This window comes from Rhizophagus irregularis, chromosome 9, assembly GCF_026210795.1.
Source record: "Rhizophagus irregularis chromosome 9, complete sequence".
NCBI lineage: Eukaryota > Fungi > Glomeromycota > Glomeromycetes > Glomerales > Glomeraceae > Rhizophagus > Rhizophagus irregularis.
This window is the reverse complement of record NC_089437.1, coordinates 82,489-226,667: the sequence shown is the minus strand read 5'-3', so window position 1 is coordinate 226,667 and position 144,179 is coordinate 82,489. Positions and strand designations below refer to the sequence as shown.

Genomic DNA, 144,179 nt, shown 5'->3' with positions numbered 1-144,179 from the left:
AGAATCGTCATAATTAATAATAACTTAAATGCTAATCATGGAACTACTAAATTAATCGAATTTCAAAAAAATTTAAAATATTTTGGGTGGGTAGATGATTTTATAGATGATTATTTTCATTTTGATTGGGAACAATTGGAAGATCCTTATACAGAAATTTTAAACATATTAAAAAAGCATGCAAATACTCTTATACATTTTGAAATAAGCCTTCATTTTGATTATCTTTATTCTACTAATTATGATTATACATTTCTACAATATGCACTCCTAGAACTTCATAATTTAAAAATATTAGAAATTAATTCTCCTCGATTTTTGGATAATGCCGATTTTAATGAAAAATTGGAAATGGTGACTTATCGTGACCTTGAGATTATAGAGATAGATGTTATAGATATTTGCCAAGTTACTTGCATAATAAAAAGTAGCTTATATCTTAAAGAATTATGGATAAATAATTTTCACATAGAAAAAGATTTTTTTAATGATGACTCTCTTAATTTTGTTAATACAATTTGTGATAATTGTTTTTTAATTGAATATTTATCAGTTCCTGTATTTCCATTATTGGAGAATCACTTTATTGAATTTGAAAGATTACTTAAAAAATGTCAAAATTTGCGATCATTAAATTTTAAAGACGCATGTTATGAAAAAAAAGAAGCGTTAGAATTTGGAGATTATTTGTCAAATGTGTTAATTAGGGAAGCATCAACAAATCTAATAGATATTGGAATTCCTTACTCTGACATTGAGTTTTCTTTGGTAACTTTAGAAAAATTCTTTGAAAAGTGGAAAGGACGACCTGCAGTTTCCTTATATTTTGATAACACTTATTTTTATCGAGAAGATAACTCATATATGAAACTGTTCGATAAATATAAGATTGAAGGAGTAATTAAGAATATAAACGCGTAGACAATTCAATTGTATTATTCGTTTATAAGGACCACTATTTATTAACAGTGGTATGGAATTTAGAAACATTAATTATTATTTATTTATATGATTTATTATTATTTATGAGGACGGATTAATAAAGATTTTCATTTGTAATTGAGAATATCTCAGTTTTATATGTTCGTATTTTTTGTACAGTTATGGAAGATATTAACTGTATACACAGTGAAATTCGATAAACCGGATCTATCGGTTCCACTAAAAATATCCGGTTTATCGGGATATCCGGTTTAGCGAAAAAATTTCGATATATTGAAAATCTATTATATTGAATTTTTAAAAAATTTTCATGCTAATAAAACTAATATACAGTACACTATAATTTGATTTTTTCATCTAGTTTTAAGTTATAGAGGTCATGAAAATGAATATAAAATATTTTAATTGAATATATAAGTAATACTTAACTTCAGCCGGAATTAAGATTTTTATAATTCCGGCTAAATTTAAGATTTACCGCATCACGTTACTTAAATTTTATTGGTTCCCAGTCATGTGATCCGGTTTATCGAATCATTTTTACTATAGCTGGTTAGAAAATTGATCCGTTATAGCGAATATCGAGCTTTTACTAGTAACCTCCGGTATATCGAGCCTATTTTAATATACGTGATTTGGTTCCAGCAAAAAAGTTTGGTTTAGGCCCAAATCCGGTTTATCGAATATCCGGTTTATCGAATTTCACTGTGTATTTGTTTTTTGTTTTTTATTTTATATACAATACTTTAGAAAATAATATGTACTATTGCTTATTTTGAATATACAACTAATTAAACACAAATAAATAATTAAAGTATATTATTTTGAATATTAAAATAAAAGAAATATTATTTATTTCTTTGGTGTTTTTTTTTCTTTATTTCGTGCGTCTGTTCGTCGCGTTTACGTTGCCATATGATGACGATATTTATTGGCCAATTAAATAGTGCAATCACATTTGGGTAAAATATTTTGCCGATCTTATGTTTGTTTTTGGTACCATCAAGGGGTGGACATTTTTAATATTTTGTGGCCAATCGGAGTTATTCCCTTAATTTGTATTAATTTATACATACATAGAAAATACAAACTTTGATAATTAACCTGCAACTTGCTTTCTTTTTAATCCCATCTCTCGCTTTTTTAGAAATACAAAATGTCATCTCAATTTTTTAGTAAGTTAAGTCAAAATTATATTGAAATTTTGAATGATGATGAATATTATGATGTTAAAATTGAAGTCGGTAAAGATCCAAACGTAGAAATATTCCGTGCGCACATGATTATCCTGTGTTACCGTTCACCATATTTTCGAAGAACTTTGTCTTTAAATAAAAAGAGTAATGACGGTGATTTAGTTCACATCAAGTTACCGAATATCTCTCCAGAAATTTTCAAGATTCTTTTAACGTAAGTAACATTTAGTTTTTTATAATAACTTAAATATTTCATATTCAAGAGAATTTTATAATATAGATATGTCTATGGCGGTATCATTTCATTAAATGAACGAGAAATTTCAGAAATTATATATATATTGTCTGCTGCTGATCAACTTCACCTTCAAGAATTAATTGAATATTTACAAAAATATTTGATTAATAATAAAGTTAAATGGATGGAACAACATTTTGGACTTGCCTATCGGACAAGTTTTCAATCTAATTCTTTATTAGAACTTCAGCAATTTTGTATAGATTGCATAACTAAATTGCCTCAACAAATATTCAAATCATTTGATGTTACTATATTTTCAGAAAAATCTTTGATTTCACTTATTAAAAGAGATGATTTACAAATGCGAGAAATTGAAATTTGGGAGCATGTATTAAAATGGGGTCTTACACAAAATCCAACTCTTGTTTCAGATCCTGATATTTGGACAGACAATGATTTTAAAGTAATGGAGAATACCTTACAACATTGTTTACCTTTAATTAGATTTTTTAGCTTATCATCTGAAGAATTTTTACAAAAAGTTCATCCATATAAAAAACTTTTGAAACCTCAACTTTATGGCGAATTATTTAAATCTTATTTGGACTCTAATGCTGAACCAAGTAATGATATATTACTTTCCTAGATATAGAAATATTGATGGGATTATTGATTCAAAAATTGTAAATTTACATATCGTTTCTTTAATTTCAAGGTGGATTGATAAAATAGATATTAAAAGCAAATTTGCTTATACAAGAGAATTATATTTACCATATAAATTTAAATTATTATTAAGAGGAAGTGATAATGGATTTACTCCTAAAAAGTTCCATGAATTATGTGATAATATACCTCATACTGTTACACTAATTAAAGTAAAAGGGACAGAAGAAATTCTTGGAGGATATAATCCTTTAGTATGGAAGTCACATAAAAATGGCGAGTATGGAAAAACAAAAGATAGTTTTATATTTTCTTTTAAAAGTAAAAATAATTTCAAAAATCCCATTTTAAGTCATGTAAATGATATGGATCGTGCACTGGTATATTCTAATTTTAGTGGTCCTGCATTTAGTAGTGATCTTGGTTTATATGTTAATGGGAAAGATGATTTATGTAATTATAATATTCATAAGTGTGCACAATTTCGTTATGAAAAAAAGATAAGAGACACAGATGATGACTTTTTAATAGAGGACTATGAAATATTTCAAATAATCAAGAAGGATGTTTAGTACTATTTATAAAGTTGATGAATATGTACTTAGTTTATTCTTTTTCTTTATGATGCTGATAATTGGGAATGATAATGTTATATATTAGCATAATATACTATATGTTGGTGAAATTTATGTCTTATCATTCAAGATAACTAAAAAGCCTTATCTAACAATAATATTTTTACATAAATGGATTTAAAATTATTATTTTTGTAGTACACTATTTATTTTCAAAATAAAAATATTTTGTAACTAATGATTAAAATTAAATGGAATTATATTAAAATAAAACTTTAACTAATATGGTTATTTCCGGTATCTCTGGCGTCTCTTCATGAATTATTGGCAAATTCACTTGATCATCCTTCTAACTAACGATGAAGCACTTGATTGCGATGACGCTACAGAAAATCTTCGTTCAGAGACCACTGGCTTCACGATTGCAGTGCAATCATCGACATGACAGTTGTTTTGGCGTGTAAGCAGAAAAGTTTTTTCGACGCACTCCCTACTATGAAACACATGTCCATAAAACATCACAGTAAAGCTTCGAATGATGTCTTTATTGCAACGCGGACAATTGCCAAGTTCAGTAAATTCAGCATCTTTATGATATCGTCCCTAGTTTCTTTAGGATGAGCGAATTTTATAATATTTAATTATTTCTGCGTATTTTAATCATTTCATCGTTTTTAAAATTAAAAAAAAAACATTTTGCTTTCATATCACCTGAGTGATCCGAAGAAATTTTGTATCGTCACATTATATCTCATGTCTCTTTACTCATCTAATAACAAAATATCAAAGTAATTTGAACTTTACCTATTTAAAAGTAGTAATAAAGTGGGTGTTTGACAAGTTTTATTGCGTGTTTCTCCAAAAATTTGATATATTATAGTATGCTTTTTTATTAAATAAAATAATAATAATACTTTACATGTTAATTATGAGATTAGAGATTAGATACTGTAATATCGTTGACTTTATATGAGTAATAATACAAACTAACATATTTTATCGATACGCAGTATATTATAATCAGTACTAGGAAATATTAAATTCTAGGATCTTGTGTAACTATCGAAATGTCATTTTTGTTATGTATATCATGCGACTCACGCGTGTTTAAGAAGATAATAATACTAAATTGAAGTCATCTGACTCCAACAACTATATAGCACAATCCGTATATTTGTTAACAAAAAATTTCCACAATATAAAAAAAAAATTTTTTTTTTTATGATCCAAATGGAGTAGAAATCCTAAACAGATTGTCTATTCTAAGAAATAAGGAATAAATCCAATCAAAAAAGAAAGTGTTTTATACTCAAGAATTTTCATGGTAAAAATAAAATGATTTACTTTTAAAAGAATTGTAGGACAATGCGCAGGAAATACAAAATAGGAAAAAACATATCAAGTTATTTATACTACGATGAGTGATAATCGGGGCTTAATCAAAGAAAAAAATGCAAGGTGCATGAATTCGATATGAGAAAATATTTTTTGATTTTTTTAGAATATTTTTTAATTAATGTAAGAAGTTTCTTTATTAAGTTAAAGTTTTCTAAAAGAATATGATGAGAGTGGATTTTTTTATTAGTCATTCTTGCATTCTAGAAAAGTCACATCATCTGAGATTTTGCGTAACATGCGTTAAAAAATTTTTTTTTTTTTATATGATTTATAAAAAAAATATATAAATGCCATCGATTCGCAAGGAGGGAAATAATCTTTTTTTTAAGATATTAAATTCGCAAAGTTTTCATGTAGATCACAACCAAAAAAGAGTATACATTGCAAGTGTTTTGATGATCGTTTACCTCATTTATGGTTTACCTGGGAGTTTATGGGTTACTTCATTTTAAAAAATATATAAAAAAATTGTAATATAGTATTTTAAAGAGTATAGTACAACAAATTACCAAATAGGAAAAAGGTATTGTCTGTTTTTTACTCTACGATAAAATAATATATATATCAAATAACTGAAATCGCCAAATTTTTCAAATGTATCACGTGAATCACGGGATAATCACATTTGACTTAAGTTTTTTAAACTTTTCTTTGCCCCTTGAAAAAAAAAAAAAAAACTCTTTCCCCTTTCCATTTTTTCACATAGAAATCCGCAGTTAAATACTGTTTTTTATATATACCCTTTTTACGTTTTTTAACGTCTGAGAAGAAAGAGGACCACAGGGTGGCCTCTTATGGAAAGGTTCTTCTCCTTACCACCCGACCTTTGAAAGAAGTTTTTATCACATTTTTTCTTTATATTTACATAACATATTGAAAAATATGGTTTTTACCTTTAACAAACCTATTCCCTTAGGAAAATTTTCTTTCGACGTCTCATTCAAAAAATTCCACGTGACTCAACCCAAACGGGCTGGATGTAACAAGATTTACAAAATCAGAAGATCAAAAAGTTTCTTTTTTGAGTTAGCTGATCTCTCAGCAAACACCAATGATATTCATCTTAAAATACACACAAATGATTACCACATGAAATCAACCCCTATTAGCTACTCTTCCACCTGTAGCTTTCCTAATCTGAAATATCAGATTAGTAAGATGTTACAACATTTTTTTTCTCATCAAAAAGTTATCCCGCGTTCTATCCAAAAGAAATATTTTAATCTTATTCGTTCCAGATTACTCGATAGATATTTTCTTATCAAATCACGTGCTGACAAAGTCACACAAAGAAATTCTCGAACAAAAACTTTCTTTAACTTTTCTTATAAACGATACCGCTTTTATTTTGGTATTTTTACACCATGTAATTTCCCTATCATTCAAAATTTCGGTACTGAACACACACAGGTGTGTTGTGTTCCCTCACCTTATATTATGTCTCACAATAGACGAGCTTGTGTCTCTCATCAAAGAAATTTAGATCTCTTTCATCATATTAAAAAACATACCCCGATATCGAATGATATCGTCAATAACAAACAATTTCACGCAACTCGTACCTACTACCAATGGTATACTGGTAGAGAAAAACACATTCACTCAAATCGCCTTGGAATTTCCTACGATGTTTCGTACGTAGCCAATGGATATAAATTCCTTCACTTCTTCAACGACCGTCGTATGTATCGTAAATGATTGGACAATTTCCGCTCACACCACTCTGATAACAGTAAAAGGAGTAAAAAACAAAAATCCCGCTTTCAACGGGCATGTAGATCTGTTTTCTACAATCGTGGTCACGGCAAAATAGCTTATAATCCTGTGGATAATCTAGTAGACAAACTCCACCGTGCCAAAAAACACGGGTTCTTATTTTTACCCTCACAATACATTAAAAAACCTATACAACACCTCAAATATCATAAAAGACTAGTGCTCAGAGATGAGAAATATTACAATTTTCCTATACCTCCTGATTTAATCGGGACTCGAGCTGCAGCAGTAGCCTCAGCCAATCTTGACCCGCCCCTTCGACTATGTCCAGGGAATGATTCGACTAGCACATCTGATACTCATTCATCTACCACTAATTCACAACCCATTCTCTCTAAAGACGAGAATACTTGGTATGATAAGTTGGGCATTTGGATTCCTAACGACCTCTTCCCTTACGTAACCGACGAACCCGTCTATATATCTAAAAGACAGGCAAAACTCAAAGGTCAACAACATACACCAGGAAGTTACTACTGGTTAAATGGTATTAGAAAACGTAAAGAAGCTCACGAACTAGCTGTGCGACAACAAAAAGATCGAGAAGCAAGTGAAGCTGCACGCCTTCTTCATGAAGAAGAACTTTCTTCTAGAGCTAAGCTCTGGGGTACCTCTTCCAACAGTATAGAATACCGTGAGGCTGTGACTAAAGATCTCACTGATTTTCAAGAACATTTTCATAAGAAAATCACCCCTTTAACTGACCGTCGAACCGTTCTACAGAACAGAATTAAACAAGGAAAAAACGTTTATAAATCTAATAAACAATTACTTCAACTAGAACAGGAATTAGGTCTTTTTCAAATCAACTATTTCTCAGTCATGGATGACAACGCATACCATTATCGCTACAAAGGACACACGTCAGACGACACAAAAAAACTCGAACTCAGACCAAATAAACGTCCTCCTGCTCTGCCTACAAATAAAGACAGGCCTATTATTCACATCAAGAAATTGAGACTAGACATATTGTCTCCAGAAGACTTCAAAGTCTTCGCTTCTTCATAATTAGTTCCAGACATACCTATCAGCTTTTTTTTAATTTTCGTGGCATGCTGATAGTTATAAACCTATATTACTTTTAGCCACATTTTTACTTTTGACTAGTAATTTATTACATCTTTTTTTTTGGGTAACCCCCACGTACAAATTTTTACACCATAGTACAACAATTAGAATAGTGTGAACCACTCCACCTATGACAGTATTTACAGGTGGCGGTCATAATTGACCGAAAGAAAAATATGGATCTTTTCTTCCCTCCTTAGTTTAGATTGGTCTATTCTTTGGTTTCTTTGGGATAGGTGTTGCAATTGGAACCCACCCTTGTTTCGTTTTTTGTACCAGAGTGACGCCGTCCTCGGGCGGTTTGATTATAGCATAGTATTAGATAGCGTTTGACTTTTGTTTTATCTTTTGTTCTTGTCTATCTTTCTATAATCCAGTTCACGTGGATTTAAAAATAAAAATAAAAATAAAACTTTTCTTTGCCCCTTCAATATTTGTATCTTCCTAAGTTTCCTTTTATCTCTCCTTTGTTTTCACCGTTGAAAAAATCCTTACAAACATTTTTCAGACTATTTTTTATTTTTTTTTAGGTTGTTCTTTCGGCTTTTGGGTGTGAAATTTTGGTGAGTTGATTTTTTTAATTGCTCTTATTAAACAAACGATTAACAGTTCGTTTTCTTTCTTTATTTTAGTTATAAAAAAATCTTTTATTAATTTATTAGTAGTATTAGTATACTTTTAAAAATAAACTCACTCACTATATCCAAAAGTACAGTCACGTCGGAAAGTATTACCCGATTTAAAAATAATGCCAAGAAACGGCAAAACTTTATTAATTCTCATGACAATGGATTGACTAAATAGCTAAAAATTTGAAAATTTTGGACTTGCCATATTCACACATCTGCTCATAATTGTTTAGATTTTTTAATTCCTATATCATTTTTCTCAAACCCAAAATAAAAATAAATAGATAAATTTTTTTATGATTTTTATAACAACTTAAATTAGTAATTTGCAAATCAACTAACTTTACTTATAAAAAAATATATATACATGCAAATGAGCTATCAATATTTACTAGAGTTTTTTTTTTTAAAAAAAAAAATATTCTCTATATGCAAATTTTTGCTCATTAATTCTTTAAATGGTTTCATAAAAACTTTTTATGATTGAAAATTTTTTCTAAAATCAGAGATCGTGATCATCATCAAAATCTTAAAAACCAAAACATCAAATAATGTATATATAGTGTCATTTTTTTTTGGAATAGTAATATCTTGTTCTTTATTGTTCATATAATCTTGATTAGTTCCACTAAATCTTTGTAATTTAAAGTTTTCACATAGGGAAGGATCTTGATTTTGTGATCAATGAGTTTGAAAGATGGAAATATAATAAAAACTGTAGGAAATTAAATATATTATAGAATTTTGAATTCTATAAAAATTTAAGCACTAATAATCTTTCGTAAGGTTCCACTCTTAATTTGCCACACATTCTTCCATTTCCTTCTCATCATATTCTGCTTCTAAAAAAAATTTTTTATTTAATGATTTTAGAAATCAATTACACATGGTGATTCACAAATTCTCAAATCAGTCAAATGTAAATTTTTATTTATAAAACAAAATAACATCACTTTTATAAAAAATCATTCTTTATCTTATAAATACTTATATTTTTTTGTAAATAAAAAATACATTTTTTTAATAAAAAAAATCGTCTTTTAATAAAAAAATCCGCCTAAAAAGTTCCTGTATTAACCATTCTGTATAAATACTTTTGAGTTGCGTGACGTGCGCCTGATTTCATAATTATTGTGGTTGAATAATTTGATAATTTGATTGCTATCAGTCATTTGTACAGTACATTATGTTCCGATGGCTAATCTGGGACTAATACAATTCCGGTTAATGAAATTTTAATCAGATATTTTTTAATCATGTTTTATTTTCATCCTAGCTATCCGAACGTTGATATTAAAATCTTTTTTTTTTTTTGGTCTCTTTTTTTAGACCAGATCATTTTTTTTTAATAATATTTCTTTTTAGTTTCTTTTTTTATAAGACCGGATTTTTGTCAATAATTTTTTCATTATTATATTATTTTTTTTTTTAATTTTTTTAAAACGAGCGAGATTCTAATAATTTTTAAACCTGAATTTTTAATATTTTTCATCTCAGTTTTTTCTCTTTATACCAATATTTTTTATGTACTATATTTGTAACTTGTTAGGTACCTGCTGCAAGTTCAGCAGATACCTGTCGCAAATAATCCAGCTGATACCTGCTGCAAATTCAACAGGTAGCGGACTTTTGACCTGAACGGCTCGCCAAAAGTATAAAATATAAGAACAAAGTGATGATGTGATGGAAGAGATAGATGTATAACTTGCAGTGGAAGGTGGATCAGCAATTCGTGCATCAAATTTAGAGTTTCTTTTGTTTAAATCACGGAAAATTTTGGAGTTCGCGGGGAGTTTGAAAAAAGTATTTGAAAAGTTTACTACTCACTTATAATATACGAACAAAATTCCTTAGTAACTTTAGGTTATTATACTTACGTGAATAAAATATTTGTATATTAAGTGTACACGAAATTTTCAAAAAAATCATATATTTTTGCTTAAACCAAAGCAAGTTTATACTCAATTAAATGAATAGAATCTAATATTAATTCATAAAAATAGACTTAATATTAGTTAAGTTAATCATTTTGTAATATGGTATTCAAAAAAAGAAAAAAATAATTTTTTGTAACTTGTGATTTAAATCAAGTAAATCAAGTGACCAAAATAAAGCTCAAACAATAAGTTAGTTAAAAAGGTGTCAAATTAAATAAATATTTGACAGTATTTTAGTCACTAAATTTTTATTTAAGTCCCCAAATTTATTAGTGAACAGTCAAAAAAAAAAAATTTTTTTGTACCCAAATCTTGCGTCTAACCAATTTTCCCACTATATAACCCATTTTCCCAGCGCATCATTCTTTGACATTTTTTAGGGGAAAAAGCTTAATCGATATCACATGTTTCTGTAAGTCAATTTTAATTCCCAAAGACGCAGCGGGGTTGGGTTTTTGCCAAATTTCATAAATCTGCCAAAAGTCGCAAAAAGTTCTGCGCGTTGAAAATTTAAAATACTAAAATGTATTTAGCATCTCAATAAGTTTATTGAAATTTTCTCCAATTCTTTAATTTTAATTTCTTTATTTAGCCAACTTTGTTTCTAACAGATAAAAAGAGTAATCATATACATGTATTTGATTTTGGAAAGATTAAAAAATTTTGTAATTCTGTAAAAACGAATAATATTATCATAACAATCTATGGTTCGTTAACGTTAAAGCTAATGCTGATCTTCATTATACTTATTGATTTAATCAAATACATATTTTAACTATAATAGTAATCAAATAGCTTTTGAATTATATAATAAATCAGCTGAAGGAAAAAAGAAAAAGTCAACTAAAATATATAAGAAAACTGCGAATTTAGGACATAAGGTAGCTGAATAATAATCTTTGTTTTATGTGTGAAAGAGGAATTGGAATTGAAAAGGACGTAGATGAAGAAATTTATTGATATGAACAATCTGCAAATAAATAAGGGTATCAATATGCTAAAATTGATTAATATATTTAAAATAAATATTTATAAATTGTTCCCTTTATATAAAAATGCAACTTCCCAGATTATTTAAAATATTGGTATAGTTATGATCTAAACGCAATGTAATTTTCTACTAAAACATTTAAAATTGATGTGCCTTTTGAAAAAAATTATAAAATAAATGTATAAGGTCAGTCCAAAATTTATTTTACAAAACGACATCCAATAGACAATTCTAAAGGTTCAGTTATTGTAGGTATTTCGGAACCAAATAAAGACATCACTGGCAATGTTTCAAATGTACAATATACAAAATTGTTTTTACATTTTAATTTTGGCTGACAAATTGTTGATCAGATTCATTCATCTTTTGAGCTTGTGGACTTGCTGTTCGCCCTTTATTTCAATGACAAATTGTAAGTATATAGCAATATAATATATTGTAATAATTTTAATTACATGAAACTTGCAAAATCAGTCTTGTTAAATAACTCTTCTAACATTAAGTGACAATATCTATGTATAAATGTAGCTCTTTATTTTCGTTAAAACTGATTGAAGAAAGATACATAAAACTGAAAGCAAAAAGACATAAATATTATTAATGTTCAAGAGCTAAATCATAAATAGGACTTTTGCTGATTATTAGCATCATCTGGAAGGACTTACTATGCTATATTCGATTACTATTTTTGAACAACTATTGGTGACATCATCAGAACCAGAACGGGATCCTCCCAAAATCCCGACAACCATAATCCCGATGTGATAAAATCTTGACACTCCTATTCCCGACTAAGACAATATCCCGAATGATTAAAATACTGAAAGAGTTATATCCCGAATAGTCCAAAATCTGGAATTCAAAATTCCCGAAAGTTCAAGTTACTGATGAGTCAAAATCCCGACACAATAAAGAAAAGAATTTTTTCATGTGACCACCATTTATGTAATAAATCGTAGTGATTGCACAATTGTTAATAATTTGCATAATTTGCCAAGGAGTTATTATGTCAATTACTACTGCGTGATCTCACTATATATTATACTGTAACATGTAAGTCATAAATCAAAATTGCAATTTTTTATCATTTAAATTGGAAATAGTGCATATGTATTGTATATATGATTGTATTAATTGTCGCAAATTATATAATCAGTAGGAAATGATCTTCCTAGTAAACAAAAATCAAAGAGATACTCAAAATTATAATATTGTGTCGGGATTTTGACTCATCAGTAACTTGAACTTTCAGGAAATTTAAATTCTGGATTTTAGACAATTCGGGATATGATACTTTTGGGATTTTGATCATTCAGTATATTGTCTCTGTTAGGAATACGTGCCTCGGGATTTTATCATATCGGGATTGTGCTTGTCGGGATTTCGTGGTAAACCCCATCAGAACTAAAGGTCTTGGGCAAATTATCTTCCATACTTTTTTTGGAACATAATAGAAATTCTGACTTGATCTCATTACAGAACATGATTGACGACAAGCATCTGCAGATATATACAAAAATTAGATAATGAAACTGATTCTATTTGCACAATAAATACTTACAATATCCGTTCTATATCTTTCAAATATGAAAACGTTGGATTGGTTTCTAGTTGTTTGATCAATGTTAATTGAAAATTACGAAAATCAAGAGAGATATTGTGACCATCTGCCTGCCACACACTATAGGCAAGAAAAGATTATTATTATATCAGGAAAAGTGACTATAAATTCATAATACTTCTCAATATTTACGTCATTTGTAGAAGCATCATTTATATCAATACTGTTGATGGCATGTTCATAATAGAATTGTACTATAATTAGAAATCAAATTAATTAATAAAAGATTATATTAAGGACATTTTATGAATGAATATTCTTTACTTAATGATTGACAATACTGATTAATAATAACCTTATTGTTTCTTGATCCCTCTCCATTCTTTATGAAAGGATTTTTATCATCGTCTTAATCTATCCCTATATCTGACTCGTCACGGTCATTTGACTTTGAAGAGCAATGCAGATTAGAAACGAACTTTACACATCGTGCAGCAAACAAAATGAAGGAAAATATTACTGGAGAGGCCTCATTATGATCGTCCAAAGAATTATCCCCGCTTTTATATGATGGAGGAGGAGAGCGATCACGAAGGTTGGGAGGAAGTGTATTAACAGGGAAAACCTTCTTCAGCTGGTCGTTTTTTAGGGATTTTTTAATTTTTCGGGATCTTCCAATGGTGACTTTAATGGACAGAACAAAATTAGAAATCTTTAATCTTGAGCTATGAATATTGTATAAGATACTCACAAGCTTTTGTTTTTCCCCTCCATTTGTTGGTATTACTTTTGCATTATCATCGCTGGTAGCATCGACAAGCACATCTTCTAAATCTATTTCGAACACATCATCAGACTTGGAAATAGTAGATGTTTGTTGTATGTTCATGGAGCAATGTAATGATGTCAGTCCGAGTATAACACAGAAATGCAGAAACGAAGTTTAACTCGCTTTAATTAAAAACTCCTTTTTCCAAATTCCTATGACATTCAAAGTTTTTTCCAATGGTTTCTTGTAATCTGCCATGTTTTCAGAAAAGAATTGTTTTTTGGTTTCTTAGTCACAACTCCTTCATTGTAATCCTCATAAACTTGAAAATTTTCTGCATAAGAGATATTGTGAAGAAAAAAGAAAAATTTGCTACGTAAAACATCACATTTGAAAAGAAATAAAAACATCAATTGTAAATACTCACTCGATTTTGCTTACTTGTCTGCTCCTCAGTGTACAGATCTTTGATTTCATGAATCTGAGATTTTCCTGCCAATTTTACCAAATTAAGACACCCATTATCAAGCACACCTTTGACTAACATCTATTATGATAATAGTTGTTTCAAAAATATTATGCAGCCAAAAGAAATTTATAATTCAGGCGGTGGAGTCGCATGATGTAATACAAAGATATACGACGCTTGCTTAAAAATGACTTTACAAAGCGGGTTAAAGAAGAGAATCGTGAGACGGATACAAAGAATATGAATATAAATGAAAAGAGGGCGACTAAAAGTCCTATGGGTAAGGAATATACAAAAAAACGAGGAGCAGAGAATAAATAAGTTTATCTGATAAACCATAATTGAAGTCACATGAATAACGTTATAAAAGATTTCCAACATAAATTTTTGGGGTTAATTAGATTTAAGTTTATATTTTGTTTTATTGTTGTTTTACTTTTATTTTTAGTTTAGATACCCTATTGATTTGATGTAATTTTGTCAACATTAAAAAAAAAAAAGAGTTTGAGGGTATAAATGAGATTCAATTGTCGCACAGATTGATCTGATGATTAGTTAATCAGTCACACATAGTGCTCCGCAAAATTTGGGTCTAACCCGGATAATTCAACCCGAGTGAATTTTAAATCGGGTCGGTACTAACAATTTTAATAACCCATGACCCGCATGACCCGACCCGTCAGGTTGGGTTATTCATTTCCTTGACTCAGGTTTTGACCCGTATTAGACCCGGATGATCATTAAAATCACTGATCACATATTGATTACGTGTTAATATTGATTAATTTTATATAATTTTGTTAGATGAATGAGGTAGTATAGCGAAAATTGCTAGAGACACCTTGCAATTACAGATATGTGTATGAATTAATATTTTAATTATTAATATTACATTAGCTAATAAGTGTATTTTGATAATTAATAAAGCAACCAGCGTTCCAGTAGAAAGAGTATTTGCCGGTGGAACCGATTTGATAGCTGCAAAAAGATGTAGTCTTAAAGCAGATACAATCAAGTGATACAATTTTGATTTTATAGTTCAAATATAAAGCAATAAATAAACAGGAATTGAAGATATCTTTAAATTCGTGCTTAGCTTTAATTTTAATAATAAAAAGTTGTATGACCTATATGATATCAATTACCTTGCGTTATTGAAAAAATTATGTTTGAAAAAATATTTTTGATATATTACTAAGCATACAGCAATGAAAATTACTAAAATTCGGGTTTAACCCGGGTTATTCGAATTAAATATACTCGGGTCGGGTTAAAATCGGATCATTTCTATTTTTGCCGGGTCGAGTCGGATATATACTCCAAACCCGACCAAATCCGACCCGGTAGGAGCACTAGTCACACAACTGGATTTACGAAAATATAGTAAAATAGTACTGTACTACAGACGTTCGAAAAAAATTTTCTTATTTTTCCGTACTCAGACGGACTATTAAAAATAAATTTTGATTTTCCGTACTAATAATTTTGCATTGTAATAGAACTTTCGATAATGAAAATGTTACAATTACATAATATTTGAGAAACATAATTGATCTGATTTGCAATGATTTTACATTTTGTTTATTATATATTTGTCATAAATATCTCTTTTTAATCTTTACTGCTTTGAAGAAGAAAAATAATTGTAAATATGAATATTGATAATATATCCGATGTTGAAGACTTTTCAATTGAATTAGTAAATCCTGAATTTGAACAGGTCTATATAATTATTATGGCTTTATGAGTCAATTTTATTATTATAGAGCTGAATATTATTAAAGAAATAGAAATTTATAAGCTTATCTTCAAAGAGTATAATTGATATATGTACATTAAAAAACAAAGCATGTACGAAAATTCAAAATTGTACGAAAATTCAAAGTCGTACGAAAATTTTTAAAGCATTCGTACGTACTAGTATAAAAAAAGTTATCTGTTAGAAACGTACGTACGAACAAAAAGGATTAAATTCGTCCGAATTTGTATTACCGTACGGTACTACTTTACTTAATAACTAAAATCTGGACACGCGTGTTCACTAATTGCGCAGTAATGTGGCGCAGTAACGATTTATCGAGGAAAGGTTCTAGGGGAGGAAGACACGGGTCAGTCAGATCATGCGAAGTGCCTTACTGCAATATTTTAGCAGAGCAGGTGATAAGTGATCACTACGCAAAAAAATATATTAATATATTTTATGATTTATGGTTTATAGATAGGATATACTAACAAATAAATTACTATTCTGGTGAATTATCTAGTTGAAAGATATTAAATCTATTTCCTTTTATTGCATTTTTTCGCACAGGCTCAAAATACTTTCAGCATCAATCAAGCTTTTCTCAAAGCTATGCTCCTTCGAAAGATATTCCTTTCTGTAATTGAGAAACATGTTTGATTAACTTGAGACAGATGGGTCGAAAAGGAAATTTTAGGGTCACTTGCGCTACGTTGCATTAAGGCAAAAGGCTTTGGCAGTAATGGAGGAGGAGCCAATGATTGCCTCTCGTGCTGATGCAAATAATTGAGGTACATGTACTACTACCCCAGTAACACCCGAAAAAATGTCGCAATATCACTTCCCGTTATCCCGTGACGATCCAATAAATTTTATTGGGTCAGATTTGTTTGTGTACCATTTATATTAGAAATTTCCGGGAGAAACGACCAATCTTGGAGTCACCACAGAAGAAAGGAGTGAAGTAGAAAGAAGTAACAAAGAAAGGTGAAGGAGCAAGGATAAGTTGAGGCGAGGACGGACATTAAATGAAGGATTTTTGCATCTTAAAATCGAAGTCACGTGATTTCACGTTAAAAAAATTTACCGATAAAAACTTTTTAGATGCAAACGATAGGGTTAGCATAGAACTAATTTTTTCTTTTTTTGTAGAGATAATTTTGATGAGGGATAGTAATTACTACTGGACGTGGGGCTGTTGGGCTCCGTCTGAATTTTCAGCTTAGGTTTTAGTGTTATACTGTACCAAATTTTCTCGTATTTTTTCCCCTGCATATTAATCACTAGTGGATAGTTTTTTTAGTTTGGTCCAGTTTAGTGGTCCAGTTTAGTTTAGTTTGTAACGTTTGTTGTTTTTTATTTTTATTATTTTTATCTTTGTTTTATTTATTTTAAGATAGATTGAACTCTGTTATAGAGCCGTATCATGTTTGCATGTGCGGTTCTATGTATTTCGACTAAAAGGATATCTATCCTTAATAAAGAGATGCGTTACAGTTTAGAAAAAAAAAAATTAGAAATTTCCCGATTTTTTTTTTTAAAAAAAAAGAGCAATTAAAAAGTCAAAGGAATATTTTCAATGCAATTCTTTTACAAAAATCGTTTATAAAATTTACCATCAATTTTTTTTAATGATATCTTATTTATTTATATTTTAAAAAAGTTTAGTATTAAAGAATTGTTTTTTTTTAAAAAAAATTATACTTTAAAGACATCATGTTTTCTTTGTAAGTTCCTAAAATTAAATATAATATTTAAGTGTAAACATGTAAACAAGGTAAATATATCCTTTATTATATATATCAATAAAAACGGTATTTTAGTACGTATGTTAATATTATCAGCTATACAATAAATAAGATAAAATAATATTTATAGCAAAATAGAAAAATGTACTTTTTATAGACGATATTTATGGTGAAAAGGCTGAAAGGAGCGGAAAAAAGTATCTTGTATTTTAGTGAAATGTCACATCTGATCATCACGGGAAGTGATATTACAGAATTTTTCTAGAATAACGCCTATGTAACGCTATCCCTGCCGCGGATGGCTTCAATGTTTGTTACCTGTTACGTTAAAAAAGTAAACTTTATCACAAGGTCCCATACGTCTTGTTATACATATATAGAATATGAAAATTTACCAATATTTAAAATCGACCTGCAATTTTGCTTTCTAAAACAAATTTTTTAATCCCTTTCTCCTGTTTTTAAAAAATATAAAAATGTCATCAAAATTTTTTGAGAGGTTAAGTCAAAATTATATTGAAATTTTGAGTGACGATGAATATTATGATGTTACAATTGAAGTTGGTAATGATCCAAATGTGAAAATATTCCGTGCGCATAGGATTATTTTGTGTTACCGATCTTCATTTTTACGACGAACTTTGGTTTCAAATAAAAAAAATAATGACGGTACTGTGGCTCATATTAAGTTACCAAATATCTCATCAGAAATCTTTCAGATTATTCTAGAGTAAGTTATAGAGTAATTTTTATATCTTTTATTAATGACATGGATAATATTTAACCATTTTACGTATTAATATAGATATATTTATGGTGGCGTTATTTCATTAAATGAGCATGAACCTTTAGAAATTTTGAAGGTATTGACTGCTGCTGATGAGTTGCTTCTTCAAGAATTAATTAATTATTTGCAGGAATATTTAATTGAGAATAAATTTGAATGGATTGAACAAAATTTTGAATATACTCATCGAATAAGTTTTCAGACTAATTCTTTATTAAAACTTCAACAATTTTGTACAGGTTTCATGGCTAAATCTCCTAAAAAAATATTTGAATCGTTAGACTTTACCTTACTTCCCGAAAATTCTCTAATTTCGCTTATTAAAAGAAATGATTTACAAATGAAAGAAATTGAAATTTGGGATCACGTACTAAAATGGGGTCTTGCACAAAATTCAACACTAATTCCAGATCCTGATACTTGGACAGACAATGATTTTAAAGTAATGGAGAATACCTTACAACATTGTTTGCCTTTAATTAGATTTTTTAGTTTATCATCTGAAATGTTTGTACAAAAAGTTCATCCTTATAGAAAGCTTTTGAAACCTCAACTTTATGATGAATTATTTAAATCTTATTTGGACCCTAATGCTGAACCAAGTAATAACATATTACTTCCTAGATGCAAAAATATTGATGGTATTATCGATTCAAAAATTTTAAATTTATATATCGCTTCTTTAATTTCAAGATGGATTGATAAAATAGATATTAAAAGCAAATATGCTTATACAAGAGAATTATATTTACCATATAATTTTCAATTATTATTAAGAGGAAGTAGAGATGGATTCACTCCTAAAAATTTCCATGAATTATGTGATGATATACCTCATACTGTTACACTAATTAAAGTAAAAGGGACTGGAGAAATTCTTGGAGGATATAATCCTTTAGTATGGAAGTCACATAATGATGGTGATTATGGCAAAACAAAGGATAGTTTTATATTTTCTTTTAAAGGTGAAAATAATTTCAGAGATATAGTTTTAAGTCATGTGAACAATACGGATTGTGCGCTGATATATCATAATAGTTGTGGTCCTGCATTCAGTAGTGATCTTTCTTTATATGTGAAAGAAAAAGATGGTTTAAAAAGATATAATTGTTATGAGTGTAAACGATATTGTTATGAAAAAAGGATAAGAGATACGAGGGATGAATTTTTAATTGAAGATTATGAAGTATTTCAAATAATCAAGAAACATGACGATTAGTATTATGATGTTTTAATATTATATTCTTTAGTTTTTTTTCTTTTACTCTATTTTTTTTTTAATTATGGTTTTATTTGGCATGTAAATTTCAAATGTGCAGATGGAGGATATTAAAATTATAATATTAAATTAAGATAAAAGAATTAGCATATTCTTTTTTTTTATTATTCGATAATAACGTACTTTATATTGAATGATATAGAAACTACAATCTAAGATTTCGTATTGTTTTTTGTATTTATGGAATGTATTTTTTTATTCTCCCTGTAAAAAAATCTTATCCGTAATTTCCGTAAAAACTCCGTGAATATGATACATTATGGAAATAACATAGAATAAAAAAACACAAAATAAATTTTTTATAGGGTCTAAAGTATAAAATTCCTTTTTTTATTGGTCTGCATAAAGCGAGCAACTAAAATAGGGTTGTGAAAATGGCTTATTATCTGCCTGATTTAATTGTTCAATGTTGATAATAATGCACATAAATTTGAAGAATAATAATGCTATGTAAGATTGATAATACTGGATATAAAATTTTTATATAGCTGAAGGTTTAAACATAGTTGGTCAAGAAAATGAGAAATATTTGATTTCTTCTTATTGAAACATTCATTTACTGCTATTAATGGTTAAAGATGCGTTAAATACTTTTTTTATGGTAATTTTAGTAAGATTTCTATATAGATAACTAAATCATCTTTTTTTTAAAGTTTTTAATTTTCTAATAAACAAGAAATAAATTTCAATCATGTAAAGTTTCCTAATTTTTCTTTTTCCCATCCATTACCAGGAACTTGAACCAGCAATAATTCCATCATCTTTCAAAATTTTCCATTCAGGATCTAAAACATGTTCATATGGTTTCAAAATTTACCAAAATGAACTTGAGCTAGAGACCTGCATTGACCCCTATTTTACCGGCCCGGTCCAGGCCTGGACTATTATTATATCAATTTGTAGGAAAAATAAAAAAATCAGCCAACCTAATTTTGGCCAGTTTAATTTTGGTCAGAATTACGAAAATCCGAGTTTACAGATGATTTCAAAAAGGTCGGAACTCGGGACAATTAACAAATTTTAAAGAACTCGGAAATATTCGGTAAAGCTTGATATAAAATAAAAATTATACGCTAATTTTGGAGTACTATTCCGAGAATGGTAGTATAATTTTATCTTATTTTAAGCTTTTCCAAATATTTCCGAGTTCTTTAAAATTTGCTGGCCCGGGTGAATTTTGAAAGAAAGTTTTCCGTAAATATATTATTTATCTTGAATAATTAGTAACGACAGATTGTAAATGAGTACTAGGAAGAAGATTAAAAATAGCTTTTTGGCAATTGCTCATTTGTTTTAGAACTTCCGAGTGGTGATATTAAGTTATAAACTTTGGCAAAAATATGTGGCATTTTAATTCTTTTAGAGTCTAGATGGTCCATTATGATATTGTTTTATTGTTGTATAAATTGACAATGGAAATATTTTAAAAAAATCTATCATTTTTTTAATAGTTAAAAAGATAAATTATTGCAAAAAAATTATTATAGGCAGATTCAAAATAATGGTCCTATTTATACGAGTTTGATTTAAATATGTCGATATTATAACTTACTTGGACTACACATGTGAAATTTAGTGATCGCGAAATTTAATATTCAAAAATACGAAATCAGGAACTAAAAAATTTTTTTCTCTCTTTGAGAATCTGTTGTATATTTATTAACAAAGTACAGTACTAAAAATAAATTTTAATTTTCTTTATTCGTCCCATTACTTTGTTTATAATTAATTATTCTATTTACTGAAGCACTATTTGTACTTTTGATATTTCAATTTATTATAGTAAATAACCAATCGGAATTATTCCTTTTAATTTGTATTAATTTATACATATATAGATCTGCAACTTGCTTTCGAATACAAAACTAAATACAAAACTTTCTAACCCCTTTTCTCGCTTTTTTAAAATACGAAAATGTTATCTCAATTTTTTAATAAGTTAAGTCAAAATTATATTGAAATTTTGAATGATGACGAATATTATGATGTTACAATTGAAGTCGGTAAAGATCCAGACGTAAAAATATTCCGTGCGCACGTGATTATCCTGTGTTACCGATCTCCATATTTTCGAAGAACTTTGACTTTAAATAAAAAGAATAATGACGATGACTTAGTTCACATCAAGTTACCGAATATATCTCCAGAAATTTTCAAGATTCTTTTAACGTAAGTAACATTCAGATTTATAATCATTTATATATTTTATATTTAAGACAGTTTTATAATATAGGTATGTATATGGCGGTGTCATTTCATTAAATGAACAAGAAATATCAGAAATTTTATATATATTGGCTGCGGCTGATCAACTTCACCTTCAAGAACTAGTTGATTATTTACAAAAATATTTGATTAATAATAAAATTAAATGGATGGAACAACATTTTGGACTTGCTTATCGGACGAGTTTTCAATCTAATTCTTTATTAGAACTTCAGCAATTTTGTATAGACTGTTTGACTAAATCTCCTCAAATATTCAAATCACTTGATTTTACTTTACTTTCTGAAAAATCGTTGATTTCACTTATTAAAAGAGATGATTTACAAATGAAAGAAACTGAAATTTGGGAGCATGTATTAAAATGGGGTCTTACACAAAATCCAACTTTTGTTTCAGATCCTGATATTTGGACTGATTATGATTTTAAAGCAATGGAGACTACCTTGCAGCATTGTTTACCTTTAATTAGATTTTTCAGTTTATCATCTGAAGAATTTTTACAAAAAGTTCATCCATATAAAAAACTTTTGAAACCTCAATTTTATGATGAATTATTTAAATCTTATTTGAACCCTAATGTTGAACCAAGCAAAGATATATTACTTCCTAGATACAGAAATATTGATGGGATTATTGATTCAAATATTATTAATTTAAATATTGTTTCCCTTATTTCAAGATGGATTGATAAAATAGATATTAAAAGCAAATATGCTTATACAAGAGAATTATATTTACCATATAAATTTAAGTTATTATTAAGGGGAAATAGAGATGGATTTACTCCTAAAAAATTTCATGAATTATGTGATAACATACCTCATACGGTTACATTCATTAAAGTAAAAGAAACAGAAGAAATTCTTGGAGGATATAATCCTTTGGTATGGAAATCACATAAAAATGGTGAGCTTGGCAAAACAAAAGATAGTTTTATATTTTCTTTTAAGAGTAAAAATAATTTCAAAGATCCAATTTTAAGTCATGTAAAAAATACGGACTGTGCAGTAGCTTATCATAATGGACATGGTCCTACATTTGATACAGATCTTTTTTTATGTGCAAGAGTAAGTGATGGTTTAAAAGAATATAATTTTAATAGGTGTAAGTACTGGTGTAAGCAACGTTGTTATGAAAAAAAGATAAGGGATACGGAGGATCAATTCTTAATAGAAGATTATGAAGTATTTCAAATAATTGAGAGAGATGCTTAGTATTAATTATGAAATTGGATAAATTTTATATTCTTTAGTTAGTTTGTTTTCTTTCATTCTATTTTTTTTTAAATTACTATTTTGTTTGTCAGTACAGGCAGAAGATGTTTAAATAAAAGTTATAATACAGGATTAAAGGTAAAAGACAATGATACCATATGATATTGAATGATACTTGATCATAAAATTTTATTGAAAATATTTGAATTCATATTAAAAATTTTAATTGCTCAAAAATTGTTGAGAGTGAAAATATGTAAAATATTTTTGTATATAAAATAATTTAAATATGGCTTTTAAAATTATATTTTTTATTTAAGTATATCAATTATTATCACGCGCAAAAATCTATCTTTAAGTTGTAGCTCGTTTTTTATCACATAAATAATTTAAAGGAAGATTATGTTTTATTATAATCTTAAAAAAATAAAATATTTAAATTATCTGGTTTATAAAATCTTTTATTATACAATTAACAAGTTATCCTTTTCAAATATTTTATGCATTAATTAATATTTTCTTTACAAATCTATTGTAAAAAATAACCATATACTAAAGCAAATTCTTCCAATGAACGTAGACATATGAAAATATATATTTATTAAATACAGTACGAAAACCAAATTTTAATTTATTAATGATGATTTTTTATCTATTGAAATAATACTTATACTTTTGATATCCCGAAAACTTTCAATGTAGATAGGAAAATGAGAAAATAAATTTATTTTCAATTTCTTTTTAAATGTGACCAACCAGAATTAGTGGTTTTACTATTCCCTTAATTTATATCAATTTATACATATATAGAATACAAAGATTGATCAACATTTAAACTATTTGCGACTTACTTTCTAAAACAAATTTTTTTTTCCCCTTCTGCTTTTTAAAATATAATATAAAAATGATATCAAAATTTTTTGAGAGGTTAAGTCAAGATTATATTGAAATATTGAATGATGATGAATATTATGATGTTACAATTGAAGTTGGTAATGATCCAAATGTGAAAATATTCCGTGCGCATGGGATTATTTTGTGTTACCGATCTTCATTTTTACGACGAACTTTAGTTTCAAATAAAAAAGATAATGACGGTGTTGTGGCTCATATTAAGTTACCAAATATCTCACCAGAAATCTTTCAGACTATTCTAGAGTAAGTTATAGAGTATAAAGTTATATATCTTTTATTAATAACATATATAAATAATATTTAACACTTTTACGTATTAATATAGATATATTTATGGTGGCGTTATTTCATTAAATGAGCATGAACCTTTAGAAATTTTAAAGGTATTGACTGCTGCTGATGAGCTGTTTCTTCAAGAATTAATTGATCATTTACAAAAATATTTAATTGAGAATAAACCTGAATGGATTGGGCAACATTTTGAACTTACTCATCGAACAAGTTTTCAATCTAATTCTTTATTAGAACTTCAACAATTTTGTACAAGTTTCATGGCTAAATCACCTGATAAAATATTTAAATCACTCGATTTTACCTCGCTTCCTGAAAATTCACTTATTTCGCTTATTAAAAGAGATGATTTACAAATGAGAGAAATCGAAATTTGGGAACATGTATTAAAATGGGGCCTTGCACAGAATCCTACACTTATCCCAGAACCTAATACCTGGTCAGACAATGATTTTAAAACAATGGAAAATACTTTGCAGCATTGTTTACCTTTAATTAGATTTTTTAGCCTTTCATCTGCAGATTTCTTTCAAAAAGTCCGACCCTATAAAAAAATTTTGATACATCAACTCTATGAAGAATTATTAGGGTCTTATTTAGATTATAATAATGAACCAAGTAATAATATATTACTTCCTAGATACAGAAATATTGATGGAATAATTAATTCAAATATTGTTAATCTGAGTATTGCTTCATTAATTTCAAGGTGGATCGATAAAAAAGATATTAAAAGCAAATATGCTTATACAAGAGAATTATATTTACCATATAAATTTAAATTATTATTAAGAGGAAGTAGAGATGAATTTACTCCCAAAAAATTTCATGAATTATGTGATAACATACCTCATACGGTTACATTTATTAAAGTAAAAGAAACAGAAGAAATTCTTGGAGGATATAATCCTTTGGTATGGAAGTCACCTAATGATGGTGAGCTTGGCAAAACAAAAGATAGTTTTATATTTTCTTTTAAGAGTAAAAATAATTTCAAAGATCCAATTTTAAGTCATGTAAAAATTACGGACTATGCAGTAGCTTATCATAATGAACATGGTCCTACATTTGATACAGATCTTTTTTTATGTGCAAGAGTAAGTGATAGTTTAAATGAATATAATTTTATTAGGCGTAAGTACTGTTGTAAGCAACGTTGTTATGAAAAAAAGATAAGGGATACGGAGGATCAATTCTTAATAGAAGATTATGAAGTATTTCAAATAATTGAGAGAGATGCTTAGTATTAATTATGAAATTGGATAAATTTTATATTCTTTAGTTAGTTTGTTTTTCTTTCATTCTATTTTTTTAAATTACTATTTTGTTTGTCAGTACAGGCAGAAGATATTTAAATAAAAGTTATAATACAGGATTAAAGGTAAAAGACAATGATACTATTATGTTGAATGATACTTGATCATAAAATTTTATTAATTCATATTAAAAATTTTAATTGCTCAAAAATTGTTGAGTGAAATATGCATTAAATACTTTTGTATATAAAAATATTTTTAAATATGGCTTTTAAATTATATTTTTTATTTTTTTATCTATTGAAATAATACTTATACTTTTGATATTCCGAAGAACTTTCAATGTAGATAAGAAAATGAGAAAATAAATTTATTTTCAATTTCTTTTTAAATGTGACCAATCAGAATTAGGGATGGCAATGGTCGGTCATGGTCGGTCATCGGTCGGTCATAACCGGTCAAGAACCTTTGACCGACTGACCGACCGTTTGACCGACCGGTCTGACCGACCGGTTAACCAACCGTTTAACCGATCCTGAAAACGTTTGCAAAACGTAATTTAATAAAAAAACGTTTGAAATACTTAATAAAAAACGTTTTCACAACGTTTTCTATTAAAATAATTAAAAAAATGTTTGCGAAACATTTTTTTATTAAATTACGTTTTGCAAACATTTTCAGGATCGGTTAAAAGGTCGGTCAAACGGTCGGTTAACCGGTCGGTCAAATGGTCAGTCAGAGGTCTTTAACCGACCGATATCGGTCACGGTCATGACCGGTCATAACCGGTTAATGACCGTGACCATTGCCATCTCTAATCAGAATTAGTGCTTTTACTATTCCCTTAATTTATATCAATTTATACATATATAGAATAGATTGATTAACATTTAAATTGATCTGCGACTTACTTTCTAAAAGCAAAATTTTTTTCCCCCTCTGCTTTTTAAATTATATTATAAAAAATGATATCAAAATTTTTTAAGAAGTTAAGTCAAGATTATATTGAAATTTTGAATGATGATGAATATTATGACATTACAATTGAAGTTGGTAATGATCCAAATGTGAAAATATTCCGTGCGCATGGGATTATTTTGTGTTACTGATCTTCATTTTTACGACGAACTTTGGTTTCAAATAAAAAAGATAATGATGGTGTTGTGGCTCATATTACGTTACCAAATATCTCACCAGAAATCTTTCAGATTATTCTCGAGTAAGTTATAGAGTATAAAGTTTTATATCTTTTATTAACAACATAATAATATTTAACAATTTTTACGTATTAATATAGATATATTTATGGTGGCGTTATTTCATTAAATGAGCATGAACCTTTAGAAATTTTAAAGGTATTGACTGCTGCTGATGAGCTTCTTCTTCAAGAATTAATTGATCATTTACAAAAATATTTAATTGAGAATAAACCTGAATGGATTGGGCAACATTTTGAACTTACTCATCGAACAAGTTTTCAATCTAATTCTTTATTAGAACTACAACAATTTTGTACAGGTTTCATGGCTAAATCACCTGAAAAAATATTTAAATCACTCGATTTTACCTCTCTTCCTGAAAATTCTCTTATTTCGCTTATTAAAAGAGATGATTTACAAATGAGAGAAATCGAAATTTGGGAACATGTATTAAAATGGGGCCTTGCACAGAATCCTACACTTATCCCAGAACCTAATACCTGGTCAGACAATGATTTTAAAACAATGGAAAATACTTTGCAGCATTGTTTACCTTTAATTAGATTTTTTAGCCTTTCATCTGCAGATTTCTTTCAAAAAGTCCGACCCTATAAAAAAATTTTGAAACATCAACTCTACGAAGAATTATTAGGATCATACTTAGATTATAATAATGAACCAAGTAATAATATATTACTTCCTAGACACAGAAATATTGATGGAATAATTAATTCAAATATTGTTAATCTGAATATTGCTTCATTAATTTCAAGGTGGATCGATAAAAAAGATATTGAAAGCAAATATGCTTATACAAGAGAATTATATTTACCATATAAATTTAAATTATTATTAAGAGGAAGTAGTGATGGATTTACCCCTAAAAAATTTCATGAATTATGTGATAATATACCTTATACTGTTACATTTATTAAAATAAAAGGAACAGAAGAAATTATTGGAGGATATAATCCTTTGATCTGGAAATCGCATCATAATGCAGAGTATGGTAAAACAAAAGATAGCTTTATATTTTCTTTTAAAAGCAAAAATGATTTTAAAGATCCAATTTTAAGTCATGTAAACAATACGGATTATGCAGTAGGTTATCATAATAGAAGTGGTCCTTCATTTAATGATGATATTTGTTTGGTTGTGAAAGAGAAGAATGATTCAAAAAGTTATGATTTCAATAAGTGTATGCAATCATCTTATGAAAAAAAAATAAGAGATACGGAGGATGAATTTTTAATAAATAATTATGAAATATTTCAGATAACAAAAAAAGATAGTACTTAGTATTATTTATGAAGTTAGACGAATAGGGATGCATTTGTTTCATATAATTTTATAATATTTTTATATTAATGCTTTATGTAATTAAAAATACTTACATATATCTTAGAAATTCCATAGCATAAATGAACACAAATAAAAACTTATGCTTAATGCTTTTAATACATAATATGAATAAAATATATAAATTAATTAAAATTGAACTATTTCTTAATTCAAAAAAAGTTAACATTTTATTATATTCAAATTACACAACATTTCTTTTATGTGTATATTAATATAATTCTACACAATAAACAATTCACTAATAATTGTGGCTATGTTATTTTCACAATTAAATATCAAATTAATAATTGTGGCTATGTTATTGATTATCAAATTACAGTAAAAAATTAAAATTCGGTGAAATAATTTTCGGTGAGATGATTTTCGGTGAAATGAAATAACCTGTTGGTGTCACTTGGTGAAATGATTTTTGGTGAATAGACTGAACCCAGACGACTATGCTTTTATTAATTTATTTTTTTTATTTTATTTGTTTAAGTCGCTGTGATATTTAATATGTAAGAGAGTATTTAAATAAAAGCTATAATATTAAAAGAATTATCTCATTCTTATTTTAATATCAATTGATAATATAAACATATATTTAGAAAATTACTTAGAATTTTATTAATTGATAAGAGTTCAAATAGACGTTTCAATGAATTTTATTTGTTATAGTGAAGACAAAAAAATTGAATATAAACTTAAAATAATGAAAAGAAGAAATTGAAAGAATGTTGAAAAATTCCCTTGTTTAACATAGTAAACGGTTCAAATATCAGCTTGAATTATGTCATATTTTTTAATTATACCTTTATCTTTATATCTTTGTAATAAATCTTTTAATTTTCGCCGCTTCGCTTGGCATTGTTGTTGAGTTGGATTATTAGCAGTAATATACATACATGATCCTTTTGAAGCAATTTGTAATAACATAGAATGTCTGTCCTTCCAATGACAAAGAAATAATTTTAAATCTCTCTGTCTATATTCCCAATAAAAATAAGTAGAAGTAAATTTAAACTTAAACAAACTGATTGGTGAAAAATTTGCCAATATTTCAAATAATATAATCCAATCAATCTTACTATATGAAATAGAAATAATTTCTAATTTATTTAAAAATTTACAATTAATTAACAAATTTTGAAATTCCTTATAACTATTATTTGATAATGCCAAATTAAGATAACTAAGATTTGGACAATTTTGATAAATTGCTTGGATAAAGTGGTTATCATCTAAATTGTTATGATGAATACTAATTTCAATAAGATATCCTTTTGTATTTTCAATTATACTTGCCAAAATTTTAGATGGTATGTAGTTGGCTTTTAGAAATTTTAAAAGGGGCAAAGATGCGTTTTTTAAATGATACCAATTATAAGGCATAGATCTTAAATGTGTTAAATAACCTAAATCTAAACTTACTAAATTTATAAGATATGAAAGAAGGTTTGTGATAGGCTCCCAATCCATTCTCAAATATTGAATAGTATCTGCATGTTTAATTAATGATTCTTCTAGTGGCTTTTGACAGTATTCAAATGTATCATTACTAATATAGTCTTCATTATCATAGGTTAAATTAACTTGGTTTAGATTTTTTTGAGCTCCAATTAATTCAATGATTCCACCAAAACTACCATATCTAACATTAAGTTCCAATTTTTTAATTGATGTACTTAACATAGACAATTCTTTCAAAATATTGTCATCTACATACTTATCACAATAAAAGTATTCAAGTTTTGAAAAGCAATGTTCAGCTCCTGAAAACAAGTGAGTATTAAAATATTTTGGAATAGAGAGAGAAATATATTTCTTATCATTATTAATAAATAATTCCAATACTTCATTTTTGACAATAGATTTTTTTTTTTTGCTTTTTACTTTAAAAAATTCCATTATATGATTTATGTGATGTTCTAAGAAAAATAAATCCAAATGCTTCCAAAAACTAATATAATTAAATATAGGTTGCTGACATGTTTCCACAAAAAGATCAATTCCTTGATTTTTTAAGTTATTTCTTGATTCTTCAGACAAATGTAAAAGCATTTTATTAAATAAAATATTACATGCATTGTCAGTTAGATCATATCTAGTAATAGGGTCCTTCCATAAAATTGGTGCCGTCGTTTCACACCAAGTTCTATTAACTAAAAGACATGAATGAAGAGATTTGTTATCATTTTGTAATTCTTTTAATATAAAGAAAATTATGTCTCTGTTAAGTTTTGACATTTTTTAAAGAAAAGCTTTTTCTGGATGATTCACATAGGTAAGGATGTATTTATTGAATGGACATATGGACATTTTCGGAGTCCTGATCTGATGACATAAAATGTGTCATTTGCAATCAATCTAATTTTGATAGTGTGATCTACTGATCTCAAGGATTATCAGACGGATAATCAATTTTTTCAAAGTGTAACTGTGAACGTCACGTTTTGATATTTTATTAATGATTTTTGTTTTTTAACTTTTGGTAAGCAGCCAAGAAATCCTTTAAGCCAAAAGACAAATTCATACACTTAATCATAGCTAGTTATAATTTTAAAATTAGTAGGGAATAGCAAGTATAAAAGTAATATATTAAATATCTTAAATTTAAAAGTAATAAGATTGTATATTAATCAAATATTTTATCATAGTTATAATTAATACATTTCGATTACAATATTAAAAATCTCCTCATCTTTGATAATCAAGTCTATAGAATTTTTAATTTTAATATTATATGATTCAAATTCACTTATTTCATTCTGATTCATTATGCAAAATAATTCTTGATATGTGATATACGCAATTCCGATAGGACCCAGAAATATACATAAAAAAGTCAGGTTTGAGTTTGCGTATTTTGAACTAAAAAAATCATGAAAATCTTTCCGTTTTTAGATAATTTTTTATAATTCCAGTCAGAATTTTATTTCCTATTATAGTAACCGACTGACATTATCATAATTCCGGCCCTGAAAAAATGCATACAGCTCATAGTAAAAATTTTTTTTCATCACCTGACCCCTATATACATATTTCTGGGTCCTATTCCGATAGCCAAATACTTAACCCTTTTCTCTTTCATAATAGTATGCTTCTTTATATATGGTAAAATATCTTCAATTAACTTCAATTATTAATTTTTCAATAAAAATATTTTTAATATTCTTTAAAAATACTTCCAGATCATTACTTGATTTAACATCAAGTTGTAATGATAAATATTCTAACTTATAAGGAAGAATTTGTCCTAAATTTAACATCATGTAACTAGCATATTCATTAAAATATGAAAGATTTTCTATAGAAAGATAATTAAGACTTTGTTTGAAATTTTTAATCGAATCCAATATTAATTGGAAATTATCAATATTATGACTTTCTATTGATTCAAAAAACTTAATTTTCACACAATATTTTCTAATTGATTCTAATAAAATTTGTTTTGACATACTCGTCATACAAGGTCCCAATGAAATATTTTCTAAATATTTTTTTTGGAATAATAATTGTAATAATTCATTATCATTAAAATTATTATTCATAAATAAGGATTTCAATTTAAATGGTTTAGTATATGAATGATTTGTTGAATAAAATTATTAACAAATAAATATGAATAGATTCTAAACCATTTAATTGTTCAAATACTTCATTTAGTAACTCCATATTTTTAAAATTTACATAACATAATATAATTGTTTCTAAAGTGTTTGAAATATTTAAATTTTTTAATAATAACATCGAAAATGTACACTTGAAACTAATTTTCTTGAGATTTTGTTGTGAATTAATTATTTGAGAAGTATATTTTTCAATTAATTTGTAAGTATCTTCAAGTCCTTTACTTTTATAGTAAATATGAAATGTAGAAATTGAATTACAATTAAAATGTAAAAATTTTTAGTAAGTCTGTAAATCCGGCATTAGCGTCAAATCCAAGTTCTAAATTCCTGATATTATGAGTAAAATTTGGATATTTTAAAATTAACTTAATTATAAAATAATCAAGTTTTCCATATGTAAAAAATTCAAAAGTATGTAAACATGCTTCATTTTTAATGATTACTTCAAGTAATGACACGTAAATTAATCCGAAAAATGTATCAATATATTCACTCTTATTATTAGTAAACCAATAAATAATAGAACTTCTAACTTGTTGTACACTTAAACTTTTAATAAAACTAGGATAATTAAATAATGTATTCGAAGGAAATACATCATTATTAATTCCAAATCTATTTAATATTAATTTATCTTTATCATTAAAATGATCATGTAAATAAATTGCAATAAAATCATATTTGCGAGAATATTTACAAATTAAAAATGGATTTTCCCATAATAATGGAATTGCTAAGCGGCACCATGATCTATTAATCAAAATACTTGAATGTAATGTTTTGTAATCATTCTGAAAATATTTTATGATTTCATATGATAATTCAGGTAATTCTCCTGAAAATATTTTTAAGCATGTCATATTATTAAGAAATAGGTGAAAAAAGGAAGGAGATTAAATTATGTCAATATAATGAATGATATGGTAGTATTTATATTTCTTCTAAAAATGTATTATTATCAAACTAATCATTTTGATCAGTAATAATAATATGATACAAATTTTGAATATTTTAGACTCATATCACATGATGGGAAAATGGTCATTCTTTGAAAACCCATTTTGTATACAAGGTGAAGTACACAACCTTACATTACGTGACTCGTATACCAGTTTTAAAAAAATAATTTGTTGTACAGAACTTTTAAAGTGTTACGTTAAATTTAATATTGTATGAATTATCGGTTATCTGCCAAAAATTATTACATAGACTGGTAAATTACACTAAATTCAAAGACATGAATAAAGAACTTTGCTATCATCTTACAGTTCATTTAGTTAGGAAACAATTAAAAAATTTCATACTTATGAAGATGTAATATATATAATTTTATTTGTCAAATAATTGAGGTTACAATACTCCATATATATATACTATATACATTGTACACAACTATTTTTAGGGGCATTCAAAATCTTTAATTATACCTTTAACTTTATACTCTTTCAATAGATGTTCTAATTGTTGTAACATCGGCTGTTGTTGTCTCTCCCATAATCTCATTAAATCTATTTGTAAGAATATAGGACTTTTATTTTTCCTACTATCAAGAAATAATTTTAAAGATTTTATAAAATTAGAATTGGGTAAGTAACAAAATAATTTTAACTTCAATAAATTGATTGGTGAATATTTTGTCAATATTATTAGTAGTTCATTCCAAATGAAATCACCGATACCAATAATATCTAATATATTTATAAATTTACAATTGATTAATAAATTTTGAAATTCTATAATATCCATATCCTTATTTAACAATGATAATTTAATATAATTAAGATTAGGACAATGTTGATAAATTGCCTTAATAAGCCTTTTATCATTATGGTGATGTTGATAATTTATAATGATTTCATTAAGATTTCCTTTCGTATTTTCAATAATACTTGCTAAAACTTCAGATGAGACGCCATTAGCCTTTAAATATTTTAAAAGTGGTAAAGATACTGAATAATTCCAATTTGTATAAAAATAACTTAATTCTAAGCTTACTAAATTTACAAGATATGAAAGAAAATTTGTGATAGGTTTCCAGTCTATTTTCAAATATTGAACGGTATTTGCACATTTAATTAGTGATTCTTCAAGTATTTTGTGATATGATTCATTAATTTTAATGTAATAATCATGAATCAAACTAACTTCTTTTAGATTTTTTTGAGCTTCGATTAATTTAACGATTCTAGAAGGATCAGTGGTATTTTTATATTTAATATTAAGTTCCAAATTTTTAATTGACGTAATTATTTTGGACAATTCTTTTAATATATCGCTATTGATATTACAGTCAAAATAAAAATATTCAAGTTCTAAAAAGCAATGCTCATTCCATGAAAACAAGTGATAATTAAATGATTCCGGAATAGAGAGAGAAATAAATTTCTTCCCATTATTAGTAAATAATTTTAATACTTCGTTAGATATTTTGGAATTGTCGATTTTAAAAACGTTCATCATACATTCCAAGAAACATAAATCCAAATGCTTCCAAAAACTAATATAATTAAATAAAGGTCGCTTATATATTTCTATAAGAAGATCAATTTCTTGATTCTTCAATTTATTTCTTGATTCTTCGGATAAATGTAAAAGTATTTTATTAAATAAAATACTACATGCATCGTCAGTTAGATCATATCTACTAGTAGGGTCCTTCCATAAAATTGGTACCGTCGTTTCACACCAAGTTCTATTAATTAAAAGACATGAATAAAGTGATTTGCTATCATTTTGCAATTCTTCCAATATTAAAAATATAACATCTCTATTGAGTTTCAACATTTTTAATGGTTTTTATGATTTTTATGATTTTTATGATTTTTACGATTTTTACGATTTTTAATGGGAAGAAAATTTGCCTTTACGAAGACGGTCGGCGTAAATTGTGTAGCTTTCATTACGCAATATTTGGTTGCACATTTTTTAGTGCGTACAAAATGCCAATCATCTGACTCGTACATAGAAGGATAAATTACATTTAACTATATATATATAAAGGTATTGCGGATCATTGAAACTTTTAGTTTTTAAATCCTTGCAGATCACCATTCGAAATAGCAATAACCTTTCTTTTCTTTTATATTTATTTTTATATGTTCATTTCTTTATATTTACAAAAATACATTTATTGTTAGCATGAACTCTTTTCATATTATTTTTATAAGTTTCTCTGTTTTCTTCACGGAATTTAACCGAATCACAGATCCGACATCTTTCTTATAAAGTAGGCTTGGATTATTGATATTTCTTTACCAAGTTTTTTTTTGATAATTTATTACATTATATTCATTTATCCAATAATAATATGACATTTAGGTTTCTTGATTTTCCTTTGCAATACCGATAAAAATTCCAAATTTAAAAAAATAACCCAAAATATAATTAGAGAATTATATTGCTCTTGAGATAATTTGTTTAATTCATTTGATTCAGATAATCTTTTAAAAGAGAAAAAAAAATGGTAGATCAAAAAAGAACAAACTCCCATAAAGAAAATCTACTAATTTACTGAGAAATAAAAATCAAAAGTAAATGTTAATTAACCATTTTCCCATTTTATTGCGTACATGTTCATCCTTTTGTTTTTTTTTTCATCATCAATATATATTAACATATCATCTATGTAGGAGCTGATTGCGGATCCAATGCATAGAACTTGTCATATTTTAAACTTAAAAGTAACCATAAACTTAATATGTAATGTTATAAAAATGCTGGCATCAAACTAACCATATATTGAATTTCGATTAAAGTTAGACTCATTGTACAGACTTTCGGCATTCTTTTCTCCAAGCTAATAATGAAAAATAAAAAATAATGAGAATAATTATTTTGAGCATTGTTCCTACAATAAAGAACCAACCAATAAGAGTATTTATAACTTAACAGTACTCCAAATTTTGTCAAGTTTCCTCAAACAAAATTCAAACAATTCCTATTTGGTAATTGTCCATATTGTTTCTTCAATAAGGAACTAGTGAAATAAAAAAATAAAACCAACTTCACCAAATTTTCTCAAGAATTATGTAAAAGGTTTTACTAGACTACTAGTAATTATAATAATTTTTTAATGACCTTCAGATTCTGTACTTTTTTCAAGTTTTAAGAAAAATTAGGAACAATAATTATTTCCATGTGATGATCTTTCATGATTAAATATATATATTTATTACAGTATTCTTTAGATAATGGATAATTAACACATAACTTTATAAACATATAATATAGAATATAAATAACCTAAAAAATGCTTCATCCATGTATCTAACTTATTGTAACGAACTCTTAATAATTGTGTTGTTTTAGAAAAATTTACGTGCAAAAATGATCTGGTTGAATTCGTATAAAAATTACAATGATCAGGCATTACATAGTAATTATGCATAAATATTGTTCTTCCATTTATAAAGAATCAAAATTTTTTTACTATCTGTAAATTTTTTTTTATTTTTTTTTCTTTTATACGTATGAATTTTAGTTGAAAAAACTCTCAATGGATTCTTTTATCAAAAGTGTTAAAAAGCTGATTAAGTCATGTAATTGTGACTATGAATGTAACGCAAAATGGTTTAAGCAAAATTTTAAAAATTGGACTAGCAGGAATTATCATATTAATAAATTTATTCAAAATACTCAGCTATCACTACATACTTCTTTTGTAAAAAAATGCATTAGAATGGATACCTTATTATTATAGACTTGATGATATTAAATATGTTGCAGATGATGAGTTTGACAAAGTGTATAGTGCAAGATGGATTGATGGATACTACATAAATGAATGGGATTATAAAATCAAAATTGGAAAAGAGAAAATCAAAATATGTTTGTAATTCTGAAATTATTAAATAATCCATCAAGTCTTGTTATCTAACCACTACACTATTTATTCTTTTTTTTTAATTATTAATATTATATTTCATATTTATCTTAGAATAGAGACATGCTTAAACCTTTGTATTTATTTTATATAATTTTTGTTATTATGTATATATTATTTAGTATCATGTATTTGTGCGAATTTTTAAAGTGTATTACCAAAGTTACCTATTTGTGTAAATTTTTACACAACTTTCATCAGATATAAAATTTTTAAAATATTTTTAAACTGTATTTTGACGTGCAGTTTATTTAAATTACATATTTACGCAAATTTTTAAAGTGTATAATACTGAAGCTAACTATTTATATAAATTTTACACAACTTTTTTAGATACAAATCTATTCAAAATATTTTAAGCTACATTTTCATGTGTGGGTTATACAAAATCATGTATTTATGCAAATTTCTAAAGCATAAATTACTGAAACTACCTACTTGTGTAGACTTTACAAAACTTAAGATACAAATTCAATAAAGTATTTTTCAAATTATTTTTATGTGTAGATCACTTATTTAAGAAATTATTTCAAGATGTAAAACTTCAAAACTACCTATTCATGAATAATTTATGGCACTTTTTAAGATATGCCTTATTAAATAACTATGTTTAAGTGTAATTTATGCAAAACCATATTTTTATAGATTTTTACAGGGTGTAAATTTCCAGGGATTATACATATTTGACAACTTTACGCTAATATTTGCCTCATATAATCTCCTGATGAGTGAGTACATACTATGTTGAGATACATTTGTCCATCTGTCCTCAGTTAATGTTAAGTACTTAGCTTTATTTCTGAGTAGCAGATGTTTTATTTCAAGTTCTACTTCTTTATGAACTTGATTTATACTAATCCATTTTCTTGATGGAAGGATGTTTGAAGGTTGCAACACTTTGAATAATTTGTGAACTTCAGGATTATTTACAAAATAAAATAGAACATTTGCTGCAATTAATGCATGTAATAATTGACAATATATTGCTGCTGCCTCATTTGTAGGCATGCTTTTATTTACAAAAGACTTTATAGGATTTGTGCATAATGAATTTCTGATTTATTTTCATTTACATTAAAAATTACTTTGAATAATTTCACTTTTAGTTTGTCTATTAAGTTAAAAATAATAGAGTCTGGAATCCGTTGTTTGAATGGATATTAATAATTTCATTCAGATTTACTATGGATAAAAACTTATAAATTTCAATGGTTTAGCAGGTAGTCATTAAGCCAGCAATCATCTATAATGATAAAATTTAATAATTTATTTTCGTAATGTAGTAGTAATGGATGAGTATCTGAATAACAGATATCTGAAATGTAATTTGTATATAGTGAATCTATTGCTATATGTAAAATTGAAATAAATTTCATGATGAATAAACTATTAATTTTGCGAAAAATGTGTATTCTAAAATTTTTTGTTTCAACCATTTATTTGTAATTGTAAATTATAATTTTATTGAATATTCAAATGGATAACAGATCCAAACTCTAAAAAATTAATATCAATAATAACTAGTGTACTTTTGGATATAGTGAGTGAGTTTATTTTTGAAAGTATACTAATAAATTAATAAAAGATTTTTTTATAACAATAGATTGTGTTAGTGAGATTTATAAAAAAATTTAATGAGATTTTTTTTTAATAATAGTTTGGTATAAAAAAATTTTCTATGATTTTTTTTTAATAACAATATACAGTTCACCCTCGCTATAGTGAATTTTTATATAGTGAATAACTCACTATAATGAAGAAAAGTCTAGGTACGGATTTTTTTATAAATAATAATTCTTGATATAGTGAATTTTATAATAAATTTTCTGTATCTCGTAATTCGAATTTAAATACTGGAACCAGTGTTAATAAAATGACCCTTGATATAGTAAAGATTTTTGCTATAACGAATTTTTCAAATGTTACACAATTAATTAGTGAATTTTTTATCACGTATAATTTATTTGAATTCGAATTTGCCTTTAGAAGCTAGAATTTTTTCGTGATTTAAACTAAAAAGGAAAAGTATCATATTTTATTTTGATTATAATAAAAGTAATCCTGATCTAGTTAATTATTTTCTTCACACACTATGCCCAAAACTCAAAATAAAAGAACTTCGCGTACTCAAATAACCATAGGCAAAGGTATAATATCCCAAGAAAAAACTTTGCCAAAAAGAGCCTCCTTGACTCTTGCCCAAAAACATGAAATATGTCTTAAAAAAGTTACTGAACCTTCTCTAAAAAATAAAGAACTAGCGAAATTATTTGATGTTAGTGAAGGATGTATTAGTAGTACGTTAAAAAATTCACAAAAATGGCTTGAAATTGATCCCCAAGCACCTGAAGCTAAAGGTAAAAGACAAGTTAGGGTGATTTTTCCAGAAATTGAAGAAGCACTTACGTTATGGGTATTAAAAGCTTTGGAAAATAGTGTTGATATTAGTGATCAAGTTTTACATGAAAAAGCTATGATGTTTGCATCTTTATATAAGATTGAAAATTTTAAAGGAAGTAATGGTTGGATTAATGGATTTAAAAAAAGGCACAATCTTTCTTGTTATTTAAAGCAAGGAGAGGCTGCAAGTGCACCACTTGAGAAACTTGATGAATTTAGGAAAGAGCTTCAAGATTTGATTCGTGGATATAGTCTTGATGATGTTTTCAATTGTGATGAAACTGGTTTGTATTGGAAAATGGAACCTAAAAGAATGATTTCTGATAAACCTATATCTGGACGAAAGCAATCAAAAGATCGTGTGACAATTCTTCTTTGTTCTAATGCAACTGGTAGAGAAAAGCTTAAACCAGTATTTATTCATAAATACAAAAACCCTCGTCCCTTGAAAAACTTACCCAAGTCATCTTTACCGGTAGAATATTACTGGAATATAAAAGCTTGGATGCAAGTCTCCATTTGGAATGATTGGATTCGTCAATTTGATGCAACAATGAGATTAAAAGGAAGAAAAATTCTTCTTCTTGTAGATAACGCTCCTGTTCATGCTTTATATGAAGGTGTAGAATTGACTAATATAGAAATTAAGTTTTTACCTCCTAACACAACCGCGCATCTGCAACCTTGTGATAAAGGTATTATTAATAGTTTTAAGGTAATTAATTCTGAAAAATTTTAATGCAATTTTTTAATTATTACGAAATTAAACTTACCATATTTATATATTTGTAGGCACACTATCGAAAATTGCTCCTTAAAAATCGTATCAAGGCCTTTGATTATCAACAAGAAACAGGCAATAGTAAGTCACCAATTGATATCAAAAAAGCTATTAAGTATGTGGTATCAGCCTGGGATAAAGTTCTTTCTCAAACTATATTTAACTGCTGGAGAGATGCAGGAATTTTGCCATTAGATGATACAGATTCTCAAGATGAAATAGAAGAGAATGAACGTGAAGAGAATGAACGTAAAGAAATCCAAGATTTAATTGATAAACTTGAATATATACATCCCCTTACCGCTGAAGAATATATTAAATTAGATCAGGAGAATGAAATTACTGGTGAGACACTAACTGAAGAACAGATAGTTGCCATTCTTAAAGAAAATAACTCCATTTCTGATGATGAAAGTGATAGGGAAATTACTTCAGTATCTAGCTCTGAAGTTTTGGCCGCGTTTGATAAAATTTTTATTTATTTAGAACAAAATAAAAGTCAAGATATTATTGATAAAGGTGCTTTTAAAGCTATGAAAAAAGCTAGAAGGGAAGTTTACAGAAATAATTTTTTTTCAAAGAAGCAAATGAGTTTAGACCTATTTGTTAAAACTAATGATAGCGTTGATGGTGTTGATAATAATAATATGAATAGAATAGGTGATAAAGATAATATTATGGACGTTGATAATATTAATTTTGAAACTTTATATTTTAACGAAGGGGACTTTTATAATCATGAAGAGTGTGAAGGTTTTATTGAATACCAAATCGATCAGGATAGTCTTTATAAATGATTGTATTACAGATTTGCAGTATTGCGTTTATCATACTTAATAAAGTAATAATCTTTGAGTGACATAAATATAAAAAGTATTTATGCGCAGGTTTACAAAAAAACAAAGAAAATTTATTTTATTGCATGTGTTTTTTATAAAAATAAGCTTAGTCGTCGTGACTTTTAATTATTACTATATAATATACATCACGTGATAATAATGGATTTTTAATATAGTGAAAATCTTATCTTTATTTACTATACGTGATTAGTGAATTCCCTTACTATAGTGAATTTTAGTTTTCAGCCCATGAGCTTCACTATAGCGAGGGTGAACTGTATTGGTAATAAACAATTAACTTATTAACTGAAGTTAATAATTGTTTTTAGTAAGATTTTTTTTATAGTTCACAGTAACACTAATATTACTGATAAGTAATATAAATAAAACAATAGATTACATTTAATAAGGTTAATAAAAAAATTTTCCAAGATTTTTTTAATGGTATAGTACAATAGATAGATATAATAAAATTTTCTGAGATTTATATTAATAACAATAGGTATGCTAAATTTTTGGTGATTATTTTTTTTTTAATAACAATAATAGATTGGTATCATAGTACAATGGATGGTATAGTACAATGGATTGATTTAATAAAATTTTTTGTGTTTTTTTTTAATAACAATAGATTGGTAATAGACAATAAAAAATGTTGCAAAAACATTAAAAACTGAACTGATAATGAATTGGCAAATCATATTGGTTTTCAATAATTACTAGTTGCAGTAATAATTGTCTATTACCAATCTATTGTTATTAAAAAAAAGTCACCAAAAATTTTATCATACCTATTGTTGTTAAAATAAATCCCAAGAAATTTTATACCTAGTATCTTTTGTACTATACCAATTAATTTGTCATAAAAAATTCCAGAAACTGATCTATTGTATTAATAAAAAATCTTAGAAAATTCTTTATATCTATCCATTATAAGTTATAACATACCAATCTGTTGTTATCAAAAAATTTTTTATATTGATCTAATGACTCTATTGTTAAAAAAAAAGTTCAGAAAATATATTTATATCAATCTATTATTAAAAAAAAAAATTCAGAAAATTTTTTTATATCTATTCATTGTACTATACCAATCTATTGTTAAAAAAATCTCAAATTTTTTTTATATATCTTAATCTATTTTATAAAAGTTTATTAAGTTATCGTTATCTATTACCTATTAGTAGTATTAGTATTACTGGAAAAAATTTTACTAAAAAACAATTATTAACTTAATAAGTTAATGATTGTTATTACCAATTTATTGTTATTAAAAAAATCACAAAAATCTTATTAAATAAATCTATTGTACTATGATACCAATCTATTGTTTAATATTAAAAAAAAATCACCAAAAATGTTATCATACCTATTGTTATTAAAATAAATCCCAGAAAATTTTATTATATCTATCTATTGTACTATACCATTATATTATTAAAAAAAAAAAATCCTAGAAAATTTTTTTATACCAAACTATTATTAAAAAAAGTCTCATTAAATTTTTTTATAAATCTCACTAAACACTATCTATTGTTTATAAAAAAATCTTTTATTAATTTATTAGTATACTTTTACAAAAGTACACTATTTTTTTTGATTTTTAGCTAACAAAAACGTCAAGTCTGACGTTTTTAGCTAATAAAAATCAAATTTCCTTGATTTTTAATAACAAAAACGTCAAGTCTGACGTTTTTAGCTAATAAAAATCAAATTTCCTTGATTTTTAATAACAAAAACGTCAAGTCTGACGTTTTTAGCTAATAAAAATCAAATTTCCTTGATTTTTAATAACAAAAACGTCAAGTCTGACGTTCTTAGCTAATAAAAATCATTTTCCCTTGATTTTTAATAACAAAAACGTCAAGTCTGACGTTCTTAGCTAATAAAAATCATTTTCCCTTGATTTTTAATAACAAAAACGTCAAGTCTGACGTTCTTAGCTAATAAAAATCATTTTCCCTTGATTTTTAATAACAAAAACGTCAAGTCTGACGTTCTTAGCTAATAAAAATCATTTTCCCTTGATTTTTAATAACAAAAACGTCAAGTCTGACGTTCTTAGCTAATAAAAATCAAATTTCCTTGATTTTTAATAACAAAAACGTCAAGTCTGACGTTCTTAGCTAATAAAAATCATTTTCCCTTGATTTTTAATAACAAAAACGTCAAGTCTGACGTTCTTAGCTAATAAAAATCATTTTCCCTTGATTTTTAATAACAAAAACGTCAAGTCTGACGTTCTTAGCTAATAAAAATCATTTTCCCTTGATTTTTAATAACAAAAACGTCAAGTCTGACGTTCTTAGCTAATAAAAATCATTTTCCCTTGATTTTTAATAACAAAAACGTCAAGTCTGACGTTCTTAGCTAATAAAAATCATTTTCCCTTGATTTTTAATAACAAAAACGTCAAGTCTGACGTTCTTAGCTAATAAAAATCAAATTTCCTTGATTTTTAATAACAAAAACGTCAAGTCTGACGTTCTTAGCTAATAAAAATCAAATTTCCTTGATTTTTAATAACAAAAACGTCAAGTCTGACGTTCTTAGCTAATAAAAATCAAATTTCCTTGATTTTTAATAACAAAAACGTCAAGTCTGACGTTCTTAGCTAATAAAAATCAAATTTTCTTGATTTATAATAACAAAAACGTCAAGTCTGACGTTTTTAGCTAATAAAAATCAAATTTTCTTGATTTTTAATAACAAAAACGTCAAGTCTGACGTTTTTGATTAAAAAATCATTTTTTTTGATTTTTTAATCACAGAAACGTCAAGTTGATTAAAAAAATCAATTATTTTGACGTTTTTGATTAAAAAAAATCAATTATTTTTGATTTTTTAATCACAAAAACGTCAAGTCTGACGTTTTGATTAAAAAAAATTAATTTTTTTTTGATTTTTCAATCACAAAAACGTCAAGTCTGACGTTTTGATTAAAAAAAATTAATTTTTTTTTGATTTTTCAATCACAAAAACGTCAAGTCTGACGTTTTGATTAAAAAAAAATTAATTTTTTTTTGATTTTTCAATCACAAAAACGTCAAATTTTTGAAGTTTTTGATTAAAAAAAAAAATTTTTTTTTTTTTTCACATTTTAATAAAAAATGATCAACATACTATTTCATGATCTGTCAAGTTAACATTCTTTTTGAGCAGCACAGTTAAACTCAGCGCAAAAAGTTTCCATAGTGAATGTTCACTTTCTCTGTACATGTACATGTACTGTACATGTTCATGTTCATGTTCATGTTCATGTTCATGTTCATGTTCATGTTCATGTACATGTACAAGTACATAATAATATAAAGATTAACTGGAGACTTTTTTACCAAAAAGGCAATTTTTTTTGTATCCACGGCAACTGTGCATGTGGTGATTTTAAAAAATGGAATGGGAAAATTTTGGCGAAAATCTGGTCAAAATGGGATGATCGACTAAAATTTTTTCCCCTTAAAGATAAAAATTACCAGAAAATCTTATCTTTGGGTTAACATAATACCATCATTTATTTCAACATGAAGACATTTAATTTTCTTTATTATTATTTGTAAAAAGTATTTTGTGTTTTCTTCACTGACTTTAGACACTCTTAATTTAAAATGTTTTAACATATTAACAGGTATACCACTCATTTTTCAGAGCAATATTTGTATGTTGCTTCATGGTGAGAACCATTGAGTAATTGACCTTCAAATAAAGTGAAGCCAAATTGGACTTTTTTTTCTACCTTATTTTTTGGCATCAACCAATTATATTCAATTTTATTATTAACACCGACTACACTTAATAGTAAAAAAGAAAAATCTTTTACTTATTAATTAACTTGTTATATCAATATGGTTTCATATTGAAAAACGTTTAGTAATTAATATTTATTGATAAAAGGAATAGAGTTATTGTAATATTATAATAATGAATAAAACATAATAGGGGAAATTCTCACAACCTGAAATTTTGATTTATAAGTTTAAACCAAGCAAGAACATATTAATGTTTTGTTAATAATATTCTAAGAGACTGTAGGTCTTTGTCTATCAGTATGTGGCAGATGGCAGTGACACAGCAACTCAATTATTTTTTACTAAATTAGTTTAGCTAGAATCATCTCCAATTTTATTAATAAAATCATGATTGATAATACAATTTTTATACATATTATACATAATAGTTTAAATTTACATCTAGCATTTTGCATGTGTAGTTATGTTGTCATTGACAGTTAAAAAGTAATCCTATCATCATGCTTCAACTTTTGAAATCTCTTAGCACTAATTCAAATTCTAGTCTTTATTTCATCAATAATTGGCAAGATATCTTTTTTTGCATTCTTTACATATCCTACGCCTCTCTCTCTTATTGAAGCTTAAGATTTTAAGCAAATCTTCATCTGTCAAATTGATATATATTTTTACATTTGCTATACAAAAATAACAGAGAATACATATCAGTTGATTCAAAAAAATTGGAGTAATCAAATCAATAAATTTACTGGATGAAAATTGTACTCTATTGGTGTATTATATCCATAGAATGCTAGAAATTCTTAGACACTAATGCACTTTCTCATCATCTTTATAGACAGGCTTTGCATATTCATATTTGTCAGAAATAATAGAACCCATTCATTCACTAGAACATTTTTCATAGCTTTGGTGACCTTATATAAATTCAATTAACCAACAATTAATGATGAAAATGTATACCTGACATAGACAATGTTACCTTTGTATGCTTATTATTGAATAAAGCTTAGTTAATGATCATTGGTTCATTTGCATCAACATTTGTTAGTTTCACTTGTTTGGCAATGCATAAAAATCCATATGTTATTTTAAGAATCCTGTAAATATACCTGACTGCTCCATTAGCATTAAGGAAGGTATAGCTTTTATTTTTGCTGATATCTGAATAAGGATAATCCATTTTTATATAATTGTAATCCACTCCCTCTGTGTGTGTCATCATCATTGTCATATTCCATGTCATCGTCATTGTCACCTTCCATTTCATTATTTTCTTTCTTATCACCAGCACCTTATCATTATTTTATTATATCAGATTGGTGATATGGTTAATGTATTACAAGAATATCTGTATAATATAATACCTGGATACTAATGTTATAATTTACAAATTTTGAGGTTTTCAGAAACTTTAACATTTGGAAATCTACAAGAAAATTTTGCACCCTTAAAAAGTTCTTTTAAATCAATTTGTTGATGTCCTAACAGATGGAAGAGACTGAATTATAGAACCCAGAAGTTGGCATTGAACCTTTCAAAGTTCTGCCAATACATTAGATTTCATCCTACAAGATTTTTTAAAGGTAAATTATAATGATAAAGAAGAGTAAAGGTCCAAAGTTTAACTGAAGTTAAAAATAAGTTTGTGCTTGAGTGTTAAATGAAGATGCTTGAGCTCAGATTTGATTATCAAAGACATTAATTTTGATAAATAACACTATTATAAATGTTTTTAAGAAAATTTTAAAGTTCTTTTCTCATTGCATTAACAGCTTATTGCACCAATGTTTTTGAATCTTCTAATAAATTTAAGGATCATCTTCTATAACTTGAGATAACAGAAACAGAAGTTATGAATTATAGGAGAACAAAATATAAAATTACAGACTTTTAAAGTAGTTTGGTCATATTGGTAAAAAATTAAGGAATAGTTGCTGCTATAGTGTATTTGATTAAATTAATTTGATTAGAAAGGTGAAATAATAAAATGTTGGGTGAGGTATTCAATTCTTGGCAAAGTTTTTGATTGCTCAATTAGTTTCTTTTCTATTTGGAGTTGTAATGATAAAGTTATAAATAGAGTTACTTAATAGTTATTTGGCTTGAAGTGCTAAATAAGTAACTTATCTAATTTCTTTCAGCAAATTGGATTGAATATCCTTTTACTGATTTCTATATAAATATTAAACCAATCTTGTATAAATACAAATTCCATCTCTAGGTAGTTTTTCTGTATCTGTTTCAACCAGTTATTAAATAAATCATAAAAGTACCAGAATAAAATACCTTTCCAATAGATGTAATCCCAAGTCTTTATATAAAAATCATATATTGATATGGATAATATATCATTCGCCAGTTTGTGTAAATATGGTATATAATAATATAATATATTTGGTGCAATTATGAATTTGCAAGGTATCTTAAATTAACACCTCAATCCAAAATTCATGGACTCCTTAACTTCAAAATTTTCTTCAATGTAAAATTTCAGTATTGATTTTTCATTTACATTTCTGACTCTATAGTTTTGATCCTTGACTTAACATAAGCTTATCTAAAATCATCATTTGTTGATGTAATTAAAATCTTTAATGTCATTTTTTGTAAAATTTTTGAAATCTTTTACTAAAAGTTCTTGCTTCATTTTTTTTGTCAATTTTAAATAGGAATCTTTACCACAAATGGTGCTATAAGATTGAAGAAATTTTTTCCATCTATTTGGCATATTCTAATTCATATTTTTCTAATTCAAAAGTATTCTGTTTATTGTGTGAATTTTTTTTTTCCTGGTCTGAACATGATTGAATCTTTTCCATTAATATTGCAGATCATCTAATACAATATTGTGTAGCATTAACTGATCCAGTGCCCAACCTTTTTACAATATATGCATATATTGTTGTTTAATTATTGTCCGTTAGTTTGAAGAGTGACACTATTAGGGGCAATTTTATTAGAGGCAACTTTATTAGAAGCAACTTTATTAGAGGCAACTTTATTAAGGGTATTGTATATTAATTGGATCCAACCATCCATTATAGCCATGATCCTACTTGCAACCATGTCCAAAATAAAAGTTTTCCAATAATTATTGAATACTGATAAAATTCAATTATTTGTGAATTTTTTGTATTAAAAGAAGATCTTGTAAAAGCAGATAAAATTTTTGATTAGTATTTCATTGGTGTTCTATTATAGTTTGAATATAAATTTACTGCCATTTAAGTTGACACTTTTGATTTTTTGCTGATAATTTTGCTTTGATCTATACAGACTATACCCAATAAAATAATCTTATTATAATGTTTTTATAGTTCTCCAACTGTGAATATTGCCAAAATTATTCTTTTGCAAAAAACTCCACCTGATATCTCTTCAATTTATTGAAATCTACATATTTTTCTTTTTGGGTTGCCTTTTTCAGTTTATCACTATTCAAATAATCAATGATCTTAAATATAAAGTAATAGTATATTATTGATTATACTATGCTAATTACAAATTAATTGATTTTCTTTATCAAATATATAAATTTGTTATTAAGTTCTATAAAGGCAATACATCTATCAATATCTGATAATATAATAAGATAGTTATAATAATAATATATTACTTTTTATGTTAATATAATATAAATCTAAAATCATCTACAATATCAACATTTGCTTCCAAATTAATTCCATTCAAAATATGATGAAAGGTATTAATTAATTATTAACTATTCAATATATATAAAAGTACACAACTTACAATCACTTTCCCTATTTTTAATGCTAATTTTTGAGAATTTGAAGAGGCAATAAACCCAAATTATCAAAGCTACATATCACAAGCATTTAAGTTTCCACTTGTAATAATTAAATATTGGATCTATCACTTTAGAGACTGCATGAATTATATGAGTTTTCACTATACTCACTTTTATTCAAAAGGTGTTTATATATTATAATAATCATATTACCTCTAAGATATGTTTTACTTGTAGTATTAACCATAACTGATTGTAACTTGTTCAATTTCTATAATTTTATTTTTTTTACTTTCATTATTTTTTGTTTTTCTGTATTTTTCCATTATAAATACAGAAAATTAGTCTTATTTTGCTAAAAGTAGTAATGCTTAATACTGATTTTTTTGCTTTAATCCTTTGGAATGTTGAATTTAGAAAAATTACTAATATACTGAAATACTATTTTTATTGCTTTGAAAATAGTTAATTGAAGCTATATATAAACATGTATCTAATGAAATATATAATAATAAGATTCATATGTAACTTTTCTTTATTATTCTTATTAAACTTTGACACCATCCTGACCAGTATTTTTTATTTTTATGTAATAGTTTTTCAGCCAATTAAGATTTAATAGGAATCATAGGATGCCTTTTTAAATGTTCATTATCTATTTCTTAAAATTTTTTAAAAAATATCAATTCCTAAAAAGTTGACATATCAAATCTAAACATTCATTATTTTGTGATTCTACTATTTTGGCTTGAAAATTTTATAAAGCATGTACTCTTCTGAGTTGTTAAAAAAAAAATTTCTTTTTCATATTATGTAATAGTTGTAGTAAAAAATATTTTCCTTTTTTACTTGTTGTTGTACAGTAATCCACTTCCACATATATCACATGTTAGGTATAGTTTATATAAATGAAGAATGGCCTGAGTAACAGAATAATTATTCTTTAAATTTTTTGAATAATATTAAAAGCTCTGAAGATTTTAAGAAGTTTTTTTAAAAGGAATAAGCCAGCCATTTTTTTTGCTCAGAAACTAACTTGACAAGAGGATTCCAACAAGCTATTAATTGTCCTTCTATGATCACTTGATGGTGTATTATTGCACAAATTGAACAATCAGAAAAGAACAAAAAAATGAAACTGAACTGAACCATTCAGAGCTTTAATTAGGATTTGTAAAGATTACTGGAATGTAAAATTGCAAGATATACTGTATATAGAATTTGTACAAGCAACATTGTTTGTAAACTTCTGTGATGTAAACATGTCCATATCCACATTCTTTTTAGATATTTGCAAAAGCAATCTTTGGATTTATAATTTTCAGACTAGCAGTAACAATATTGACCAAGCTATTCTATCTTTATATTAGAATAGTTTTTTAATCTGTAGCTGAAGTATTGTAAAGGAGTCCACAAGGTCATTTTCTTTCTAATAAAAGGGACTGAAATAAATTAAGTCACTTATTATGATTTGATGAAAGTTGCAAAAAGAATAAAGGTATAGAAAATAAAAATAAGATATTTAATTATTAAGAAATTTAATGAATAACTGATTTAATAATATTATTAAAAAACTAGAATAAAAATAATGCAATAAGGAAACTATAAGAATAAATAAGTAATTAAAATATAGATAAAAAAATAAAAAATAAAGAATAAGAAATTATAAAAATTATCTAACTGAAGTATAATATTAATAATTATTGTCTTATAATGTATAATTATTATGGTTTTGAGTTAAACTACCAAACAATTTTTGGTACCAAATAGCAACCATTCTAGTTTCCCATTTTTGACAGCTTGCAGATTAAAATATACTTCAAACATTACTTTAAAGTTATAAAACTGGAAAGCAGGCCTAAAAATAATATGATTAAAAAGCTTGCTATTACTATGAATAACCCATTAGTTGACAGTTGTAAATTAAATGTTATTCTTTGATAAACTTTCAGTTATTAACTAATTCTGCTATAGAATTTTACATCTATTCTGTAGTAAAAAAATAGATGTTTCTTTTGATTCATTTTCATTATCTGTCATGATTCTTCATGAGAATATTTCAAAGAAGTTCAATGAAATAAATTATGTAATTAAAAAATTTGAATGTCAATATTTATACTTATATTTGTTTCTGTTTCCGGATTATATTATTTGCTAGGGTTAGAACTACCGGTTCAAGATAATTTTTCTATTATAATAAAATACAATAAAAATTCATTGCTATTTTCTTAAGATGAGAAGTATGGAATAGTAAAATTAATAAAATATTATTAATTATAATTTACTATATAGTGCTAAAATTCTTGCCTATAAGTACACTGGAATAATATCTGGTTATTATGCTTCTAAAGCTCCTATTGAATTTAAGAAAAGGATTGTAGTTCTCCAACTGTTTGATTTGAAAAGATATTATAAAAATTATTAGTTTCTTAATACTTTTGAATAATAACCTAACGTTTTTTCTTAAATATTTTTTTCTTAATTATATTAAAATCATTTTTGAAATTATGTTAACATAATAAGGATGATATATTAATATTTCTAATATTTTCTTTAATATAAAGAAGCTTTTGCAAAATATCATTTGTAAAGGTTCAAGAATGTGAATAATTTATCTAATATTAAATGTTGCAATATAAATTAAAATACAATATAAAAATATTTTTCTAGAAATTGAATAAAAAATAAATATTTGGAGAAAATGGTATTTTTCTATCCACCAAAGTGAACTTTGTTTTTGATAAATATTAAAATCAAAAAAAAAAAATGAATATCAGATTTATATCATGCTTTTTCAAAATAATATCAAATTTCGTACAATATCCCTTTATGTATGTTTGACAAATTTGCAATCAAAAATTTTACTTAAAAGTTTTGGTTTGATTGCTGTATTCTGCTATCCTGCATGAAAAATATTTGATGCTGAATCCGATCCCCTTAGTGATTGGAAGATTGCCATGTAATAGTAAACAGGAAGGAAATGCCTCCACAACTTGACCTGGTTTCAATTCTACTGATTTCAAATTGTGGAAAGCACAATTCACCTCCTTTAAAGTCTCCTAAGGCAATCAAAAAATAAAGTCCATTTGGATTATCATGATTGCTGAATCTCTTGGTCACAGCCAAAGCTATTGAACTTTACTGCAATGTAAACTTTTCTTTTTCCCATTCCATCCACTAAACTCTTTCATATCATCATTTATAAGTAACTCATTTACAGATTGAGGTTTAAGTAACTTAATTAAGGTCATACACTTTGGATTATAAAATTTAATGGTTTTATTATCAATAGACATTTTAGGAAACTGAAAAAAATTACGCCTTTTAATAACAGATTTATTTGTATCTATAATCTAATAAATTATATATTATAAATTTAGGCAATTTCAGATTAACCAATCCATCATAGCCTTTCATATCTAGTCTAAGAGATTATAAATTTAGGAATTCATGTAAAGTATGTAAAGCATGTGTATTTTAGAGTATAGAGTAACAGTCTCATATTTACTGTATATGTAGTAGTAAAAAATATAAATATTGATAAGTTCAGAAGATACTATACCATCATATGATAAGAATTATATATGATCAAGATTCTAATGATGATGACCTGATGGCCGACATAGAGAAATTGAAACATATAATCAAGAAAAAATATTATTTATTTCAGCTAGTTATTTTGCAATTTTTTTCAAAAAAATAAAGAAATAAATATTGTATTGTGAAAGACATGCTTTGAGAGTTAAATTTTGTGTCATTGACTGAGCATATTACTGAATAACTTGTATAATAATATGATAAATTCCAGATAATATAGTTTAATAATTTGACTAGAAAAAAGGAAAAGAAAAAGGGGAGGGATTAATAAAAATAGTGAATAAGCCATTCAATTTATAGTTAAATTTCCTTGAAACACCATGATTTACACTTAACCTTTTTTTATTATTATTTACAATTTAATTACCACAGCCAAAAATCACCACAGCCATCAAATTCTAACTAGGCCACACTTAATCAAGTTTATAACTTATAAGGCTTAAACCAATAATTCTGTATAACTGGTTCTTATCTCTCAAAAGATTTTGATAATATGATAGTAATATATACAGAATATATTATAAAGCCACAAGTGGAACTAATTTCAATATTATAATATTGTAACCTGTTAAATTGCAACATGTTTATTTAAGCCCCTAAATCCATTAAAATAAAAAATGGCTGTTGTATATTTTAACTGGTATCTTTATTATCTACCCATCAATTAATATCAGTGATTTTAATATTATTTGCAACTAAATATATTGTAAAATACTTGCTATACTTTTTTTGAATTTTTTAGGGTTCTCGTTTTTTATGAATTTCGTTTATTAATTTAAAATTGTATTTTATAGGTATTATTTATAAAATACAATAAAATAAGAACTGTAATATTTACATTACTTACTTTTTTTATTAAAATTATTATAATGTAAAATACTTAATTATTATTTATTTTCAGTAAAATAAAAGAATTATTTAAGTAAATTTAATTATGCAAGTTTATATCATTTTTTATTTTCAAGAAAAACAAATTAATCATATAAAATTTTCTTGCTGAATTTTTTACCACATTGCACTATATAATTATTATTATTTTACTATAAAGTACAAATATATTGAAAGTGTTACAAGTTGTTTTATTATACGTTTTTCCTTTATTATAATATTTATAATTTTAATAAAATTTCATTAGAAAGTTTAAATAAATTAAAAAAGATAATTTGAAATTTCAAATACAGTATTTATTAGAATAACTTCATAAACTTAACCCTAAATACATATAAACTATATAATTTCTATTATTAAACACGTAGAAATACTTATTTAACAAATTTTTTTTTACCAATAAATTGCTTGATTAATATCTTTTTCAATTCCAAACTCCATTTTCATACACATTAGCAAGGTTATTTTAAAATTTGTCACATTTTGAATTAATACAAATGTATTTTTCATAACTTTAAGTGATTATATTTGGATTTTCTAAATTCACAAGTTCAAATATATAATTATATGAACAATAGTTATGACTTTATAAAATTAAAATATCCAAATAAATAAAATATATAATAGAATTATTTTGGTTACTCATAAACTTCTATAATATTGTTTTCTTATTGCCTTTACACAGATTCTTAAAAAATATATATTTAACGGTTTAAGTTTTGGATTTTAAATATTTGATGCATTATCATTACAAGAATTATTTATAATTATCCATTATTGAATAATTATTATTTTCAGGCTTTATTATATAACGATTACAAGGGACGTCCGGATAAAAAATCCGTTAACATGCATATTCTGCGGCTGCAAATTTATCAGAGTGACGTATTTAATAAAATTGATAATAATAGCAATTAAACTTATGCAAGTTAATTATATTTGCCGCGTTAATTTGAGATGAATTTACTTCTAAAAGTTTTATGAAATTATTTAACAATAATTTTATTAAATAAAAGGGATTATTGAAAACATATTATGAAATACGGCAAAACAAAAGAATTAATATTATCTTTTCTTTTATCTTTTTACAAGTGCAAAAGTAGTTAATGATTTAAAAAACTTTAAGAATAATACAAAATTATAATCGTCATAACAAACCATTAAGAGTTTTATTATATCTCTCATAGCTTTTTGGTTCACAATTATTAGGTTATATTAATCTATCAATATTCATTCTTAGTAATCTTAAAAAATTCTAAAAGTTCTAAAAAAAATTATCAACAGGCATTTTTTCTAAATAAAGCATGAATAAGTTTAACTTACAGATCCTATTATTAATTACTTGGACGGTTATTTATTTTGGCTTAATATTTCTATATTAAATTTTGATTTTTCGATGCTTATTATCTTCAAAAATTTAATTGACACATTTGAAAGTTATTACTATTCCGTCCTCATCTTTATAAATTATAATAATAAGTTATATGATCATATGATCACATGATAACATGTAAGAATACAGTACGTTAGGTCGTTAGGTTATGGATTGCGCGGTAAATCAAATTAGAGGCTGTGGTCGAATAGCTTTATCCGTTTCAGCTTAGCTAGCTTAGCTTATCCGTGTTGTGTAAGCCATTAATTTATGTGGCACAATGGGAATTTTTAAATTTCATAATCAAATTAATTTTTGAATAATACCAATCAAAATCAAACAACAAATCAAAAATGTGTTATATATATAACAGCCAAATTTTTCAGAAAAAAAAAATTAATAATAACCCTAAACTTTAAATTTCCTTATAATAACATAAATAACATGAAAAAAAAAGTTTAAAAGGAAAAATACTTCCTAAAATTATTATATTATTGTTTAAATCAGTTAAACATCTATAATGTTTATGATTCTTAAATTTATGCTTTTTATAAATTATTATAATTAAAATAAAGCAATAATTATGGGCACAATTATTGAACTGTAAAAAACATTAAAAAATACATTCATACATTAATTATAGATTTTGTTCATTTTCAATTAATATAATTCTCCATTAATTTAAATACAAATTGTGGAATATCATACATGGATGATACAACAAATAACAGCACAATAACACACATCCATGTTGAATCTGCACTCTACACGACATACAAATAGTATGAGCATAATCTTAAAGAGATACTCTTAGAATATAATATAAAAAATTTAAATTTGAACCAAATATTTTTCAAATTAGTTGGTGGAAGCCAAATTTTACTAAGTCCTTTTAGGCCCAATAACATCAGCTGCTGCTGAACGCAACTGGTCCAATTTTGGATTTATTTGTAACTATAATTAATTGAAATTAAATACATTATTCATAAACTTGATTATAACTTTAATTCATCCCCATAATATAAATATTTTTTATAATTAATTACAGTCAAAAGTTACTAAAATTGAAAAATGGAATAAACATAATATATAAATACATATATATTTTATAATACTTTAATAAAAAAAAATGTAAAAATGTAAGATCAAAACCTCTGTATCTAGAAGGATAAGACAATATAATATGTCAACATTCCTGCTGGTTATCAAATACATCAACTTAATAGGTGGTCTGATTTTAACTCCTTATAGAGAATATCCTTTTTTATTAGAGAATTATACAATCTTCCTGAACCATACTTGAGAAAATAAAGAATATGAATATTTTGATCATAAATCCTCAAAATAAAGATAAAAAACTCTATTTCGTCATATCTACTCTTGATTCACTTAATGTGTGGAGACCCAAAACAGGCTCACAGAGATCAATTACTAAGTGGATACTATTTAATAAGAAGGCTTGTTTTATTAGAATCAGCAAATTTATTTCATAACCGTTTAGAAAAAGTAGATTGTATACTATTGAAAAAATTATTTCCAATTGTAATGGACATCCAAGGACTTTAGTGGAATTTTGAATGACAATATAGCCTTGAAAACTGATCAATACACTTCTCTTCACGTTTGGCAACAAAACTTAAGACATCCTTAACATGTAAAATAGTAACTTCTGCAAGAGTATCAACTTTGAAAGAACTCATTTCTTCTGGAATGTATATCAATTTGATTACTAGTGATAATGAAAAATTTAATGTTATCCCATCTTTATCTCCAATTGCCCTTTAATGTTTCTGTGTATCTGACATAATCCAAGAAAGTGAAGATGCAAGAGCTATTGCTGATATACTAGGAAGCATATTAGCTGAAGAATTTTATTTGAATGGGTGGAAACTGTTCAAAAGAATTCACAAAAATTGGGAAAAAATACAATTGTAGATCTCAATTGTATATATGGTTTTTGTGAAGATCTGAAAAGAAAAATCAGAATAAAACTTCTACAAAACAAAAATTGCAGAGTGTCACAGCAGAATAGAATTTCTACTAAATGGAAAATAGATTGTAAATATCTCAGTACTATTTTTGGAACATGGTGTAAGGAATGAAACAGCAAAAAATCTCCTTGAAGGAATATTATTATAAAAAGAATGTAGATTTTAAATAATTTAAAATTTATGATGATGGAAAATCATGATTTTTTAATATCATTTCTAAAAGTTTAACATGGAAAAATCCATTATACTAAGAAATTCATAATATTTACATTCCACCTCTATGATTTCAAAATCTCAATCTTTTCATTATAAAAAATTTTTTTTTCTTTATGTTAAGAAAAAATATACATCAAGTGAAAAGAAAGGATTTTACATGTAAACTTTGCACTTCCTTTGAAAAATTTCGTGTAAACTAAGCAGAATCTTATCTAACACATTATGAAAGATCTAGCAGATCAAGCATTAAGTTTGGTTTTATACATGAAAAGTTTATTGACTGGATTTCATCCATTTCAGCGGAACTTTTATCAACACAAACTCTCGAGTACTGGCTTCTCTCTTATGTATCTAAACAGCCCTTTATATATAATATACATTTTTACAAAAAATGTTAGTACAAGAAAATTTTTTATATATTGCAATATTAAGTATGATGAACTAAACAGCTATATATTTAGAATAATTAAAGAAATTGATTCAATAATTAAATCAAACTATAGATATAAAATATTCATTATTATAAAAAAAATAATTCTTTATTTATTTACTTTCTATTCATTTTTTACTTTCATCTTATACATAAAATGAACAAGACATCTATGATGCTAGAATATTTCAAGCACAAAAAAGTAATTCATAATTCATAAAGATAAATACAAAGAACATTACAACATCGAATTGATGATTCTCAGTCTATTTGAAATCTTTTTTTATATATTTGTAATTCATTACAGTCGGAAAATGAAGAAAATGAAATTTTTGAAAAACATTTAATAGAATTAAAAGGACTTACAGATGAATTATTATTTGCAATAGACCAATATATATACAGGCTCATGCAATAAAAAAAATTCGAAAATTATTTTTGCAAAAAAGTATTGTATATATATTGTCAACAATTATTTATCACAATCAATCAAAGAAATTATATCATTATGATCATTATTATTACAACTATTAAAACCATATTATCCTAAATTTAATGAAATATGAATAAATTTAGTAGTAAATAATCTTTATAGTTACTGAATTAATATCAATATTCGACAGTATTTAAGAAACATTATATTAATATAGAATCATAGGCAATACCTTGGATATATAGACAATTTAACACTAGAGGTACAAAGTATTCAAAGAATAGAATTGATCAAGAGCTATAATCCACACCAATCCATCCCATCATATCAATGTACTAATTGAAGATACCAAAATTAACTGCAAGGAATTCTGGATTGTTTTATGAAATATTAATAAAGCATTTGACTCTATTAGCTTGCTTGAATGGTCTAATTAGCCATGAAAAGAATAGACTTACTAAATAACATTATACACAGCTATTACAGCTATTATAGCCATTACAGCTATTAATAGCCAAAAAATAAAAGGTCTTCCATAAAATAAGCTATTATAAATTAATTTTTATTATTTCTTATTGTTTCACCCTTAAATGTTAATTTTTAAAACTTACAGAATAGATAATGGTATAAATTTTAAAGAAATAATAATTTCAAAAAAAATTCAAAGGTAAAAATCCCAAGATATTTCCAAAGCATTCAATTCAGTAGACTTGTCAATGTTACAGTTTTCACTCAAACTCCTGGATCTGTTTTTTATGAATCACTCTAATAGAGTTTTTATGGAACATGGCCCTACATATTCATATCAAGTTCACATCAGTATTGACCAATGAATTTGGATTAAAATTATAAGCTTCAAAATAGCTTCTAGTGTCATTAAAAATATTATATATAAGTTTATAAGAATGAAATTTTACAAAATACTAGTAATAAATAAATCATAATAATAATGCTTATCTAAACATAGTAACTAAACAGAGTAGTACTGTCTTGATTCGGTCAGGTTTCTTGATAGTTGACATTTAATTTTAGTTAGGGCTTGATTTTAATTGGGTGAAGTTCAATATTATGTTTTTTTATAATGTCTTTTTAGTCTATAAAGTATCAATGTAGTTCTCTTAACTATCCATAAAATAAATAAATAGTAACTAAACAGAGTAGTAGATACAAGTTTATTCCAAACTCTTGGAATCTATCTAGATGAAAGTATATGAAAAAAATACAACAATTCTTGCAAAATGGAGATGAATCAATTGATATATATCCAATATATATACACATATAGATTTAACAATATTATTTCAGAAGGTAAAAATGAATTGGGTATATAGCAAACATGTATTGTATGGTTAGCTTTGTATGTATTGTATTATTAAAACTTTTTAATGTATGTAATGTATTGTCTTTTTTCAATTATGTATGTATTGTATGATAAATATGGTTATTGTTTGATTTAAGGATAACTTCTTGCCACACTTATTATTACCAAATTTAACTATTTCACATTTTTCATTATGATTGTGTACTGGCTAAAACAATTCAACTCATATTATTATAATCTTTCTTTTCTTTTTATTTAAAAATAAGTATTTCTACCATGTTTATTACTACTTTTTCATTTAAAAAATTTAAAATAAATATTTCTATCGCGTTTTTATTACTACAAACTTCTCTTTTTTCATTTAAAATATTTTTATTACGTTTATTATATGTTTAAGTTATTCTTTCAGATATTGAGACTGTATCTGATGACGAAACTATATCAGAAAATGAAATTTAATTCCTTATGAGTCATCATCTATGAATATTGTAAATGTTTGCATTATCTCTAGTATTACATTATTATGAATATTTATTTTATTTATAATAAAAAATAAAATTTTCTGTTTGTAAATCCAAATCTTATGTATGGCGAAAAATAAGTATGCCATACATAGCATACGTTCATTTTTAATATCCATACATGTATGGATACAATAAAAGCATACATAAGCATACAATACATACAACGTCAAGCATACACTACATGTTTATTATACGTACTACTCATATAAAAAGTTTCTGCATACAGCTTATAGTAAAAAAATTTTTTGCCACCTGATGACCCCTATATATGGGCTCTTTGCAATAGAAATGGGGAAACTACCAAAAAAATTAAATTTATATTTATATACTAAAAATGCTCCAAATATTTTAATATTAACTAAAAAAATTTTTTTTTAGTAGTTTTCCCCTTTTCCATTGCAAAGAGCCCATATATATTTCTGGGTTCTGGATGGACCTACATATCCTAGTACTTAATGTTTTTACAATGATCATATAGATTTTTAATTTTTTTTCTTATTTTTCATTTTTTTACAATTTAGATAGTTTTATTATTTCTTTTTCCAGTTTATTCTATGATATAGTCTAGACATTAGGTCATGCCCGCCTATAATTTTTAATAACAGGCAGGACAACTCCATTAGGAGGTTGGGTGTCAACTTTCGTATAGTTTATTTCACTATTTGTAATGGTGCTAACTTACAGGAATTTCTTTGTTATCACCTCAGTCTACATCTATATTGAATAAAATAAAATAAAAAGTATAATGTACATCACTCAACATCAGTATTATGTACAGCGAATGTTTATTACTAGATGTTGCAGATGATGGATATTATCAATATGAAATATTACTTATACATTAAAAAGAATGAATATTGCAATATTTATTTATTTATTTATTTATTGTGAAGTTGGAAGAGTTATCAAAAAGACATCATCGACCATACATATGGAACGACCCGTCTAACATAGAACCTATCATCTGTAAGAGCCGAAGCTAGGCCAGACCCTTACTTCTAATTAAATGAAACTCTAGTCCTATCCCGTATTACGCCCAATATAGGATAGTGTATGAATATTGCAATATAGTACATGATTTGCATAAATGTACATGTAATGATTGTAATGTACATTTTTCCGTGACTTTCTGATGAACCTTGGGTGAACTATCAAGTCTTGAATAAGAATAAGACTTTTTCCATTTAATATATTATAAAATTATCTTTTTATTATTATTATTAAATTATATAAATAACACGAAGATTTATTGTTAAATTTCTAAAATAATAAATAATTTCTTTACTTATTTTAATAAAAAAAACAATAAATTTTTTAAAGTGAAAAGGACTATAACTGATAAGAAATATTTAAATTAAACGTTTCTTTATATTTTTTTTTTATAGAAACTACAAGTATTTTTAAGATAAAAGTTCCCTCAGTTTATTATTTTTCTTGAAAAAAGCCGCGAAAATTTTTCTAAGATAATGGTGTACAAACTAAATCTGACCAATAAAACTCGTCAAGTCACGTTACAGAAGATTTTTTGGTGGTGTTCTTGGGGTAGTTGGGTTGGGACGTGTTTAATTAGTACAAATCTAGGTGATTATAAAACATGTAGTGTATGCTTAACGTTGTATGTATTGTATGCTTATGTATGCTTTGATTGTGTCCATACATGTATGGATATTAAAAATGAACGCATGCTATGTATGGCATACTTATTTTCGCCATAGGATTTACAAAAAAAAAAAAAAATTTAAGCATTTTTTATTTAAAATATATTCATAGATGATGACTCATAAAGAATTAAATTTCATTTTCAGATATAGTTTCGTCATCAGATATAGTCTCAATATCTGAAAGAATAACAGGATTTACTTTAGATATAGTAATAAACGTAATAGAAATATTTTAAATGAAAAGAAAAGAGAAGATTGTAGCAATAAAAACGCGATAGAAATATTTATTTTTAAATTTTTTTAAATGAAAAAGTAGTAATAAACACGGTAGAAATTTTAAATAAAAAGAAAGATTATAATAATACGCGTTGAATTGTTTTAGCCAGTACTCAATCATTATGAAAAAAGTGTAAATCGTTAAATTTGGTAATAAAAATTGTTGACAAGACGTTATCCTTAAATCAAACAATACATGAAATTACCACATTGATCATACAATACATACATAATTGGAAAAAAACCATACATTACATACATTAAAAAGTTTTAATAATACAATAAATACAAAGCTAACCATACAATACATGTTTGCTAAAAATCTGCGGGGCGGGAGATTTATAATAATAAAAGATCAGTGGCTTATAATGACACGATGTAATTAATACGATGAGAGTATTTATTTAAATAAGTGAATCAACTGACGGGGGCTTCAGATAAATTACTAATTGTGAGTATAACATATTTTATTCTGTAGAAAGTCACGTGATGAGTCTGTGAACCGAAGGTATTATTAGCGGACTTATCTTGTAAAAAGAGAATACACTGAATAAATAGTATTGTCATATAGCAGGCTACAACCTGTATTTTATATTCTTTTCATATGATCAATAAACCAGTACTATTTTTTCTTTATTGTAGTTTGATAAATAAATACTCACATGTATTACCGGAACAAGGAAATAATTAATTCTCGCACATTCTAACCCTTAATGATCTTTACAGTATATATGGATAGCGTTAAATTCTTTTATTTTCCCCAAAAAGAGCAAATTATTTTTTGCAATAATCAAGCGAAAAATCAAATGAAAATAATCATTGATATTTACAATCTGTATATTCTGCAAAAGTAATAATAAGGTAGGTTAGTTTGTAGTTCAGATTAGCTTCTTGAAACATGTTATCACGATATTAATTGATTTTCTTATCTCTTTAGATGTTCCAAAATATAATGGACATATTACTCCTTTTGTTATATATTGGCGTTCCCTCCCTTTTTGATAGCATCATATGTTTCTCTGTAACTCACTTCTGAGATTTAAAAAAATCAATAAAGTTGGGAACTGCTAATTTTCACAACGTGACTGCGACTATTATTATTAAATATTTATTCCCTATTGGTAAACAATAAGAATTACATGTGAGAAAAGACGAATTTTAATCTAAACTTTTATTGATGATTCATTACTCCATATGGAATTAAATATACAATAATTAAAAAAATACAGATATTGTCATACTAATAAGTTTATTACGTGCCGGTACTACCAACTTAATTACAAACTGAGTAATGATAAAATCGTAATGAATCACTTTTTTTCAATTAATTTTATAAACATATCATTATATCATATTTCGTGTCACCAACTAAGAGTTTATAAAGATAAATCCCGATGTATTCAGAAAAGTATATAAAGTATATATATCTTAGACCTCCCAAACTTTCTCATTTCTTAAACTCACAAGAATTTCTCTGCTCAAATTTTCTTAAAACTTTTCTGAAAAATTACAGACACAAAATGATGTTGTCGCTTAATTGTCTGATTCTAGGACAAGCTTCCGAAAGATGTTTCACTGAAAACATTGGCGAAACATATAAAAATGATAGTGGTGTTGCAATCAAATTTTCTAAATTTACAGTTTCAAACTTCACGGAGAAGCTCTTTCATAGGGGAGAAGTAAAAGATATATTTCGAAATACTGGAGAAATGAATCTTTGGAAAGTTGACGACAAGAAAGTTGAAGAAGAAAACAATCTTAAAGAATTTACTAAAAGTGACATCATTGAAAAACTCGGAGGCAAAGAGATGGTTGCTCGATTCCCGCTTAAAAGATATTTCGATGTTAATCAAGAAATGGATATCGAGGGTATTCATATCTTTATAGTCCCTACCTCCACTGGTAAGTGTCTCTCAACGTTTTACCTCTCGAACAAGAAATTTGCAGTAACAAAACATCGATTTGGTCTGATCTCTTTTTTTATTGGCCTGGAATGATGTCAAAGAAATTTATAACAAATCTCTTACTTATTATTGGTTTTTAGGACCTAATTGGAATGTCGATTCTTCCATTTACAAATGGATAAAACAATTCACATTGAACCGTGGTCGAGACCTAGTAAGTTTTCAAGCTTTGTCATCTCCTTATTAATGTATTTCTTAGTTTCTTTGACTAAAATCAAATTGACCTTTTCAGCTCGTTAAAACTTATGGCAAAGACTTTAAGTTTCTTCAAAGAGATGACACTATTGATGCCCTTTGGAATGGTCTTACAATGTTAGATGGAATCGCAGCCCGATTTAAAAATCGTAATGTAAGTGACAAAGGCCTTCATCCAATTCCTGTTTTAGCGGGCGGACCTGGAGTTGGAAAAAGCAGATTTCTGGATGAAGTTGAACGATTGCTCGTTCAATATGCTAATGAGTCTGATGATGATGAAATACGGGATGCTTTCACCAATATGACAGTCATAAACACCACCTACGGGAATGGATGCCCTGCTAGAGATATGGATGTAACAATTGGTGCTGAGGCATCTCTTGCAATTCGTATTCTGTTTGAGTACTTTAAACCTAAACATGACTTTGGCGATTACGATTTTTCTCACTTTCAATCACTCTGCAATAATTATTCGAACATTTCATACTTTACTCTGAGCACTGCTATCCGAGTTGTTTATGCTGATGTTATTATACAAAAGAATCAAGAAATAAAATCTAATCCTCTGCTTGTCCTGGTTCTTGGTATTGACGAGTTAAACTAATTGCACGATAACAATCCAAAAGCCTTTAGGACACTTATTAATGGCATTGGAGGAGTTATGTGTAGTTCACCTGCAAACATTTATTTCATTCCTATTCTTGCTGGAACAATTGAAGGACCTTTGAATCAATATAAATCGGGCTCTACGCAAAGTCTACTTCCCCTTCCATTACCGAAATGGAGATTATAATAAAATTAAGATGGCGAGCAGGATTTTGGCTTTGAATCCATGGGTAAATTTTGACCACAAAACTTGTTTCTTTTTATTTTTCTTAAAGAAATTTTTATTAAAGTTTCTTTTTTTTCTTTGTAGATTCTAACTTCAAATTAAGCGTTGGATTCTTAAGTCACGGATTTGAAAAGTATTGACATATAAGAAACAAGTATTTACTCAAGGTTATAATGTATTATTTCATATTTACCAAATTTAACAATCTATTTGCGAAGTCTTAATAATGCAATTACAATATATTTATACAATTATACATTACGTTTACTAAATTTTATAAATGTAGTTAAAATTATTTTTAAAAGTCGTAACGATTTTGATAATAGATTCGTGACGATTTGTTGGATTGGTTGAAAAATAGATCGGTGATCGACTTAATGCGCAGTAACTGCATATAGACTAGATTGATTACTAAAATTCGCGATTTGTTTACTATTCTGGCACAATTTAATACGTTTCAGCAAAGTTCTATTGATGGCGAGGAAAATTCTTCAATCAATGCCGATATGAATTTATTGGCCCTAATATTAATCTTCACTTAATCTTCACTCACATTCTTCCTTATATATAGAAAATTTATTTTTAGGAAATCAAAACACTATTAGTTTGCTACGTACTCTAGTTATTACTTTTAGTTCCTTTTCTACTTTAACCTTTTATATAGATGGATCGTCCATTCATTCTTAGGGCGATAGAAAGGCTGGTTGATTAAGTAACTTTTGATAACTATCCGCAATAAGGCCAAGATCTTGTAATCGTATAAACCAACTTGCCCTATAATAAATATGTATACGGAAAGGATACGTTTTGTATACATTTTATGTACGTTTCTATAGATTCCGTATACAAATTCCGTATATTTAAATAAGCAATTCATTTTTGAACATTTTTTAAATATATGGAAAAAATTAATCATACGGAATGTATACGGAATTTTTAAACTTAATATTTTTAGAAAATAATTTTACAAAAATCTCGTATCATAACACGAGATCACGTGATTGTTTATTGTTTTGTTATGATACGTTTTTTGTTTTTTATATAAACCCTTACTTGATCTTCCGATCTTCCTTTCTGTCTTTCCTTTTCTTCTCTTTTCTCTTGTCTTATTTTTGTTATTTTTTCTAAATTTTCCTTCTTTTTTCAGCAGACAAACATTTTGATAGTAATTTCGTAATTTTTTACGCCAAATTGATTGAGAAATTGCATTTTGAAAATTTCTATTTGGCGATAGTATATTTCTGAAGTGGTGATCATCCTGCATGACCTTCCTTATTTATTCACTTTTTCGCTTAATTTGTAGTTTGTCCTCCGATCTTCATGCAGATTTTCATCTTTTTGGGAATGCACCATGTGAACTTCGTAGTTGAATCTTATACTATAGCTATATAGCTATTAGCTATTGCTATTGCTATTGCTATTGCTATAGCTATTGCTATTGCTATTGCTATAGCTATAGCTATTGCTATAGACGCAATATCGCAATATTGCTTCTTTGATATCATAGAAATAAAATTGAAAATTATTCACTTTTGTGCCACTTTCATTGTACGTTAACTTAATGGCATCAATTAATAAATTTTTACATTCATTTCGATTTTGTTGATCTTTGCTGATCTTTTTATTATATATTTTCTTTTTGAAAAAAAAATTTAAAACGAAAATGAAAAAAAAATTTTTTTTTTTTCCCCTAACTAAAAAAAAGTGTGACTCAAAAAAGTGTGGCTACAATTTCTTTTTTTGTTTAGTAAAAAAATTTTTTCAAAAGTGTGGCTACAATTTCTTTCGATAAAATTTTGTATAAAAAAAAAAATCATATGATTCTGTGATTTTTGAAAAAATGATAGCGCTATATTTCTATTTCTGATTTTTTTCTCGTTGTTATTTCTAAAAAAATACATTCCACAGATGATAATGATAAAAAAAAAAAAAAAAAAAAATTCACATAGATAATGAAAAAAAATGACCGATTATTTTTTATCTTTATCTAAAATAAATTATCTAGTCCTTTTAATTTGAATGAAAAAAAAATTTTTTTCTTTTCCTATTTTCTTTTACCTGTCTTTATATATATATATCAATAATGCCTGCCCAACTTTCGACGATACTATATGTATCAGATTACAAAGAAAGAACCTCAAGTGACTTTTTCGTGGGTTCTGCTCTTGGATACGCTCGGCTCGAGGAGGAAGGAGAGGCTGTACAAACTTTCAACATTACAGTATTTTATCCTGTAGACGAAACTAAGCCATGTTATGTACCGAAATTGAGCGAAGGACAAGTTTTATCAATTGCAAATTCTAAATTTAGTAAAAGTGCTAAAAATAATGAACTTGACATAAGTATTCAATTTTTGTAAATAAATAAAATTTAATCATGTATTTTAATTAAACTTCAAGAAAAAAAGGGAAAGAATATTGAAAAAAATTATTATTAACCAATTTAGATTATCTTAACTTCGGCCACTATTTTGGATATATTGCCCGAAAATCTTCCAGTACACCAAATTAATGTAGTTGGTGTCGCTATGGCATCTGAACCTGCTCTAATTACTGATATTGGTGTTCAAATAGAATGTGTTATTACCGATTATTTATCAAAAGATAAACCTACTGAAGTGCCAATTACGTTATTTCATCCAACCGGTAGCAGGTTTATGAATCAAACCACCATTGTTAAACGAGGATCATCTGTTTTTTTTTCAGGCACACTATCATCAATCGAAGGCAAGCTCTATTTAGAGCTACACAACTTTAGTTTCCTTCGAGGCCAACAATCTCCTATCACTTCATCCCCAACAAAACGTATGCCATGGCTAAATTCCTTAAAATCACCTGTTTCAAGTCCTGATGCATCACCCATCAAGCCTCAACTACCTCCTACTTCAACAACAAATACCACTTCCTCTTCTACTCCGCCAGCAGCAAACACACATACTAACACGAAAACAATCTCTACTCCGCCAGCAGCAAACACACATACTAACGCGAAAACAATCCATAAAAACTTGCAACAACCCAAACAACCTACAAAAAGAAAAACAAGATCATCTTTTCGTGTTAACAAATTACAAAAATTAGCAGATATCGCTTCAGACGTTCTTGCCGCCACTGATTCCAATAATAATTCAGATAACCCTAATTAGCTTTTTACATTTCGCTTTTTTACTTTTGATAGTTCTATTTTTTTGATTCTTCGTTCTCTACATTTCTTATTTTCCATTTTATTATATCCCTTTATATCTCTTTATAAATATATCATTCTCTTTTTGTTTTTTCTTATCTGTATTTCGCATTTTCTTTATATAAATAAAATATTTGTTAACAATAAGTGATGTATATTAAACTGTTAATCATACTACACTAATTTCAAATCCTCATCCTCAGAACGATACTGTATACGAATCGTAACCCATTTGCTATATCGAAGGGTAGTGGATTTTTACCGCCTACATCGTCATCATCATCGGAGGATGAAGATTATATAAAAGAAGTCAAGAAGCGTATACAGGGAACACGCAGCGACGTGGATTTCAAAGAATCAGAAGACGGTTTGAGAGAAGTTAAAGTTAAAAAAGAAAAAGAACCCTGGGCCGGGAACCCTGGATGGGCCGAAAAAAAGAAAAAGGGTAAAAATAAAAAGTAGTTTGGGTAGTATAGTATAGACTAGCGAGATATACCCATGTATGTAGATAGTTCTAAATAGGTTGGTGTAGTGGTTAAAGGTGTTGATCGGGGACGGGAGTCGCTTTGACATGGAGAGAGCGAGTGGGTTTTACCTACTCAATTTCAATGGGTATATTGAGATTATTCTATAGCTTGTATTTGTATTTGTGCGCAATATACCATTTACAAAGGTATTATAATTAAATAAATATGCGTTTGTCATTGTAAAAAAAAAAAAAAAAGATTCCAATACTGTAGTTCCGAATGTCGCATAAGGCCGTATTGTAATTACGTCGAAACGAATGACCGAAATAATTTTTGACAATCAAATTTGATTGGACTAAATAAATCAGATTCGATAAATTATTTATCGATCTCTTTTTTTCTTTTTTTCCGATTTTTAAATAAAAAAAAATTTCGTATCGGTAAATATTTTTTTTTATATAATTTTTTTTTTTATATAAACATTTTTTATTTCCCGTTATGGCTTTTTTTGTTATTTGATTTTTTTTATCGGTTTTTTTCAAACCGAATTTTTTTTTATTTTTTATTTTTTCATTATTTTTTTCGGTTTTAAACCGGATTTTTATTTTTTTTTATATAAATTTTTTTGGATTTCGAGATTTCGATTTTTCTTTTTTAAAAAAAAAATTTCAAATATAAAATCGGGAACACGGAACCTTATTTAGGACTCGACTTGAAAGGTAAATATCAAAAAATTTTTAAATTCACTTTTTAGAAATTTTATTAACGTTTATTTTTTATATTTTATAGGGAACGGACTCTTGAAGTCTTGGAAATGATTTCGTAAGTTGGGGACAAAGGTTTTTTTTAATACTTAAAAAACGTTTCTAACGTTTCGTTTTTCCTTTGTTTTTGTAGGGAACGGCCTTGAAGACCTGAAACTTACCTGAGTAAGTTGTAATGGTGGCGTTCTATTCGGAATTGGCTTAAGAAACATTGTTAGCGTTTTGTTTTTCCTTTGTTTTTGTAGGGAACGGCCTTGAAGACCTGAAACTTTCCTGGGTAAGTTTTAAGAGTGGCGTTCTATTCGAAATTAGCTTAAGGAACATCATTGCTAACGTTTCCTTTTTCCTTTATTTTTGTAGGGAACGGTGGAACTTACCTGGGTAAGTTGTAAGGTTACGTTCTATTCGGAATTAAATTAACTTAAGAAACGTTACTAACGTTTCCGTTTTATCTTTCGTAGATTTCTGTTCCTGTTTCGATTTGGATAATTCAGATGAATATTCTATTATAATGGCCCAATGATTCCATAGTCTAACCAATCAACACAAAGAGAAGTGGAAATGGTTCTAGACGACAAAAACAACAATTTAGAGGACAAAGACACGAAAAAGAAAGATGAGAACAATGATTTAGAAGTAGATAGCGAATTATAATGATGATTGATAATAACGTAAATTCGAAACTTTTTTTATCTTTTTTCTTGAAAATAGATTAACATTTCTTTATTTTTTGTTTTGTAGATTTCTTCGATCTCATTTTGCTATCTTGGATTCTTGGTAAATTTATTTTTTAATTTCCTTTTTATTAATCTTGAAAAACTTCTAACAGTTCGTTTTTTCTTTCTATAGGTCCTTCGCTTTGATTTGCATGGGTTGATAAATGTCGTCTTCAAACAACATTTTCTCTACTTATCGTAGATCGCCTTTTATTTTCAAATATAATAGGTTCATTGGATGAATAATTTTAAAACAGCTTTGAATTTTTTTTCTTTAATTTTTTTTAAAGTTTTTTTTCGGTTTCTTTTTATTCAAACTTTTCGGATTAGTACGTTTTGAAACTTTCGTTTTGAATAAAATTTATTATTCTTTTTTTTCTAAGAGACATTAAAGCATGATACTTATGAAATTACTAAAAAATAAGTGTTCTAATTTAAAAAAATGATTTATTAATTATTTATTTGTAAATAAAAAAACTTTTTTATTGAAAGCACGTGACACCGATAAACTTATTTTTTCGTTTATCATTAACAATTGATTAATTGAAATATTAATATTTTTAGAAAAAATAAAAATAAAATCCAAAAAGAAATTTGATAATAAATTGTCACTGATTTCGTTAATATAATCACTAATTCTTTTTAAGTAAAACAATAAAAAATAAATGTAATGATTTTACCATAAAATAAAAATTTTTAAAATTCATATTATAATAATTGCCAAAATTCGTACATTTCGCACAAAAATCAATGAATTCTCAGCCTTCGGCATTCTTGATTTTTCGGCATTTTTCGGCATTTTTCGACATTTTCAGCATTCTGCCCATTTTAAGCATTTAAGATAGTTGATCACAAAGCCTTTGACCACCACAGCCATGACCAATTCCGATCAGTTAGCATTTTAGGCATTTAAGATAGTCGATCACAAAGCCTTTGAGGCTTTGATCGACCAATATCAGCCACGGTCATAACCGACCACGACCAGTTAATATAGTATAAAAAATGATGCATATTCTGAACTTTTTTTTTCTTTAAAAAAAAATAAGCACAGCCATGACAAATCCCGATCAGTTAACATTTTAGGCATTTAAGATAGTTAATTACAAAGCCTTTGGCCAACCAATATCAGCCAGACAGCCACAATCATAATCAATCCCGATCAGTTAACATTTTAGGCATTTAAGATAGTTGATCACAAAGCCTTTGACCGACCAATATCAGCCATGGTCATGACCGATCACGACCAGTTAACATAGTATAAAATGAAGCATATTCTGACCTTTTTTTTTTCTTTAAAAAAAATTAGAAATTTAATAATTTTTTTTTAACTTTACATTTAATTACTATGTCTTTCAATACATATCAACATTATACTTTTGATACAGATCCTCTTACTGATCGTCAAAGCGATTCTGAAATTATGTTAAGACAATTACAAAATCAATTACAGTCTCACCAATCTTGGCAACATGAAAATTCAATGCCTATTATTTTAAATTATTCACCCATTGACCCTTGGATACCAAGCACAAAATTCTTAAACCTGCTATCAAATTTCAATTTATCTATTTTAAATCAATTTGTTTGTGCTGTATGTGCATTTTGTGGTCGTCTAATGTATCCTGAGAAATGTGAATGGTTACCTTATAATGATAATTTTTCTTACCCTCTTTTGCAAGCATATCCAGAAACTGAACCTAAATCATTATTAACTTTTCACATTAAACCTCCACAATGCATTGCTGTATGCTTATCATGTAAAAAACCTAGTACTAGATATGCATTTCCATTCCTTTATCCCATTCCAAATGAAATTCAAGCCATACCTATAGGAAAACGAATGTATTTATCTCCCGTATTTATACATTGTTCTTTAGGTAGAACTTCTGGTCAAAGTGCCATATATACAGAATACAGGACATTAACTGGATCAATGAACCTTTCAAAAAATATGCGTGCTTTAACATTATATTCTGGAATGCTTGGTGCTTACCTTGATAATAATTCATCAAGAAATAATAATTCTTGGCTTGATGATACTTTAATTGAAGCAGCCAATTGGTTAAAACAACATAACCCCTTTTTAAAAAATTATTCACATCTTTTAGATTTACCTGGTTCACAAACAGCTAATCCATTTCCTAGTGCCTTTCATTTACCTGATGATAATTCTGCACCACCATATTTGCCAAATGATATTGTAGTTCCTAATGCTAATTTTAATGTTGAAATTCATAATGAAGATTACCATTATTCTCATTTAATGGCAGGATTTATCAGAACACCAGATAGTACTTTATTACCTTTAGCTATAAATGATCCAGATTTAGAAGCATTATTATTTCCTGATTTATTCCCAAATGGAAAAGGACATTATAATGATAATACTTCTAATTCAAATCTTACTCGTGATGAAACATATTCCAAATATATCAAGCAAAGAGTCCTAAATATTGATTCACGATTTAGACTTCATCCTAAATGGTTAGCATGGTCATATTTACAATTAGAAAAAATTCGTAATCACCAAAATAATCAACGTATCTGGAGGCAAAATAAGGCTGATGAAGTTTATCGTCCACCAACTGCAGCAGAAATTATAAAAACATCAAGTTATTCTAATAGACTTATAATAGATGAATCTATAACAACTACTTTACCTACTTTTATTCGTACTGGTGATACATATTTTCATGAAAAAGAACTTCATGTAAATACAATGATTTCAACATTTGGATTACCATCACTATTTATTACTCTTACAATGGCTGAAAGCCACTGGACACATTTGCACAAAATTTTAAAAGCAACAGATAATCATGATACTATTCCAACAAATAGACCATTACATACTACATTGCATTTTATACACCGTTTACAGCAACTTAAAAAACATATTTGGAAAAATCCTGAACATTCAGAATGGGGTAATTTAACTAACTTTTTTGAAAGAGTAGAATTTCAAAATCGTGGTGCAGCACATACTCATGGTGTATATTGGGTTTCTAAATCTATTGAACAAATGATTGCTGAAAATCTTATAAGATCTGATTTACCTGATCCAGATATTGAACCTGATTTATATGAAAAAGTAAAAGCAAATCAAGTTCATACATGTAGTGCAAAATGTGGAGGTCCAGCTACTTTAGGTCATACTTGTAAAAAAGGATTTCCTCGTCCTTTTTCTCCAGTTACATATTTTGATATTGATACTCAACGTTATATTTACAGATGTATTAAAGCTGAAGATCAATGGATAGTACCTTATCATCCACAAACTTTAATGATTTGGAATGCTCATATGAATATACAATATGTTAGTTCTAGAAAATTAGCCTTTTATTTAACAAAATATATAGCAAAATCAGAACCATCCCATGTTTTCAATATACAAGAAGGTGACAAGTTCAAAGAACATATAGTAGCTCGAAGATTAGGATCTATGGAATTAATGTTCTTAATATTAGGAGAAACTATTTGTAACTCTTCCTGTGCTGTTACATATCTTACTACTGATCCTCCTACAAGTAGACAAAAAGCTATTCGACCTATTTATTTAATTGATGAAAATGATGATCCTTATTGGAAAAATCATATTGAAAAATATTTTGATCGTCCAGAAGAAGAAGAATTTAGCAATTTAACTTATCCACAATATTTTCAAAATTATGAAGTAGTAATAACTAGACCAACAACTTCACGGTTTATTTATATTGATAAATTAGGAAATTATGTAATTAAAAGAACAAATCAAAAATTAGTTAGATTTAGACATTTAAAATTAGAAGATGGAGAACTATTTTTTTATCAAAAACTTTTACTTGAAATTCCTTGCAAAAGTGAAGAAGAATTACTTAGCACTTTTTCAACATATCGAGAACATTGGTTGCATCATCATCCTGAATTTCAAGAAGAAATACAACAAGTTACCCAAGATTTTTTACGTTCACAACAATTAAAGCTAAATCTTCAATTTAATAATTTATTAGAATCTTTAATTAATAATTTACAAACTATAATACCAGCTTCTATAACAGAACTTCTTACAATACAACTTAATTCCTTACGAATTGATCCTCCTATTTATTCCCATTGTAATGCATTAACTCTTCCAAATGATCAATTAAATGCTCTTTCTACAATTCGTAATATTTTGGGCCCAAGTCATCAAAAAAACAAACATCCATATTTTTTCATTACTGGATCAGCTGGTACTGGTAAATCATTTTTAATTAATTTAATTATTAATGATTTAAAAAGTAAAAGGTCAAATTATTTATTACTAGCTCCAACTGGTATAGCTGCCACAAATATTGGAGGTGAAACTATACATTCTGCATTAAGGATTCATGAAACACACAGTGGATTTCAATCTTTAGCTTTTTATGATTATGATTTTTTCAAATATTTAAAAACTATAGATACTCTAATTATTGATGAAATTTCTATGGTATCAGCTACTCTTTTTAGTTTTATTTCTGATATGTTTTCTATTATTCAGCAACAAACTATTGCATTTGGAGGATTAAATGTAATAATTGTTGGTGATTTAGCTCAATTACCTCCAGTAACTGGCTCACCAGTATATAAATCATCAGAATGGAAACTCTTTTATCCTTTATTTTTAAAAGAACCACAAAGACAAAATCAAGATATGCAATATTATAATGCCTTACAAGAAATTAGATTTGGTAATATTTCTATAACTACATGGACTATTTTATATGAAAAAGAAAATAATTTTGATCATAATAAACCTCTTAACACCATTCTTAATATTACAAATATTGTTGGATATAACCAAACTGCCAATCGGATTAATAATATTATTTGTAATATGTTACCAGTAAATGAAGATAAATTTCTAATTAGTTCAGCTATTGATTATATTGATAACCAACAATACAATCCAGATGATACACAAAAACTTTTTAAAAAGAAAACTAATCTTCCCAGTCATTTACGTTTACAACAAGGTGCTCGTGTTATGTATCTTAAAAATAATTTAATAGATCAAAATATATATAATGGTACTATTGGAGTTATAACTGACCTTGATTTACAAAATCTAGAAGTAAGAATAGCCTTTAGTGTAAAAGGTGGTATTATTGATATTGGAATTAAAAAAGAAACTGCAACATTTATGATTAATGGAAAGCCATCAAGTAGATGTCAATTTCCTCTACAAAATGCATTTGCACTTACAGTTCATAAAACACAAGGTTTAACTTTACCAGAAGTTTCTGTAAGTCTTGATAACCAATTTTTTGCTGCTGGCCAAGCATACACTGCATTAAGTAGATGTTCAGATTTATCTAAATTGCATATAGCTTCCTTACATCCTTCTGCTTTTATTACAGATAAGTCAATGATTGAAGAATATAAACGTTTAGAACAAAAAGCTGCTGTTCCATTACCTTTATAAATGTAAAATTTATTAAATATTTATTATTAAAATAATTAACATATTAATTTATAAAATAAAAACATTAGTATATTCCAAGTTTCTATACTTTTTTTTATATATTTTATTTGTATATTTAAAACTATAAGCCATGAATAAAATAATAGCTCCTGGGGGACGAAGTCCCCCGGCAAATCGCATATTCTAGTTATTATATAAATTATAACAACAAGTATAAATTTAGCCATAACTTCTTGATTACCTAAAATTAGGAATGATTACTTCGGCCACCCCTTTTAAAAAAAAATTTTTTTGATTTTATTCTTTTATTCCCACTCTTCTAAAAATTTTCTTCTTTCTATTTCTATTTCCTCTTTATAAAAAATTTTTTATTTTTCTAACTTTGACGTCCTCCCTTTAAAAAAAAAATTTTTTTTAACTTTCCTAACTTCGTTACCCTCTTTTTAAAAAAATATTTTTTTTTGATTTATTCTTTATTCCCCTTTCTTTTTTATTTATATTTATCCCTTTTTTTATTTCATAGGCCAGCAGATTTTTTTTTGTGAGAAGATTCAGTTTTTTTGTAGATCAGTTTGGGAGTCCTTTCCTTTTTGTAGGATTGTTCAGGATTTTTTTCTTTTTTTAGGTCAGTTCAAATTTTCTTTTTTTTTTTTTTTGTAAGTTGGGTTCAGATTCTTTTCTTTTTGTAGGTTGTTTCAGTTTTGTTGCTTCAGAGTCTTCTTTTTTTGTAGGTTAGTTTTGGATTTATTTTGTTGTTTTAGTTTCTTTTTCATCAGATACTTCATAATTCTTTTCATTTATGTAGGTCAGACATTCTGGAGTTCTCTTTCTTTTTTTGTAGGAATGCTGACCTTTGGTGACTTGGACGATTGCAGATACTATATGAAGGGGGGGTTTTGTTTCCAATTAAGTTAGACGTTCTTTTTTGTTTTTTTAGGTTGTTTGACTCCAAATGAACCTGAACTTATAGATAATTTTGGTTGCAATAGGTGGCCTTAATAAGGATGGAATTTTCATAATGTATTTGTATTTTGTTTATTTTTTATTTTTTATTTAATTTAATAAGATTTATGTAAATATAATTATAGTAAACTGTAATACAAATAGTAAATTCAGTGACCAAATCGTATAAATTTCGTGATAAAGTCAGTGATCAAATCATGTAAATTCCATATGAATTCCGTGCAAATTCCGTATCCAAACCATATTTTTAGTGATACGGAATTGTGCATTTTTCCGTATCCTATTATGATACGTTATTTCTAAGGAAAAAAAAATCGTATAAAAACTATATAAAAAACGTATCCAATTTTTTTATAGGGTTGGTGTAGGACCCTTGTAGTTAGACGAGGTATTGGTAATTTTGATGTCTTTCCACATATTTAAGTAGTTACCATCAACTGAAGTAAGTTGATCAATAAGCATTATTCTTTTTTTCCTCAAACTTGAAATGTCAGATGCTGTTAAATTGATAATTTTATAAGTAAGGAATCACTAAAGTGGTTCCACCTTGAATGAAAGTGTTACAATGAGGTATAAAATTAATATGAAAATTATTATATAAACACAATTGACGTGTGATAAGAGATTGATTTCTATGTAAATGGGGTGTAAGTAAATCCTTAGGAGAAGGAAAATGTGGAAGCCAATATTCATATTGAGTATTGATTATTTTTTGTAGTCCGAGTTGGGTAAAGAGAGGAGTATTAAAAATTACATTTGTAATAGAACAACGAGAATAAAATTGATTAAAAAAGAAACTATTAATACTCGGAAAAAGTTTGTTGTGAATAATATTATTATGAGTAATAATAGGAAGTTTTAAATGATGTTTAAATAACTTTTTAACAGGAGCAAGAAGTGAATCGCATTGTTGTTGAGTAAGGATAGTAAACTGGTTAATATATTCCAATTTTGGTAAAAGAACGCGATTGATAATGTAAATAAGGTGATCGGGAGTGTATGTGTATTGAACGCGGTGATGTAGATACCAAAAATTCTTTTAGCCGCGGAACGTGAAGCGACACGAGTTGTGATGGATTTGTTAGAAGAGACGTTCATTAGGATTTCTTGATTACAAAATTTTGGGTTGTTAGTAAGGATGACATATTTGTCATGATTGATGGAGATGTTTGCCATATCGTAAAATGAGTTGGCGATTTGAAAATTCTTTTCCAGTTGTTCTTTAGATGAAGCGATAAGCCCCATTTAACCGATCATCTTCATATGTCCAGTTTATACTCATGTAGTTAATCATTTCTAAAAAAACTAGATATATATAAAAACATTTGAGGACATCGACGTTATACATTTGGAGCCTATTAAATAGATAGAAGAAAGTAGAACATTAGCTGATATAGTAAAATTGTATGAATAGCATAATGGTATTCATTACGAGTTACCTCGTATTAAAAAATATTGTAACTGTAAAGAGCATCAAAATGAGTCTTACAATCTAAAACAGAATTTGATACGGAAAAAGCTCGTCTATACTAATTCTAAATTTTGCCAAATCCAGTTATACGTTAACATCTAGTATCTTTCTACCGTAAATATAGAACAATTCAGTTGAACTTACGTCTTAAACTCGGTATATATTATATTTTATTGCGCAATTTCGTGAGGATCTAAATAAATATGCAATAAATTTCAGTTAATCTTAAATCTTTAACTAGAATTATACTTTCGAGTTTAGATGATCACTTACAATAATATATATTTTATCGAGTTTTTAATTATCATTAACTTTGTGTTTATCTTAATAATAATATAGGATTCCCTATAATAAATTTATTCCGTGTTTTTTATTCTGTTATTTCCGTAAATGTATTATATTCACGGAATTTATAGCCTCAAAATGTAGAAATTACGGATAAATCTTTTACAGAAATGATATCTTCTAACAAAAATGTTAATTTTTCGTTACTTATAAAGATGATCAACTGGTCCTAATAAATATTGTGTATTTGCATCAAAAAGATTTTTTTTCAACCTCAAACTTGCCAAAATTATTAGAATTTAGAACATTTTAAATAATGAATTTAAAGATGTGATTTTATTTTTGTAATTTTTATAATACACAAATGATAAAATACAGATAGGTATGGCACGTAATTTAAAACAACATGTTCTAAAACAGTTTTCGTTTTATTATATATAAATTGATTTTTTAACCTAAATTTAAGATTTAAAGCATTAAGCTTATAATATCGAAGTGTTTTAAAACATTTTTTAACACATGTTTTATAAAACGCCGAAATCGTTTTAAAACATGTCCCTAAATGACAAAATATGTAATAGTGATTTAAATATTAAGTAATTTGATAATATAATAACACAAGTAAACTAATGAAATATATATATATAAAGTACAATGTATTATTACAAATAAATAGATAAACTATAGACAAATGATTATTTAACAATACATAAATGTTTAATTTCCAATCAGATCTGACGATAAAATTCGTAAATGTAAAGAATTTTATTTTATTACATAATTGTACAGCCACCAGATTCACCCGGTTTTTCAGTGGCTTCAGCAGTTGCGATAGATGGAATGGATAGTTTAATGGTAACTTCAGTTTGATTCATTTTGTTAGGAAATTTAAAGAATTTAATTGATTTTAACTATCAAAGTATTTTTTCTTTTTCTTTTTTTTTTTTTTTGATTGAATTTTAATTTTTTGTCTTCTTAAGAAAATTTTTTGCTAATTTATACTTTTTCATACTTTTGGATTGAAAAATGTTTAATATTGTGTGCATTTACGCATGTCTCCGTGTTTGAAAAAACAATTGTAATTGATCTACAATACGTCAAATTTTTGTTACACTTTTTAGGAGCTGAAACATCACAACATACAAAAGAATTTTCATACAGACAATATTTTCACCATATTTGTGTGTTAACAATATTTTTTTAAAATTCAGTATGAGTATTGTCCTAAAATACTATATCATTATATATATATATATATATTTTTATATTGTTGTATTATCTTTATCTATATTATTTGAAATCATTGTAATCATATGGTGTCACGTTAAGACTCCTTTGAATTGTGTAATTGTGTAGCTTTTCTCCCACTCGTCAGTTATGTTATACAAACAAAAAAGGAATAGTATTCCTAAGGAAAATTTTTGGTTACATTAATTTCCAAAAAGGAAATATCGTCTCACGTCGCTTTTCAGAAACAGGGATGTTCCGCCTTTTTTTTATTTTGTAGGTACCTATCTGGACAATAAATCGTAAATGGATAAAAAAATAGAATCATTTTTTTTTATGATCAAATATTTTGATGTAATTATTATTTATCATCATTACCATTTTGTTACGTACATGATTACGTACACGAGGACCGAGAAATATATATATAGGGGTCAGGTGATGAAAAAAATTTTTTACTATGAGCTGTACGCATTTTTTCAGGGCCGGAATTATGATAATGCCAGTCGGTTACTATAATAGGAAATAAAATTCTGACTGGCACTATCAAAAATTATCTAAAAAAGGAAAGATTTTCATGATTTTCCTAGTTCAAAATACGCAAACTCAAACCTGACCCTCTTATATATATTTCTGGGTCCTCGTACACGATCATCATTTTTTTTGAAAAGAATCACTTTTTTTTTTCAAAAAAAAAAATATATATATTAACCTGCCATCCGTAGAGAAGCTAACTGCGGATCCAATGATTGAAGCTTGAAGCTTGAAGCATATACTTAAGTTTTGGCTTAAGCATAAGTTTCAAGCTTCAAGCTTCAAGCTTCAAGCTTAATATAAAAATGCTGGAAAAGTTTAAGCTATATTTGGGCATCAAACTAACCATATATTGAATTTCATGGTTAGTACGATCAACAAATTTATTAAAATAATACTACGATCAAAGCTAAACACATTACACAAGCTTTTCGGCATTCTTATCTTCAAGCTAACAAATAGAATTTATACACCTAAACTAATTATAAAACTACGCCCTATACTTAATAAATTTACTAGATAATTCCGACATTACAGTACACTCACGTCAAAAGATCCGGGTATTTTATTAGATATAAAAAATTGTCTAAGGTTAAGATCCGGATATAAGTATAAGACCCGGTACAAATCAGACATTTTATTTTGTGTCACAAATTTCATATTATCTACTATCAATTATCAATAAATAAAAATGAAAGATCAACTCGATATGATAGTATATTCTAATATTTAGCATTTATTTATTATTAGCCTTGTAACATATTCACTATAACAAAATTATGAATACAAAATACAAATACAGTATACTCTCGATATACCAAAGCCACGATATACCAAAGATCACCATATACCGAAGATTTTTATATAACCATTTTCATTAATAATTAAAATCTTTTGATATACCGATTTTACTATAAAATTTTATATAACATTATACCGAAGTTTTCATTTTTACCGTATATAATAGTATATAATAAAAAAAAGTTCGTTATACCGAAGATCAAACCATATCTAATATGATCAAATGATCTCATTTTTATTTTTCAGTATTAACGTTACTTTGGAGTTAAACATTTAGCTGCTTTAAAATATATGAAAAGTAACATTGGTTATTTTTACAAAAAGCACAAAAAATAAGTATCGTTAGATAATTGGGTTAGCAACAAGTAATTTGTAAAATTTGTTAAACGTAAAATATGTAACGGTATAATAAAGTCACATGATTTTAATCTTAATATAACGAAGTTTTCTAAAAAAATATATAAACTTCGGTATATAAAAAAATTTGATATACCAAAGATCACTATATACCGAAGTTTTAGTCTTGAACGGCGACTTCGGTATATCGAGAGTTGACTGTAAAATTTTCCATAAATGTGATTTTGGTATACTGGCATTACTAATTACAATCTTGAAGCACATTACGCTCTTCATTTTTGTTATAATAATCATCATCTGATTCACATTCGCTATTACCACTATCATCCGATCTATTATCATCTAGTTCACGCTACTTCTTTCATCATCTGCTTCAATTCTTCTCCCTTTATTATTTATTTTTTGTACTTTATTAAATATTAAACCATCTTCCGTCCCATTCTTCGCGTTTGAAACACCACAACATTAAATGAACGCATAATCAAATTGGTATCAATTGCAACCAACTTTCTTTTACCTAATTTGCTACAAGTGAGTACGATGGTCTTTTAATTTTTCCTAATGGAGTATATACTTTAATAGCTTTATTAATCCAGTGATCATAAAGATGTCCGCATCTAATTTTATTAAAACAATATTAATTTTATATTAGATAGCAGAAAAATTTGATGAATGAAATTTACCTTAGCTTTAAAAGATTTATTTAATGATACATCGAGTGGTTGTAAATGAGAAGTTAATCCACCCGGAATAAAAGCCAAATCAGTATTTTTTCTATGAAATCGACGTTTATAGCATCAGTTTTGTGTGCAGTAAAAGAATCTAACACTAAAGAGATCTTTGGTTGCTGCCTTGTTTTGCACGTTGTGTCCAAATATTTTCTATCCACCAAGCCATCTCGTCTTAATTCATCCAACTATTGGATTAGTACGAACAATTACTAGTACATCAGGAAAATCCTCTCGCGGAACATTTACAAGTTTGAAAATAATTACTGACGGCAATTTTTCACCATTAGCCATACAAGCTAAAACAACAGTAAAATTTGCGCGTTCATGCCCAGTAGATAAAATAGCAACAGATTTTGTATCCCAATGTCCAACTGCTGTGTTGCTTAAATTAAGTGCCATATGCGTTTCATCCATATTTGCAATTAAAAACAATGGATATTGGTGCTCTCTTCTATGAAAAGGACATAATACAAAAATTGATTTTGTTGCTCAATATAATCATCAAGAAGTAGGGATTGGAATCGATTATCATTATTAGAATCGATTTTAGAATCGATTAATTTTTATTTTATGTGAAGCCGGACAGCCAAATAAGCAGGATAAACTCCCATTGGAGACGATCCTAATTCTTGTCATCATCCTGCCAGGAACCGATAAAAGCTCAAGGAAGGACCCTAACTTCTAATTATATAAAAGGGCCATAGCTCATCCCACCGCTATGACCAACGTAAAGATAAGAGACATCAATTAAAAAGCGAACTAATTAACCCGTATTTTCTTTCAACCATCAAGGTCGCCACCTGTAAATACTGTCATAGGTGGAATGATTCACACTGTTTGTAATTGTTAATATCTATCTTAATACGAACCAAAAAATTCAAAAAATGAATTACAAAATATAGAAACTAAACTATTTCAAATACGAAATTTAAAAATTAAATCTATATTAGAGGGTAAGAAGTCTTCTTCTTTGGTAACCCTACAATCGAAAAGACAAATTTTTTTTGTTAGAGGTATAAGATCTCCATAATTATTATAATGATTATGTCTGGCACGACGCTTTTTTGGGCGACGTTCTATTATTTTCGTGTCATCGGAGGTATCACCAAGATTATCTTTGATGTATTGGATATCATTTGGTCGAATAATAGCACGGTATGGTTTAAAGGGGTAGTGTTCATCCCTGTATTGTTATCCAAAATCTGTTATCAAATTATTAAGACGTCTTGATGCAACTGTTCGTTTGTCATTGCTTTTCTTTTTAGATGCTCCATACGCGAAATTGCGAATACTGGCCATACGGTCATCAAAATTATCATTCAGTCGAGTAAAAAACTCCATAGCATTAGTACGCCTAAGATAATGTTTGGCAGAAGTATTATGATCTTCGATGTCTTTAATGACATTTAACCGTTTGTTAAGACGATCTCGAGCTCTGATCTCACTAATGCGATCTTCATCTAAACCTAACATATATGCGTCTCTCAAGGATAACTGAATTGTAGAGTCTTGTAATAAAAGTACGGCATCTATGTATTCTGATGCACCTTTACCATAGTGTTCGTCAATAAGATTCTTGATATACCAATCCCTATAAGAGTTTTCTGATGTATCATCCCTGCCATTATTGGCTGAAGAGTTATCCTCTTCATCGGAGTCCTGATTCTTGATAACACTGCGTAATGCAGAACTAATGTGAGGGGGAAAAATCCTATCTTCAGGTAGATGTAAAAGAGCGCAGTTCTGATCGTATGGAAAATGGAATAAGGGAACGGTTGGGAAACGTTTAAATAATCCCATGTTGAATTTTAAGTGAGGGATCCGTGTATAGATCTTTTGATATGGACAGAAAAGGAACTTCCTTTGATTCGCAAGTCTAATCTTATATCGGAGTTTAAGAGCCATCCCAGATTTAGGTTTATTACTATTAAAAATACGTCGACAAGATCGATCAAAACGAGCTTTTTGCCGTGCAGCTGTACGTGGATTCGAACTTAACGTACGAGAGAAATTTTTGTAAATCTTGGTGTACATAGGACCAGTAGCCTGATAAGGGGTAAAATTGAATCAAGGTTGTGTGCTTCATAACACGTTGTATAAGAAATGCCCAATCGATTTGAAAAAATCTTTTGCCTCGAGTTATCGTTATACTTTTTGTAAATTATGTTGGCGTGATAACTTTTGTGATGAATGATATTGTTCACAGGTGCTGATGTTGCCTTATCCTCTGAGGGTGTGTTTATTATATGAGTGATGGCCGAATGATGTTGGTTACAAGCGTGTCGATTAAAATTTTTAACAAAAGGGCACGGTGTACGGCATGGTGTTGGTTTTTGATGGGGAGACTTCTTTGTAGGTAGATGGTTACAAGCTACATAGATACCAAAGTGAAATCTGTATCGTTTGTAAGAGAAGTTGAAAAAAGTTTTGGTAATATTATTGCTGCACATGATTTTTCCTTCACGTGATGCTATCAGATTGATTCTATCCAACAACTTGAGTCGTATCATGTTAAAAAATTTATTTTGAATACGCCGAGGAATAACTCGTTGATGTAAAAAAAAGTGCGTGAGGCATTTAGATATTTGAAATCGATGATTAGGTAATTTGCTTGTGGAATAATACCGAATTGGAGTAGATGACATATGATGATCGGATGTATATATCTTCAGGTGAATTTCATTGGTGTCTGGTATTTGATCGACAACCTCAAAAAAGAAACTTTTTGAACGCCTACATTCATAGATCTTGTTATAACCTGCTTTGGATGCAGCAGTCACGTAAAATTTTTCGAAAGAGACCAAAAAAGAAAAAGTCGAAAATATTGGCGAAGGTAACGTAAAGACTTCGACTACGATAGTCGGAAGTGTGTTATCCTGTGGTTTAATAGTCGTCTCTGAAACATTATCTTTAGCAAGTCTGCCTTCAGGAATATTTCGTCTGCTATCAGAATGTCCGTCCAACTGCGGATAAGGTTTCGAAGGTTCATATGAAGCCAAGGAAGAGTTGGATTGTTTGTAATTTGAAGCTGACATAGTCCCTTAGTGTGGGATAAGATGAGAACTAAAAACCTTGTATAAGACCAAGGCGCCCGCTTGGGCCTCGTCCCCTTTAGCGTTTCAAGTAGAAACTAAAAGAAAATAAAACTATCGCAATATTACTGCAGAAAACTAACAGAAATAAAAAAAGGGGAAAGAGTTTTTTTTTTTAGAATCGATTAATCGTCGATTAATCGTTAATCGAAATTATACTACTGTCGGTCACGTGACTATCAAAATTATTAAGATCGACATAAAAAATTTCCTTTTTGGGAATTTTGTACAACATAACTTGAATTTCATTGGACAACAAATTTTCCTTTTTTTGGATTTTTGTTAATGTCACGTGACATCGACCTAACTTCTTATTAACGGACTACCCCAAAATGTCACGAAACGGCCGGCATTAAGAAATTAAGAAATTAACTATGTGACAAATAATGTGTGACAAATAGGCCAATACTTGTAGGGTACGCAGGGGAAATCTTATTAACGCTACTGCGCCACAATAAGTAAATTCGATTTTTATTCGATAATCGATTTAAAATTGATTCTTATCGATTTTCGATAAATTCGATTATTGTAAAATCGATTCCAATCCCTATCTAGAAGTCGTTGAGCAATTGTTGTTTTACTTCTATTGACTAAATTAAAAGAGCGTGCTTTTACCTGAATCATATAACGCGAAATTGTTTTAATTGCCTTCGTGAGTCTCTAAATCATTCTATTAATTCAGTTTCGAGCTGTTGGTATTTTGGACATGCACCTTGAGCAAGTTTTTGAACATAGGTAGTTACTATCATAAGCTGATCCTTATTTTTCAAAGTTGTTTTGGTTCAATCTCAAATTTATCTGCTGTTGATCGTTTGCTATGACCTTTGCTCATAATATGCGATTACCATCAACTTCTCTCTTGCTGACCATTGACGTCTCTTTTTTTGTGAAATTTTAGCACGGTGAGCTCTAAAATTTCCACAAACCATAGTGTCTTAATAAAATTTTTAATTAATAAAGTCTTAAATATATATAGACTTTGAAAAAATATTTATCAATCAATATCTTGAAAGTTTATTGAAACAAATTATCTGTAAAAATTTACTAGAAAAAAGAAGCGATAAAGAAATAATTGCAAGCCGCGAAAAATAAGTCGCTATAAATTCTAATATTCCATTTCCCAGTAAATTGGTAAAATAATTTTCATTCTTCAAGTGAATAAAATCCTATAAAAGCATTTTCTAATTTTATTAGTTGCCAGATCGGTAATTAATGAATGTGTTGTTTGGTATTTCCAGTGACCCACTTATCAAATATACTGTTCACAATTTTCCCAAACATATAATATTGCAATCCCTCATAACTATTATTAGATATGATATTCAGGGGAAAATTGCTTTAGCTTAGACGATACGATAATAAAAAAACACAATCATCCTGGGAAAATTTTCTTTAAAATAAAATAGTTACTTTCATAAAAATAAACGTGCAGGTATACAAGGTTTTTCGTTCCTATATAATAAAATTGTGTCGTACCAATATGATATGTTACTAATATAATACCCCCTTTATTTTTTTTATTTATTTTTTTTTAACTTAATTTAACTTTTAATCAAAATCTATGCTAATACCTACGACCATAAACGACAGATATTTTACTAACAAACTTACCATTTCTTTTTATTCTTTTTCTTCGACTTTCCACCTTTTTTACCTTTCCCTATTTAAGCGGATTTTTTATGTGCTACCTCCATAGCAATATTTTCTGATTCACTCTCCCCATCATTTTCACTACTGCTAACTATCCCTCTACTAATTTCCTCCTTACCAGTTCCTTACCACTTCGCTTTTGTCCAATTTTTTCGTCCTCTGAAATTTCTTCTTTTTTTTAATCTCAGATAGACGCGACGAACAACCCTGATTCACCTGATTATATAATTTCATGTCCTCATCAGTTACCGATACATCCTCTTTCCTAAGATTATTGATGACGCCAACCACTTCGTCCGGAGTCACGTGACCGTTCTTATCCAACACTTCCTGACTCGACAACACACTCTTTCGATGTTTATCTACAATATCTACAACCTCTTCCTCGTCTCAACTCTCTGATGACACGTTCGATTTTAAAGTTTCCTTCGCAACAACTTGCTCAACGTTAGTTTTTTGTATTTCTTCAACAAAACTTGCGTTTGTCTATCTTTATTTACATTACTACCGCTGAAGTCAAACCCACTTAAACTTAAGCCCATCATTCTGCATATATTTCTCGCACTCTGGTTGACATTTGCTTTAATCATTTCTTTTTCCTTAACATGCTCCTCAACTGCTCTTGCCACAATCTCCTCTATATCTTTCTTTGTGTATATAAATTCAGGTCCTCTTTTCTCCTCAAACTCTACACCCATTGACGTCCCAACCGTACTCCATCATAGACTTAGGAGTTGAATCAATATTCCTATTAGAAATAAATGTGTTAATCTTTTTTAATTTTGAAAAATGATCCATCCTAGACTTTTTGTAATTGCTTCTTCTAACTTTGACTGGTTAGCAAAATAAGCGTAATATCCCCTTTATAATATCCTATCATCCACAATACCCGTTATATCACAAAGTACCCACGGGTATTATATAATTTTAAATCAGGTATTTTGTATAATACCTGGTGTATTATGTACAGTGCGGTACGGTATTTGGACATTAACAGCATGATCCAAATAGACTGACCAATAAACGATATTATAAGATCACATTCAATAAAGAAAATATAAACAAAAAACCTAACATGATAATTAGTCCAGATATATTAGAAACTATATATAATTCTTAACTACTTTAAATAATACTAATGAACTTTATAATAAAGGAGAATTGTGTTTTAAGACTAAGAATCACATAATAAACCATAAGTTCATCTACGGTTAAAGAAATTTCAAATTTATTGGAAAAGATGAATGATAATATTACGATACTAAAAGATACTACAGGAAAGATTTGAATCATAATATAATGTATTGGGATAATAGTATTGTAGTGTATTTAACAGTACTTGTAAAGTGTAAAATAATTAAGAACCAATTAAGAACAAAAATATTCACAGGAATTTATTTGGCGCAATCGCAGCACATAATAATTTATTATTATGAATAACAAAATTAATATTAATGTATAAAATGAATTTTTATATTTTTTGCTGATATAAACCGATAATTATTCGCACTAATTACCGAAATAATGTAACCTGGACAACTTTATTTCTATTTCCTAACTACAGTAACATAGTTGCTGCAGTAGGAACCGAAAGCGAACAAGGAAATTAAGAATAAGAAAAAATAAAATCCTCGTCCCTTATTATTCTTCAGCCGAAGCTGTTACACGTAAATACTTTGTAAAAGGTGTCGAGTGGTTCTAAATTGTTTGAGATGTAGCAGACACGCTACATGAAAAAAAGGGTAGATGGCTAAATAAAAGTATATAAAAATCAAAAATTAATTATCCAAAAGTTCTGAAGTAGTCATCGTGAAATCCAGCCGTAGAACATGATTTTTTATCTTGGGTTGTTCATGATCGAAGATTCTTATGGAGCTTGAAGCGACATCTCGTTTGTTTGGCTGATATTCGATTTCCTTAGTTCATCCGATGTAATGTCATAATCTGAAATTCAAAAGATGTGTATGGGAAAGAAAATTCTTCCCATTTTTTATTAAATTTATTCTTGCTTGATGCGTGATTTTTCTATGAAAATTATCTTGATGATCCGTAAGAGATTTGGTCTGAGCTTTGCGCTTGCAATAGTGTTTGCGCGTACGAGACTTCATGTTTAAAAGCAAGTTCATTTTGACGTCTAACTTCATTTTTCAGGTCACGGGATTTCTGTTTTTCAATCTTTCTTAGCTCTTATCGATGAGCTCGATGGATGTGTATAAATAATCTATAACCTGACAACAAATCCGACTACCATTTTTTTCCGATACTATCACGTGATCTATTTTCGATCTCATTGACTGCTGCGATGTCTAAAACGTTAATAGTACTTTAGTGAACTTAGTTAGGTCTGAGTTTATATGTAAATCTAATCCGGATTTTTGGCTTCTAATCCGGGATTATCCGACCCAGATATAATATCTTTTTTTTTTATGTAATCAGGATGACGGTGTACCCTGCGTCAAGTTAATCTTAAGAGTATTAATGCTTAAGCACTAGTCATCGACTTCATTATATTTTATTTACAATGAATTCAATAAATTAGTATCAAGATAATATTTTTCAAGTATATTTTTAATACTTTGAACGCGCTCCTCCAATGTGGTCTTCCCGCTAACGAGTGGAATTGATTCATATTTAGTATTAAAGTTTCCTTTGATGCATAGAAAATCGAATACAAAATTTCCTATCGAAAGGAAAGAAATAAATTTAAAAATTTATATATATGATTTAACTCATCGTGATGCTAGTTTAGTTACTTCAAATAAAATATAGATTCAAAATAAAGAACTAAAATCCATCAATAATTGATATTATCGAGTAAATTAAAGTCAGCGACTCCTCCACCCACAAGACCACGTATAATCACTAACTATACGTTGCTAGTTATAACTGAATAATATACGACCATAGTTTATTCACTCGTATGAAATGATTGCAAATTTGGTGATATCGCCTTATAAGACTGATACAAGTCCAATCTAATAAATTTCAGTGAAAAAAAGGTCATCTCTGCCTTTGCTGTCTTTTCCTGATAATTAAAGCATTTCGAAAGGAATTAGCGCTCTTACAGGCCCAGATTTCTTGTGAAATCTAATTTTTTCATTATGGAACTCAAATATATAAATGAAGATCATTTTATCGTTTCAAAAATTTCAGACTCAAATCGCATCAGATTTCCTCCCGATACTCATTATACTTATCGATTAGTTGTATTTACGTTCACGTTAATAATTTTAAATAAAAATAAATAAATTTTTTATTAACTAAGAATATACTGTACATATTATATACGATTTTATATAAAAAATTTTCTTCAATTCTACACTATCCCCCTTATTTTAAAATAAAGTATGCGCATTTGACGTCTGTTGATGATTTATATGAGTTGTCAATATCCTTACAAATAGAACAAGATTTGCATTCACATTCAACGTATTCTAATTTAATTTCTTTCTTTTTCTGCTTAAAAAGAACTGGTCCACAATTTTTACTTGTATAGAATACGCTAATATATTTTGGGTTTGAAGGAAAAGTATATTTATTGAAATCTATAGATCTTTTCGATTTCATAAATTGTTTTTCTTTGACAAAAGGAATTATCCCACAAGGAATTGTACAATTAGGATCGTTTCTTTTAATAGTGAGTACGTGAAAACTAAAATTAGGTAATTCAATATATTTATTCTCTTTCAAACTGTAAGAAAATACATTTGCTTCAATATTATTATCATTTTTTGAAAAGTAATGTCCAATAATAATAGATTCATCTTTATTATTTAATTCTCTTAATATTGGAATCCCCAAGAAAGAATCTAATTCATTTAAATTAAACCCAAATTTAAAATTATATAACTCTTGATTATTCGACTTATGATAATCTTGGTAACGAACCTTCAAGTGCATTTCATTAACCCTATTAAAATTGAAATCTATATCATTAACAATTATCATAAACCCAATTCTTAACTTACATTTTGGATGTTTATGTTTTCTTTGACATCGATGAATAATTAGTCGTGGTCTTTCATTTCGTGGAAAATAGATTTGACAATCAAAGTAATTATTTCTCTTTTCATCATCATCAACAACAGTCGCAAAGACGCTACATTCAGCATCTTCTTTCTTAATAGTTTTAAGGACTCTTTCAGGTAGTGGTAATTCAATAATTTTTTGCACTCCATATTCTAATCGATAATTATTTTCTATAATCTCAGAATATAGGATTTTTTTTCCAAGGATTTCATATATCTTCTTACGTAATTTAATATTTAAAATTAGAAAAATATTCATTGGTTTTCGAAATTCTATGCACTCCCAAGTTTTGTAACTATCTAATGTATCTAATGATTTAATCCATTTATCTTTATTAAAATTTTCAAGATAATCTCCAAATAAATTATTATATTTTTTTAAGCTTTTTGAAAAAGTTCCACTAACTGATCGAACATATGAACAAATTACTACTCCACCTAAAATAATTTCTGTCGGCACAAATTCTCCAAATTTTTTATAAATTTTTTTAAATTTTTCACGATCATTAGATTTTATGGCTTCTTCCACTTCTTCAGTAAATTCTTGAGTTGGTTTAAATTTATAAAATTTCAAAAACAATTTAGGTACACTTAAATAAGTTAACTTTTTTTCAATTTCTTTACTTTCATTTTGAGCGTTTAAAAAATCTATTCCAAATGATCCAAAATTCTTCATATCAGCTTCAGCGTTAAGAAACTTGTCTATTTCTTTTATCCAATCTTCTTTTGTATTAAACTCGATAATGTCTTCATAAATGCTATTATTAAATTCAATCAATTCGATTTGATCCTTAAGTAACGTAAATCCGCGAGTATCCGCGCTTTCAATTTTAATACCATCAGACGAAAAAGTACGTCCAAATTCTAATTTTAATTTTTCTAAGTTCTCTAATTCATTTTTAATATTCGTAATCATATCTTGAGATTTTTCTGTTCGAAGATTTCAGTCAAAAAAAAAAAAATTACTTTATTTATTCATTTATGATGGGTAAATTTATATGGCATAAAAAAAAATCACACGTTGGTACACGTAAGCATATACAAAAAAAGTTTTCTTAATGGAAATATGATTCAATAATGCATTGCATAAATATTTTTTTTTTATTTTTTAATCCATTCTAATAATGGTATTCATCTTGCATATCACGTGCAATTGGGTCATTAATATTCGGATATTAAACCATATATGTCTTTGTAACCAAACCTAATTAATTTTTACAATTATTAATCAACAGACTTTTTCCTCCGAACGTATATTGAATTAAGGTAATACAAGCCAAGGAGGTAATTTTACACCTGTTACAAATGAATTAAATTCTTTTTTCTTTTTTGCTATGTCGTTTCTAGAACTTAAAATTATCTGTATTGTGTCCTTACTTTTCTGATATACTGTTTACTGGAAGTCTGGGACCAGCCTATAACAGATCTCGCTGATTTCAAAAAAATTGTAATACTTTGGAGTATGGAATTTCTTGCAATGACACAATTACCATTCAAACCAAGTAAGCTTATAGTAATAGACAGTAAAGAGAAAAGGAAGAATAAGTTTATTAACTCAAGCTCAGCTAACTGTAATTTCGTTTGCGACGAAGCAGTTACAGGTCGAGTCGATTACGCGTTTAGAAAATAACGGTTTCTTTGAGCCAAAAAAAAAATCATGATCACCTTTTGTTGTACCATCACTAAAGGTAGTATCTACTAGATCATTTTGTGAGCTAAACAACGAAAAGCGCTTCTGATCGATCCATGTGTAATATTACTTATTCTTGGATTTTTCACGCTAGTTCACGGATTAATTTTCATAAGATCTAACTGATTACCTTCGTATTGATCATGGTGAAAGAAGTCGCGAGGGACATGGTTTGACTCTTCCGTTATCAAACGTACTGAAATTGTCATCGCGTTTCTGACTGATCCATGTGTAATATCATTCATTCTTGGATTTTTCACGCTAGTTCACGGATTAGTTTTCATAAGATCTAACTGATTACCGTCGTATCGTCATGATGAAAGAAGTCGCGAGGGACATAGTTGACTCTTCCGTTATCAAACGCACTGAAATTGTCATCGTGCTTCTGGCTGATACGTGTAATATTATTTATTCTTGGATTTTTAACGCTAGTTCACAGATTAGTTTTCGATCTACATTCTTGGCTAGTTCACGGATTAGTTTTTTATAAGATCTAACTGATTACCGTCGTATTGATGGTGTCACTAAGGAAAAAGAAGTTACGAGGGACATAGTTGACTCTTCCGTTATCAAAACGCATTGAAATTGTCATCGCGCTTCTGATCGATCCATGTGTAGTATTACTCATTCTTGGATTTTTCACGTTAGTTCACGGATTAGTTTTAATAAGATCTAACTGATTACCATCGCATTGATCATGGTGTCAATAAGGAGAAAGAAGTTACGAGGGACATAGTTGACTTCCGTTATACGTATTGAAATTGTCATCGCTCTTCTGGTCGATCCATGTGCAATATTACTCATTCTTGGATTTTTACGCTGGTTCACGAGCAGTTTATAAAATCTAACTGACTACTGTATCTTACTTCACGATTATGAGGTCACCAAGTGGAAAGGGATAGATCTTTAACCCGCATTTGCATAACTACATTGGGTTCTTATTTATATGAATGGTAAGTTATCTTGGCATGATAAGGGAATAGGAGCAGGGTCATATGCTAATCTTTATTTCTTATACTTCCTCTTTTTATATATTAGAAAATCTGGAAAGACTGGTTTTCGCTATATTTAATGATGTCTTCGGTGAATTATAATCATAATTACGCGTAGATAAAGGGTTATTCTGATGAGTTTACAATCGTGCGTTAGGACAACCATATACAAGGCATAATAGGAGCACAAAAAAGAATATTAGGATGCTAAATGGTTTAGTTTGGCATAATCAAGGAATTCAATCAATCCAAACCCTATGTAAATAAGCAACATATTGGAGAAGGAATAAATCATATGATTTACAAATGTTTTTTAAGATACGACAAATAAATATTATATCAACAGAATAACCACCGAATGAAACAGGCTCATGACTTTAATCACCATATGTTTTAGATAAAGATAATGGTTAACAAGATTTATCCAATTTGTCATAATGAACGAATTGTTTGAATATTATTTTTTAAGGAATCATGAAATGTGTTTAAATATGCTCCACAAGAAAGTTCAGATTAATGGAATGAATCGAGATAAAAAAGTCGACCCTTAGAAAATATTAAGGTTCTGGAGCGAGTAGTTATTGTTTTGGAGTGATGAAATGACAAAAGTCAAAGCTGAATAAGATGCCGGTCTTAAATTAGCGACAGTTTATTTGACAAATTGCTTAGATGTAATTTTTATGATAGAAAAAAACTTTTTTATTTCACTATAATAAAATTTACATAATATTTCTTCCTATCTTACAATATAGAAAATTAAAAAACGTCGTTAAATCACGTGAAAAACTTTAACCTACGTAAATTAAAAATGCAATTAAATTAATAAAAAACTTGTGTACCAATCATACTAGTCAAGAAATATATAACTTTTAGTATAATTGAGGGGAAAAACAAAAAAAAAATGAACAAAAATTACCTTTATTCGAAATAAAATATGCGCACTTAATGTCGCTTTCTAACGATTTGCGTTTGCAAAATGAACAAGTTCTCCCGCATTTACAATCGGCATATTTTAATTTGATTTCATTATTTTTCTGCTTTAAAAAAACTGGACCACAATTTGCAGAATATACGCTAATGTATAGAATTTTCTCAATATTTTTCACGTTTTTAATCGATTCAATATCTATATATCTTCTCTGTCTCATAAACCTCATAAACCTTTCTTTGAATTGAATACTTTCGTAAGTCTTAGAAATTCCTGATACGAGTACTTGAAACCTAAAACTACGAGGTAATTTAACATATTTATTCTCTTTTAAATTGTAAGAAAATACGTTTGCTTCGATAGTACTTTCTTTTTTTAAAAAATAATGCCCGATAAGAATAGATTTATCCGAATCATTCAATTCATTTAATACAGGAATTCCAAAGAAAGTATTTTGTTCAAAACTGAATCGCGTTAACTCTTGATCATTTAAATTTTGATAATCTTCATAATGTACTTCCAATCGCGTATCATCATTTTCATTATTTTCATCATTTGGAAAATCGAAACCATAACCAATAATCATAAACCCAATTTTTAAATTATGCCGTTTTTGGTTTTTTTGGTAACAATGGATAATGAGTTTCGGTTTTTCATTACCTTTACGTGGATGATAGATTTGACAGTTATAGAAATCATTTTTCTCATCACCAACAATCGTCGCGAATATACTGCAATCAGCTTCTTTTTTCTTAATTGTTTCACAGATCTTTCCTCGTAATGGTAAATCAACAATTTCTCGTTCTCCATATTCTAATTGACGACTGAAAGATATAATATCATGATAAAGAATTTTTTTTCCAAGGATTTTATTTACCTTCTCACGTAAATTATCATCTAAAAGTTGAAAAATATGAATCGGTTCACGAAATTCTATGCAATCCCAATGTTTACAATCGGATAGTGACTTAATCCATTCTTTTTTATCAAAACTATCGAGACCTCCGATGCAGCTGCTATATTTCCACTCTAAGCTTGTTGATTCACTTATTGAATTATCAATACCAAATCCAACTTCGACGCTAAGTTCCACGGCAGGAATTACAGGAATACCAATTGTTGGAGAAACATCGTTAATCTTCTGTTCAGAAGATATATTTGAATTTCTTTCGTTCACATAATAAACTATCCCACCTAAAGTAACTTCAGTAGGAGCGAATTGACCGTATTTTTTATTAATTTTTCTAAGTTTTTCACGATCTTTTGATTCTACGGCTTCTTTAACTTCATCGATAAATTCCTCAGTAGGTTCTAAACCTTCAAATTTTAAATGCAATTTAGAAATTTTTGCATAACTAAAAGAAAAATTCTTTTCTATTTCTTTACATTTATTTCGCGTATTCGTAGAAGATAATCCTAACGATCCAAAATTCATCAATTCAGCTTCAGCATTTAGAAACATAGTTATTTTTTTCTCCCAGGTATTCTTTGAATTAAATTTGACTGTTTCATAACTAATAGTCACATTAGGTTTGACAGGCTTGATATCTTTTATCGTAAATGCTTTTTTATCCGCAATTTTGATTTCAGTATTAATAGGGGTTAAAGTACGCCCGTATTCAAGTTTTAATGTCGGTTTAAAATGTTCTGGATCAGGAAATTCACAATTTTTCAAATATACAGTATTTTCCATATTGCTATCAGTTATGATGATATCTTTTAAATCGCGTTCGGATTCACTATCAGGCGTTATGACATTAGAATCTTCACGATCTCCATCCAAAAACAATAATGTACTATCCATTCTAATAATACTGTTATATGTAAGCTGTTTACGAATTTCTGATAATTTATCAGTAATTTTCAGTTTAATAAGCGACGATAGATCATCTCTTATCGTTTCCTTTCTTATAACTCTTATTATTCTTGTATCAGACATATTCAGAATCGTTAAAAAGAAGAGAATTTTTTTTGAAATAATAAGTAGTTTACGTGCCTTATGCTTTATGAAACTATATATATATAGATATAAAATAAATCAATTGAAGGATTATTTTTTTTTTTATTGAATTTTTTATTTTTGGATTTTTGTTTTTGGATTTTTCCTGATCACGTGATTTATGTAACTCCAAATACAAAAAAGGGATTTTGAACGAAACAATGATTACACATTATGCATTACATAAATCAAACATAATCTCAACGTCCATTTTTATTTATTCAAATAAGACTAGTAAGACTCGGAAGGAATAGACCAAAAGATTATTAATCAAATGTAACCCTTAATTATATTTTTAAAAAGTCATTCATTTTAACGAGATATGGAATAGCACGATGATATCCCCCAGGTCACGTACTCTATTCTTAGAGTACCGAAAAAAGAACTTTTGAATAAACTTCATTCTAAATATCCTTATTTGAGAATAAAATTACTGTATATTTCTTATTTTATTTCACGTTCTTGGAATTTTTGGTCGATCACGTAAAACTGTGTTTTTTTTTGAATTTATTATTATACAATACTGTATATTATATGCACTAATATTTTTTATATCCATTACAATCATAACTCTAAATACTCTTATATGATATATTTTTTTTTATTTTACATTTTTGGCGCTATTGATTGATCACATACGTGAACGTGAATAAACTTTTTTTGAATAAATTTGTCCTTATTTATGAAAAAAAAAATATAAAATTAAAACAAATTAAAGGTCCTCAATTTTCCTTTAAAAAAAAGAATTAATTTTTATATCAAACCATAAAAATGACTTTAAATAAATTAAAAGTAAGAGTTATCGTAAATTACTCGAAATCATCCGAACCTAAAATAGTCGAATTGTCTCTGACTCTGAAGGATAATTTACCGGCCATTCGTGAAATTCTTAAAAATGATAATACTATTGAGATGAATGATACATTATTATTTTCGAAAAAATTTACTGATGGATTGGCCGAAATATCACGTGAAAATGAGAAAGATTTTACTTTGAATGACATTATTGAAAAGTCGAACGACGTTAAAACTTCATACACCTTACGTTTAATAGAAACCTCAACATATTGGAAGTTCTTAAATGATTTACATAAATTAGATTTTGGATGCACAATGACTTCTAATGGGATTAAAAGAGCGAATCAAAGAGCTTTTATAACGGAAAAATACCAATTAAATGAAATTGACATTACAGAAGATGAAGAAGTGGAATTTAATTCATGGGAAGATCGGATGATAAAGAAAAATCTCTTTTTTGTTCCTAATATGAATGTAAAATATTTCGCAAAAATAGGAATAAAACATGAGAATGGATATTACGATGATATTGATAAAAATACATACAAATATCGAGTATATAAGAAAGTATCTTTTAAAATTCAGAATTTAAAAGCGACAGATGATTTTATTAAAAGAGTGAACGACGCCTTAAAATTAGAAGATCTTAAAAATTTTTTACAAATTACTGAAGAATATGGTCAGTTCATTCCTAGCGAGGTTATTTTGGGCAAACGTTTTCAAATTGATAATGAAACTAAAGAAAAAGAGGATTTATTAAATGATTATAGAAAGTGGGATACCATAGAATTACTAGAACCAACCAGTATTTTTGAACTTGTAGATGATGATTTACGTGAAAGGTTATATTCATTTTTTGGAAAAAGAATCCTTTATTCCAAGATAGAAACTGAAGTTATTGGAGATGATAAAAACGTAAGAACAAAAACAATGGAATTACCAAAAAGGATCTCGGAAATTATTTCAAACAAACACGCGGACTGCTCTATCTTTGCGACTGCGATCGGTTTAAAAGATCACTATCATTGTCAAATTCTTACTTCTGATAAAGAACCGAAGCTTATAATTCATCGTCTCAAAGAAAAATCTAAGGGTAAAGACAGTGAGCTCGTAATTGGATGGATGGTTGTCGGTAATGATACAAATTTCAAATCCATTTTTCCAGATTATAACACGAAATCATTTAATAACACACAATTTAAAGTTTTGAAGATTGATACTAATGATATTAATGTTATTAATGGTGTGGTTGACTTAAATGATTTAATGCCATCAACTGAAAAGCCTTATTATATAGGAATTCCCTATATGGATGAACTGGATCCAGTGATTGGTCATTATTTTTTCAACGATCGTAAGAAATTATATATATTTCCTTATTCTTCAAAAGATGAACTACGGGAATTACCTAAGTTTAGTCTTCGTTTACTTATGATGACTGACCCTTCTGGGATATTTGAAAAAAATGTGAATAACTTAAATAATACCATTAATTTCGACAATATTGATGAATTTAAAAATTTTAAGAATATTCCAAAATTTATTAGTTTATATTCGAAAAAAAATGAACGTGGATCAATTCTATTGAAACAACGTCCTACACATATTAAAGTTAAGTTTCCTAATAATAAACCTTCATTTAATAAAAAAGTTATTAGAAAATTATCAGATGATAATGAAAATCTTAAATGTTCATTCTTTGTTCCATTTGAAAGGTATTTTATTTCTTTATATTTTCTATCAATTTTCCTCATAAATAAATGTTAACAATTTTTTTTTTTGTTTAGCGATAATAAAATTCGTTCAAATTCTAATAATAATTTCATCAAATTACCAAAAATTTTCCATAACAATAATACTAATGCTAAAGGCAAGCATTAACTAAGATTTGTGGCCTAGCATTTTCATCATGAGATGTAGTATTAACCTAATTCTTTCTTTTTTTAGAAATGTCATTTTCAGAAATGTCATTTTCAGATTTTTCTTCACGCTTAGAAACAGTAATAGTATTATCAGAAGAAATAGTAAAATCATGTCAGTCTGCAAAAAATCATAAAATACTTGAAAGATTTGGAAATAAAGTATCAGAAGCGTTAAAAGTACTAACGAATTTAAAAAACTCTAAAGATCATTTTTTTAATAAAGAAAATGCTACTTTATTAGAGAGATTAATTAACGATATCGAAAATATTAAAAATTTTGTTGATTATCATATCAGTTCATCAGAAGAAATTAGTAAATCAAAAATATTAATTATATTAAAAATTAAAAAATTATTTGAAGCTAGGAAATTTGAAAAGTCTTTTGATAACAATCTTGTTAATATTCAAAGATCTATAGAAGGTTCAAAAGAACGTGATAATAATAATGAAACACGAGATGTCGAGGTTCCAACAGATGACGATGAAATTAAGGTTCCAACAGATGTCGATGAAATTAAGGTTCCAACAGATGTCGATGAAATTAAGGTTCCAACAGATGACGATGAAATTAAGGTTCCAACAGATGACGATGAAATTAAGGTTCCAACAGATGTCGATGAAATTAAGGTTCCAGCAGATGACGATGAAATTAAGGTTCCAACAGATGTCGATGAAATTAAGGTTCCAACAGATGTCGATGAAATTAAGGTTCCAACAGATGTCGATGAAATTAAGGTTCCAACAGATGATGATGAAATTAAGGTTCCAACAGATGACGATGAAATTAAGGTTCCAACAGATGACGATGAAATTAAGGTTCCAACAGATGACGATGAAATTAAGGTTCCAACAGATGACGATGAAATTAAGGTTCCAACAGATGTCGATGAAATTAAGGTTCCAACAGATGTCGATGAAATTAAGGTTCCAACAGATGACGATGAAAACACAGATGACGTTTCAATAGTCTATACCAAGGATGCTAACGAGAATAAAACAAATAATAATATTATTAGGGTTCCAACAGATGACGCCAATGATAACAGCTCTAAGATTCAAACAAAAATTATTATTGATACTAATGTTCCAAAGGATAATGATAGTGTTGAATTAGTGTTATCACCAACTGACATTAGTATACCCACAGGAAAGTCAACAATTTTCAGTAGTAGTGAAATAGATGAGAATGGAAATGAAACAACAATTAAAACAGAAATTAAACCCGGAAAAAATGGAAAACCAGCAACTACAGTAAGAAAAAACACGATAGATTCAAAAGGCACAACAATTTTTGAACTAACAACACTTTTTTTTGAACCAGAAGAAAATTCTAGTGAAGGCAAAGTAATTACTGAGAGTGATAAATCAATGACCATCCTACAAGGTGATCAATTGACTAAAACTGGTGATTCAAGAAAAATGAAAAAGAAAACAAAAACTTATAGTAAAAATGAGACAAATGATTTTGGGATTGTAACATCAACTACAACAGAAATAAAAACTGATGAAGATGGAAAACCAACAGTAACAGTAACAACTGAAAAATTTATTGGCAATAAAGATGAAAAAATTCCTGAAACAAAATTTAGTAGTAGTGAAATAGACGAAAATGGAAATGTAACAACAACTACAACAGAAACAACAACTAGAGAAGATGGAAAAACAGAAGCTAGAGTGAGAATCGAAACGAAAGACTTAAATGATAAAACAATACATAATGAATCATTTGTTTCTAGACCGGATGATGTTAATAAAGAAGAAACAACTCTTGAAATGGTTAAAACTGATAGTTTTGGAGTACCAATGAAAAATCAAACAAATACTCTCTTTAGTGAAACGGATGAGCATGGAATTAAAACGATAATAACTACTATAATAAAGACTCGTGCAAAAGAAACTAAAGTTCCGGAAGTTATAATAAAGAAGGTTAAAATAAATGATAATAAGTTATTGAAGAGCTAAAAGTACAGCGACAGTAGTATAACAAAATATTTCTATTTGTATTTCTAGTAATTAAATCTTTTGTTTTTTTTTTATTATTTATCATTGTAAGATTTTATCATACCAATAAAACAATTTAAAGCCTCAATTGTGGACTTAAAGCTATCAATAATTTTGCGTGAAAAATTTCAAAATCAACAAGTTAAAGGTGGTTCAATATAATGTTGCCATGATAAGAAATAACAGATTAATTTCGAAATTATGGATGAATTTCCAAACATATAAAAACCAGGAAAATTCACGTCAAAACAATTCACTTCACACAAATTGACATTCCCACCATAATGTGAAAATTAAACGACGAGATATAAAACACAGGATTTAATGAAACAGAGCATTTAATAAATAATTTACGCATGCAACAATTATAACTTGTGTACCATTCATTATTTCGCTTTATACTGCTGTATATAAACTATTCTATTTTAACTAAATTTCTAGAGTGCAACGTTAAAAATTTACAGTATATGGACTGTAATCATTATGTCCCGATTGTCGGCTCTTTTATGATGAGAATATAACTCTAAATTCTCGTGAGAATAAAACTTGTATGATTAAATGAATTAATATGAGACGATTGAAACGTCATAAATAACGTGAATTATTTTTCTTTCGTTTTTATTTGAATCATCCTAAATGGGACACCTGATATCACCTGACCTATTCGGAGCGTGATTGGATGAGCTATCCGGATAATTTAATGAAATAATTGGTTTGATGATCTTAATAACCAATAATTTAACCGGCCGAAACAAAGTTTTTTTTTTTTGATAATTTGAATAATTATATAAATCTTTAATAATAAATATTTTTAACCTAAAAATAATAGAACTACTGATTTTTATCTTTTAAAATTATTATTCTTTTTACAAATAACATAAAAGATCTAAGCTGTAGGGTTCCGCATGGATCGAATCGGATCTAGACTCGATCCGATCCGATCCGAAATTTTTGATCCGATTTTTTTAATTTTTTTTTAATTAAAAAACGTCGAAAAAAAATAATAATAATTAAAAACGTCAAGTTCGACGTTAAGTTTAAAAGTTTTATTTTTTAATTAAATATGCCATTTAATTTTATGTGCTACTTAAACCCGTATGGTATAGTTTTTTATGTATGCACTGTATGGTTTTCAATCTGAAGTATACAGATCCATACAGACTTGTAAGAAATCATACACGTATGAATTTTTAGCATACAAATAAATAACATACTTGGCGATCAATACAAATAGTATAAACACGATACAACAATTTCATTTATTAAGTCAAAAACCAATTTCTAATTCTTTGTATTGCTTTGTATTTTCTAATTCTAGTTTTTCAACTTCTGCTAAAGCTCCATGATTCGCCGTTTACCTTTCAGCTAATTGCATTGCAAAATAGTACACTATCAATCTCAATGAATTATGTTACATAATCAAAAATAGTTCAAATGTTAAAGAAAAAGACACATTTGCATTTCTTTTAATTTGAATATTATAAATATACTAAATAATTTGTAACAGTCAACTTGGAAATTGTTGAACATAATAAATACCAAAATTAGTCGGTGTCATTTATAACTAAGAAAACTAAGTAAGGATGGTCATCAGTCCTACCAGTCCTGGACCGGTCGGTCCCAGGGCTTGTAGGAACGGACCGCGATCTTGCAGATTTTTTGTGGCGCAATAGGACCGGTCCCGAGGACTGACCAGTCCTCATACCGATCTTCATATAATAAATCTATATAACTAAAAAAATTTGTCCGACGTTTGGATTAGTCTCCGCATAAAATAATTTGAATTGTGTAACTTGAATCCCATGTCATATAATGATATAATTAAAACCCGGGACCTGATCTATTTATGGTCAAAAACTATTCGATCCGTGTGCATTCCAATCAACTAATCCAATTTCAGTTAATGAAATTTTACCTTAATCGGTATTTTTTATTTTTTATTTTGTTTGTCCGATTTTTTTTTAGTTTTTTTTGGTTCCTTTTTTCATTTTTTTTCAAACCGTCCCGTTTAGGTTTAATTTTTTCCCAAACAAAATTTTTTTTCACTCTTTTTGGACCGAATTATTGTCTTTTTTTTCAGGTACTTATTTTTTTTTTGGATTCCTTTTTTTTCGGAAATTCCCCTTTTTTTAAACCGATTTCTTTCTTTATCCTTTTTCTTTCTCCCAAATTTTTTTTAAATTTTTTTTTCTTTTCTTTCAATTTTTAAAATAAAGAAATAAAATATTATACTAAATTTTATTTTTATTTTTAGATTCCATGTGAACAAAGTCACAAATACAAACTATTTGTAAGCCAAAAGTAATTCTAAACTAAATCGTAGACCAAACCGCCAAATCTGGCAGCGCCACCCTGGTGTCGGAAGATAAACCGTGGAGGGACGCGCCGAAGACTCGAAGTACGTCCCGACCACCACGCACGAGAGTAAAAGGGCTAAGGAATAAAAAATAAACAAATAGAGAAGAGCGAACAGAAATATAAAAAAATGCAGTTCAAACTATACATGTTGTCGCAACTTTCCGAAATTATGGCCGAATCCGAAAGTCCAAACTTAGGTCCGAAACCTCAGCCGAAATTCGAAAATCAAGCCGAAATCCGAAATTGTGGTCGGAGTACGAAAATCTGGACGAAATCTTTATTACGTGGTCCGAAATATAATTTTTTTTAATGGGGACTCTTAAGAGTCCGAGAGTTTTTGTAATTCCGGCCAACATTGTAGTGCCGGCCAGAATTATGACGCGTGACTTCGGATAAAAGTTTAGCCACCAGGCAAGAATGTTACACAAGGAAATTTCGCTAAATTTTGTGTGTTACACAATGTTACACAAACTTGTAATGCGGGCCGAAATTCAATAATGCTGGCCAGAAAATTTCGGCTCAGTTTTCGACTTTCGACCAGAGTTTCGTTTCGGAATGATTGGCCAAAGGTCGAATCCTGAAATTATGCCGAAATTGCCAAGTTTCGGCTACATGTATAGTTCAAACATATTCTATCTTTTGTATTTTCTTTCGTCTAACGACACCGCACGTAAATACTGTCAGGTGCGGAATGTTGCATATTAGTAGGTCCGATGTTTTCTATCGAAGTGTTGGTCTTAATCGTGGACCGGAATAGGAGGGTAGATGACAGTTGCTACCTGTTCCACGGTTGACACGTATGAATTGCTTCTATTCTTTGGCTTCAAATGAATGAAATGAATATAATTCCATTACTTTCCTTTACATGTTTATTTTTAGATATAAAATTTTTGTTATTTTTTAGAGCGTTTAAATATTTTGGTGTATATTTTGCATTAATTATTAGTGTTGCTAAACAGATTATCTCTTTTTTAGTAGTTTTGTTAATTATTATAGTAAGTTTTGCACATGCATTTTATATTTTATTATCTCCAAGATCCGAATTTTCTTTTGAAGAATATACACATAACGAAGACCTAAATAATCCTTGGAATATAGCTTCTACTTATAAACAAATATTTGAAAACGGAACTATTAATCCTAATCCATATATTGAACAACCTGATGGAAATACAAACATGTTTGTAAATTTTAAAACTGCTATCTTTGCAATGTATTTATTTTTAGCAGGTATGTGAGAATCTAAATTTTCTTTTTTTTTGATTTTTTTTTATATTAAACTTTTTTAATTTATTGCTAGGTGATTCAAGTGTATTATCCAATTGGCCATATATAAATAATCCATCACTTGCAATATTAATTGTCTTATTTTCACTATTGATTGTCGTGTATCTTATGAATTTGTTTATTGGATTACTTAATAATGCAATTGAAAAAGATAATGATAGAGTTTCATATTTAGTACAGAAAGCAGAGGTAATTATTTTATGAGTTATTCAGTTATTATAAAAGCACTAAAATTTACAATTTATTCAGATTTTGGCTGAAATTGAATTATTTTACCTATTACCACATCAAAGACGTTGGGAAACATGGTTTCCTGAAGTAATGTATGTAGAATTGATTAATTAATTATTTATTTTTACTTTAAATCATTTGATATTTTTTTACTAACTTATAAATTTATCTTAAGACATTATAGTGCTGATGTTGATAAAATTCGTGAAAAAATTAATGAAATGATGAATAAAAATGAATGGGATATTAATGATGAATCAAGGAAAAATTTAATGAAAAAACTTAATATTTTATCATATTACAAATGAGTTTGTTTATTAGAATATTCTTTTTTTATTTCTTTTATAAATTTTATATTATAATTTGATCACTGGAACTATAAAGTATAGGATTAGGGTTGCAGACATATCTTTTCTTGAGGGTAACTACCTTACAGCATACGTCACGGCAATACGTCACATATGCCGTTTGCCACAACTCTTGACGTATGATATATATATTGACGTATGACAAATATCTGACGTATGACATATCATATGATGTACAGTACTTGTATCACGTCACGAAATTAAATTAACACAAGTAAATGTAATATGTTTCGCGACTTTTTTTTATTCTCTTTACTTATGAACTATGAATTGTGGACAAAGCAGTTCAGGAAAGGGTAAAAGACCAGTTATTAATGAAAATGAAGAACTTATAGTTTCTTCAGATGAAGAAAACACAATACCAAACAATAACAAAAAAATAAAATTGTCAAAGACTCCAAAAAATACAAAACCCTTCTCAGAAATCTGGGAATATTATGAAAAAGGTGCACAAAAGAATAATGGACATTATGAAGCTATTTGTTTCTATTGTAAAACAAAATGGTCAAGGGGAAAGCCACAAAAAATGGAAGTGCACCTGGCAAATGAATGTATACAATGTCCTGAAGAGATATCAAGATATTGGCGTGAAAATATAGCTAACCGACAAACAACCTATTCTCGTAATAACCAAAAATTACTTTCTTCACAACCACCTTATTCAACTCAAACACAAATAACCGATCATTATAAGTCTGATCAGTCTTTACCCAAATTTGTTGTTGACCGACTTGATAAAAAGATTTTAAAGGCTTGGGTCATGGCTGGTATTCCATTTAATGTAATAGAAAACCCATTTGTTTTAGATCTCTTTAAAGATCTAAATCCTGGTTATTCCCCACCATCACGAACTACTCTCTCTGACCGTCTTATTACAGAAGAATATACACGAGTGAATCTGGCGATTGAACGTGATTTGGAACAATCTGATAATCTTACTTTAGGTAAATATAAATTAATTTTTTATTACATGTGCAACTTGTTGATTTAAAATTTTTAAATGTTAATCTCTCCCGAAATTTTACACTGATATTTTTTTTAAATTCTATCTCTGATAGCGTTAGATGGTTGGACTACTCCTAAAATGGAATCAATTTATAATTACATAGTCACAACTGATACTCGAATGGAATATTTGATTGGTTTATATGATTATTCGTCAGATTCACATACAAGTGAATTTTTAACGGAAGAAATTTCTAGTATTATTGAAAAACTTGGCAGTGATAAGTTTGCCGCAATTGTTACTGATAATGCTTCCAATTGCCGAGTTGCAAGACAAAATATTCACCAAACGTATCCACATATATGGAATATACGTTGTGCAGCTCATGCAATCAATTTGATTGCATCTGACTTGGTCAAACTTGAACCTATTAAAAAATTTATTAATGAATGTGGTAAAATTAATCGATATTTTAGTACATCACACGCTAGTAATGCTCTTTTAAGACAAGGTTTTACCACTATGAAAATCAAAGGAGGCGGATTACAAACTTGGGTGAAAACACGTTGGGGGTCTTTATTTATGACAACGGATGCTTTATTAAGAGCTCGGCCAGTGTTTGATTGGGTAGGTAAAATGTTTATTAATAATAAAATTAAAAATATTAAAAAATATTTTACTAAATTTTCAATTTTACAATTTTTCAGATTCTTAGAGAGCATGCTAATTCTATTACAAACAATGAGGTTGCTGCTTTAATGGAGGACGAATCTTTTTTTCCATATGTCGATCAGTTCGTTCTATATGGAAGCCAATAAAAGAATGTATAAATCTTTTAGAGGCAAACGAAGCTACTTTATCTGATTGCTTCATCCATCTTATTAAATTGGCTAATGCAATACATCGATTACCAATTACCAATGTCTTCAAATCTTTTTCTATTAATATTTTTAATTATCGATTTGAAGAATTTTTACATCCCCTTTATATTTTAGCTTATTATCTTCATCCATATTATCGAGGTTATATAAATGTTATGATTTGTATAATCTCAAATTATAAAATTAATAAAGTTTTTTGTTTAATTAACAGGTAAAGGTTTAAAAGATGAAGCTTTTCATAAAGCCGCCTTAGCTGCAATTGAAATGTGGCAAAGTCTTGGTCATACTCGCAAGGAAAGTGAAGAATTAATTGCTCAACTTCGTAGTTTGAATTAAAAGCTTGCTCCTTTTGATCTTCCTTATATTTCTGGACTTGAATCTCCAAACGTATGGTGGAAATTAATTAAAATACAGCCACGACATTTGCCTGAACTTGCCTGTCAAATTTTTTTCTATTAACCCAACTCAAGCAAATTGTGAAAGAAATTTCTCAACTCTTAATTGGATTTTGGGTGATAGACGAACTAACTTGACTTTAAAAAAACTTGAAGCTATAGCAAAAATTCGGTCTTACTATATGAATAATATCCAAAAGGAATTAAGTTATATGAGTAATGATCTTACTGAAAGTGAATTAAGAGAAAGTACTAATATTGCTTCAGTTAATAGCATTATTAGTTTAGAGGAGGATGATGATACTGTAAATATTGATGGAGATAATAATTTAAATCAAACTTCACCATCGGAAAATTTTTCAAATACTGAATTGGCTATTAGTAATATCGTTGATTTGACAGCTGTTGATGATACTAATGGAGAGATGAGTTCTGATATTACTCCAGTACAAGAACAACCTTTAGATCCAGCTGATTTGGATTATGATCCTAATGATGTATTAAATGGATTTATAGGATGTGAAAGAGATACTGAAAGGAATCTTACAGATTCTGGAAAATCGTAAATCTTAACTTTAGGTTTTTTTTATATTTTTTTACCACTTATAATAATTTTATAATATGAATAACATTTTGTAACGATTTTAATATTTTATAATATAATAACATTTTATTAGTATAAATAGTATATTGGATATTTGGATATAAATAAATAATTTTTTTTCGTTTTTCTGAAAAAAATTTTTAAAGATCTGCATATTTTGAACTAAATTTATTTATATGATATACGGCATACGGTACATAATAAAGCATAAACATATAATACAGCATACGACATAAGATACGTCACATGTGACTACTATCTTACTACCACATACATATATACGGCAAAAACATCTAAAAGGTAGTACACCCCTTACGACATGACGTATTGACGTATTAGGTAGTTACCTAAAGATATGTCTGCAACCCTATATAGGATAGATCAGTATGTAATCAATTATAACAATTTTATCAATAAATAAAGCAAAATATATTGTCAAAATTTACTTCATAAATTCCATTTTAATTAAAAAAATTAAATTATGCTAGCTAATTATATTTTAAATTATTAGATCTATAAATTTAAAGTTATTCTTAATACCATAAATTTGAAACAATTATATTTCTATTATTCTAAAAGAACGAATAAAAAAAAAGCTGCTTGACCAGTTAATTTAAAGTTTTAGGCTAGTAGAGAAGAACCTGTTGAAGATACACCTTCGGGGTATATAGAGCATTATTGGTAGGGTTGGATCGGTCCAGTCCGGTCCGGTCCCAAAAAGACCGGTCTCTCAACCTGGACCGGACCGGACCGGGACCGGACCGATTTAAATTCAAGAAATTTGTCCCCATGATTTTAAGACCTCTAAAACATTAAAGAACGTTGCGAAACGTTTTTTAACATGTAATTTAACAAATAAAAAACGTTTCGCAACATTTTTTTAATTATTTTAATAGAAAACGTTGCGAAAACGTTTTTTATTAATAAGTTCATAAAAAAAAACGTTTTTCGCAACCGTTTTTAATTATTTTAACAAACAACGTTGCGAAAACGTTTTTATTAAGTAATTTACGTTTTGCAGCGTTTTTTATTAAGTAATTTAATAAAAAAACGTTTTCGCACGTTTTTTAATTATTTTATTAATAGGAAACGTTACAAAAACGGTTTTTATTAATAATTTCACGAAAAAAAGGTTTTCGCACATTTTTTTTAATAAAAAACGTTGCGAAAATGTTAAAAACCGAACTGATAATCGGTTTTGGCACTAGAAGTACATGAGCACAAAAATTTGGCTCATTTTTATTGGATATTAATAATATAAGATCGGTCCCGGTCCGGACCGAAGACCGTGAAGACCGGTCCCAAGACCGACGCAGGACCGGTCTTTGCTAAGACCGATCCAACCCTAATTATTGGGCCTGATGTAGACAGTCATGTAGTAGTGCCAATACAAAATTTTGAGTTTAGATAATTCTGTTATCAATTAAAGACACACTTTTGGAGTATCAGAAACTATATTAAAAATGTTGGAATGGGATTCAAACTTAAGACCTATTATTAATAAAGCATACGAAATTTTACATCAATTAATATTCTTAATATTCAAGCAACTAGCGAAATTCCCTCAATAAATGATAATTCCAATACGTTAAAAATTCTGTTTAATGTTAATTACATTCATGTCTTATATGTTACAATTGTTACATGCATGTGTAAATGTAATCCTATCAAACTAAACTTTTAAATCTTTATTTTAATAGATGGATTGATTTTATCCATATAATTTTTAAAATGATAACTTAAATTTCTTGTTGCATCAATTTTATATTTTATTTTAAGTAAACTATTTAATTTTTATAATGTATCTATAGTGAAAAGTCATCATAACTTTAATTAGAAATTGAAATTTTTAGAAAATAATAAATTTTTTATGAAATATTCTATTAGTTGATTTTCAATTATATTTTCTTTCGAGAAAAATTATGAAAATTAAACTTAGAATTCAACGCTTTTAACTAATTAAGACGAGGAATAAATCTTTGTATTATTATACTGTATAGCCTCAGCCGGAGGCATCCCAAGTAAACAGGCTCCGAATTATTCCTTCCCTATCGTCCTTCCTTTCCCCTTTCGTTCTCCTCTTTTTCCCACACCTTTTTTCTCACACTTTCTTCCGCCTCTTTTTCTTGGAAGTAATGTAAGTTTCGTTTCGAAACTTACATATCCGGTATTCTCAGACTCAGCAGTGATAAATTCCACTGCATCCTGTATCCTAAAAGCCTATACGAATGTGTATTGGTTACTTTTTCAATTTAATTAAAAAAGACATTTAATAAGTACAATAACTAATAAACAATATACAGTATCGGGTAGCTTTTAATTGTTAGTCACATTACCACGCATATCAGAAATCTTTTAGTAATACTGAAGAATTAACCTAGCCGATTTTCCAACTTAACAAGAAATTTTTCCAGAAAGTTCAGAAAGTTGGTTACTTTGAGATGATGAAATTTGATAGTAGTAATTGAGTACTATTCCGCGAATACTTTTGCAAAGAATAAAATCAATACTAGATAGTATTGATACAAGTATGAGTTCAGGTAGTGAGCGATGAAAATTCAATTATACTACCGTAAGCATATTTATTGAACTTTGGAAGTGATAATTTCGTGTTATTATAACTGTTATGCAAATAATTTTTAAAATTTATTTAATGTCCAATTCCGGTCAGTTGCATTTTTCGGTCATATGCAAAATAATCCATTCTACGTTCGACAGTTAAAAAGTCGAGATACTGTCGAGATCGCATATTTCATATGTTACACGAAAATCAGGCAAGTTAAAATAAACAAATCCTGATTCCCGACCGACCGGAATTGAACAGGACCAATATATATTTCTATAAAACATTAAACTTTTTAATCGATTATAAAATTTAAGTTCAGCCTGAAACTGCCCGATGAGAACTCAATATGACAAATTAATAATTGATATCATGTGAATTCTTTCGTACGTTACGACGTTACGTCGTTACGTGCTAGACATATAATTTGTATTATCTTATAGGGATGATTTATTTAGCTAACTAATTATGAAAAGAAACAATATGATTATATTGTAGAAAAAGAATTACTATTCTAAAACAAGAATGACAATCAAATTGTGACGTAAAACAATTACAAATAGACAATCCTATAGAGCGACATTAAGGTAAAGCAGCACCACCAATTAATCTAAAGGTGAGATAAATAGTTGCCGATCTTTCAATACAGGCAGTCCGATTTTCGAGTTCTTTACGCTTTTCTTTTCATTATACTTTTCTTCAACTTTTTCAACTGTATATGAAGATTATACTACTTGAATAGCAGTAGATTTATCTTGACGTTTAACATATATTTCAAACCTACCGGGATTCATTAGAATGAGTCATTTTGTCCAATTTTATAATCAAAATTCTTTCGTTTTCAAGTAGTTGATTTCCAAAATATACTAATCAATATCAGTTTCTAGTTTTATTTTATTTTTGACATTTTGAATCGTATTACTTGGAGAAACTTTAATTTGTTTTTCAAAAGACGATGAAATAGTTATGTTAACCATTTTAATGTATATATCAGTTTGCGCGTTCTTTATCTTGAACAAAAAAAAAAAAAAAAAATAGATAGATTGGTGTCTTTATAAGTCTGGAAAATTTAAAAAAAAAAATTTGTGTCTAATATCTAACGAATGAGCTATTGATTAATAAAACCATAAATGTTTAATATGGGCGTTTTCACATGTTCCTTATCTGAGTTATTTTATGAATTATGAAGCTATATAAAAACTAAACATCTTTTTTCCATTTTAAATGTTTCTCTTGGAATTTTTATTCTTAATACCATTTATTTCAATAATGTTCACTCGTGAGTGTATCATTTGTTTAGAAACAAAAATTAGGAATTATCATAAGATTACCTCAAAATGTATTCATGAAGTTGATGTTTGTTTAGAATGTATTAATAGATACATTGATACAAATATTGATAAATTTGAAACTATTATTCAGTTTGATCAAAATGCTAAAATTAAAATTACTTGCCCTGTTCCAATATGTAATAAATTAATGGAAAGAAATGATATCAAGAAAATTGCAACAAAAAAGATCTATGAAAGGTTTAATAATTTTCTTTTTATCAAAAAAGGAGACAACTAAACAATATTTAATTCATTAATAATTTTTTTTAGATATGATTTTCTTACCTTCAAACTCGCGATTCAGAAGAATCCAAGATTTAGATGGTGTCAAGCTTCTTGTGGAAGTGGACTAATTCATATAGGAGAAGGTACTATATATTTCTTAAAGAGTTATAATTTCAATTAATTTACCTAATTTACGCATTCTCCTTTTTTAGATCCAATTTTCATGTGTAAAGGTTGTGACAAGAACTCATGCTATACTCATGGGATCCTCTGGCATGAAAATCAAACTTGCGAAAAATATGATGAGATAAATAAACCATTAGAAATTGCTTCCGAGCGTTATCTTTCAAAGTCAACGAGATGTCCTAAATGTAATCTGTACATCGATAAAACTGATGGATGTGACCACATGACTTGTAAATGTTCACATCAATTTTGTATGTCGTAAGTATTTTATCATATTATTATTATTATTATTATTTTGAGATATTTTTACAAAAAAATAATTTTTTTATTAGATGTTCACATGAATCTCCCGGCCATAAGTCTAATTGTAAATATAACATCGAACGTCGAAATAAGCTAAACAATTTACTCTCTTCACTCCGTCGACTCATATCATAAGTTAACTAGCACCAGATGTGTCAATTTCACATGTTCAATCAATTTACTATGAAATATGTTAAATATGTTATACGTAATTAATTCTTATAAATCGAAGTTCTTTTAAAAAATAAACATACTAACGTGAATTTAAATGATGAGTTATAAAATTTGTTGACGAAGTATTTATTTCTTAACGCTGATTACCAAATAATGAACACCTTCGATTATTACTATTACTATATAGCGATTATTTTAGATAATTTATAATAATAAAATAATATCGATTGAAATTATTCCAAAGTTCTTATTTTAGTGATTGTCATGATTGATATTTGTTAAAATGTACACCATAAAATAAAGAATTTTTATTTTATTTTTATGATTTAGTATTTAAATTATCTTTCTCGCTACTAATGTTAAATTTGATCAAGTCACAAGTATCATATAATGATAATTTTTTTGAGTTTTAATATATAAAAGATTTTTGTTATAACTTTTATCATAATTATCACTTGTAAGGTACTATATCCGCAGTTATTCACGTGATGAAGTATTCTAGATTAGTTATCTAAAAAATTTCTGTCTCTTTCTTTTTTTTCTGCTCTTGCCTTCCTATCCAGACGACATAGTTTCTTTTAAATAGTTCGTTTTGACAAAGGGTAGGTCCGTTTAATTATGGATGATCAGTATTTACATTTATCTTTTAAGAACACGCAAATAATATCTTATTATACAAAAATACCTAAAATGATTTTGAAATTTGAAGGTTTAAAACCTATTGAATTACAAAATCGAAAAACTTAGAAGTTAATATAACATTCAGCCAATTTTTTCTTACTAAAGTTATTTTAGGTGGAATACTTTATTATAAGGTTAAAGGAGAAACAAATAATTCTTTTGAAAAATATCGATGTTTCTTCAACAATCAGTGTTTCTGCAGAGAAATTTGGAATTGGACTTATCGTTATTATTGATAAGTTAAAAAGTGAATCAACAAACTTGAAGAAAATATCACAATTTAATCGGAGAACCACAAGATCTTGAAAATTTGATAAAGAAATGGGTTAATTCATTATGCGATTAGAAACTTGAGATTACGTATTTCAAGATCCGGTTATTATTTTTCTAATTATTACGTAAGAGGTATATAAAATATTTGGGAAAAAATCTTTATCGTGATGTAATGTCACACACGTATTACTTAGAATATGGAGAACCGGACCATTACAAAGCAAGATCGTTGAAATAATTAAGAATGAAGATGCAGACTGTAGTATCTTTGCGACAGTTTAACTGCCAATCTATTATCCTTCGCATGATAAAGAACCACGTAGAGTTCCACAAAATATCCGAACCGATTTGGATCCGCGAATCAGATCTGATCGAATCAAAAACCTTATAATCAAAAATGAAATGGTTTTATATTTGTGTTCACGTGTAAAAAACGTCTAAAAAAGCACCATTTTGTTCGATTTATGTCTTATTACAAAAAAACAAAATTAAACAAAATGGTGCTTTTTAGACATTTATTACACTTGAGCACAAATACGGTGACCTCTCTAAGTGCACCTCCTTTGACCAAAGTAAAAAAATAGTATAATGTGCACTTAGAGAGGGTGTGCATTTATAGATAGTAAAATATTAAGAGCTCTTATAAGTTGGATCAGGCTCACTTAAAGAGAATTATAAAATTTTTATATTTAATTTTATATGTCGGTGAAACGTTTGTCGGTGAAATGAATGTCGGTGAAGTAATTGTCGGCGAGTTAAACGCGACCCAAGAGAATTTATATAGTGCGTGCGGGTTATAGAGGGTGCACCGTGCACTTATAGAATTGTCACTGCATAAAACAAATTTAACACATTTCGTTTTTATAGGGAAATATGATCCGAATGAGAATCGGATCGGATTCAGATCAGATCCGAATCATATTCGAATCATTTGAATCTATCTATTTAAAATTTAAAATTAAGTATACTTTTTTTTTTAAAAAAAAAAAAACTCATGACAGCCGGATAATTTAACTATTTCCAATATCAGTTAAGTTATCCGGCCAAAATGTTTTTTTTATATATGATAGTAAAAAGTTTTATTTTTTTAAAAAAAGGGTTTATTTAACTTAATTTAATTTCGTTTCGGCCAACTGATTTAAAATTATCCGGCAGAAACGATTTATTTTTTTTTTTATTTTTTTTAAAAAAATTAAATAGCATATTAATTAAAAAACTTTTAAACTTAAAAAACGCCAAGTGCAACGTTTTTAATTAAAAAAAGATTTTTTTTTTATTCTTTAATAAAAAAACGTCTAACTTGACGTTTTTAATTATTTTTTATTTTTTAATTAAAAACAGTCAAGTTCGACGTTTTGAATTTTTTTAAAAACAAAAAATTTCGGATCAGATCAGATTGACGATCCGTGCTTGGATCTCATTTGTAAAAAGAATAAAAATCGGTAACTTTATTATTTTAGGTTAAGAAATATTTAAGAAATATTATATTAAATTTAATAATGTTTTTTTATTTTATAGAATGAATCTAAATCTATAATATAAAAGTGATTTGAATTTAACAAATGATGATCTGCATCATTTAATACCGCATTACTGTTTGTTCAGAGGTATCCCCAATCAGCTTCTGATCCGATAAGCTTCTTTAGCTTTATTAAATATAAGTTATTGATATCATTTGAATCCCTTTCGATAATATGAAACTGAAAATATTTATGAGTCTCAAAGTCCAAATATCTCCTAAACTAAATTATTCTTCCATCAAATTTTTTCTAAAATGATAATTTACCACATTCATTTAATTAGTTGTTTCAAGTTTTTCACGAGCTTATGGTAATTTATCAGTAAGAATTATTCGAGCTGGTTGGTCCCAGGTAATGATTGCGAATCATTTGCTTTAATTATTGTTTTTATCTCAGTTAGGTCCATTTTAAAGCTTTGTTATAAAAGATTATTTTTAATTTTTTTCCACAACAAAAATGTCTGATTTATTCTCTTTTTTGTTTTCGGGGATCATCATGTACTTTAAGTAACGTGACACCATCGTTGGTTACTGTTTAGTTACATATGATTTTCAGCTATTATTACATTTAACGACGTAAAAAAAGGTGTAGCACAAATATGTATGTACATACATTTTTTTTAAGGCAAAATAAAAATCCTAAAGTTATGCCATTTTCATTACGAAAATCAAGTATTAGTTAAAGTATACTGTAAGTTTTTTTAGACTAAAATCTGAAACATGGCTGATACAGGAATTTACATAAAAGTTATAAGAAAGGAAACGATAAGAGAAGATTCGTCGCTTATTAAACTGAAAATTACCAATAAGTCATCAGAAGTTCGAAAAATACTTGCATATGATGATATTATTAGAATGAATGATGGTTTATTGTTTTTAGATAGAGATTATAATATCATAACGTCTGATAATGAATCCATAACCAATAGCAATATGGAAAAAACTATATATGTGATTTAAAAAAAACTACATCTAAATTAGGAAATATTTTTTGATCTAGAATATTTAAAACGACATTTAGACTTGAATACGGTCGTACTTTAACCCTCATTAATACTGAAATTAAAATTGTGGATTGCATAGCATTTACGATAAATCGTATCAATCCTGTCAAACCTATTGAGACTATTCATGATGGAACAGTCGAATTTAATTCAAAGGATACCTGGGAGAAAAAAATAAATATGTTTCTTAATGCTGAAGCTGGATTGGTTAATTTTGGATCGTTAAGACTTATGAATACAAAAAATAAAAGTAATGAAACAGTAAGAAATTTTTCTTTAAATTATACAAAAATTTCTAAATCGCATTTAAAATTTGAAGGTTTAGAACCTACTAATGAATTTATCGAAGTTGTTAAAAAAGCCATAGAATCACAAGATCGTGAAAAACTTAGAAAAATTATTAAAAGATACGGTCAATTCGTTCCTACTAAAGCTTTAGGTGGGATGGTTTACGAAGGAAATTCAAATATAGATAATTCAATAAGAAAATCAACAACAGTCTCAAAGGTGGCAGCACGTCGTCAATTTACAAGATACCTAGGAGGAAGATCACAAGAAGATCTCTTTAATTTTGATGATGAACTTTGGATTGAGTCATTATCCAATTATAAATGTTGGAAATGCATAGATTTTCATGAATCGATTCATATTTTTCAACTTTTAGATCATAATCTACGCAAAGAAGTATATAAAGTTATTGGAAAAAAATTCTTTATCGTGATATTATATCTTTCAGTCGTCAATTAGAATACGGAGAGCGAGAAATTGTTGATTTACCATTACAAGAAAAAATCTGTGAAATAATTAAGAAAGAAGAAGCTGATTGTAGTATATTCGCGACGATTGTTGGTGATGAGAAAAATGATTTCTATAACTGTCAAATCTATCATCCACGTAAGGGTAATGAAAAACCGAAACTCATTATCCATTGTTACCAAAAAAAACAAAAAATATCAATCACATAAATAAAAAATTGGGTTTATGATTATTGGTTATGGTTTCGATATTTCAAATGATGAAAATGATGATACGCGGTTGGAGGTACATTATCAAGATTATCAAGATTATCAAAATTTAAATGATCAAGAGTTAACGCAATTCATTTTTGATCAAAATACTTTCCTTGGAATTCCTGTATTAGATGAATTGAATGATTTGGATAAATCTTTTCTTATCGGGCATTATTTTTTAAATAAAGAAAGTACTATCGAAGCAAACGTATTTTCTTATAGTTTGAAAGAGAATAAATATGTTAAATTACCTCGTAGTTTTAGGTTTCAAGTACTCGTATCAGGAAATTCTAAGACTTACGAAAGTATACACTTTAGAAAAAAGATGAATGGTAATTCTATTATTAATTTAATTGATTGCGGATATAAATATGATGATCTACTTTTTATTAGTTTACTTTCAAACAAAAATTTTGGACCAGTTTTCTTTTTCTTGAAACAACAGCCTAAACAAATTAAATTAAAGTTTATCGATAAGAAAATTTCATCAGATGAATGTGACCTTAGATGTATAGTCTTTAATCCATTTAGAAGGTATTTCCTTTATTCTTTATCATTTTTCTATTACAAGTATTTATATATTAAAATTTCGTTCAAATTCTTTTAGTGGTATATTCGCTAAATTACAAAAACTAGGTAAGATATAGTAATATCATTATTATCATTATATGACTTTAAAATTAACTTACTTTTTTCAATCGGTATATCAGTAGCACCAGTTATACGGAAACCGGAAATTTCTAAAATTACAACCAGTGAAGAAAAAAAAGCAAATAGAGATGTAAATATGGGTTTTCCCCTCATATTAATGATCAAAATCTATTTCTATTAAGAATTACTCGGTATACACTTAACTTTTAGGTATGGATCAAAAACAAAATAAAAGATGAAGACATTAATTTTTTTGAATATAATGAATTTAGTAACATTAAAACAATTGGGGAAGGAGGATTCGGTGTTGTAAGCAGTGCAGTAACTGATGATGGAAATAAAGTTGCATTGAAAAGTTTTATTAATAATAATGAAATTTCCGAGTTTTTCGAAGAGGTAAAAATATTCAACTACCAAATATATCAATAATATAAAATTTAAAATTTATCTGGTTTATTCTTTAATTAGTTAAGACTTGTTCGCAAGATTAACTTTCACAAAAATCTCAACCGTTTTCTTGGAATAACAAAAGGTTTGTTTCAAGAATTTTAATCAATTTTTTATAAAGTCTAAATTAAATATATAATTGTGCTTAAATGTATAGATCATGTTGGAAATTATATTCTAGTATTGGAATATGCCAATGGAGGGAATTTAAGGGAATATTTAAGTAATAAAGAAAGATTTGGTTCATTACGGTGGAAAGATAAGATTCAAATGGCGTTGGATATTACTTGTGGATTAAAATGTTTGCACTCTAAAGAAATAATCCATAGAGATTTGGTAATTTTAATTTTGGTTATAAATATTTTTTTTATTATTATAATCTATTTAAATTATACTAACCATTTTAAAGCACTCAAAAAACATATTAGTGAATGATGGTAAATTATTAATTGCAGATTTCGGATTATCTAAAAAATTAAATGACGTTACTTCTAATTCAATAGCTAATAACATGGGAATGATTGAGTATATAGAACCACAATGCTTTGAAATTGATAATTATAAAAAAGATAAAAGGTCTGATATTTATAGTTTAGGAGTTTTATTATGGGAAATTACAAGCGGGCAACCCCCTTTTTTAAATTCAAATATATATCCGTTAACTAGTCGTATCAGTAAAAATATTAGAGAACAACCCATTGAAGATACACCTCCAGAGTATCAAAAACTTTACCAGGAATGTTGGAATGGAGATCCAGAATTAAGACCTAACATCGTTCAAGTATATGAAATTTTAAATCAATTAATATCAAAATTTAATGATGACGTAGTTGTAGAAATTCCCTCAATAAACGATAAGCCCAATACATCCGATATATATAATTTAGATGATATGATAAACTCTATTTAACGTTAACCAATACATCTGTAGTTATAATTTTATTAAACTTTGGATTTTCTGTTATAAATATTAGACATTTTTTTTTAAATAAAATTAATATAAATTGTCCGTTTGCTCACGTGATATTATTACAAATACATTAATACAGTATGTTACAAAACCATCTTTATAATACCTATTTCTTTATTTAATAAATAAAAAAAAAAATGTTGATGGTTTAATAAATTTAGTTTAAAACTTGTTTAAATTTGTGTTTCATAATTTCCGTAAAACACAGCAAAAAAGACTAATTGAGCTCCGAACTTCCAACGGTTTCCGGAACCGAGCTAGTATAAAATATCCGAATTTTTTTTTTCTTTAATCATCTTTTTTTTTCATAAAGTATTATCTGTTATGGAATAAAATTTAGAATGATGACGCGGTAAGACGTGTCGAGTTAACCTGGTGTTGAAATCGATATTGAGCTCAACTGCCATATTAAGTTAAAATTGAAGAAAAATTTTATTGTGAATTTTTTTATTAAAATCTTTAATTAATACTAATTCTTAATTATTTTTGTTTCGCGTTCCCTTAAAGCAAGTTCATGTTCTTTTAATGCTAAAGCTAAATCTTTTTCCAGATATTCAAGCTATTTAAGCTTTAAAGCCAACTTACATTCTTTATTATTATCTTCTTCACAATCACTTAGCTATAAAAATATGTTCTAATATTTTATTATTACTATCTTTGATTACTATAAATATTCACATAACAATACCTTAATAAGATCCTCTTCATAAATGACATCTTCAAAATCAATATCCATAGTTATAGCGAGATAATATTTTTCGCGTGAAACAATGAGCAAAGATAATAATAATATTTTTCGTGTAAAACAATATTTTTCTTTTGGGGGAGTAACCTTATAAGCGAAATATTATTCTATATACGCGAAAATAATATTTCTTTTACATAGAATGAGAGAAAGGCTTTTTTTTTTTAGACTTTAATTATCGATTATCAATTTACAATAATTATTTATTATACATACGCAGCAGTAGTATTTTACAAATCATATGAATGGAGCAGTAAAAATTAGCATCAATGAGTATTCTGTAAATATAACAAGTCCAAACCACTTTAATTGAATTCACATGAATTACTTCGCACGTGATGGACACATGATTTATTTAGCTAAGGAACAATATGATAATCAAATTGATTATCATATTGTAGAAAAAGAATTACTATTCTAAACCAAGAAAAACAAGAACGACAATCATATTGTGGCGTAAAACAATTACAAATAAACAATCCTTAAATTTTTATGATATATAACACTAACTACAAAATTCACATTATAAAGAAATTAAGGTAAAGCAGCACCACCAAATAATCTAAAGGTGAGATAAATAGTTGCCGATTTTTCAATACAATAATCTGAAAGAAGTCTTCGATTTTCGAGTTCTTTACCATTATATATGTATCTTTGTTCACATACTGGAATGCCTTTCTTTTCATTATATTTTTCTTTAACTTTTTCAATTGTATATGAAGATTGTACTTGAATAGCAGTAGATTTATCCTGATGTTTAACATATATTTCAAACCCGCCGGGATTCATTAGAACGAGTCGAATTAGATCATTTTGTTCAATTTTATAATCACTTAAAGTTCTTTCGTTTTCAAGTAGTTGATCTCCAAAATATAATACTTGTTTATCAATATCAATATCAGTTTCTAGTTTGATTTTATTTTTGACATTTTGAATCGTATTACTTGGAGAAACTTTAATTTGTTTTTCAAAAGACGAAAAAGATATACATGAAATAGTTATGTTAAACATTTTTTAAAATGTTATATATCAGTTTGCGCGTTCTTTTTCTTAAACAAAAAAAAATAAATAAATAAATGAATGAATGAATGAATTGGTGTCTTTATAAATCTGGAAAATTTGAAAAAAAAAAATTAGTATCAAATATCTAACGAATGAACTATTGATTAATAAAACCATAAATGTTTAATATGAGGCGTTTTCACATGAAAAAAAAAGATTTTGTCATTCTGTCTATAACGAATTATTTATTATAAACGTTTAATATGGGCGTTTTCACATGTTCCTTATCCGAGTTATTTTAGATAATTTATGAAACTATATAAAAACTAACAATCTTTTTTCCATTTTAAATTTTTCTCTTGTTCTTAATTTCAATAATGTTCACTCGTGAGTGTACCATTTGTTTAGAAACAAAATTGAATTATCATAGGATTACCTCAAAATGTATTCATGAAGTTGATGTTTGTTTAGAATGTATTAATAGATACATTGATACAAATATTGATAAATTTGAAACTATTATTCAATTTGATCAAAATTCTAAAATTAAAATTACTTGCCCTGTTCCAATGTGTAATAAATTAATGGAAAGAGATGATATCAAGAAAATTGCGACAAAAGAAATCTACGAAAGGTTTAATAATTTTCTTTTTATCAAAAAAAGGAGACAACTAAACAAAATTTAATTTACTCATAAATTTTTTTAGATATGATTTTCTTACCTTCAAACTCGCGATTCAGAAGAATCCAAGATTTAGATGGTGTCAAGCCTCTTGTGGAAGTGGACAAATTCATATAGGAGAAGGTACTGTATATCTCTTAAAGAGTCATAATTTCAATTAATTTACCTAATTTACGCATTCTCCTTTTTTTAGATCCAATTTTCATGTGCAAAGGTTGTGACAAGAACTCATGCTATACTCACGGGATCCTCTGGCATGAAAATCAAACTTGCGAAAAATATGATGAGATAAATAAACCATTAGAAATTGCTACCGAGCGTTTTCTTTCAAAGTCAACGAGATGTCCTAGATGTAATCTTTATATCGACAAAATTGAAGGATGTGACCACATGACCTGTAAATGTTCACATCAATTTTGTATATCGTAAGTATTTTATTATTATTATTATTATTATTATTATTATTATTTGATATTTTTTATTTTTACATACAACAAAATAATTTTTTTATTAGATGTCTACATGAATATCCAAACCATGAGTCTAATTGCAATTCATTCGGATGTTTCGACGATAGGCTTAACCACCTTTTATTAGATTTACGTAATAGAACGGGACGACAGATCTTTTAACATTTTAAAAATCTTGATTATTGCGATAATTAATTAAAAATGTCACATGGTGGCGTTCACGTGTCAATCTCGTACAGAATAAAATATCAACTAATTTACTATGAATAACAATTGTGATAATGAAATAATATTGTTATTATCAGTTTGTGTGTATATGATTATTTTTATCAATCGATCGATTAATATGATAGTTAAACTTGGTCCTTGATGAATAAATGTCATAACGTGTAAAACATAATAAAATTTAAATTTTGAAAATTAAAAGTTTAATTGTACAACCATAAGTAATACGTTAAATTTAAATTTATAATTGCCATTATACCGTGATCATTGTTATAAAATTTTGAACTATACATTTTATGACTAATTCGCTATTATATATAAATTCAAATAAGTAACTAAAATATATTTCACAGTAAATACATTACATATCAACACCAATATTTCACTAAAAAAAGGGAGTTATGCTCCATTGACTCTTGCGACTAACCATATAATATCCTTTCCTTTAATACAATAGTCTGAGAGAAGTCTATGATTCTCGAGTTCTTTACCGTTATATATAAATTTTAAGCAATTTGCTGACAAACCATCCTCTTCTTCATATTTTCTTTTAACTTCTTCAATCGTATAAGAAGATTTTACTTGAAGAATAGTGGGTTTATTATTTTTTTGATTTTTAACAATTATTTCTATGCCACCAGGGATGTTGATTTGATTGAGTTGAATACTATCATTTTGTCCAATATTATAATATCTTAAAGTTCTTTTATTTTCAAGTTTTTTACCACCGAGATACAAGTCTTGTTTATCTACATCAATGTCATGTCTTTCTTGGATTTTATGTTTGACTTGTTGAATAGTATCATTTGAATCAACATCGATTCGAGTTTTAAATGAATGAGCTTTAACAAGTATGTTAAACATTTTGAAAATGATGATTATTGTTCTCGCGTTGTAAAAAAGATTTGATAACTTGTATGGAAATTCGATACTTTTATATTGTAAAAACGAATTATCGACTAACTGTAAATGCTTAATATTGGCGTTCTCACATACTTCAGTGGATTTTACTTAAAAAAAGAATAATAGATCGCAAATTTGCAATTGTGATACTCATTAATCATTATAAAAGCTAAGCATTCATGCTCTAGAAATTCAGTTTTTTTTATTCTTAAACATTATTTTATTTTTAATAAATCACAGTATGTTAATTACTGATTTATATGAATGTGTTGTTTGTTGCGAAACAGAAAATAGAGATTATCGTAAAATTACATCAAAATGTACTCATAAAGCTGTCGTTTGCCTAAATTGTGTTAATAAACACGTCACTACTAGCATTAAAGGTAATAAAGTTGAAATTACTTGCCCTATTACACAATGTGGTAAATTAATGGAAAGAGAAGATATCAAAAATATTGTAACAAATGAAATCCTTGAAAGGTATAACGATTTTTTTTTTCTGAGGGAGTTTCTTTTATTAACGTGTAACTTTTATTTAGATACGATAAACTTTCTTTCAATCTTGCGATCCAACAGATCCCGGAATTTAGATGGTGTGCCAATTGTGGGAGTGGACAAGTTCATACAGGAAAAGGTATTCGTTTTAATAATTATGATTTCATTAATTATTTTATTAAACATATTATCATTTTTTTAGATCCAGTCGTCATTTGTGTATATTGTGGCAAGAAATCATGCTATAATCACAGAACTATTTGGCACGAGAATCAAACTTGTGAAGAAATTGATGAGAAAGGTCAATATGAAGACAAAACAGACATTGCTACCAAATATTACCTTAATAACTTAAAGAGTTGTCCTAATTGTAAGATTCACTTCGAAAAAGTTAGTGGATGTGATCAAGTAACTTGTATATGTTTATATAAATTTTGTTATTTGTAAGTATTCACAATATCATATTTATAAGAGAAAAATTTCCTAATAATCTTTTTTTTAAAAAAAAAACCATTTCTTTATTAGATGTTTACATGAATATCCAGGCCATAAATCTACTTGTAAACACGATGGCTGTATTATAGTATAAGAAAGATTGATTGGAATTAATAAAGTAATTGAAATATTTGACGTCATGATCAATAAAATAATCACGTGTTAAATTTTCACAATGGCCATAGTCGACATCATATAAATTTCTTTTTTAAGATATTTAATTATTAAAATAAAATAAAATTCTTTATGATTTAAATTTTACCAAATTATGATATGCTATTTTATCCTAAAGCATTTGATTAAATCGAATGTTAAATTCGATCATTCGATCATGACTCATGAGTATCGCTGATTGAACATATAAAAATATTTTTTTTGAAACAATCAGTTAAATATTTTCTTTTTTTTTTAAAAAAAAAAAAAGTAAGGACTGTTAATAAAAGCAACATTAAAAGGTTTACATGAGCAAAAAGTTGATTCTAAAAGAAAGTAATTAACTCGCTATAAACTGCCTAATAATCACTAAATTAATAATAAAATAATGAAAATCAGACATTCTACTTTGAAACAAAAGCAAAGTTTCTCTAGAGCTATTATCTCTCGTTCTAAATAATATGTAAAATAAACAACTACAAAAAACATCTACAACTCCTTTAACTACTATTACCTGAAATTTGTTGGTTTTCGTAATCTAAAAAAAAAATCTATCTTTTATGAGCTCCGAATATAACATGATATGACTCTAACTTGTGCCGGAGAAATACTAATCAAACATCTGCTAACTTTTCGTAGTAAAACTACGTCCTAATTGGGCGCGAATGATAGGTATTATTTTTTTGCGGCACGTGCGTGGAGCTGGCGCAGTCATTCACGTGATGAAGTACTCTACATATAATTATGCACTATCTACATTATACCTAAAAAATTTCTTGTTTTCTCTTTTTTATAATACCTGTAAGGGTCCGCTTCATCGAATTTAGGTTCTTTGTAGTGGACGAAGCTATATAATATCAACCTTTTATATTCGTTAGAATAGCCTTTTGTGTTCCTTAATCCTCATTGTATTGCTCCTTACTATCCATAAAATAAAATAAATAAAATAAAATACCTTCTGTCCCTTTCTTTTTTTAACGACATGGTTTCTTTTAAAATAGTTCATTTGGCAAGGGATAGGTCCGTTTAATTATAGATGATCAGTATTTACAAAGATAATCACATATAGTTTTATTTCTTATGTATTTCTCTTGTTCTATTGGCTACTTTGTTACTTAAAATAAATAAATAAATAAATTAACAATAAATATACCTAAAAATTTTTTAATTAAACTTTATATAAACAGTTTGAAGATTGAGTTTAAATCTCTGATCCAAATTAATCGAGATCATCGTGAAAAAGTTTGTGCGAGGCATAATTGAAAATCCGACCCGAGTTTAATGATTTACCGATTTTCTGCATTTAATTATTGCTAGTGCAGCATATTCATGATATTCATGAGGAAGATTTCATGCATTATTACATTATGCATTAAGAATATTCTCATTAAACTTCTATTTCTTATCTTTAAATATATATATACACTTATTTTACCCGTTACGTTTTTTTTTCTCTTTAAATTGTTTCTTTTCCTATTATTACATAATCACGCGATAAAAAGAAGAAAAAAAGATGACTAACGTTAAGAAATATGAATTTCAATATCAACATTTCGATAATTTACAACCATGTTATGGTATTTTAGATCTTTCACAAGAAAATTCTATTATATCTTTAAACCAATTGAGAAAACATCAAAATGATATTACAAAATATTCAATCAAACATTTAACCAAAACTTCTTATGAACAACAATATCATGATTTAGAATATGATAATATTGAAGGAATTCTTGTTGATTTTCATATTTTAATGGGTATCGAAAAATTTGATATTACTTTAAAAAAAATTTTGATCGTAAAAGAAATTGAAGGAGAAGACAAAGATGAAAGAATTGGGTTTAGATTAGGTAATGATTTTTTGAAAGGATTTGATGCGGAAGTTGAAGTAGTAGGTGATGAAATTTTGTTACATCGATTAAAATTTACTGTACAATTGAAAGGGATTAAAGGTAAAAAAAAAAATTTTAATTTTTAAAATTTTTATTATTTGAATTTTGAATAAATATTATACTAATAACTATTTAATAATTAGATTCTAAGGCCAGTTCAAATGTTATTAAAACTCAAACCAGAATCAAAAATATCAATAATGAAAAGAAATCTAATAATTTCAACAATTATTTGATCGCTATTATCGCTTTTGCCATTATTTTAAATACTTTTGTTCTTAATATGAAGGTAAATTAATATTTAACAAATTATTCATCATTTAATTCTTAAAACCAATTTATTAATTATCCATTTTATTTTAAAGTTTTCTAAAGGTCAATCATCTCCTATCTTTGAGGACAAAATTAAATTCCTTATAGATTTAGAAGAAGAAATTAATAGTTTTAATATTTGTAAGTTATTTCAGTTATTCCTTTTTAATTTTTACATTTTGTCTTCTTTATTAACATTGACATATTTATTATTTAGCGTTAAATGAACTGAAACAATCCGAGATATCAATAATTGATCTAACACGAAATTCAAATACGGTTTTAACATCCAATAGAAAAATATTAATAAATACTCTAAATTTACAAGAATTAACGTCAAGAACAAGAATCTCGTATGAAACGTCATTAGATTATTATGGTAATACATTATGGAAATTAAAAGAACTTAATATTAAAAAAGTTCTATTGGAAAAAACTAACTCATTACTGGATCAATTGTATTCGTCCATATTTGCGGTGGATCATAAGATTAACGAAACTGAATTTATTTCCTATTATTCATTATTAGATAGATATTTAAATAATTTTAATAATAAGGAAGATTTATTACAACAATTAACAAACATGGAAAAAGGATTGAATCAATTACAAAAGAATTTCGAAAATATATTTAAGGATATATTAAATGATGATGGCACGTACAAAAAATTTTTTGAAAAAATTTCAATAATTATATCTGGTAATTTTAAGAATTTACAAAGTATTAAATTTAAATTAAAAAAATTAAGGGAAAATAATATAGTAATCGGTTATATTTTCATGAAATTAAAAGATGATTTTAATAGAATTTTGAAAGGTAGAGATTTTAATTATGACGAATATGAACAAATTAGTTCTTATTTATCTACGATTAGTTATAACCGTAAGAAATTTTTGAGGGTTGCCGGATTATCTGTTAAATAATTACTTTGCTGGAATATTATAAAAGATGTACACAAAGAATTTTTTTAAAAAAATCCTACTTTGTATAAATAAATATATATTTAAATATAAATAAATAACTATTAGTATAAGAAATAAATTAAGATAAATGATCTAATAATCCATTAAACTGAATAAATATTTGAATATGCACAACGAGAAATTTAAGAGAATACTTAACCGCACTACGCCGTATAATATCCATAAGTAATAATCAGAGAAAAACCAATTGATGGCACATCGGGATGGAGAACCAAATTTTAGACCTTCAAGTATATAAAACTCAGTTAATATTACAATTTAATTCTAACCAACGAACTTATGAAAATTCCACTCGACAATGGTAATATAAATATAAAATCACATGATGATCTCACACCGTAATGAAATTTGGAGCAAATTTAATTTAGATTCTTTGATATATTTATTTTTATGGTTACCGCACGATGTTATCAATTTTACTTCACTTCTCTATACTGTAAGGCACGGGACGACTTTTCTTTTGTGCGGTAAAACACTGAAATTTGCTTTACATTCCTTACTTTATAAAGAATACGTAACCCAATAACATACTTTAAATTCGCTTTTTTTCGTAGAGTTAAGATCCGGATGATTAACGGATCGTCACATTTTAATAATTATATGCAATCAATCAATAAAGGAATAATTTTTTTCGAGATATTTTGTAAGTATATCTTAATATACAGTGTGGGACAAAAAAAATGAGAAAAGTGATCACGTGAGTAAAAATGATCTACATCGCCAAAAATAAACTAAAATTTATACCACTTAAATACATAATAAATCTTACATCTGTGACTACGTTTGACTGTCTTTGCATCCATTAACGCCCTTTATTTTCGTGAAAAATTCCAAAACAATGACTTGCGCAAAAGGAAAAACCTATAATAAATTCTCATTAGACTTATAAAATAATGGTATATATAATATTAAAGAATTACACAACCTCATGTAATTTTTATTGTCAACAATTTATAAAAACAAAAAAAAATCGAAAAAAACTAGTTTTTGGAGCATCCTAGAGGGAATGGAAGATCTAAAAAAAATTACCGCAAGTGCATTCCATAAACTCAGTCAATATGTAAGGCATGATACATCCTTTTCTACAAGAACTTTAGCAAGAAAATTAAAAAATACAGGTGAAAAGTATAATATAGAACAATTAGAAGTCATCCTTCAAGTGTTGATTATGTAAAAAAAACTTCCCAAAGCAACTCCTATGTTAATCGAAGCACACAAGCAAAGACATGTAGAGTGGACACAAAATAATATTATGACCAATGGGAAAAAAATTTATCTGCTGATAAATCAGCCTTGCAACTCTTTAGTAACACTTTTAAATATTAGTATAAAGAGGAAAGACCTGTTTGCTGTACGTCTGAAGATTATATAAGAAATTATGGCATGGGGCAGTTGTTTGTGAAGGGAAAAGCAAGTTTATTTTGTTTCAGACAAATTATGAACATCGAGATTTATGCAGAAATTTTTTGTACACGTGCTTCTGAGATCTCCTGAATGCTTTGTGGTCATTCGTTGGTATTTCCAACAAGAGAAATTACCATGCATAATAGTCATTTTTTTAAGCTCAGTCTAAAAGAAAATTCATCAGAAGTTTCAGGGTGGTCATGAGATAGCCCCGACCAAAATCCTATTGAAATTTATAGAATATCACAAAAAATAAGGCGGAGAAATGAATACCAAAAAAATTTTAATTATTTGGAAGAATTTATGATGGAGAAATGCCAAAATACTCTAAAAATAGTTCTAATCGATATTTTAAAGTCAACTAGACGAGGTTGTAAGTTAATTATTGAAATAATGGCAAATGTGTATAATATTAAATTTTTTTTAATAAAATTAGCTGATCTTAAGCTTTAAAATACAGTAAATTTCACACGTTTTTTCTATTATAATTGAGCCTTAATGATCAAAAATAAAATTCTCATTTTTTTTGTCCCACACTGTATAATTTAATAATAAATATCTCCCTCGGAAATAAAAAAAAAAGAGATAAATTAGAAAACTCATCAAAAATCGGAAATATTCATCCGTATAGATAATAAAATTCAATCCGTCTGAATTATATTTCATTTTTAACATTTAGTCAATAGAATAATTCATTTTTTTGGGTCGTCCTATAATGTTAAATGTAAACCCTAATGGCCAATACATAATTTAGGAAATGTAGGCATCTCTTTCCAAAAATAGATGGGAAATATTTGAACAAATTGGCCATCCGTTAATCATCCGGATCGTAACACTATTTTTTCGTTCTTTCGTTTCTTTTTTTTATTTCCTTTGCTAATTCCGTTCGCTAACTTCCTTCTCCTAGATTTGATTTATAATCTGCAAAATCTGCAAATCACTATCAATTGATCATCAAACATTCAATATACGCAACGATTTACATTACATATTGTGAATCTTGATAAACTTTATTTTACATTGTGTGAGAAACACATACTGTAGGTTCGTAGCGGTTTTTACAGCACATAAAATTGTACTGTACATGTGAATACTCATAAATTGGAGACTAGTTATAAATTCATCAAGATTGCTTTTTACCAAATTTCTGTTCGCAATTTGGTCTCTCAAAACCTATTACAAAAAAGAAATCAGGTTAGCAGGAATTAGCACTGTCTAATAAGTTCTCCTTGTCATTTCTTCATCAAATCTCAAAGTAAAACAAAAAAAAAGTAACAAGCGCGATAAGAGTCTACTTAATAAAAGGTTTTCTGCCATTTATCATGTTTTATTTGGCGGTACTGGACTATCATTTTTTGATGATCGTTCCTAATGGCGTCTAGAACCCGGGAGTTAATAAAATGAGTGAAGTATCTAGGACACGTTTTAAGTTTCGAAGTAACCTATCAGTTTGCGCTGTCCTTTGCTGTCTTAAGCTCATCATCCCATAATTTGTAAAGAGCCCGTGTCCTTTGTTCTGGTTACATTGTCAATACTGCGAGAAGACTTTTCTGAATCTTCTCAACCAAATTATAGGTGTTATCTTCACCGTTAAAAATTTCTCCTGGAATACGCGTTTATGTTAATGCATACATTATATCAAAATTAGATACATCTTTTATTATATGTTAAAATATTACAATTATTCCATAAATATTTCGTAGTATTACAAATATTTTTTTATTAATACATGATAAAGTTTTAGCAAAAATTTTTTATATAACATATAGAATCAACACAATAAAATAATAACAAATAACTGTAATCTTGTGAAGTATTGTAATTTAAAAATTCAACGGTAATAAATTACAATACCGTCTAATAATCGTAAAATCGTTAGCCTTTAGTGGGGTCTTCTCCTCGGCTAACTCTAGCAGCGAATGATTGAGCAGCGGCAGCTATAAAAATATATTATCAATTATAGTATAATAATAATTGGCAAAATTCGTGTGATTATGATTTATTATACCTGCACCACTGGATGGAGTTTCACCGCCACATATTTTAGATTCTTCACGTTGAATGGTACGTGCGGCATCATCTATGTTTTTAAGATTAATTTTCTTATTAATGGTAGCAGTACCAGATTCATCATACATATCCGCTGCTTTATCAGCTAAAGACTTCGCTTTTGAGGCTAAAAAAAATTATTTATTTTCTTATTAATTTTAGAGTAATGTGCCCAAAAAAAAAAAAAAAATTAAATTAATATGTGCCAGCTCCTCCCGATATATTGTGTCCTGCCAATTTTTGTTCTTCACGTTGAATTACTGAAGCAGCATTTTCTAAAGCTTCTACGTCAGGTTTTCCTGTATTTTGTTGAGACATCTTTTTTATTTTTTATTTTTTTTCAAAAAGCTAATTTGTTTTGAAATTGATCCTTTTTATATTTAAGTAAATTTCCTCGCAATTTATGAAATTTATGACGATTAATGATGTAAAGATTTGTACTAACTTTTTAGTAGGCTTGGTAGTTATAAATATGTTTGAATATCTTTCCTTTTTTGTTTAATTTTTACATCATATATTAAAAAATTAAAGTGGGGCGCACATAAGTTCAAACCGGCGATCAGCAATTATTTATACGTCATTTTATATGTACGAGTCATACAAATATTAAAATACAAGAATTGAAAATGGAACATGAAAAGAAACTTGATTAAATAAATTTATAAATAAAATAAATAAATAAAATAAATAAATAAATAAAATAAATAATGAGGTTCTTTTTCATTTCTACTGCTCTTTTTAATAGCTTCCTTCGTAACCATCATAAGCTTCTCTAACATTAGAGGGTCTTTTAGCATTATATTTAATAGGCCAATGAATAATGGGATTCTGGGAATGTTTTTTATAATATACCCATGCTTCTTTAAATTTTAAACTATCAAAAGAATCGTCCTTTAGTAAATTATCATAACTGAAACCTCTAATCCTCAAAGTCTCTAAATTATGATGAGAATGATCTAATATTTTAAAAAATTCAGGATTAATCTGTCTCCCATCATCAATGGTTATTACTTGCCATGAAGGGTTACCGACAGGTCTTTTGGCCAAATTAATCCAACCTCTTTGTGTTACATTAGGGAGACGGTCTCTAATATTAAATTTAATTAATGTTGGCATTAGACTCATCATGCTTAACGCTTCATCTGATATTTTTGGTGTTTTAACCAATATTAATTCTGTTATTTTTGTTTTTGATATGTTTAAAAATCCCTCATCATCCATGTTAGCAAAATCTCCAATCTGTAAATAATCCAAGTTTGGAAAATTTTTCAAAAATGAAAGATTACATTTACCATCAATTTTTAAGAATGATAATCTCGTTAAATTTTCCATCATTTCTTTAATTTGATTTAAATCTTGTCCTTCTTGTGGATATGATAAATACAATGAATTAATAGATTGTGATTTATACAGCAAAGGAGCTATCTTACTTGATGCTGAAATATCTAAAGTTTCTAATTTTTTACAATTTTCCAACATTAATAACGCTGATTCTTTCGAAATTTGTATATTATATGTATCTATATCAAATGTTCTTAAATTTTTACAATATTTTCCAAATAAAGATACTATTGTTGATGGATCCCGTACCATTGTTGAGCTATTCAATGTTATTCTTATCGCTTGTAAAGAATCTGCTGCACTTCTCGTAAAACTTAGAATAAAGAAATAATTATATTTAGTAAATTTCCTTTTTTTTTAGATATCAAGTTCAAAATTACATACCATTCCCACACTTTTTCGGTCATTTTTGGACAATATAATCGAATACTCTTCACATTTCCTAATTTAATAGTCTCACTTAGCGCATCATGAAATTCTACTTTGGGTTTATAATAATAATTATACATTTGTTTTATAATTTGTTGCCCACCGTTCACCAATGAAGATAATTCCGTGATTTTGGTCTCTCCATTCTTTACGCCCTCTTCTTGTTCATCTTGTGCATCAAAATCATCATAATCATCCAAATGATGATAAGCAACCATCGATAAATTAACTAATCGGTCACCAAGCAACTCAAACGGAAGTAAACATGCTTTATTATTCCTCTCCTTTTGAGAAAATCTTATCATTAATTCTTTAAGATTCCCACATTTTTGAGCAAAAAATTTAATTAATTCAGCATCAATAGATATTTGAGGTGTTTTATCTAATTCATCCACTTGTATTTTTAATATAAAATCTCCATAAGGCATAAATGGATTATTTGATAGTGTTTCACGAAATTTCGTTAATGAGAAATTTTCTATGAATTTTCTCGATTTCCAAATTTCGGCAAGACAAAGGTGCGCAAAATGACGACATGTGAATGAAAGTGATTTTAATTCGTTTATTGATAAACCACCAGTTTCTATAATTGATAAATGAATTTCTCGCGGAACTTGTATTAACAACATGGTTGGGAACTAAAAAAAAAAAATATGTATAGTAATTTTTACTAAACAAAAAGAAAAAAATAAAAATATTTGAAAAAAAAATAAATATTTATAATATTTATGTGATTGTGCAAAGTATTATGTTTCGTGATACAAAATAAATTAACATTAAATGTGGTCAAGATTATCTATACCTGCATGCAGTTTACACAAAAAAGAGACGATCGTCAGTATAAATGAATTTAAATATAGAATTTTTAATACAGTGGCTATATCCAAAATTATTTGAATTCTTTAATCTATAGCCAACATTACATTATAATGTCACCCTGGTGACTGTTATTACTTAGCAATACCCTATTTATTAATTTTTTATTTTGATTTAACTTTACTGAAAAACTATTTATATTTATTAAAATAATTTAATTACCATATAAGTCCAAGATTAAGTATCCTTTATTGTTATAGAAATGCTTAATATCAGATAATATATAATTTCATTATACTGTAACTTTTAGATTATTGTAAGTTATCATTAATAGAAGTATCAGATTTTTAAAATAAGTTCATTATATTTAGCAACTTAATAAAATAAATCAAGTGGGCTATAATAAATTTTAAATTTTAAATGAGTAGTTATTTAAATATTAGTAAAGGAATGATAATTTCATTATATAAAGATGTTTAATTTCAAAAGATATTTATTTTTAAAACTATATAAACTTGTATTAAAATTTTTTACTATAATAATCCTCATTTATAATAATACAAAAGTTTATAAATAAAATAATAAAATCCTTAAATGATAAATCTGAAAGTTAAATAAAATATTATAATTAATTAAAATTTGATATTACTAAAAAAAAAAAATTTTTAATTAATAATATTATAGTAAAAATATTATTATATTTGAATTTTCTTAATTTAAACTATTATTTATATTACTTTTTAATTATAAATTTTCAAATAAATTCAGTTAAATTTTAATCTTAAATTTAATATAATTTATTAAATTTTTTAAAATGCATTTACTTAGGGCAGTAACATATATTAGTTAATATTATTTTAATAGTAATGTTTACTCCTCTATCTTCAGGTAAAATTTTATGACTAATTACAACCATTTCACATAGTTTATATTATATGTAACCTAAGTATTAGCTAATATACTGTATGTTATACTTGGGTGTTGAAATTTTTTGGCTATATGCTGAAATCAAAATACTTTTTGGCATATAATAGTTTCTGAAATCCTAAATTCTAAACTATTGCTAAAATCTTAAATCATTGCCAAAATCCCAAACTATTGCTAAAATCTAAAACCATTGCCAAAATCCCAAACCATTTTCAAAATTCCAAACCATTGCCAAAATTTCAAATCATTGCCAAAATCAAAACCATTGCCAAAATCCAAAACTAGAGCTCTGAACTAAACTGAAGTTTTTTTTTCAGTTCAGTTTGATAATATATGGTAAATTTTTATAATAATAAATATTAATTTTTTTTTTACTGAATTACTAAATATTAACTTTATTATTTGAGTGATAAAATAATAAAATTAACACGACCTCTATTAAGATGAAAACTTTAATACGATGCCTCCAGTAAAATGTTGGTAGGTATCACTACCAATACTTTTATAAATTATTCTGCTGTGTCACCTCCTTCATGTCTTATATAAACTATGGGTACTGGAAAAAAAATACTGGCTAGTTTTTTATTATATTATATAGATTATACTTTTGGGATTTGGCAACAGTTTTGGGTTTCAGCAATTATTTGGAATTTCAATAAAGGTTTGGAATTTTGGCAATAGTTTAGGATTTGGAGTTTAGAATTTTGGCAAAATTCTGAAACTATATTTCAGCATATGTCAAATTTCAAACATATTTTAGCACCTATAGATTTCAGCACCCAAGTCTACTACAGTATATATCATTACCTTTACTATCTAAATATTTAGTAATCCTATAAAAATAAATCATAATTCTTTAAATTGTTTTTATTATAATACATTAAATAGTTGGTATTTTATTATCTATATTTAATAATATATAAATATTAAATAATTACAAATAATTATTATATCATATATTAATAATACTATCAATTATCTTAAACTTATTTAAACTTTATTTTATATATTTATATAATATTACTATTATTAAACATCATCTAATTTAAATTAAATTTAATTAAACAATTTGCACTAAATATCTAAAAAATCTAATTAAAGTATTTATTTAAATTCTCTTTATATTATTAATATACTTTTTAATATTTTTATTAATAAAAAGTTATATTCAAAATATTAAATTTTTCTACTTTTTTTTAAATAAATTTTTACTATTTACTTTTTATTTCTTATTATTTTTTATTTTTATTTTTATTTTTTTTTGTTAATTTTTACTTAAACAATTTTTTTTTTTTTTTTTATGTTTTAGGAAACATCAGCATAGCCGGCTCACCAAAGCTACGTGGAGGGAGCATTACAACACCAGTTGCAGTAATATACTCCTACCGTTGAGCAACAGATAACCAAGCAACCTACTCTAATTATTTAGAAGTAACCGGATGTTCATCCCCCCTACCCCCTATACAGTCAACTCCCTCTATAGTCACTCCCGTTATAGTCACATTCTACTATATAGTCACACCAGTTGAATGTTCAAACCACTTTATTATTAAAATCTATCCTATATAGTCATAATCTATCTATAGTCACTATCACACCTATCCTTAAAAATCTTATATTAAAAAGAACCGTTTATAATCACAGTTATATAAAGAATATATTAAATAACTTGGCATCTAATAATCGTACAAAGATGTATCATAGCTTGTTAGAATCGTCTCACTGAGACGAATCGAATGGTGGTAGTTTTATCCTTTTCCAATCACTGGCTGACGAGTTATTCAACAAAATGTTAAACATCGGCATTATAATATTTCTTGATTTACGTTGAGATCCCCCAGTTCCCTCTGTCATCAATTTACAGAGTTGCCACATTGAACGGGCATTCTCATGGTCGAACGAACGAATAAACGAACAAACGAATAAACGAACGAACGAACAATTAAACGAACAAGCAAATAATCAACGACATAATTAACAAACAACATAATCAACGAACAACATACAACGACATTCTTGGTTCATGACATAAATAACGTTAGTAATATAAAACGTCGAACGAAATAAAATAAAATTTAACTTCTCTAAATTTTCCCCAAATTATATCCACTTTTACCTTTAATTTCAAACTTCGATAGCTCTCGCTACGAATTATTACTTTCCAAAAGTGTATATTTAATTCACCTTAAAATTTCCATTTATTCAATTAAAATTAATTAAGCAAACATTAATTAAAGTTTAGGGCGAACCTATTACCTTTAATTAACATTAAACTTTACTAACAAATAATAAAAAAAAATAAAACTTATATTTTTATTGAGTTCTGTGGATGAGAACTGTGGAATTACTTTGAATTCCGTTCTCTATATATACAATTTTTATGCTACTTTCTATTCTATCTATATACTATCTTTTCTGTTCTTTATATATTATCTTTGAACTATCTTTCTAATATACTATCTATATTTTAAATACGCTATCTTTTAATATGCTATCTTATATATTATTTTATATATTATCTTTTCTATTATTCGAATATTACATCGTAAAGAAATAATTTATAACCCATCCTTTGTGGCTGTGTTATCTTTATATATGTTCTTTTTAATATGTTATCTTTTATATTCCATCTTTATACTTTCTTTTCATATTATCTTTTATATTATTTTGTATTCTTTAATCTTTCCGACATTATTTTATATGTTCTTTTAATCTACTTTATGTGTTTTGCTTATAATCTATCTTTTGTGGCTTATAATTATTCTTTCTTATCGTTCTTATTGTTAAAGATCGCTAAGCCGCAAATGATCGACTCTATTTATCCTATTGGTTCTTTGTCAATCATTCAATAAATATTACATCATGTAGATCATTACTCTTCTTAAATGTTTATCCTTTTCGGCTAATTATTTATCCATCCACACCAATCCACGATTAATTTGTTTGTTCTTAATACTTGATAATTACATTTGGCGGTTGAATTTTATCATCTTTTCGTGCTTGATATTCGGCCGTTTACATTATCCCCCTCTTCGCTATTTGTGACCTCACAAATAACTTTAAAAGAATCGAACTCGGGTCTCGTTCGTAATAATTCTAATTGAATCGAACTCGGGTCTTATCGAATACCTCTTTTCCTTTAATTACTATTTTTGGTGTAAATCCCCCTCGATCATAGAATTTCTTTAACCATTCTCCATTTTGTGGTGTCTTTAGTATTCTTCCGTCCAATTCTTTAAGTTTATATGCTCCATTTCCAAATTCTTCGTGAATTAAATATGGTCCTTTCCATTTGTTCTGTAATTTTCCAGACCATTGTTTCTCTCTCCATGCTTCATATAATAATACTTTTTCTCCTATTTCAAATTTAGGTTTTCTAATTCCCCTTTTGTCGTGTTGTTGTTTTTGTTTCTCTTGAGCTTCTTCCACATTTTCCTTTATTTTTCTTCTCATTACCGGTAACTCTTCAATTAATGTTTTTACCCTGTCAGCTAATGTTATCTTGTTTTCATCTTTATCTAATGGTAGTTTTGCTCTCCTTCCGTATGTTGCGTAAAAAGGTTTAATTCTTGTTGATGATTGCTTCTTTGTCCTATATGCAAATAATACAGATGGTATATGTTTATCCCAATTTTCTTCTCCTAATTTGGCCAATCCTTCGCATAAAGTTTTATTGAATCTTTCGACCAAACCGTTTGTTTGTGGCCTATATGGTGTACTTAATCTATGATTTATTCCACATCTTTCTACTAATTCTTCCATCATTCTATTGTTAAAGTGAGTCCCTCTATCGCTAATTATTTTCTTTGGACATCCATGTCTACAAATTATGTCCCTCCAAATAAATTCTACTACTTCTTTTGCTGTAGCTTCTTTTAGTGGTGCGGCTTCGGGCCATTTTGTAAAATAATCCATTGCTACTACAATGTACTTATTTCCTTTTTCTGTCTCTTTTAATGGTCCAACTATATCTATCCCAATCATCTCAAATGGTTCATTTATTTTTATTGGCGTTAATTCGTTCTTTCCTCTTGGTTTTCCTCTCATTTGACAATTCCAGCACGTTCTTACATATTCTTCTACATCTTCTTTCATATTTTTCCACCAATAATTTTCTTTTATTCTATCTAATGTTGCTTCTATCCCAAAATGTCCTGATAATTCATTATCATGCATCATGTACATCAATCCTTCATATTCATAATCCCTGATTACTCTAAATTTGTTTTGTCCTTTTACTCTATATAGAATTCCCTCTTTCAATTCATATTTATTCTCCTTTTCGATATTGTCAATTATTCTCTTGTAATTATCTTCTTCCATAATATCTCTTTAATTGATTTTGCTTCTAAATTCGTTATTTTCGTTATGTGTTCTGTATTTTTAGTTCTGTGTTCTTCTCCATTTCTCCACCTCTTTAAATACTTTTCTCCAACTACTATTGTCATTTTTAACTTTTACTCGACTGTATCTTTTGGTATCTTTGTACACACTCTGATTTTCTTCAAACATTTTAACCATGTCCAAATATTCATCCTTCTTTAATGTTGGATATGATGATTTTTCCGTTTTCTTTGTTTCTCTTCCAATGTAATTTTCCCAACATACATTGCCATCTTTTTCTAAAAATATCACTATTGATTTATCTATTGTTTCTTTCAGTCTGAATATTTCTTTCTCCATCTCATGATTTCCATGTGGAGTAATTAATCCTCTGTCAAAACTTTTCGTCTTTTGGTAATAATATTCACAATATGGTGATTTGTCCAAAATTATTATATCTGTATCTTCATCGTATTCTACCATTCTTCTATTTATTTGTTCCACTACTTCTTTTCTGAATTTCCATTCTGTATCCATCTTTGATTCGTGAAATTCATCTTTATCTTTTCTTCTTCTTTTATAAGTATTGAATCTTACTCTTAATCCTTGTTCTTCCCATTCTTTAATTAAATTTTGTACTATACTTGTTTTTCCCAATCCGTCTACTCCATCGATTATTACTATTTCTGGTTGTTCCTCCACTATCTTTAATAATCTACTTAGTGCGTCGGCGTTCGTATTTTCTTTTCCCGACCTATGTACTACTTCGAAATTATATTGCTGTAATTCCATTACCCATCTTGCTCTTCTTCCTTTCGGTATTTTTGCGTTCATTAATCCTTTTAATGCACTGTGATCTGTTATTACTTTAAATTTTCTATCGATTAAATACTTATGAAAATGTTGAATTCCCCAAACTATTCCTAAACATTCCAATTCTGTTATCGGGTAATTTTCTTCTGCTGGTAATAAACTTCTACTTGCATATGCTATTACTACTTCTTTTCCTTTTTCATCTTTTTGACTTAATACTGCACCTAATCCTTTTCCTGATGCATCTGTTATTAATAGAAATTCTTTCTTCCAATCTGGATGTCGCAATATTGGATATTGTATTAACTTTTCTTTTAATTTTTCAAACGCTTCTTGTTGTTCTTTTCCCCAAATGAAAGGTACTCCTTTCTTTCTCAAGTCGCTTATTGGTCTTGCTATCTTTGAAAAATTCTTCACAAATTTTCTGTAATATGAACAAAGTCCTAAAAATGATCTTACTTCTTTCACCGTTGTCGGTGCCTTCATTTCTTTTATCTTTTCTATCTTTTTATCGTCCGGCCTCAATCCATCATTTCCTACTATATGTCCTAAAAATTCTATATTTCTTTCCAAAAATCTACATTTCTTTAATTTTATTATCAAATTATTCTCCTGTAGCTTCTTTAATACTTTTTCCACATGTTCCATATGGTCTTTCAAATTTCCTGAATATATCATAATATCGTCAATATATACTACCACAAAATCATTTATGTATTCTTCTAATATTTCATCCATTAATCTTTGAAATGTTGCTGGTGCGTTCGTTAAACCGAATGGCATTACATTATACTCAAATAATCCCTTTGAACATACAAATGCTGTTTTTTCTTTGTCTTCTTCTTTCATTTCTACTTGATTAAATCCTGCTGCTAAATCTATGCTTGAAAACCATTTTGCTTTTCTATATTTGTCTAACAATTCATCCATTCTTGGTAAAGGAAAACTATCCATTATAGTTATCTTGTTTAACTTTCTGTAATCAATACAGAATCTATATTTTCCCGTTTTCTTTCCTGCTAATGTAACCGGTGAACTCCATGGACTTTTTGATTTTCTTATCCTTCCTTGTCTTAATAATTTATCTACTTCTTCGCTTATAAATTTTGCCTTTTCGTCTGTTTCCTTGTATCTTCTTTGTTTTATCGGTTCTACTCCATCTTTTATTTTTATCTCATGTTGCGCCGCTTTTGTTCTCCCTTCTATTTCTTTGTCATATTCCAAAATATCTTGGTATTCTAATAATAATTTTACCATATTTTCCCAAATTGGTTCTTCTACTTTCCCTATACTTAATTTTTGCATAAATTTTTCACTTGGTTCGAGCATCTTTTCCGTCTCTCTCTCTTCAGAGCCAAGACTCTCTATTTAAAATTCTGGTGCATTTTGAATACCTCTCCCTCATCGTTACTTTCATATTCTTCATCGTCCTCACTCTCTTCGCTTTCATATATTGCTTCTCTTTCATATCCTACTGGGATCGTTATTATTTCTCCCTGTTTTTCTATCCTTAAGGTATGATCTTCGAAATTTATTTTTGCATTATACAGCTTCCATATATCATTTCCCAAAATTAGATCCTCTTCTTCTGAATCTATTACTTCAACTTCTTTTAGTATCTCTAATTCATCTTTGTATCTTAAAGTTATATTTGCTTTTCCTAACGCTGCTATCTTTTGCCCATTTGCTATTGTACATCTAAATTTACTTTTTCCAAATATAGGTATATTCAATCTTCTTCTTAATTTATCTGTTATCACACTTACTGCTGCTCCGGTATCTATTATTACGCTCACTAATTGATCTTCAACTTCTAATTCTGTTCTCATTGCTGTAGTTTTCTTCTCTTCATTTTTCATAGTTCCCACCGAGTGTAGTCAATTTTTTTCGTTTATACTTCTTGGTCTATATGTTGCTTCTCTCAATTGTTTATGATACTTAGGATTCCCATTTATTAATTGTCCATATGTTATATTCGCTCTACAATTTTTCACATCCCCTACAATATCATAAGGTGGTATTCCGTCAGTTAATCTTGGTCCATACTCCCTGGGCTTCATTGGTCCTCCTGCTTCTCTCCATTTTCTTAGTCCTTCTGTTGGGTCATAATAAGCTTGCCTTTTATTACTCCATCTTATTCCTTTTGGTCCTATTGGTCTATCCCCATTTTGTTCAGTTCGTTCAGGTATATAATTTGGTGCTGTCATACCAGTTGGTATTTCTCTATCATCCATTCTATTTCCTGCTTCTCTTAATTCTTCCTGTAAATTTCCCTCTTCATTATTATTTTTATATCCCACTATTGGACTCGTCCTTCTTGATTGTCTTCTTCCTTTTACTGCGCCATCCTTTGCGTATAACTCATTATGATAATTTAATTCTCTATCTTCATAATCATCGTAATAGCCTTGTGCATAATATACTTCGTTATATTGTGGATCCTCGTATCCATATTCATCATAATAATATTCTTCTTGATCATCATATTCGTCCATCATATTTACTCTCGCATTCCTTCTTTCGGGACAATTATTCTTGTAATGCCCCATTCTATTACATCCGAAACACGTTGGTACCCTATTCTGGTTTGATTGATAACTATTCCTATTACCATTATTTAATCTCCTTCCCATATTTGGTTGATACCTATCCCTATTATCGTTGTTTAATCTTCTCTCCATATTTGCTACCATTCTTTCTAATTTACTAATTTTCGCCTTCTCTTTAAACATTTCAGCTAATTCTTCCTCATAATTTTCGTTCAATGGTTTTGCGAACATATTTTGTCTATTGTCATCTTTTCCGATATCTATTTTCGTACTAATTGGTGTTCCTATTGCTTTTCTTAAAAATTCGTCTTTTGCACCTTCTTCTCTTACTGCTATTTCTATCGCCCCATTTAAGTTCGCTGGATTCTGTCTTCTAACTTGATATCCTATTGTTGGTTCTAATCCTTCGATGTAAAAATCTACTTGATATTCATCTGCTAATGCATGTCCTCTAGTTGCTATTCTTAATATTTGTCTAAATCTTCTTGTATATTCTTCAACACTTTCATTTGTTCCTTGTCGAGTTTTTCTTAATTCTAGCATTTTCTTTCTTCTAACATCCTCTCTGGTAAATCTTCTTTTTATTCTATGCTTTAAATCATTATCATTATCTGCATCTGCCCAATTCACTAAGTGACCTGCATTTACTTCTTTCATTTCATTATACCATTGCGCTGCTGCTCCTCTTAGATGTGCTGCTGCGTATACCGCTTGTCTTACGCCATTAGCTCCCGCTGCTTTTCCGACTGCTGCAAATGCTACCTCGAATTGTCTAACCCAATCAGTAACATCTTCATCTTCTCTTCCATAAAAGAGTGGTATACTAATTGTTCCTCCTGCTTCATTTCCTGCATTTTCGATCCTATCTATCAAACTTTCTCCTGCTCCTACTGCTGCGTTCAAAGTATTAGCCGGATAGCCTAAAGCGTTCTCTAACACTCTCTTTACTTGATCCTGAGTTGCCATATTCAATATATTCTCTTGAAATAAATCTTGTAAATTGTAATCAGATAATTCACTTTCGTTGTCAGAATTTTTAATATTTAATGAACTATTCGTATCTGAATTTTGACTTAAGTCGCTATCCCCTCTATTTATAACATTTTCAACTTCATCTTCAAACTCTTCTTCGTTAAAATTTTCAATATCTTCATCCCATCTTTCATCCGGACTTAGTATTTCTCCAATCTTTTCTGAATCATCTGTATTATCTTCTTCTGATTCTTCATTATCGCTTCTTTCGCCACTTTCTTCACTATCTATTATTCCCGCTTGTTCTTTCAACAACTTATCTAATTTTTTCTTCAATTCTTTTTCCGACTCATCTTTATTTTCTTGAAAGATTTCAATGAATTCTTTATCTAAAATTTCCCCATCTGTATATCCCATACTAGTTAATCTCAACAATTCTTCTTCGGTTATTATTGTTCCAATATCTTCAAAAATCTTCTGTAATCTTTTTACCCGATCATCAATTTCATCGATATTTTCTTCTTCACAATCTTTGCATACCATTCCTCTTACTCTAGACATAACATCCATCCATCCTAATCTAAACATATCATTCATCCATCTTATTTCGCATCTTTCGCACCAAGTTGTATTCTGGTTTAACCACTTATGAATTTCTTTTCTTAATTCTTTATCTTCCAAATCTATCATTTCCATATATTCTTCCACAAATTCTTTAGTTACTATTATTCGATTATTTACCCCAAAACTCTTCATTCTTTGAATTTCTGACACATCTATTTCATATCCCAATTTTTCTAAGTTGTTTCTCAACTCTATTAGCTCATCTTGTTCATTCTTCTGCGCTTCTTTAACACATTCCCCGCATTCGCTATCCGCTTCGTCCATTTCGAACCTTCTATTACCACATTTTTCACATCTTATTGTTTCTTTTTCTAACCATTCTTTTATCCTCAATTCTTTTTCCCTTTCATCCAATTCCTCTATCTCTTGAATTTTATCCATAAATATTCTCGTTACCAATATATCCATTTCTATCATCAACTTTATTCCTATTTTCCAAATGTACCTCAGTTGATCTTCATCCATAACATTTGACCTTCTTCTTAATTCACTAAATTTCCATGATTTATCTCCTATTATTATCTCTAATTCTTCCTCGGAATCATTTTCCAATTCGTAACTTGCTGGACTATCTTCACTTTCTGAATCTTCTGGTTCTTTTGTAAATCCCCTAGTATCTATAAATATTCTTACTATCTTTTGCATCATATTTTTGTGATATTCGTGAACATTTTCTATATGTATGTTCTCATATTCTATTTCGGACATTAGTTCCTTTACTTTCTCCTCATTCATGGCTATTCCTTCTTCTTCATATAGTAATTCCCTAAATGTCTTTATTGCTCCTGTCTTTACTCGTAATGGTCCAATTTCTTTTGATATGATTCTATACCATTGCCAAAATTTCTCAAACCTTCTTTCAACGTCCCAATCTTCCAAAATATATTTGTATTCTATTAATTCAGGATTCCCAATTAATCTATCAAATACTTCATTCCCCAGATTTCTTTCAATACAATCTCTTACAATTACTAATATAATTGTCCGTAATCCCCTTTCTTTCATTTTTGGTTGTATTCTATATCTTATTGATTCCGTTATTCTATCCATTATGTCTCTACATTTCCCTTTATGTATTGTATCTTCTCTTTCTGAATTATTCATACTTAATAAATCTAATACTCCCTTAATTGTTACATCATTATATATTATTATTGCATCTTCAAATTTAAATAATGCGTCCCAAAATTT

The 144,179-nt window shown here is 27.5% G+C and overlaps 35 protein-coding genes across 40 annotated transcripts in view; 21 read left to right on the top strand and 14 right to left on the bottom strand.

Annotated features, from left to right (window-relative positions):
• The window catches only part of OCT59_029099 (uncharacterized protein), a gene marked incomplete at both ends in the record, with an annotated part of 1,473 nt that extends 552 nt beyond the window's left edge, over positions 1-921 (top strand). The window contains one exon of the mRNA XM_066141492.1: positions 1-921. This exon is cut by the window's left edge and continues 552 nt beyond it. Coding sequence (XP_065994478.1) covers positions 1-921 — 921 coding nt within the window.
• A 1,177-nt stretch (positions 922-2,098) lies between these two features.
• OCT59_029098 (uncharacterized protein) lies at positions 2,099-3,617 on the top strand (the record flags this gene model as incomplete). The annotated part of the gene is made up of 3 exons (XM_066141484.1): positions 2,099-2,352; positions 2,419-3,002; positions 3,112-3,617. 3 exons carry the CDS (start codon positions 2,099-2,101, stop codon positions 3,615-3,617), a joined length of 1,344 nt encoding a protein of 447 aa, XP_065994477.1.
• A 3,028-nt stretch (positions 3,618-6,645) lies between these two features.
• Positions 6,646-7,805, top strand: OCT59_029097 (uncharacterized protein; the record flags this gene model as incomplete). Its single annotated transcript, XM_066141476.1, has 2 exons — positions 6,646-6,652; positions 6,955-7,805. The coding sequence occupies 2 exons, from the start codon at positions 6,646-6,648 to the stop codon at positions 7,803-7,805; spliced, it is 858 nt and encodes a 285-aa protein (XP_065994476.1).
• A 10,381-nt stretch (positions 7,806-18,186) lies between these two features.
• OCT59_029096 (uncharacterized protein) lies at positions 18,187-19,716 on the top strand (the record flags this gene model as incomplete). Its single annotated transcript, XM_066141470.1, has 2 exons — positions 18,187-18,440; positions 18,516-19,716. 2 exons carry the CDS (start codon positions 18,187-18,189, stop codon positions 19,714-19,716), a joined length of 1,455 nt encoding a protein of 484 aa, XP_065994475.1.
• Positions 19,717-21,691: 1,975 nt separating this feature from the next.
• Positions 21,692-23,216, top strand: OCT59_029095 (uncharacterized protein; the record flags this gene model as incomplete). The annotated part of the gene is made up of 2 exons (XM_066141463.1): positions 21,692-21,945; positions 22,010-23,216. 2 exons carry the CDS (start codon positions 21,692-21,694, stop codon positions 23,214-23,216), a joined length of 1,461 nt encoding a protein of 486 aa, XP_065994474.1.
• A 904-nt stretch (positions 23,217-24,120) lies between these two features.
• OCT59_029094 (uncharacterized protein) lies at positions 24,121-25,666 on the top strand (the record flags this gene model as incomplete). The annotated part of the gene is made up of 2 exons (XM_066141458.1): positions 24,121-24,374; positions 24,457-25,666. The coding sequence occupies 2 exons, from the start codon at positions 24,121-24,123 to the stop codon at positions 25,664-25,666; spliced, it is 1,464 nt and encodes a 487-aa protein (XP_065994473.1).
• A 977-nt stretch (positions 25,667-26,643) lies between these two features.
• Positions 26,644-28,176, top strand: OCT59_029093 (uncharacterized protein; the record flags this gene model as incomplete). The annotated part of the gene is made up of 3 exons (XM_066141447.1): positions 26,644-26,731; positions 26,828-26,897; positions 26,976-28,176. 3 exons carry the CDS (start codon positions 26,644-26,646, stop codon positions 28,174-28,176), a joined length of 1,359 nt encoding a protein of 452 aa, XP_065994472.1.
• Positions 28,177-28,540: 364 nt separating this feature from the next.
• Positions 28,541-30,465, bottom strand: OCT59_029092 (uncharacterized protein; the record flags this gene model as incomplete). Its single annotated transcript, XM_025332774.2, has 1 exon — positions 28,541-30,465. One exon carries the CDS (start codon positions 30,463-30,465, stop codon positions 28,990-28,992), a length of 1,476 nt encoding a protein of 491 aa, XP_025167430.1. The 3' UTR covers positions 28,541-28,989.
• Positions 30,466-31,343: 878 nt separating this feature from the next.
• OCT59_029091 (uncharacterized protein) lies at positions 31,344-31,769 on the bottom strand (the record flags this gene model as incomplete). The annotated part of the gene is made up of 1 exon (XM_025328250.1): positions 31,344-31,769. The coding sequence occupies one exon, from the start codon at positions 31,767-31,769 to the stop codon at positions 31,344-31,346; it is 426 nt and encodes a 141-aa protein (XP_025167431.1).
• A 341-nt stretch (positions 31,770-32,110) lies between these two features.
• Positions 32,111-32,710, bottom strand: OCT59_029090 (uncharacterized protein; the record flags this gene model as incomplete). The annotated part of the gene is made up of 1 exon (XM_025328251.1): positions 32,111-32,710. The coding sequence occupies one exon, from the start codon at positions 32,708-32,710 to the stop codon at positions 32,111-32,113; it is 600 nt and encodes a 199-aa protein (XP_025167432.1).
• A 448-nt stretch (positions 32,711-33,158) lies between these two features.
• OCT59_029089 (uncharacterized protein) lies at positions 33,159-34,696 on the bottom strand. The gene has a single exon (XM_066141417.1). It carries the CDS (start codon positions 34,632-34,634, stop codon positions 33,249-33,251), a length of 1,386 nt encoding a protein of 461 aa, XP_065994471.1. The 5' UTR covers positions 34,635-34,696; the 3' UTR covers positions 33,159-33,248.
• A 2,675-nt stretch (positions 34,697-37,371) lies between these two features.
• On the bottom strand, positions 37,372-37,740 carry OCT59_029088 (uncharacterized protein; the record flags this gene model as incomplete). Its single annotated transcript, XM_025332775.2, has 1 exon — positions 37,372-37,740. The coding sequence occupies one exon, from the start codon at positions 37,738-37,740 to the stop codon at positions 37,372-37,374; it is 369 nt and encodes a 122-aa protein (XP_025167434.2).
• Positions 37,741-39,737: 1,997 nt separating this feature from the next.
• Positions 39,738-40,710, top strand: OCT59_029087 (uncharacterized protein; the record flags this gene model as incomplete). The annotated part of the gene is made up of 2 exons (XM_066141404.1): positions 39,738-39,752; positions 39,964-40,710. The coding sequence occupies 2 exons, from the start codon at positions 39,738-39,740 to the stop codon at positions 40,708-40,710; spliced, it is 762 nt and encodes a 253-aa protein (XP_065994470.1).
• A 10,479-nt stretch (positions 40,711-51,189) lies between these two features.
• On the bottom strand, positions 51,190-51,548 carry OCT59_029086 (uncharacterized protein; the record flags this gene model as incomplete). Its single annotated transcript, XM_066141395.1, has 2 exons — positions 51,190-51,311; positions 51,395-51,548. The coding sequence occupies 2 exons, from the start codon at positions 51,546-51,548 to the stop codon at positions 51,190-51,192; spliced, it is 276 nt and encodes a 91-aa protein (XP_065994469.1).
• A 10,933-nt stretch (positions 51,549-62,481) lies between these two features.
• OCT59_029085 (uncharacterized protein) lies at positions 62,482-63,724 on the top strand (the record flags this gene model as incomplete). The annotated part of the gene is made up of 3 exons (XM_025329540.2): positions 62,482-62,863; positions 63,006-63,079; positions 63,158-63,724. 3 exons carry the CDS (start codon positions 62,482-62,484, stop codon positions 63,722-63,724), a joined length of 1,023 nt encoding a protein of 340 aa, XP_025167435.1.
• A 3,034-nt stretch (positions 63,725-66,758) lies between these two features.
• Positions 66,759-67,097, top strand: OCT59_029084 (uncharacterized protein; the record flags this gene model as incomplete). Its single annotated transcript, XM_066141379.1, has 1 exon — positions 66,759-67,097. One exon carries the CDS (start codon positions 66,759-66,761, stop codon positions 67,095-67,097), a length of 339 nt encoding a protein of 112 aa, XP_065994468.1.
• A 7,540-nt stretch (positions 67,098-74,637) lies between these two features.
• On the top strand, positions 74,638-75,506 carry OCT59_029083 (uncharacterized protein; the record flags this gene model as incomplete). 2 transcript variants are annotated; one of them, XM_066141369.1, is made up of 5 exons in its annotated part: positions 74,638-74,668; positions 75,031-75,132; positions 75,197-75,238; positions 75,313-75,363; positions 75,445-75,506. In XM_066141369.1, the coding sequence occupies 5 exons, from the start codon at positions 74,638-74,640 to the stop codon at positions 75,504-75,506; spliced, it is 288 nt and encodes a 95-aa protein (XP_065994467.1). The 2 variants fall into 2 exon arrangements, with proteins under 2 accessions (XP_065994467.1, XP_065994466.1); XM_066141368.1 differs by lacking the exon at positions 75,445-75,506 and having other exon boundaries at positions 75,197-75,234; positions 75,313-75,348.
• Positions 75,507-82,067: 6,561 nt separating this feature from the next.
• Positions 82,068-83,911, bottom strand: OCT59_029082 (uncharacterized protein; the record flags this gene model as incomplete). The annotated part of the gene is made up of 3 exons (XM_066141359.1): positions 82,068-82,922; positions 83,081-83,247; positions 83,635-83,911. The coding sequence occupies 3 exons, from the start codon at positions 83,909-83,911 to the stop codon at positions 82,068-82,070; spliced, it is 1,299 nt and encodes a 432-aa protein (XP_065994465.1).
• A 2,123-nt stretch (positions 83,912-86,034) lies between these two features.
• OCT59_029081 (uncharacterized protein) lies at positions 86,035-86,316 on the bottom strand (the record flags this gene model as incomplete). Its single annotated transcript, XM_066141351.1, has 1 exon — positions 86,035-86,316. The coding sequence occupies one exon, from the start codon at positions 86,314-86,316 to the stop codon at positions 86,035-86,037; it is 282 nt and encodes a 93-aa protein (XP_065994464.1).
• A 2,534-nt stretch (positions 86,317-88,850) lies between these two features.
• OCT59_029080 (uncharacterized protein) lies at positions 88,851-90,595 on the bottom strand (the record flags this gene model as incomplete). 2 transcript variants are annotated; one of them, XM_066141341.1, is made up of 2 exons in its annotated part: positions 89,235-89,246; positions 89,324-90,562. In XM_066141341.1, the coding sequence occupies 2 exons, from the start codon at positions 90,560-90,562 to the stop codon at positions 89,235-89,237; spliced, it is 1,251 nt and encodes a 416-aa protein (XP_065994463.1). The 2 variants fall into 2 exon arrangements, with proteins under 2 accessions (XP_025165402.2, XP_065994463.1); XM_025322784.2 differs by having other exon boundaries at positions 88,851-90,595.
• A 2,521-nt stretch (positions 90,596-93,116) lies between these two features.
• Positions 93,117-95,195, bottom strand: OCT59_029079 (uncharacterized protein; the record flags this gene model as incomplete). Its single annotated transcript, XM_066141334.1, has 2 exons — positions 93,117-93,121; positions 93,245-95,195. 2 exons carry the CDS (start codon positions 95,193-95,195, stop codon positions 93,117-93,119), a joined length of 1,956 nt encoding a protein of 651 aa, XP_065994462.1.
• An 831-nt stretch (positions 95,196-96,026) lies between these two features.
• Positions 96,027-97,934, top strand: OCT59_029078 (uncharacterized protein; the record flags this gene model as incomplete). Its single annotated transcript, XM_025328711.1, has 2 exons — positions 96,027-97,768; positions 97,841-97,934. The coding sequence occupies 2 exons, from the start codon at positions 96,027-96,029 to the stop codon at positions 97,932-97,934; spliced, it is 1,836 nt and encodes a 611-aa protein (XP_025165403.1).
• A 68-nt stretch (positions 97,935-98,002) lies between these two features.
• Positions 98,003-99,937, top strand: OCT59_029077 (uncharacterized protein; the record flags this gene model as incomplete). The annotated part of the gene is made up of 1 exon (XM_025332919.2): positions 98,003-99,937. The coding sequence occupies one exon, from the start codon at positions 98,003-98,005 to the stop codon at positions 99,935-99,937; it is 1,935 nt and encodes a 644-aa protein (XP_025165404.2).
• Positions 99,938-103,512: 3,575 nt separating this feature from the next.
• Positions 103,513-104,160, top strand: OCT59_029076 (uncharacterized protein; the record flags this gene model as incomplete). The annotated part of the gene is made up of 4 exons (XM_066141319.1): positions 103,513-103,564; positions 103,773-103,810; positions 103,871-103,944; positions 104,028-104,160. 4 exons carry the CDS (start codon positions 103,513-103,515, stop codon positions 104,158-104,160), a joined length of 297 nt encoding a protein of 98 aa, XP_065994461.1.
• A 2,494-nt stretch (positions 104,161-106,654) lies between these two features.
• On the top strand, positions 106,655-107,008 carry OCT59_029075 (uncharacterized protein; the record flags this gene model as incomplete). Its single annotated transcript, XM_066141314.1, has 1 exon — positions 106,655-107,008. The coding sequence occupies one exon, from the start codon at positions 106,655-106,657 to the stop codon at positions 107,006-107,008; it is 354 nt and encodes a 117-aa protein (XP_065994460.1).
• A 3,870-nt stretch (positions 107,009-110,878) lies between these two features.
• On the top strand, positions 110,879-111,789 carry OCT59_029074 (uncharacterized protein; the record flags this gene model as incomplete). Its single annotated transcript, XM_025330951.2, has 4 exons — positions 110,879-111,138; positions 111,211-111,308; positions 111,378-111,609; positions 111,684-111,789. The coding sequence occupies 4 exons, from the start codon at positions 110,879-110,881 to the stop codon at positions 111,787-111,789; spliced, it is 696 nt and encodes a 231-aa protein (XP_025165406.1).
• Positions 111,790-115,021: 3,232 nt separating this feature from the next.
• OCT59_029073 (uncharacterized protein) lies at positions 115,022-116,052 on the top strand (the record flags this gene model as incomplete). The annotated part of the gene is made up of 2 exons (XM_066141310.1): positions 115,022-115,203; positions 115,302-116,052. 2 exons carry the CDS (start codon positions 115,022-115,024, stop codon positions 116,050-116,052), a joined length of 933 nt encoding a protein of 310 aa, XP_065994459.1.
• A 234-nt stretch (positions 116,053-116,286) lies between these two features.
• Positions 116,287-118,323, top strand: OCT59_029072 (uncharacterized protein; the record flags this gene model as incomplete). 3 transcript variants are annotated; one of them, XM_025329657.2, is made up of 7 exons in its annotated part: positions 116,287-116,849; positions 116,923-116,951; positions 117,026-117,096; positions 117,177-117,362; positions 117,435-117,498; positions 117,571-117,749; positions 117,823-118,323. In XM_025329657.2, the coding sequence occupies 7 exons, from the start codon at positions 116,287-116,289 to the stop codon at positions 118,321-118,323; spliced, it is 1,593 nt and encodes a 530-aa protein (XP_025165407.2). The 3 variants fall into 3 exon arrangements, with proteins under 3 accessions (XP_025165407.2, XP_065994457.1, XP_065994458.1); XM_066141303.1 differs by having other exon boundaries at positions 116,641-116,849; XM_066141304.1 differs by having other exon boundaries at positions 116,807-116,829.
• A 519-nt stretch (positions 118,324-118,842) lies between these two features.
• Positions 118,843-120,204, bottom strand: OCT59_029071 (uncharacterized protein). The gene has a single exon (XM_025322785.2). It carries the CDS (start codon positions 120,137-120,139, stop codon positions 119,663-119,665), a length of 477 nt encoding a protein of 158 aa, XP_025165408.1. The 5' UTR covers positions 120,140-120,204; the 3' UTR covers positions 118,843-119,662.
• A 216-nt stretch (positions 120,205-120,420) lies between these two features.
• Positions 120,421-121,726, top strand: OCT59_029070 (uncharacterized protein). 2 transcript variants are annotated; one of them, XM_066141292.1, is made up of 4 exons: positions 120,421-120,764; positions 120,838-120,935; positions 121,006-121,209; positions 121,327-121,726. In XM_066141292.1, exons 1-4 carry the CDS (start codon positions 120,508-120,510, stop codon positions 121,407-121,409), a joined length of 642 nt encoding a protein of 213 aa, XP_065994456.1. In that variant the 5' UTR covers positions 120,421-120,507; the 3' UTR covers positions 121,410-121,726. The 2 variants fall into 2 exon arrangements, with proteins under 2 accessions (XP_065994456.1, XP_025165409.1); XM_025322786.2 differs by having other exon boundaries at positions 121,006-121,237.
• Positions 121,727-121,906: 180 nt separating this feature from the next.
• Positions 121,907-122,371, bottom strand: OCT59_029069 (uncharacterized protein; the record flags this gene model as incomplete). The annotated part of the gene is made up of 1 exon (XM_025322787.2): positions 121,907-122,371. One exon carries the CDS (start codon positions 122,369-122,371, stop codon positions 121,907-121,909), a length of 465 nt encoding a protein of 154 aa, XP_025165410.1.
• A 280-nt stretch (positions 122,372-122,651) lies between these two features.
• Positions 122,652-123,494, top strand: OCT59_029068 (uncharacterized protein; the record flags this gene model as incomplete). The annotated part of the gene is made up of 4 exons (XM_066141279.1): positions 122,652-122,890; positions 122,950-123,044; positions 123,108-123,348; positions 123,431-123,494. 4 exons carry the CDS (start codon positions 122,652-122,654, stop codon positions 123,492-123,494), a joined length of 639 nt encoding a protein of 212 aa, XP_065994455.1.
• Positions 123,495-125,066: 1,572 nt separating this feature from the next.
• OCT59_029067 (uncharacterized protein) lies at positions 125,067-126,681 on the top strand (the record flags this gene model as incomplete). The annotated part of the gene is made up of 4 exons (XM_066141271.1): positions 125,067-125,505; positions 125,589-125,734; positions 125,811-125,898; positions 125,975-126,681. The coding sequence occupies 4 exons, from the start codon at positions 125,067-125,069 to the stop codon at positions 126,679-126,681; spliced, it is 1,380 nt and encodes a 459-aa protein (XP_065994454.1).
• Positions 126,682-129,841: 3,160 nt separating this feature from the next.
• OCT59_029066 (uncharacterized protein) lies at positions 129,842-130,623 on the bottom strand. The gene is made up of 3 exons (XM_066141265.1): positions 130,401-130,623; positions 130,154-130,321; positions 129,842-130,082 (listed from the first exon to the last, which is right to left on the bottom strand). The coding sequence occupies exons 1-3, from the start codon at positions 130,510-130,512 to the stop codon at positions 130,021-130,023; spliced, it is 342 nt and encodes a 113-aa protein (XP_065994453.1). The 5' UTR covers positions 130,513-130,623; the 3' UTR covers positions 129,842-130,020.
• Positions 130,624-130,932: 309 nt separating this feature from the next.
• On the bottom strand, positions 130,933-132,593 carry OCT59_029065 (uncharacterized protein; the record flags this gene model as incomplete). Its single annotated transcript, XM_066141262.1, has 2 exons — positions 130,933-131,848; positions 131,920-132,593. The coding sequence occupies 2 exons, from the start codon at positions 132,591-132,593 to the stop codon at positions 130,933-130,935; spliced, it is 1,590 nt and encodes a 529-aa protein (XP_065994452.1).
• Positions 132,594-144,179: the final 11,586 nt, after the last annotated feature.

Bases quoted from the DNA above. Each gene is read 5' to 3' on its own strand.
- OCT59_029089 (XM_066141417.1), bottom strand. From the start codon at position 34,634: ATGTTGAAACTCAATAGAGATGTTATATTTTTAATATTGGAAGAATTG.
- OCT59_029071 (XM_025322785.2), bottom strand. From the start codon at position 120,139: ATGTTTAACATAACTATTTCATGTATATCTTTTTCGTCTTTTGAAAAA.
- OCT59_029070 (XM_025322786.2), top strand. From the start codon at position 120,508: ATGTTCACTCGTGAGTGTACCATTTGTTTAGAAACAAAATTGAATTAT. The intron at 120,936-121,005 runs GTACTGTATATC...TCCTTTTTTTAG, and splicing joins ACAAATTCATATAGGAGAAG to ATCCAATTTTCATGTGCAAA. The intron at 121,238-121,326 runs GTAAGTATTTTA...TTTTTTTATTAG, and splicing joins TCACATCAATTTTGTATATC to ATGTCTACATGAATATCCAA.
- OCT59_029066 (XM_066141265.1), bottom strand. From the start codon at position 130,512: ATGTCTCAACAAAATACAGGAAAACCTGACGTAGAAGCTTTAGAAAAT. The intron at 130,322-130,400 runs GCACATATTAAT...AATTTTTTTTAG, and splicing joins CAATATATCGGGAGGAGCTG to CCTCAAAAGCGAAGTCTTTA. The intron at 130,083-130,153 runs GTATAATAAATC...ATATTTTTATAG, and splicing joins AACTCCATCCAGTGGTGCAG to CTGCCGCTGCTCAATCATTC.